This window comes from Notolabrus celidotus, chromosome 17 (genome assembly GCF_009762535.1).
Source record: "Notolabrus celidotus isolate fNotCel1 chromosome 17, fNotCel1.pri, whole genome shotgun sequence".
In the NCBI taxonomy this organism is placed as follows: domain Eukaryota; kingdom Metazoa; phylum Chordata; class Actinopteri; order Labriformes; family Labridae; genus Notolabrus; species Notolabrus celidotus.
In genome coordinates this window covers 22,425,434-22,569,612 of record NC_048288.1, presented here as the reverse complement: position 1 = coordinate 22,569,612, position 144,179 = coordinate 22,425,434, and the positions used below count along the sequence as shown (strand labels likewise).

General features: G+C 39.0%; 7 protein-coding genes and 1 long non-coding RNA gene across 9 annotated transcripts in view; 4 read left to right on the top strand and 4 right to left on the bottom strand.

Moving 5' to 3' along the window:
- The first annotated feature begins 46,435 nt into the window (after nucleotides 1-46,435).
- Nucleotides 46,436-52,198, top strand: LOC117828724 (delta-type opioid receptor-like). The gene is made up of 4 exons (XM_034705961.1): nucleotides 46,436-46,610; nucleotides 46,935-47,190; nucleotides 50,007-50,359; nucleotides 50,713-52,198. Exons 2-4 carry the CDS (start codon nucleotides 46,943-46,945, stop codon nucleotides 51,240-51,242), a joined length of 1,131 nt encoding a protein of 376 aa, XP_034561852.1. The 5' UTR covers nucleotides 46,436-46,610; nucleotides 46,935-46,942; the 3' UTR covers nucleotides 51,243-52,198.
- Nucleotides 52,199-55,975: 3,777 nt separating this feature from the next.
- On the top strand, nucleotides 55,976-60,258 carry chmp5b (charged multivesicular body protein 5b). The gene is made up of 8 exons (XM_034706303.1): nucleotides 55,976-56,148; nucleotides 56,706-56,810; nucleotides 58,052-58,098; nucleotides 58,197-58,290; nucleotides 58,373-58,444; nucleotides 58,708-58,816; nucleotides 59,983-60,095; nucleotides 60,184-60,258. The coding sequence occupies exons 1-8, from the start codon at nucleotides 56,080-56,082 to the stop codon at nucleotides 60,232-60,234; spliced, it is 660 nt and encodes a 219-aa protein (XP_034562194.1). The 5' UTR covers nucleotides 55,976-56,079; the 3' UTR covers nucleotides 60,235-60,258.
- A 271-nt stretch (nucleotides 60,259-60,529) lies between these two features.
- fastkd3 (FAST kinase domains 3) lies at nucleotides 60,530-65,805 on the bottom strand. Its single transcript, XM_034706302.1, has 7 exons — nucleotides 65,701-65,805; nucleotides 63,902-65,383; nucleotides 63,686-63,771; nucleotides 62,141-62,315; nucleotides 61,984-62,053; nucleotides 61,745-61,859; nucleotides 60,530-60,772 (listed from the first exon to the last, which is right to left on the bottom strand). The coding sequence occupies exons 2-7, from the start codon at nucleotides 65,364-65,366 to the stop codon at nucleotides 60,674-60,676; spliced, it is 2,010 nt and encodes a 669-aa protein (XP_034562193.1). The 5' UTR covers nucleotides 65,367-65,383; nucleotides 65,701-65,805; the 3' UTR covers nucleotides 60,530-60,673.
- A 2,701-nt stretch (nucleotides 65,806-68,506) lies between these two features.
- On the bottom strand, nucleotides 68,507-72,208 carry myl12.1 (myosin, light chain 12, genome duplicate 1). The gene is made up of 4 exons (XM_034706397.1): nucleotides 72,081-72,208; nucleotides 69,763-69,962; nucleotides 69,380-69,541; nucleotides 68,507-69,077 (listed from the first exon to the last, which is right to left on the bottom strand). Exons 2-4 carry the CDS (start codon nucleotides 69,944-69,946, stop codon nucleotides 68,905-68,907), a joined length of 519 nt encoding a protein of 172 aa, XP_034562288.1. The 5' UTR covers nucleotides 69,947-69,962; nucleotides 72,081-72,208; the 3' UTR covers nucleotides 68,507-68,904.
- A 5,702-nt stretch (nucleotides 72,209-77,910) lies between these two features.
- myom1b (myomesin 1b) lies at nucleotides 77,911-110,895 on the top strand. Its single transcript, XM_034705889.1, has 38 exons — nucleotides 77,911-77,927; nucleotides 78,255-78,474; nucleotides 80,828-80,962; nucleotides 81,079-81,253; nucleotides 82,920-83,077; nucleotides 83,274-83,366; nucleotides 85,354-85,442; nucleotides 85,770-85,811; nucleotides 87,288-87,449; nucleotides 87,588-87,749; nucleotides 90,560-90,701; nucleotides 91,675-91,874; nucleotides 92,142-92,195; nucleotides 92,309-92,433; nucleotides 92,564-92,747; nucleotides 92,840-93,014; nucleotides 93,091-93,212; nucleotides 101,220-101,416; nucleotides 101,505-101,631; nucleotides 102,617-102,801; nucleotides 102,890-103,004; nucleotides 103,085-103,241; nucleotides 103,337-103,443; nucleotides 103,532-103,576; nucleotides 103,809-103,945; nucleotides 104,049-104,193; nucleotides 104,852-104,911; nucleotides 106,213-106,280; nucleotides 106,378-106,491; nucleotides 106,975-107,034; nucleotides 107,288-107,375; nucleotides 107,469-107,507; nucleotides 107,655-107,760; nucleotides 107,854-108,017; nucleotides 108,172-108,208; nucleotides 108,420-108,442; nucleotides 109,028-109,083; nucleotides 109,225-110,895. Exons 2-38 carry the CDS (start codon nucleotides 78,323-78,325, stop codon nucleotides 109,483-109,485), a joined length of 4,461 nt encoding a protein of 1,486 aa, XP_034561780.1. The 5' UTR covers nucleotides 77,911-77,927; nucleotides 78,255-78,322; the 3' UTR covers nucleotides 109,486-110,895.
- LOC117828683 lies at nucleotides 91,467-92,729 on the bottom strand. Its single transcript, XR_004634475.1, has 2 exons — nucleotides 92,284-92,729; nucleotides 91,467-92,189 (listed from the first exon to the last, which is right to left on the bottom strand). It is a non-coding gene; the product is annotated as an uncharacterized LOC117828683 (long non-coding RNA).
- Nucleotides 110,896-117,113: 6,218 nt separating the features above from the next.
- On the top strand, nucleotides 117,114-136,982 carry LOC117829369 (phosphatidate phosphatase LPIN2-like). 2 transcript variants are annotated; one of them, XM_034707006.1, is made up of 20 exons: nucleotides 117,114-117,239; nucleotides 124,311-124,511; nucleotides 125,335-125,430; nucleotides 126,736-127,025; nucleotides 127,107-127,223; nucleotides 127,365-127,491; nucleotides 127,588-128,053; nucleotides 128,806-128,905; nucleotides 130,247-130,434; nucleotides 130,694-130,787; nucleotides 131,889-131,958; nucleotides 132,049-132,132; nucleotides 132,403-132,482; nucleotides 132,977-133,133; nucleotides 133,357-133,505; nucleotides 133,641-133,727; nucleotides 133,810-133,962; nucleotides 135,393-135,507; nucleotides 135,614-135,717; nucleotides 135,803-136,982. In XM_034707006.1, exons 2-20 carry the CDS (start codon nucleotides 124,320-124,322, stop codon nucleotides 135,945-135,947), a joined length of 2,814 nt encoding a protein of 937 aa, XP_034562897.1. In that variant the 5' UTR covers nucleotides 117,114-117,239; nucleotides 124,311-124,319; the 3' UTR covers nucleotides 135,948-136,982. The 2 variants fall into 2 exon arrangements, with proteins under 2 accessions (XP_034562897.1, XP_034562896.1); XM_034707005.1 differs by lacking the exon at nucleotides 117,114-117,239 and adding an exon at nucleotides 123,709-123,737 and having other exon boundaries at nucleotides 135,803-135,947.
- Nucleotides 136,983-139,264: 2,282 nt separating this feature from the next.
- The window catches only part of emilin2b (elastin microfibril interfacer 2b), a 17,136-nt gene continuing 12,221 nt past the window's right edge, over nucleotides 139,265-144,179 (bottom strand). The window contains exons 6-10 of the mRNA XM_034706742.1: nucleotides 141,511-141,720; nucleotides 141,309-141,359; nucleotides 141,176-141,229; nucleotides 140,879-140,995; nucleotides 139,265-139,783 (exon numbers count right to left, since the gene is read on the bottom strand). Coding sequence (XP_034562633.1) covers nucleotides 139,452-139,783; nucleotides 140,879-140,995; nucleotides 141,176-141,229; nucleotides 141,309-141,359; nucleotides 141,511-141,720 — 764 coding nt within the window. The 3' untranslated portion in view covers nucleotides 139,265-139,451. The remainder of the gene's footprint in view (nucleotides 139,784-140,878; nucleotides 140,996-141,175; nucleotides 141,230-141,308; nucleotides 141,360-141,510; nucleotides 141,721-144,179) is intronic.

Genomic DNA, 144,179 nt, shown 5'->3' with positions numbered 1-144,179 from the left:
TACCTCGGTTGAGCATAGAGCAAATGCAGAGCAAACATTATTCAGATCAGTCCGTTCATTTAGTCGTGGTGATGATTATTATGGCAGAGAAGGGTGATTCTCTACCTGAGCACAACGGCCAGATTTTAAGCCCACGTTTGAGGTTTTTGAAATAAAGAATGATTTGTATTTTTGTAAATCTCTATATAAATATCTAAATATCTGTTTACCACACAAACTTCATCACAGCCTTCAAAACGTCACCATCTAACCTGAGAAAGCATGTGGAGGTCTGTAGCTAACAAACTTGTTTTATTCTTGATGAATATTTTAAACATGTCTGTGCTTGTAGTAACTTAGTTTATATTTCCTGTTAATGTTTTTAGATATGAAATCATGTTTTCTAGATAGACAGAATGAACACCCATGTATTCTTGACTGCACTCATGCTTTGTGAAAAGATATTTAGAGATACTTTAAGAAGTACTTTGAATACTTCAGTATTTTTAAAGGAAAGTACTCCAGTACTTTAACTCAGGTAATAATTTGACAGAACAACTTTCACTTGTATTGGAGTAACATTTGACCAGGAGGATCTATACTTTTACTTAAGTAATGAAGCTGTGAACTTTGTCCACCACTGAATAAAACCCATCTCATCTGGGTCTTGTCTCACCTTGTCAGGATCCCTGCTCACTATACATTATCCCTTCCTTTTACTCGGCTGTGTTAACTTCCTGATCCTGATTTGTCAACAGTGAAAGGTTGAACACAATCTAACATCGATTCCAGCTCTTAATTACACCTGATCACTCCATCGGTCTATGTAAAACCTGTTATTAAAGTGGCAGCAGAACAATGTGACTCCTCCTGAGCTTAAAAGAAACCCACGACAGCCTCACGTCCGATTGATCTCAGGAGGGGAGGAGGAAGAAACGCTCGGTCCCCAGTGAAATGTTCTTTGAAGTTGCAACAAAAGGATGGAGCAGAGGCCTCCCAGGAATCCCCCAGCACACTGTCCTATACATCCATTTATTTCCTGCTCCAGCTGAGAGCGCAGGGAGGCTGGGACATTACCTTTTATCACCCACTAATTCTCTGCTCATTTATAACGTCACGTCCCCTTGAGGTTAAGTGAGATTGTGGTTTTTTTTTTTTTTTTGCTCCTGACAGAAAATGATGTGATGAATCACTCTGTGAGAGCTAACGGAGACGGTCATTTCTCTGAGCGACACATAAACAACTTTCAGGCGTGACAGCTTTTTTGAAAAGGCTTCGAAGTCTTCATTTGGATCTAGTTTTCTGGAGTTGTTGTCTGGGCAACGTTCCTTTTTAAAGGCCAAGCTGCTCGCACAATTAAATCACAACACAGATTCGACACATCAGCTGCATGGGCTGCTGAGCAGTGAGGGGTTTGACTGCAGTCGCCCTGCCTCTCATCTGTGATGCTGCCGGGAGCTGAGACTGATCATAAAGTGATTCTGCAGAAGGAAAGATAGTAAATTGTGCCACCATAAAAAGAATGGCTGAATAAGAATATGAATATTTTGGAGAAATATTAAAAGATTTGGCTTAGCGCTCCTGTGGGGAGTTTTTATATGGGTATGAAACAGACTGATATTAATACTGATGCCTCCGCAAAGTCTATGAGACATTTTGATCAAGTTAAAGCTGCCACTGGGTTATAGTTATGGTGAGCAGTTAACAGTATATTATAAGGTAAAAGTCTTTTTTTTGGTAGCAATATAAACTTTCTTTATGGCGGTGATTAAGATTTACTTTTTAAGCTCTGTGAGGAGTTTTCATGTTGTTGATTCTGGTGACCCCTTTAGATAAAATCTGCATTGTTTTTCCTCAATCAAGATTTCTGATAACAGGCATCGTCATGACTAATACAGTTGAACATGAACACATCACCCCAGTACTCCGCACACTTCACTGGCTTCCCGTCACTGCAAGAATACATTGCAAAGTCGCTCTCATCACCCATCAGTCCATCTATGGAAACGCCCCACCATACCTCAAAGAACTCCTCACCCAGCAAACCCCAGCCCGGATTTCATGCTCTGCACATCAGAACCTCCTCCACCCTCCTAGAACCAAGCTCCGGACCATGGGAGATCAGGCCTTTTGTGCTGCTGCACCACGTCTGTGGAACTCCCTGCCCAGCCACCTCAGGACCCCACAGACTGCGTATGCTTTTAAGAAACAATTAAAGACCTTCCTCTTTAAAGAGGCTTTTAACTTATTTTAAGTACTCTTTTTAAGAAATGTTCAAGTTTGTTCCCTCCTTTTTACTGTGTGCCTGTAGCACTTTGAGATTTCTTGAAATGAATAAAATGTATTATTATTATTATTATTATTACAGTTGGCCTGTTAGCATGGAGGAGATTCAACTTGTGCTGTTTGATCAAATGCAATCCATAAATCAACACTTGGAAGGAGACTAGCACTGGCTGCAAAGTGGATTTAAACACCCTAAATGAAAGACTCAAAGCAAGAAGATGGATTTTAAAAGCAATGGCAGAGATCGACCGGTGTTTTGGTTTAAAGAACAACCTGTTTAACTGCTGTCTTTCAGTCGGATGCATCCCTCGCACATGGCTTGAGGAAATCATGAAACTTTTCTTTTTTTGTTTGTTTTTTGGGGCAAGTTTTCCTTTATTAGAAAGGACAGCTGAAGAAAGACAGTGGGGGAAGACATGCAGCAAATCTAGTGAATCACAGTTGAGTGTAAATTTATTCTGGGGGGTGGGAGAAATAAAAACAGTGTGGGTACTCTACTGATCCGAAACGTTCAGCATTGCAGCTCTCAGGTCAGAGTATCTTGATTATCAAGCAGCTGAGTGAATGTTACGCTGAAAAACATGATGGATGCTGGTCGTGAGCTGTACACTTTGAAGTCTTTTGAAATGACTGGACTTTAATCGATATGAAGTCCCTCCTGGCTTCGGCTATTTCACTCTGATTACTCGTTCCATGCGTCTGCATGTGCACTCATACATTTCTGAAACCAAGCCTTAAAACAGGCCTTAAAATGTCTAAAAGCAAGTCTGTTGTCAGGAAAAATATTCACTCAAACATGGTCTATTGAATATATTTCTGCTACAACCTGAAATAATCAAGATCCTGGTTGGAATTTGTTCTTTCAGTTCCAGGTCAGATCAGGATAACATCTCTTTTTAACCACAAGCTCATTGGCTTTCTTTAAAGCCCTGCATGAGATCATAATCAAGGACTGGTCCAGATACCCCTGGGGGTTTGATTGCTCAGACAAACCGCCTCCATGGTCAGGGAGGTGTTGCATAATTACACGGAGTCCAGTTAAATAATGCAGGAAACTCATGCATTTTACTGAAATTAATGTTGCCATTCTGTAAATGTAGTCTCTATTTATTTGGTAAGACACTGCCTGTAATGCATAAATGCTTTAGGATTAGTGGATTCTTAATCAATATAGTGTAAAGTATTTTAATAGGAAGTTGCATTTGCCTTTAAAGCAATTTAAAATGTAAAACAAGTCAAAGAGCTAATTGGAATAAAATAAATTGCAGCTTCAATTTTCCTCCTGTGACAGAATAAATGCACAAAATTGGGCAATTATAAGGCTTCTCATAAAAACAGTGTACGTAAAAGGGTTTTCAACACAAACCATTATTTTTTTCAAAGTTAAGGTAAAACATACGGCTACAAAAGATCCTAAATTAAGAGCCGTTTGGGAGTCGAAAGAGCCGGCTCTTCTTTGGGAGCCGGGTCAAAAGAGCCGGCTCTCTGAATAGAGCTGAACTTCCCATCACTAAAGCACATGCTTACAACCATTTGCCCCCTTAGTTGCCCTTGAACCTATTTGTATTGTAAAACGTATCAATGTAAATACTTCAGACCTGTACCATAGTGATAAACAGATAACACTTCAATTTGAATCAAGTAAATACCACTTGTGTACTTTAAAACAGAGGGTCAATTTATTCCTTGTGGACTCAACATGACAGCATTTATACTTTTCAAGTAATTGATCTTAAACGCTTTCAGAAAATTAACAGTAGCAAGACTCACATATCCCTTCGAGACACCAAAGGGTATCATAACAATGGTGTATATGCTGTTTTGTAATGACACAGCACAATTTTATAATTTATTAGAAATGTATTCAAATTATATCACAGACCCCCACGCTATGGTTCGCGGACCCCCATGGTTCCCACGACCCCACTTTGAGAACAATTGCTATAGAGGAAGATGAGAAACACCTGATCCAAGAATACGGACCAGCTGGAGGCTAAAGGGCTCAAAACTCTACTCAGAAACGTCACTGAGACTACGTCTGCGTTTCATACAGTTAATGAAAGGCAATGTGCCAAAAAATAAATCCAAGAAAGCCTGTAGCAGCCTGTGCAAACAACTCAAAAAGTTGATCAAACTCTAGTCCTGCCTCTGATGAGGCAAAGAGCAAATCATAGTATAGGATCTCAATTCAAAAGGGACTATGGCCATCCTCTAGACCTGTTCCTTAGTGTCACTGAATCAGTACACAAACACTTAATGAGTCAGTTATATGATATAAATAAACTGACCAATAAAAAAGAAAAAAATTAATTATGCACATGACACTTTCTATTTTTGCTAATGAAAACCTGGCTGTGACAGCAGGAGACACGCAGCAGTAACAGATGGAGGATAATAATGGACACGAGGATGAGATGGTTTCTCAATTACACATCAAACTCAAATGAAAAGAAATGAAGACACATATGTGGTACTGCAGATATTTTAATCATCATATTGTGAGAAACAACCCTAGAAAAAATCAAATTATTGTTGTTTTTCAACAGGCAATCAACCAATCAACCAAGCTTTAATCATAAAGCACCTTTCATACAACTCAAATGCAATTTAAATTGCTTTACAGTAAAGAAAAAAACATATATAATTATGGTGAAACATACTATTAAAAACAATAGTATAAAAAAAATAATAAGGGATTTTGAAGTAGAGACAGGGCTTACAGTTACACATTAAAATTAACAATCAGTGAAATAAATGAAATATTAATGTCTATCTTTAGCATTACTAAAGTAGTACTTTTAGACATATGACAAGTTTTCTGTATGTACTGGCAAAGACAGCACTCATGAAAAAGTAACATATGAACATTGCATATGTTTCACTAATTTCGAAGCCTTCCTGCAGAAATGCTTCCTGGGGGTAGATTTGGATTTATTCAAGGCGGAGACAAAGATAAGTGCCAGGTGCAGCCCAGGAGGGATAACGAGCCACACCTGCTGCCACTTAAGCTCTTTGTTAATCAGTGTTGGTGGAGGAGCCTGAGCGCTGATGGCAGAAAGAACGATAATCATACTCCTGAAAGCACTGAAAGTAGCCGCTCAGGCTATCGACTGAGCCGTTACACTGACACAAAAGATTTGGATTTGTTTGGATAATATGTTTGTTTTGTGTTCTGTTGAAAGCCACAGGTGCAAAAGGATATAAAGGTGATACATTTAACATTTAACTGCTTTTAAGTCAAACGGTTTGTCAGTGAAAACAACTTCAGCCGCAAATGAAGAACACCAATATTCAAGTAAATAAAGACTTGGTTTGACAACATCTTTGCACATTATTTGAGCTTTTACATTTTAATAATAATAATAATAATAATAATACATTTTATTTAAAGGCGCCTTTCTCTGCACTCAAGGACACCGCACAGATATATATATATATATATACATACACAAATTTACATTAAAGGAAACAAAATCAAAGTCAAGATGAAAACAATATAAACTAATAAAATGCTTAGTGGTTATTTTAGTACATGGTTAAAACTCAGTGGAAAAGCTACTGGTACAAATGTTAAATTAAATGAAACTTGAAAATATATTCTAATGGCAGCTTTAATCACGTGAAGTTAGTGATACTTATTACAAGGGTCTCTCAGAGTTAAAGAGATTTGAACTGCCTTCCTGTGTGAAGATTTCCATTGCTTTCAGCTGTGAGCTCTTTCAAGTATCATCACCACCAATTTTTCCCCCCTGCCAGTTGAGCTCAGTCTAGGGTAGTGTTGATAGTTATGAGATTCAGGCAGACTGACCAATTTGCAGAGACTTGCTCCAACCCCCTCTGATAGTCCTTTGTTGTCTTAAAATGTGGAGTCTTTTCAGTCCAATCATTACTACAGAATATTAATGTATGCAACATTATACCACCAACTTCTTTAAATGCATTATTATGACCTAATGAGGTAGAAAAACTGTCAAAGATAAGATATAGTAACACAGTGAAATACCTGTCTTTGAATTTGACAATGGAACATGGATTGCACTGGTGTATTGGACACAGCTCACTTTTCAGATGACACAAAGGTAAAAGAAGTGCATCTTATACACAAAGTTTTACATCAGATTGATTGTGACTTACAAAATTGGGATTTTGATTTAATAATTTTTTGACATTATAGTTTTTCTTGGACAAATGTAGATATTACCAATGGCTTCATTTTTTTCATTGCATTTTAGCCAAGCGGCAACCTCCGGTCTAAAAATATGAGTCCAATGCGGAAGTGCTAAAAACTGCAGTTCATTAAGGATCCGCTTGAGGCTGGCTCCAGAAGTACCTGAAACCACATACACACCAATTCAAAAAAGACAATGTTTACAGCAGAAATAAGATTTTTTTCTAACACAGCAATTTTGAAGATATTGAGATTAGGAGTTTTCCAATGAGAGGCACAGCTGACTTGATTGACAGGCGGGAACACTGTAGCTGTTGGCGAGGAGGTGCAAAGCCCGCCTCTTTACGTCACAATCACTCGACAGCAGCAATATAGCTCCCGCCGACCATTGGCCTCAAACCAGCGCTTCAGAAACAGATGGGTGACGTCACGGATACTACGTCCATATTTTATACAGTCTATGGTTTTAGCTTGCCTAGCAAATCAAATTAATACATAACCTCAACCTGTTGATGAAGCAGTAGACGAAGAGTTGGTTTGATGGTAGTTCTACAGATACTGTATATCTGATATCTATGTTGAACTGTTCTTCTTTGTCTTGAAACTGAACAAATGCTCCGTTATCAACCAATGTCTTGGAAAATTGTCTTGATTTATACTCTTGCATATCCCTATAATTGTTTCCAAATGACATCATTCCATAATAGAAATGCTCATCTTTAAGTCAAGCAGCCTTGTTCACTTTCTGGCACACATTGATTCACTCAATGTCGAACCATTTTAAACCACAAGGCCATTACTGACATTTTAGAAGCTTTCTATAGAAATAATTGGGTCAATTGACATTTATCTTAAGGCCAGGTCACATCCCTTTGGATCCAGGGAGTCTCCGTAATGAACTTATATTTATTTTCCTGTGCGGAAAAGAGGGATGTTTTCAAACATCATTCAAGGATGGATTTCCATCGTAGGAGGGGGGACCACATGCCTGACTTATTCAAAGATATGTGAGGATTTAAGCAGGTCTGGTGTAACCTAAAGACTGCACCAGCAGTTTTGAGGAGGTAAAGGTGATGGGACTCAATCCAATGGGTGAAGCTCTGCAGCTTTTACAGTCTGAAAAGTGTGTTCTGTTCTATCTTGGTTTTATAATGGTATATTTAAGATATGTATTTAACATATTTGAAAAAAGAATTATTTAGATATTTCCACTGCTTCAAATATTTTATTCTGTAGCTGTTTCTCATCAGTTCTGATGTTTTTGAGCCAATTGGAGGCAAAATATGTGCCTCAGTCTGACCTCAAGCTGAGGTGTTCACTTTTCTGCAACACATGTGACACACTCGCATGTATTCTTAACTGTGGCGAATAAAACTGAACAGCTCATCCCACACAGCACATGTGAGGCCAGAGGTTGCCTCCAGACAGCAGGCATTACTCTTACTAATAAGCCCTGTCAACTAGAAACACAACTCGCATCCATCAGCCAATAACAAACCACCATCAACCTCGAATGTCTAAAAACACACAGGATGATCATCACCACATGGAGGGGTAATAAAATGTCTTTACAGGACAAAGTTCCTCCACAGTACTGCTGGTTGACAGGAAGTTGAGTTTTTCAGTCACTGCTGGCATCTCAGGATTTTGCAGTTACCAGAATGGTGAGATCAGATGATCTGCTTTTTCATGACTCAACGCTCAAAACTGACAAACAACAAGGACAAATTAAATTGTGTAAATAAGGGGACATAATCCCTGCAGGAAAATGAGACTGGAGTCATACATTCTGTCCTGAAGAGTCATTTCAGAGGATTAATTCATCATCTTTGGTGCTGGGCCTTTCAAACTTTAATACCTCTCTGTATTTCATTTCATTTTTATTTCAAAGCCTCGATCAAAAACTTTATAGTTCAGCAGAAATCACTATATTATTTTTTATCGGATTAAAAAAGACACAAAAAAGGTATTAAATGTTCAAATGTATGAATAACTTTTTTATTATGCTCTTTATTGTTCTCTGTTTTTTAAAACTTCTGGCAATGAATCCTGAAATAGTGACAAATCAAATGGGAGGGTCTTTAATTATTAATTATCCCCTAAAATCTGAGTCAAAATCTCACACTCAGAAACTTTGTTTTAAGAAATAGCAAATTTGGCCGTGGTCAGTCCCACCTTGATAAAAATGTATGGCTCATTTGCAAAACAAGAGCAAATATTACAGTTGGCAATGTTTGATCATGCACATATTTGAAATAAGTAAGGATCAGAGGGAGAATCAGTGAGACTGCCTTCTGAAAAATGTAAACTTCAGTTGGTCGCCATATGCAGGGGTTACAGATCGTTTTACTGAGATGAGATCCCCTTTATTTCTGAAAGGTCAGCCAATTCCATGCGGTCCCGCCACTAGTAAGGCGATATTAACAGAGGCAATACAGAGGTGACGCAGGATCAATGTAAGCCAGCGGAGGGGGCCCAGGTGAAACAGTGCTTTGTTTGTGTGCGTGTGAAGTTCCTGCTGTGTGTTTACCTCTTGTGCTTCCACAACACAAAATCAAACTACACACTGGAACACTAATATTTCAATATTTCACCATTGTGGGATCAATATGAAAATACAAAGGTGTGATGATGGCTAATGGCGCTGTTGCAAGACTTGTAATATGAAAATAATTTAAACTGCAAAGCCAAATGGTGGCTCTGTAGTGCAAGCAAGAACTTCAGGGAAGCTATACGAGATATCCAAATTACTGCTTTGTGACTTCTTGTGTGATCTTAACAAATGTATTGAGTCATTTTCAGGATTATAATCTGAGCTAAACTGCATTCTGTTGAGACCCATTTTTTTTGGAATAGGACTGAACTTGTTTGAGATTCCTGCTTTAATGTCCAGAGGGCTTTTAACATACAGTTATTGCAGGTATTTTAAAGGGCTTTTATAAATTTGTTTATAGAAAAAACAAGGAGGTCAGCCAGGTATTGGTGGGCAAGGGCATGCAGGGACTTGTAGGTGAGGAGGAGGAGTTCATAGGAGATGTGGTACTTTACAGGTAGCCAGTGGAGGTGAATGAGAGTGGGGGTGATGTGCTGCCAGGGCAACATGTAGGTGTAAATATTAAAGCTCCTTTGCAGGGTTTTTAGCTGGGAATGAAACAGACTTAGATTAATATGGAAACCTCTTTATGTATGTTGTAAAATAGCAAGTAAGGCCATCGGTGAGTGAATTGATAGTTTGTGTGCTGTAATTCTTAATCCTTATAACCACAGTTGGTGGGTAGGTGTCAGACAAAAAGAGTAAGAGCATCCTGCAGCACAGCCTTTTTTTGAGAAAATATTCCCAGTTGATGATGCATTTGACATTTTAAAGACAATTGAACATTATCAATAAGAGGTACTGCTGTATCCACAGGGGGCACATAAATCCATGCAAACCAAAAGTTCCTCACAGGAGCTTTAGATAAGAATTCCTGTTATGAAACATTCGTTTGATATGATCTCAGACTTTTTGGAGATTTCTGTAGAAATCATTAAAAAGGATGTGTTTTTATTCTGATAATTTACAGGATTGTAAATCTACAAACCTATTTCATAAGGACAAGAATTAATAATTATAATCCATATATTACAGCAGCAGAGGAACCAGATTTAAGAGGAAGAATGTTAGTCAATGATTTGTGCCGTTGTGTCTCTGTACAGTGCAGGAACAAACATAAAACACACCGTACATATATTTACATGTGAATCATCTAGCCCACACTTTCATCAACCACTCAATGTTTTGAATCTACATCTACACACAAACCCACACATTGTCCATAATGAAAAATCAAAGTGTGTGCAGGTTGTTGAGGATCAAAAGAAATGTGACTGTATTTTTCATGAACATATCAGTGTATATCCACACTGGTCCTGAAAACCTTAAGCATATGAGCTTGTTTGATGGTTCTATTATTTTTGGTTACAATCTTTACCAGCATGGTGACTTTTCCATACATCCTGTCCTTCAAAACTTCAAAATAAAATCACATAAAAACACATTTTTACGTGTTAAATGTCATCTTTATCATGGATATAGAGAGCCTTCACAAATACCTCATGCTGTTGCTGTGTGCACAATGAAGACATCTGTCAGTTTGAAACATATTGACTTGTATACATTAATTTCAGTCTGTGTTTACATGGATTCATGTGGATCAGCTGCTGTCATGAAAACAATAATTGTGCAAATAATTCATCCAGTCAGAATCAGACGCGGTGATCTAATTGTAAAAAAAAAACACATGAAAAATGATGCTGATAACTTTTCAGCCTGGCATGCTTCTTTAACTAAAATCTAAATGCACACATCTGTACGACAAATGGAAACTGCTGCGTTTTGCTTCTTCTTGTTTATTTGTTTCATTTGACATCATCGGTGTCGACCTGCCCCCCATCCAGGACTTGTACCGGTCCCGGACCCGCCAGGAAACGGGCAGGTAGCATCACCGCTGACCCCTCACACCCTGGACACAAATTCTTCAAACTCCTCCCCTCCGGCAGGCGCTACAGATCACTGTGCGCCAAAACAACCCGCCATAAGAACAGTTTCTTCCCCCAGGCTGTCACTCTGATGAACACTAAACCATAACAGTGTCATACCTGTCAGATAAATACTCTGTAAATATACATGTAAATATACAATGCAACAATTCTCCAAGCAGAATTCCATATTTCTATTTTTTGTATTATTTAACTACTATTTTTATAATGTAAAACTACCTCTGCAACTCACCACTGCATTTTATCATATTATTTTAGCCTGTAAATATTAGTCAAGCTTATTTGTTGTTTCTTTGTATTTATAGCTAAGGTTATTGTTATTATATTTCTATTTTATTTTTTATTGTAGTTCTTATTCTTATTCTTATTCTTATGCCTTGTACAAAGAGAGCACAGTTTACTAAAGTCAAATTCCTTGTGTGTTCAAGCATACTTGGCGAATAAAGCTGATTCTGATTGTTCAAAGATCAAATATGTATTACAGTTCAGGGTCCTACTCAGAGGTACGAAGTAGTGAGTTGACATATAAATAATGTATAAGAATCACAAGATAGTGCAACATCAACTTTTCACATATTACTGAAGACCTTTTGGGTCCAGTGGTGGCTCAGACTGGTCCTAAGGCTAATGGGGGTGACATCCAGCATGTAGCATTGTACTAATGACCATCAGCCTGACAGGCAGTCGGGTAATGGGTGCTGTATCCCTCCAACGGATACCTGGCTGACCTTACAGACCCTGAACTACATGTCTGTGGCAATTACAGGACTGTGATTCCATCTTAAGTATCTGCAAAAGCATTTATCCGCCTCAGGAGGACAAATAGTGACATTTTGGTTGATACAAGTAATTGTTATTCATCCCCAAGATCTCCTTTATTGATGAAATCTCCAAGGCGGTAAGATGTTGAGATGACTCCATGGAACTGATCTTATCCAACATGTTTCAAAGAGCAGAGTAAACGTGACACTAATGAGAATAAGTGATTTTTATGAGTAGTGTTAAAGCTCTCCATTATTAAAATGGTAATCTCAAGTGATCTTTATCAAAGTTTCATTAACTCAAATAATATCACATGTCAGGGAATGGTTTAGAAATATGAGATCAAACATCAGAGATTAGAGATTAAATTATCCTCCAGGGCTTCTAAAAATGAGACGTTGTGTTTTTCTAAAGTTATGATTTAGTTAGTTTTAAAAAACTTTTAATTCAATCTTTTTTAGGTAGAAAAAAAACTGGAAAACCTATAGACTGTATAAAATATGGACGTAGTATCTGTGACGTCACCCATCTGTTCCTGAGCGCTGTTTTGAAGCCAATCGACGGCAGCAGCCATATTGGAAATGCGGAACTCAACCAGGCATAGTGAGACGTAAAGAGGCGGAGTTTGAGCCTCCTAGCCATCAGCTATGTGTTCCCATCCGGGAGTCAAGTCAGTCATGTCCTTATCTGGGCAAAAACTCGTAATCTTAATATCTTCTGAACCGTCGCGTTAGAAAAAAAATCCCCCCCGTACAGTGTGTGTCGATAGAGAAATTAGCTACGTAGAGCCAAGCCGTTTTTTGAACCAGGCTGTAAACATGTTTATTTCTGCTGCAAAGATCGTCTTTTTTGAATTGGTGTGTATGTGGTTTCCATTGTTTCTGCAGCCAGCCTCAAGAGGATTCTCCATGAATTGCAGTTTAGAACACTTCCGCGTGGGCTTCATAGTTTGAGACCGGAGGTTGCCGCTTGGGAAAACCCCATAAACTTTCATCCAAACTTATGCATGTAAATGCAGTCAAATAAAACGTACACCTTATTATGCTTTAACTATTTAAAGCATAAAGAACTCAGTTTGTGCATTAAGGTGTAAATGTCAAAATAACTTGGTGTTTTGTGGCTTGAACAAAATAATGACAACAATGAAGATTGCTAAACATCTTTCTGGTAGTTGTTACATGCAGATTAAGCTCTCATTTGTATCATTCATTATAGAACCCAAACTATAAAAAAGATTGGACACTAAGTGAAATATTAATGAAAACTGATGTTTTGATGGTTTGAAAGTCATTGAAAGACAACATATCAGATGTAGAAATTGATACATTTCTATGATTTATGAGAAATACGTTCATGCTCACTTTAAATTTAATACCGGCAACATGTTTTTAAAGAAGTTGAGTGTTGTGTACTGCTAGAAAAAAAAACTCTGGATGAGCATCTCTTGACTTATTAAGTTATTTTGCAACAGGTTAGTAACATGACTGGGTGTGAAAAGGGCATTTAGGCTGAACAATGCAGGTTTTGAAGCAAAATATGCAGCCATCGACAATGCTTTTTTCAGGAAAAACTTACATACTTCAACAAGACAAATCAAACCTCACTCTACTAGTATTACAACAGCATGCCTCTTTAGTAGAAGAGTCCATGTGCCAAAATTTGCCTGCCTGCAATCACCAGTTGTCATCCATTGAAAACATTTGGCACATCATGAATTGAAAAACACAACAAATCCCACATAGCAGATAGGTCTGGGCAGATCTGGTGTCGAGCCGGCACTACTGGCTGATGGCTGGCATGGCAAGTGGTATGTCAACCGGATGTGGGCCAGGTCTGGCAGTGATGGCATTGTATATATGATGGCATGCCACATCTGGCCCCATTGTGGCTTGGTTTATGTGGCCCAGATCTGCCCACTGCATCTGGGCCAATTAAGGTTGAGCTTGTCATTGAGCTGGCCCATGTGTGGGCCGTCTCCGGCAAACTACATCTGGGCCACTTGAGGGCCGTCATTCTTTGCGGTATGTTGGTCGAGTCTAAGTGTATTGTGGGCCAGAACCGGGCCAGACCAATTTTGCTATATGGGAAGGAGACCCCAAACTGCTGAAATCCTATATTAGAGTATTGTAAACCTGCTCCTGTCCTACCATTGTTTAAACATGTTGTTGGCATTAACTTCAAAATGAGTATATATTCATCATAAAACAATAAAATTTTTTAGTTTCAACATTTAATACATCGTCTTTGGACTATGGACTGTTCAGGTATGTTTCGTAGAAGTTTCAGGTCAGCAGATTGATGCTGTGGGAACCCTGAGGTTGACTATGAGTGACTGACTAACAAGTATACAGAATAACACCAAAAACGCCAAAACACTCATTTTCATTTAGCTTCAGAAGAAATCATATCACAGCTTCAGGCTCATGAAAAATGTTGCTCTGCCTTTCTGAATGCATTAGTCTCTTTAAATAACGCCATCAATCAGAGGCAACCCACAATCAATGACACTGAAACAACACTCTGTCCTTAAACTGGGAGGAGGAGAAGATTTACTTTGTCACCTATCAAAAGTATTTGGTGACATAAAACCTCTAATGTCTCTAGATCAAAAGTCGAGAAGTCCCCGCTCATAAAGTGATACATTGGATTTATTTACTGCTGGTTTTTTGGTTACTGTTAAAATATTTTATCTTTCTGCCTCTGGCTGCAAAAAGACGCATCAAGATCTTAGTTTTTGCATTAACTCTAAGCTCACATAAAAACACAATGTTCCACCATCTAAAGCAGAGACACGTTCTTCCAGGGCTGCACCCCCTCAGTCCTTTAAATCAAGTCGTCAATGTCAGACGGATTTTCTCTCTTTGAAGTGTTCTGAGTTGGAAAAAAGAAAGCTTAATTATTCGAATATATAAAAATTTGAATAATTCAAAGCCTGTCTGATTTTCTCTTTGATGGTCTGATTGTAGATGTATTCACGAGACAAATATCTTAATCAGCTGTGCATTATTTATCCGTTTCTGATGAGGAACTCAAAAGAGGCGGACAGAGAGGCACAATCTTCAACGGCTGACTTACAGTAGCACAGAACATTGTATTTTTTCTTCCTCTTTGTTGCCCCAGAGGCTATCATCAGCATTAGGGATGGGTACCGAATTTGGTACTTTTAAAGGTACCGACTGAATTCTGTCGGTACTACAGAGTACCGACTCGCGTAAAATCAAATGGTACCATGTTTCAGTACCTGAACACATCCCTTTGACTGTGAGGGAGTGGAAGAGGAGGCGAGTTTCCATAATTTCGCCCTGTAATAAAGTTCAAGACTGACCGGGTGGATGTCTCTGCTCTCTGCTCTCTGCATCTGCGTGGGAGCGCGCCAAATGGAGCCTGCAGCTGACAGGCGCGCGCACTCACTGCGAGGCAGAACTGCAGGATTAAGTTTATTTCATACAGTCTATGGTTGAGACGGACTCTCTCGCTCCAACTACCTGCCCTGTTTATAACCGTTCCTGTGTGTGTGAATGCCCAACAAGTAAGTTTTGTGTCCTGTTATTATAAAGAGACAGAGAACTGATTTTCCCCTTCTGCAGGCATTCACGTGTGTTCATTGATAAACTCCAGAGAGAGCAATGAGACGCCACGAGCACGTGTCAGCTAATATATCTAATCACCTATATAATCCTGTTTCTGTTAATTTCATGTTAAATTAAATAAATATGTTAAATTAAACAATTAAACGATTTCATTTTTTAAAAATTAACATTTACTACCACATAAACACAAAAGTACCGAAAATTGGTACCGTTAAGTACCGGTACCGATACCCGGTACCGGTTCAAATGTGAAAGGTACCCATCCCTAATCAGCATACAGAAAATCCTATTTACTTTTCACCTTCTCCGACAGAAGTTTTTTACTCCCTAAGGCTAAAATGTGCTCTTGAAGAAACAACATCCACAGTAATAGGTTACATCTCTTTGGTTTCGAAGAGTGCCAACCATCAGAATTCCCTTAGAAATCCCTTTTTGAAGCTCAAGTGTTTGTTCCTGTAAGCACACAACACTGAAGGTGTTTTATATGTGATCAATAAAGTACGTCCTGGCTTTCTCTTTCCCCTCTTTTAATTATACCATCCCACCTCGGGCTCAGAGGGAACGCAGTCGGCTTCTGTCAGTCATGTCATGTTTGCTCATTTGGAAGTGATTGAAGCCGACATCCTAGGTGTGCCCTTTCCCTCAAGCACAGCTGAGGAAAAAAAATCAAACAGTTTCCACAGAGCCGGGGGAAAGAGGAAGGTTTTGTAAAAGATCAGATGAAACACTTATCTGCAAACAGGCCGAGGTCCATATCTCCCAGAGGACATCAGGAGTGGTCTGACAAAGGTTAATGAGACGCCTTTTAGTCTTTTAATAGTCTGCTAAAGAGGACGCTTGTATGATTATCACTCAATTCATCAGCCTGCAACCTTTGATGGGAGCTTCTCGCTTTGAAAATTGATTGGTTGACTTCAAAATCAATCACAAGCAGGCGTGATCTCGAAGGATGGGGTGTAGAGTGTAGTGGCACGCCACTTTTCTTGACAGTTAACGGGTCATGTCCACGTATTTTTAGCTTCTGTGTGTCATATTACATCATCGCATTGGTGGCTGGTCACCTTTTTTTATTGTCGTGGTATTTTGAATTCCGTGAAATAGCAGAATTAGGATGGTTAAGGACACGAAATTATGTGGTTTTGGTGAAATATTATGGTTTGGGTTCAAATCAAGTGGCAACCTCTGGTCTCAAAATATGAAGCCCATGTGGAAGTGTTATAAACTGCAGCTCATTGAGAATCTGCTTGAGGCTGGCAGCAGATACACCAGAAACCACATAGACACCAATTCAAAAAAGACGATCTTTGCAGCATTAATAAACATGTTTACAGCCTGGTTCAATAAAACGGCTTGGCTCTACATAGCTAATTTCTCTATAGACACACACTGTACGAGGGGTGAATTTTTTTTCTAACGCGACGGTTCAGAAGGTATTAAGATTATGAGATTTTGCCCAAATAAGGACATGACTGACTTGACTCCCGGACGGGAACACATAGCTGTTGGCTAGGAGGCTCAAACTCCGCCTCTTTACGTCACACTCTGCCTGGTTGAGTTCTGCATTTCCAATATGGCTGCTGCCAACGATTGGCTTCAAAACAGCGCTTAAAAAGACTTAGTTCAATATTGAAGCCTCTAGAAGACCTACGAAATCAAAGCACATCATCAGCACAAAGATGGACTTTTGAAATACATTATGATGCCTGTCCCCAAGTTTGAGTCCGTGATTTACAGATCATAGATCCTTTTTGCTTTTGTTTACATTTTCCACAGAAGCAGAACATGATATTTGGGCAGAGTAGACTATACACATAATCTTGAACTGTATGGAAAAATTGGTTTGTTGAAAGTGGCCACCAGAACTGACGGAGATTAAATTCCTTTGTTTTGTAAGCAGTACAAATATAGGGGGTGTTTGTTTGTCAGTCGATCTAGGTGAAAGTTGACTTTTGGTGTCACCAGAGACCAACAGCTGTTTCATCCATATGCCACAACCTCTGCCTTGTACCATTGTGAATTACAAACAGAAACTTTAATCAAGGAGAGGACAGGAAAAGGTACTGGCAGCTGGTTGGCAGTTCCAGTACACCGGAAAAAAAGTACCAGTATGCCAGATGTGGCAGTAAGCTATAGAGTACCGGAGCATACTGGCCTCCTTAAAGCACTGGATAAGGACTTTGCAGTGCTATTCATACACCATCTGAAAATGTACACTGTTGTGACTGCCTGTGTACTCACTAAATCCAGGTTCACTCAGTTATATAGGAGTTGGAAGTCATCGGCTATCTCATACATGCCTTCATAACCTCCAGACTTGACTATTGCAACAGCATCCTTTACGGCCTCCCCTCCACTGTCCTCAAAAAACTGCAATATGTCCAGAATTCAGCTGCCCGGTTACTCACCCACTTCAGCTCCAGAGCCCACATCACACCCATCCTTCAGCACCTCCACTGGCTCCCCATTCAGCACTGAATCCACTTCAAGATCCTGCTCATCACCTATAAAGCCCTCAATAACCTCGCCCCCTCATACCTGACTGACCTCCTCAAACGCCACTCCCCATCTCGCCTCATCAGATCATCAGATGCCAAGTCCAAGCACCGCACCTTGGAGCCTTTGCCATCTCTGCCCCGACTCTCTGGAACTCTCTCCTTCCACACATCCGCAACTCAGACTCACTGCAATCATTCAAAAACCACCTCAAGACCTGCCTGTTCAAAAAAGTATTCAGAAAAGCGCTATATAAATCCAATGAATTATTATTATTATTTTTATTGCCTCTGCATAAACACCATACAAACACGTTACTTAGCATCCCGCTACATACACGAACACAACACTTCCGGCTTCCGTTACCAGACATTTCAAAATAAGGGTCCTATGCATCACCAAACTTCACACATACAACTTTCTCTAAATACATTTACTGAGGACATGATGCATTAACATTAATGTTCATTGCTTTTAAGTGCTTTTCTCCCCACACATTATTGGCCTCTATAAATGATCTTTGGCCTCACAAAGGTTGTTCTCTTCTCTATACGATTGTTCACTGTGGACATCAGTGCCACATGTTGAACCTGCCAGAGGTAAATAAAATTCATAAGATCCAAATATTTGAGTTGAATATACAAGAGTCATGTATTCCCCATCAGCCTTTGAAGAAACAAAGTCACCTTTCGCATTTTTTAAAGCTTACTTAATCCGAAAGTTTACTCAGTGAAAGAAGGATTTTATGTTTTTATTAATGTTTTCATGATTTGTACACTCAATAAACTGTTATATTACATTTTATGAGGACTCTGGGAAACATAGCTGTTGGGGTGTGGATAGTAAATGGAATCCAAATGAATAAACTACTGTAATAAACCTGAACAAAGTGGCAGTATGATACAGGGTTTCACTTCAAGTGAATATGCAGATGCTCGCTCAGTATCTCGAAGGAAGCTGAGACGCTTAAAAGGATTTCGATGGGGAGAATACATTTGAAAAGCCTGTTTACTCTAAGGATCCATTAAAAGGACAGGAGTGCATCAGCTACGTGTATATGCCTTTGCCTAGGTACGGGGGCTATGCAGATCTATGCGCGTAGGCCATGCTGTCGATTCGATACAGAACAATAAACCAGGCTTCAGGCTTCCTGTGTGGAAGTAATGTTTGTTTCAGCATCTATGTAACCCATCCTCTTCATCATATTGACTTTTTAAACTATGGTCCTGACTTCTTCCTGAGCTCTGCTATTGTCATAAACACTACAGTTAGTGTAGAGTCGCCTTAATGTAAAATAGAGCTGTCAACCAAAGGGATGGATGGATAACAGCAGCATACTCAGCTGAATAGGAGGCACAGTACAGCAGGGACCTACCGCCTCATATATATGCCCAGGATGATAACTGACAGCCATTTAATGGGCCGACAACACCTGAGTCAGCTGATTTTTGGAGCTGGTGGGAATTGCAGACTGAGTTATGGTTACTGTGGATGTGTTTCTCTGAGATAGGCTTTTACCTTTTACAGGTGCAGCCGTAGAGTGAAATTCTTCTTGAAATATTTTAAGAAGAGACTCATTCCAGGGACAGTTTTCGTACCATTAAAGAAATATATCACATGAATGTTTGTGATGTCTGCTGTGAAGATGCAGAAAGTATCTAATGTAACACAGCTCCATTTAAAAGGAAGCAAACAGGAGGCAGTGAAGTGAAGTGTCAAAATGTGTTCGGTGTGGGCCCTGGGTGAGAAGCTATCACTGGAGTTAATGTCCCAGCAAGTTCTGATTTCACGTCTGGTAATTCCTTAAAAGAAAACTAAAGCACATAAAGAAAAGCAGTTACAAGAGTCAATTGATAACCAGAGAGCAGAACCAGGATCACCAACTCCAAACTGCTACACCAAACAACTTGATTTCTTTCCAGGAGCCTTCCTGTGTAATCACAGACCTAATTAGATCTGACTTCAGGCTATAAGACGGTGACTGATTTTCAATGTGGTGAATATTTTAGAAGGTTCCCCTCCTCACAGATCACACTCTTCCTCCGCTTTGTCTTCCCTCCATCACTCAGCCAGACCAATATGTGTGAAATCTGTCCAATTTATACCTCCTCTCTGCCTCGGCCCACTCTTCCTCCTCTCTCACATATTGCCACAGATCAGACAAATCTTTGTTTTGGGAGCTTCTAGAAACATCCCCATGCATCCTGCTCAGTAGGGTTTGTGAATGAAAGTCGAGCCCCGTGTAGTGATCAAGGAAGCATGTAAATCCTTTATATGAGCAAACATGGTCATACCAAGATTTATGAAATATTCTGTTTGAAGAAAAAATCAGGCATCAAAAATGTTATGATTGTAAAAGTATTAGAAAAGAAAAGCTCATAAAATCTTAAGAATAAAAGTACTGAATGTAGATTGCAGTGAAATAAATTCATAATAACTTTATCACATCACTTATTTCCCTCATTCCTCTTTTGTTGCTTTGTTCCATTGTCTTTTGTTCACTTGTTCCCTTCTTTACTTGTACCCTTGTTCATTCTTTCACTTGTTCCCTCGTGCCTTTGTTCACTTGTCCCCTTGTTCCCTTATTCACCTGTTTCCTTGTTCCCTCTTTTTAAAACTTTTTCTCTCACAGATATCCAGATATTTTTGTTCACTTGCTCCCATCTTCACTTGGTACCTTGTTCTATCATTTTTTCCTTTGTTTCCTTATTTTCCCATTTTCTTTGTTCACTTGGCCCCTTGTTACCTTGTTACCTTGTTCTTTTGTTCACTTGTTTTATCACTGTCTTGTTCACTGTCCCCTATTATGTTTCCTTGTTATCCTGTTATCTCCTTCCCTTGTTCACTTGTACCCTTGTTTTGATTGTACCTCATTTGTCTCCTCACCTGTACACTCTTTTCCTTGTTTTCCTGTTCACCTGTTTCCTCATAGCCTTGTTCTCTGGTTCCCTTGTGCCCTCTTTCCCTTATCCCTCTTCTGTTAACTTGACACCTTGTTCATTTATTTTTTTGTTTATTCTTTTCCCCTTGTCTCTTTTTTCTCTGAGCTCACATTCAATGGTTCACGTGTCCTGTTCCTTTGTTTCCTTGTTGACTCGTTATCTCCCTGTTCCCTACTTCCTAACTTTTCTTAGCCCCTTATTAACTTGTTTACTCGTTCCCTTTGTTCTCTCTTTTTGGGATCATTTGCATCCTGAAATCTTTAATTTCACTACATGTACTACAACAACATGTTTTTCCAAAGAGTACAATTCTAAATTTCAGCTAATGCATTTATTTTTTAATTGACTGTCTTGGATGGTCTGTCTTCATGTTCAGCTTGATTGAAATGTCAGTAAGAGCCATTTGAATCACAAACCCGGATAAGAGATAATATGGATGACATCTCATGCAAAATGTGGGCTGAAACTCGACCCATCATGGGCATAAGAGATGACTGATACAGCTCATCAAAGCCGTGCTCATCAAACAGATTACACTGGCATAAAAGAATCAGAATCACAAAGACAGCAGATCAAAGACGCCCTGATTACAGGTTCAAAGACTGGAATAAGAGAGCTATCTGAAATATTTCGGGCTGATAAGACCTGTGTTTAGTAACAGGCAAAAAATGGAGAATGATAACTTTGGCCAACTTAGTCCAAGACAGAAGTATTAGTTTGTGGGAATTATTTAACATGAAATATTTTGATTATCTAATAGTTTGATTGCTCTGTTAACAATTTAGTATTAACTTTTATGTTCAGTCTAAAGCTAACAAACAGTTAGCTTGACCAGCATAAAAACTATGCACAAGGGTTGACCAGCCTGCTTTTTTACTTTAGTCTTCTACAAATTATAAACGCATTTAACTACATTTTTTTTTACATTATAGGTAACACTTTATACAATAATAAAACAAAACAAAACTAAGGCTTTGTTAAAGAATAAAAGCAAACTTGATTTTCAGCTTGCTTAACTTGCACATGATAGATGACCAGGGGCCTCTTGTACAAAGACTTGCATGGATTTCCTACTGAAACATTGCGTATGATCAAATCCAGAAAATGTTGTATGCACAAAAATATCCAGATGTATGAATCTGTGCGAAAGAATCAACAGCTGTAAAAACGTGCAAACGCCAGCCATAAAATTGGCGTGAAGCAGCGCACATTTCCACGGTCATTTTACTCATCTGAACTTTACCATGAAAAAGAGCGGATCATTTGAGTTGATTCTTCATAGTCAAACACAATTTCAGAAGATTTTTCCTTCCTGATACATTGTAAAACCAAACACAGTAATTATTTGGTTTATTATATAATCCACACAGCTCAACAAATTTCAGTCTCCTTGGGAAAGATAATTTTGTCTGTATTGAGTTAACTGCCTCAGGTTCTTCAGTTTGACACATTTAATTTGATGTTGTGTTAGTCTGTTGGGCTACAGGATTTCTCAGCTGGACAACAATAACAAAAAAAAAATAGGTGAAGCTGTGAAACATCCAACAATCTCCCTCCAGGGAGTAGAGGTACTATATTTCCTGAATTCTGTCTTACTGAAGCAGAATACACCAACGATTACAGGTTTTTCTGTGATTTCAACAATCAAAAGGAAATCATGATAAAATAAGTCTATCACACTGAAGATTTGGAAGAATTAATACTTTATTAGGTAGTACACAAGACATGACAGGCAAACCACTTTTCAAATGTTTGTGTTTGAATGGTATTTGGATAAGCAATTGCAACCTCTGGACCTGGTGCAACCTCTTGACTTCAGAAGACTATCAAAGCTATAGTTTTCCTGGGCGCAGATTTAGCATAATGGTTAAGTTCCGCGGGCATGGCCAGGTGACCCAGGTCTGATCCAAGCCTGCGACCCCTTTCCTGCATGTCACTTACCCACTCTCTCCTGGTTTCCTAAACGCCAAAAAATATAAATTAAAAAAAACAAAGTTATTGATTTCCTGAATCAGCACGATGTGACTTCCTCATTCAGTGGACAAAAAAATAATTACTTTGTCTTTTAGCATATTTCAGTGGCTTCTTATGTAATCACCTCATGTAAAATTAACACCTCCATTTGGTCTGAGCCATACTGTATAAAACATGGACTTAGTCTCATGGTTCCTGTAGCGTTGTTGTCAATGCTGCCTCAACCTAACTTTAGATCATTCTCGCAATAGGAAAAGATAATGGACCAGAGACGGGCCTTCAGCCTCCTGTCCAAAAGACCCCATGACCCTAATTATGCAAATCTATGCTTAACTCTTAGCATTAGTATAATCAAAATGGATGAGCTACTTAAAAATTCAACCCTGGTACACTTTTCATAAATAAGGGAGCAAGCTATGGAGAGCAAAACAGTTTGTTGAACCAGGCTGTAAACACATTAAGTGCTGCTCATATGGACATTTTTCACGGACATACCATGCTGCATTGCGGTTTGCTCTGGTTTAGGATTCTGCACACATCACTATACTATAAAGATAAGCTTGTCTTCCTTACACAACAGAAGAATGAAGCATTGGTATGTCCTTCTTTATAAGGCCATACTCCAGGAGCCGCTGTCTTATTAATGCTCCTTATTGACTCCTAAAGTTGTCAGTGGCTGTAATCTTCGGTCCCATGGACAAATTCTTTTTGTCATTCCTCAGACTTGCTGTGTCTTTGGCAAAAGTGCTTTTAATGTCTTTGCTCCCTCACCCTGGTTTGAGCTTCAAGGTCACCTGAAACTGGATTCTTTACAGTTTTTCTCAGTCGCTTTGGTACATTTCTCAGATAAGAATTGAAATTCTCAAAATTACTTGTTCAATCTTCACATCATTGCGTCACTTGTGCACATCAAAAAAGCAGTTTCTCATTTCTTTGAACAAGTTGAAAATGCTTTGGTACATCCATGCAAATGATTATGTACAATTCTCTGCTGTTTCCTACATTATGAAGTGCTTATGTCATGTTGATGATCAAAGTGTATTATAATGGGTCTCTGTTGAATAGTCTCACCCTCCACAACATTTAGGCATTAGTTCATCACATAAGTCTTCACATGCAAAATGGTTTAACATGTTGTCAGAATTAGTCAGTCATATTTCTGTACATTTCCATCAGACTTTTTTTTCTAAATCTGTCCTGAATTGGTAAATTGCTCCCAGGTGAATCTTGACTTTCTCTAACGAAGGGAAATGTGTGAAGCATTAGATCAGGGGTGTCCAAAGTACGGCCCGGGGGCCAATCGCGGCCCAAGGTCCATTTATTTATGGCCCCAAGCTTCCATCTTAAATTGTGTCATTTATAGCACAGCAATTAATCACCTTCTAAATCATCTGTACATTTGCAGTTTCTTTTAAGCGCACAAACAAAACTAAAGTCAATCAAGAAATGTCTCAAAAAGCTTCATATGGACTACCTGTTTAAAGCCAAAGCTCTGGGAATTCTGCAAGACGACAATAAAGAAGAAACACAAGAACTCTTAAAGCTGACAGGTTTTCAAATTACTGTTTTTATCATGATGTGAAAATGTTCTCGATGAACACTTAAAGTTCAGAAGACACAAAAGAGGACACAAGACAAGATCAATATTATGAAATTGTGCAGAAAAAGCCAAATTTGGTGAATAAAAAATAGTTCAGAACTCAGCAAAATAATTATTTAGTTCTTAAAATGTTGTCTGCTGGTCAGAAAAGTCTAAAAAACAACATGAAAAAGAAGTGTGATGAAATCCAGATCGTGATCCTGCCATAGAAAATAATGAGAAAAATATTTTTAACCACATTGCCCGACCTGAAAAACATTTTCCTCCAGAAGAAGATAAAGTTTACGTGGCTTGAAGAGACCTGAGGACTACCTAGTTACTGTTTTATTGAGAAAATGTTTAATATAATTGTTATCAAATAGAGATTTCATTTATAACTTTTATGATTACTCAGTCTCAGTAGGAGCCGCTGGCCCTGAGGTATTCTGACAACATCAAATGTGGCCCTCTTTGAAAAAACTTTGGACACCCCTGCATTAGATCAACCAATGATCAACCGGTTTTCTGACATAGCTCAAAGGTGCATCTCATGAACCATCAAGTGGCAAGTATATATATATATATATATATATATATATAGCCGGAGCACAACACAATGTTAAAAATGTCTGACAATGGAAGGACAAGGAATTGGACTAAGTCAACAGCCAGAGAGAAGAAGAGGAAGAGGAGTGAGGCTGCGTGGTGGAGGAGTTGGGAGGCAAAACAGAGGAAGAGGCAGAGGACATATGCGCGTTCCTGATGAGATAAGAGCCACAATACACTAAGGTATGACTTACAGTTTACAATAAATGTCATTAAAAACTGAAGCCATAGTTTACAACAGAACGTCCCTCCAAAGTACACTGTTATATTGACAACATGACTCAGCAATTTGACTGTCTTATCCGTACATAATGACACAAGGACTTTAATTCTGTTGGCACTGACATGTTTATTGACACAGATATTTACTTGTGAGAGATGAACTAAGGATTTTGAGCAAGATACTGGCTGGTAGTGCTGCAGGTAATCCAAGGTGTTTTGCTATTTGTACGAATTGTTTTGAGAAATGTACTGACTGTTTTGCAAACGTTGAGGATGATTTGAGAAATGTACCAAAGCGACTGAGAAAAACTGTAATTCGAGTGGAGGTTTTTAAAACTAGGATAAAGGATCATCTGATCAGCTTGTGCACATGTTTGAGAGCTTAACACTGCTAACTTATAAATTGATGCATTAGTTACTTGTTACTATATTTTTTTTGTCTTGTTCTCTTTGTGAAACTTTTTATGCTGCTGTCTTGGCCAGGACTCCCTTGTTAAAGAGACTTTGCATCTCAATGGAACTATTCCTGGTACAATAAAGGTAAAGAATAAATAAATAAATAAATAAATGTTAACATGTGTTTTAAAGAATGATCTTGGAGACAGCTTCAATGAACTGCGGTTATTTGAATTCCCTCATTGGCTTTATTTTTCACCACCATAGGTTACTACTTAGTTTTAACACACCTTTTAGATTCTCATCCATGTTAGCAGCTGTAAGGCTCTTCAATGAACATTTCAAGGCTTAATGGTCATGTTTATGGTATGACGTTCATGTTGGGCAGGTTTAATGTTTGCCATATGTCCCATCTTTTTAAGTGTTCTTGCATGTGTTGGACATAATTACATTGGTGGACCTGGTAATGAAGAAAATGACACCATCCCTGGAAATCTGTTATGTCTTCTCATGGTTTGGATTTTGGAAGAAGTTTAAACATGTGTAAAACAAAACCTCGCCAACACTCCTCCCTAAACATTACAGTCCTCAAAACTCTGATGAGATTAAACCTGGAACAACCTCATTTTCTCTATTATATTATGTTTATTTCCCTTTTTGTCTTGGTGCCTCTTCTCTTGCTTTTATTGATGTGTTCATATTGTGTTTTTGCGCCTTGTGTAATATTCAGTTGGAACATTGAGGCGCTCTTAATGGGATTTTGCCTAATAAATGATTAAATCTAATATTATATCTGCTCTGCTTTTTCTGTTGTTTTCCTCTGAGATATCTGGGATGAAACTCATTTGAAAAGGCTTTTTTTTTTATTGATGCACTGTCAGTTGGAGTGATATATGTGATATTATTAAGTTGGCTTTTTCTGTTTCTCTTTTTTTGAAATGTTTCCGATCACTGACTATTGAAGAAAAACATCTGAGACAGCAACTCTGTGACTTCTGTCCTGGTATGTCTCTAGAGGTTTCCAACCGGTCAGGTTCAATCAATCATAGTTCCAGCCAGCACACATACACAGGCAGATTTGGTAACGGTCATCAGATTTCCCCAGGAATCATATAGAAAAGCAGCATGGTGCCTAAAGCATGGAGAATCTCATTAAGGTGGATTATTTCCTCCTTTTTTATGGCCCTCACCAAACCTGCAGCAGTAAAATCAGTGAGTGGATACAATGATTTGAACAGTCCAACACAAACGTCCCTCCTGGCTGTCGTGGTATTTTTAGACACAGCGCATTCGCCCCTAACAGGTGTGCAGTAAAACCGTTCTGACAGTCATCAGATCAGATCTACTTTTTCAGCTTCTCACATTTTACCAGGTGTGTTGCATTTATTACAGACGCATTTCACATCAGTCACATTTGCTGTGTAGATAAGAGGGTTGCTGCAATAATGATGGCACATTAGTCGAGACTATTAGTTTTGATTGGAAACAGAAATGAGGAACTTAAGAGATACAATAGCAGCATGTCCTCTGTGTTACACACTGTAGTGATTAAAGGCACTGTAGATCATTTCTGTCACCAAGGGTCTCATGATGAAAACTCAGTCCGGCTGCTCTCCACTGTAATACGCTTGAAACACACCTCCGGTTTGGCAGGGCAGCATATAGCCCTACTCTACTCGACTCGACTCCACTCGACTCGACTCGGCTTGGGTACCTTTTCCACCAGCCGGAGTACCAACTCAGGGTCGTCATAACACTGCTGCTCGAAACTGCGTTCACGTCATTTTGAATGTGACACAAACACAACAATCACAAACAATGGAGGACATGGAGGCAATGGTGTACTTGCTAACCCTAACCTGGTCAACGGACCACGGAGAAACTAGTACATTACTTATGTAGTTATTTAAAAATGGCAGGTTTGATTCCTGTGTTGGGCGTCACGCTCATGACTCTTCAGTGACGACATTCTCTGACCAATCAGTGGCCAGCAGTCCATCAACGTCACCTTTTAGTAGAGCAAAGCAGGTACAAAAAACTGGTATCTGACACGAGGTACCGCGCCCGTTGAAATGCAACACAAACCGAGTAGAGTCGGGTCCAGTAGAGTAGGGCTAAGACGGGCCAGTGGAAAGGGGCCATTAGATGGAACAAAACCATGGTGCTGATGGAGCGCGGCGCACACGTCCTGTGGATTTCAGTCTTCAGACAGAAGCATACAGTGTCATTACCTTGTCCGTCAAAGTGATTACCAAGATAATGTATCAAAGTTTTATTGGCCGGTTCAGTAACATTCATGTTACATTATTATATCCAAATGAAAAAGCTGTTGATGCTAGATAAATTTACGGCCGTCAGATTTTCTTACCTACTGATATATCATCTGTTGCTTATTGTGTTTCACTGGTACCTAAAGTAAAGTGACATTTTATTTATTTATTAATAACCTTTATTTAACCAGGAAATGCTCTTTGAGATTAAGAATCTCTTTTCCTAGGGGCGCTAGTGGCCTAGCTGTCTAAGCGCCCCACGTAGAGGCTATAGTCCTCGTCGCAGAGGTCGCTGGTTCGACTCCCAGCCGGTCGACCATTTGCTGCATGTCTTCCCCCACTCTCTACTCCCCTCACTCCCCTTTTCCATGAGAGTCCTGGCCAAGATAGGCAGCAGCAAAGTTACAGGGTTACAAATAGACAAAACACAAACGGCAGGCGCATACAACAGCTACACAACAAATACCTCCAGAATAAACAGCACGAGTAACATTTAAAGAAAACATCTGCAGACAGATGCATCAGCCTTCAAGTCGTTTAAGGACCGCTTAAAAGCATTCAAAGTTATCCGACCACAAAGTTTCAGATCTTTTTGAAAGGCATTCCAGGTCGAGGGAGCAGCAAACCTGAAGGCCTTTTTTCCAAGTTCAGTCCTGAACCTCGGAACAGATAGTATTAAGAGATCCTTAGCTCGAAGATTATGAGATCCTGAGCTCTCTAGTGCAATGTAGGTGAGGAGATAAGAGGGAAGTAGACCTAAGATGCACCTATAGATCAAAAGATGCCAATGCTCTATAAATATTAAATATTAAAAATTAAATAAAAAAGACTTCAGAGTGATTGAACATTTTTAAAACATTTTGGCTAATGTACTAAGAAGTAAAAACAACAAAGTAAACGACATAGGTCTTCTCATTTATACAAAGTCTGTGAAGATGTGAGATGATGTACCTCTTTAAATGGAGTCAGAGTATTAAGTCTTACTTACCATCAGTTTTTTTAAATATTGCTGTTCCATTAGTTTGCATTAGGCCTTGAGTAGAGCCAAACATGAATAATGTAGAAGTGACCCCCTCAATGCCATTTGGCCCCCATTATGTCAAACATGAATGTATGCTCAAAATTAGTGAGGCAGCAGCAAAGTTAATGGATTTATCAGCCTACTTACAAATGCACTCAGTGTTTTGAGCTTAAAGTAGAATGCTCATTTCATTGTACAACCACAATTCTTAAAAAATTGTGACACTGTGTAAAAGGTTAATAAGAGAAGAATAATAGTGCAGAGATAACAAATCAAATGTTGAAACTGAAAATGTCATTGTTTCATGAAAATAGACCCTCATTTAAATCTAATGCAAAATGTTCCAAATACCATGAGACAAGGCCGTGTTTCTCATTGTGTTTCATCACCTCTTTAATAACACTCTGTTATCATCTGAGAACCAAGGACACCAATTACCCGACTTGGAAAGTGAAATGTTGTCCCATTCTTGCCTGATGCAGGATTTCAGCTGCTCGACATTTTGGGGTCTTCTTTGATGTATTTGTAATTGCATGATGCACAAAATGTTTTCAAAGAGAGACTCGCTGGGACTGCAGGCCACATCAGCACCCTGACCCGACTAGAGAGCTATGCATACATGCAAAATGTAATTTAGTTTGTCGTATTGAAATATACAAAGCCTTCCCTGAAAAAGGCACTGTCCCTATGGCAGCACCTGTATATGAGCATCAATGGTGCCTTCCCAGATGTGTAAGCTACTCATTTCAAGGGCAATTATACAACATGGATGCTGGCTTTTGAACTGTGAGCTGATTATAAGCCAAGTGGTCCCTCTCCTCTTTAGAGCAGAACATGGAGATCCATGATTTCCTAAAAGAATGTCGAATTTAGATTTTTCAGAACACAAGACTGTTTTCTACTTACCCACAGTCCATCTTAAAGGTGCTTGGGCCCCGAGAAGTCACTGGCATGTCTGGATCGTGTTGACATATGGCTTCTAATTCCTTCCAATTATTTTTCAAGGTGATTTTGAGTCCATGCAGTGATTTCCACTACAGAGTCATGTCTGTTTTTAGTGTCGACCCTTTTGTACAGAGATTTGTACAGATTCTCTGAATCTTCTAATAAAGTTATGAACAAGCGGCAACCTCCGGTCTAAAAATATGAGTCCAATGCGGAAGTGCTAAAAACTGCAGTTCATCAAGGATCCACTTGAGGCTGGCTCCGGAAGTACCGGAAACCACATACACACCAATTCAAAAAAATACAATCTTTACAGCAGAAATAAACATGTTTACAGCCTGGTACAAAAGACAATTGTAGTCTGGATAGCTCATTTCTCCATCGGCACCCACTGTAGGAGGGGTGAATTTTTTTCTAACGTGGCAATTTCGAAGATATTGAGATTAGGAGTCTTCCATTGAGAGGTACAGCTGACTGCAGTAACACTGTAACTGTTGGCTAGGAGGCTCAAAGCCCGCCTCTTTATGTCACAATCACTCGAAAGCAGCAATATGGCTGCCGACGACGATTGCCCTCAAAACAGCGCTTCAGAATCAGACGGGTGACGTCACGGATACTACGTCCATATTTTATACAGTCTATGGTTATGAACTGTAGATTATGAAATCCCCAGCTTTTTGCAACTTTGCACTAAGGAACATTATTCTAAAATGTTGAACTATTTGCTATTTGAACCTCTTTCCATCTTCTGACTCACCCTCTCAGGAGTGTTCTTTTCATACCCAGTCATGTTGCTAACCTGTTGCAAATCAACCTAATAAGTTGGGAGAGTTTTTTAATCCATACAACCTTTTTGGTGTTTTGTTGTCCCATCTGTTTTTGAAACGTGTTGCTGGCATCACATTTAGAATGAGACTAAAAGAAGAAGAAAACAACAAGAACAGGAAGTCTAAAAATATCCCCGTCCTGTTTGTCATAATAATCTTACTTTAAATTGTCCTTTGTTACTTCTGCTGCAAGCTGCTGATAATTAAACCTCAATTAAATAGTCCTTATGTTGTGAAGGACATTTGGCCTTTTACCATCAATGTTTAGGGCTTTGAATCTGAACATGAAAACACATCTTGTCTAATGGCAAAATTGTGTTGTTGCCTTCCCTTTTAACACCTTTAATTACAGACAAGCAGGCCTAACAGGGTTTCTGCATGGATGCTTCTCATACACAATAGTTAATAACAAACATTCAAGTTAATTTAACTGCTTTGAATGGAGCTAATTGAAAGGTCAATGCCAGGAAAAGATTGCTAACCCTCTTAACCCCTTAAAACATAAAGTTGTACTTGAAACAACTCAGCTGCAGGTTCTCAAACAGATCTGCAGCTCTGACTCATCTCCAGGTCATCCGCTGAAATGACTTCACAATAAACAAGGCTGCCCAGGCTCTCACTTACAGTTCAATCAGAGGGTTATTCAACTGAACAGAGACCGAGCACCATGGGATCAAAAAGAGATCAGTCTCACCTCAGTGGCCACCAATATAATGAGGTTAGTGTAACGCTTCATTACCCTTTGTAAACAACATTGACGAAAGAGTATCCCAACATCCTAATATCTGAGCTAAAACACTAAACATTACAAAATGGACATGTTCAAAATGAGGAGCCAGTTAGCTGTATATTCTAAACCAGGTATTCACAACAAAGGCATGGTGTCACTTGTGATGCTAATAGATGTATAGCTGTTTACTTGTCTTTCTGAATTTTGGAACCCCTATTTTAATTTCTATCAGTCTGATTTCAAAGTTTGAATTTTGATCTCTGAAAGAGCTAAATTTGGTGCCTGTTACGGTGGATCCTGCATACTCCAAGCTCAAATTAAACCTTGCTTGCAAGCTAAGACTTTTTCTGACAGTTGTTTTAATTCATTTCTTGGATGGTTGAATGTACAATGGTCAATACAAGGCCCACTGCTATCTAACCTCTAAAGCCGCCATATTCAATTAGCTGCCCGCTGGCCACAAGCAGCCCGAAAGCAACCCCCTAGTGGCCCCAAAGCAACCCCCGAGTGATTGTGACTTGGATCCGACAAGAAAAACATCTTTTACTAACACTGACAAGTGCTGCTCTTTTATTGTGTTTATGCCCTTTTGGATGTGGCAATACATTAATAAAAATCCATTGTGTTTGTTATCTTATCTATTTGTTTTTCTTTTAAATGGTTAACTTTGCTCACTGCAGTAAATGGGTGGTTATGGAAGTTGGAATTCTGACAGGGTAAGCAGGACCAAGACACGAGGCAGACGTGTCTCACTGGCTCTGCTGCTACTGGCTGGATTGCAGGATAGAATATTTCCCCTTGTGCAGAAATAGCCAGCCTGAGAAGGGAAACCCACATCTTTGTCACAATGTTTACCAATTTAGAATGCTAACAAAAAACCTGTGTTTCTTGCCACAGTGTCAGCAGGCATTTTGTGTTAAACTCTTTTCCTGGGCTTGATTTGTTTCGATGTGTGTTCAGGTTTTCTGTGGTGTCTTTTTGGGGGGGCTGATAATTATGTGTTTAATGTGTTTATGTGTTTATGAGGTTTGGACCAATCAAAATCAAGTCTTGCCTCAGCTTTAACTGGCTTCTTAAATCCAACTGAACTTTTCATCAGTATACATGACTAGGGTTGCAAAGGGGTGGAACATTTCCAGTAAATATCTGGAAAGTTTCTGGTAAATTTCCATGGGAAGTTAAGCTGGGGAATTTTGGAAATATTCCAAATTGGAAACTTTCCATGGGAATTATGGGAATTAAGGGTAATTTAATGGAGAGGTATCATATCCAAGCATAAATATTTGTTTTGTTATTAGCAGCCATTCAAAATAAAAATCATGTGTACATGTGATGGAGGAATGCACATTGCATGTAGGAGGCGTGGTCTCAATAGCCCTGCAGTAAGCAGTGTGCTATGTGCATGTGATTGAGGTATAGCATAGATATTCAACTGTACTTGCATGAAATCTGGTTGTTTTAGTCAGGATTATGCTAAAATATATTTTCCCCAACTATATTTAAGTTCCCTATTAAGAGCCAAACTTCAATTTAGTAAAGTTCTGGTTTATTCCCATAAATTTCTGTTAATTCCCATGGAAAGTTTCCAACTTTGAAAATTCACAGAATTTTGCAACCCTATACATGACTGACATCAAACTGTCTCATTGACTTAGCATTCAAGTTAGTCCTTTCTAATAAAAAAGATACGTCATTATATGTGATGTGGTAATATTGCTGAAATAAGCTTTCTTTGTTCAATTAGAATTAGTGATAAAATAAAAAACATAATAACTTGAAGTCCTTCCTGAGAGTGAAATCATGCCTGGAGATACATGCAGCCTATTTCTACAATTAGAATCAAAACTCAAAGACCATCTAAACATGAATCACCATGAGTCACAGCAGAGGATTAAAAAAAAACACAACAAACATCTAACAAATCATGACATGAGACTTCTTGATCTAAAAAACTCACGAGCAGATACTCCATCCATAAATAGAAATACCTTTCTTCCTTGCAGTCGTGAAGCTATCCCAGAACGCCACACTGCCAGCTCATATCAACAAACACTTTCCACTCCACCACCTCCATCCAGCCATGTCGCCTGTTCCTCTCTTTAAGACAGCTAATTTACACCTTCAACCTTTTGAAGAATTGAATGGAGGAAAATTGATTCCAACGCCAGCCGAGAATAGACTCCTCATGAGGGTCCTTTATGGTGTGGCTAATTTTGAAGGAAAACTATTAAAGCCTACTTTGAGGAGGGAAGAAAAGGATAATTATGTCACCATAACTATCTAATAAAAAGCTCCTTTTCTGACAATGAAGCAATTTGTTGCTGTAGTGATGTGGAGGTGATGAGCTGTTAAGAATTAAACGACCCGTTGCACATGTGTGGGCATGTATCTACCACCCAGAAGCCTCCTGTTCCTTTTGTCATAAACAAGCGACTGAAAATAAAAGGAGAATGCCGATGGTGTTCGCTGTGAATTACCAACTGTGCTGTGGGCGCTCACGATGATTCAATGAGGCAGCTCTCCAGGCGGCAGAATAACGGATCACAGAGTAAAAAGAGAAGGAAGGGATGTCTTAGCCTGAAGCATCGTTGTACGTGTTTGAAAAATATTGAGGTGATACTGGAATTTCACTTCTTGACATCAGTTTTATTGGGAAGTAAAATTGTATTCCACAGATATGACAGTTTTATTCTCAAGAATGTTAAATTTGGGGTAGAGGGATGATGAAAATTGGCACGCAACCAACTCTGTGTCCTTAAGATTCTTGTGCTGGAGTTGAAACTGGGACGAGAGAGTGGCAGATTATTCCTTATTCCTTTATTTATTTAACGGCAAGTGTATAGAAGTCAGGACTGGTGTTGGCTTTTATATGAAAAGTGATGGCAGACGTTGCTGACAAGAAGGCCAGTTATTTTAAGTTGTTTAGCACATGTCGATCATCTACTGCTCTCTCACCAGCGATTCCGGCTAAAGATCGGTGGGTCTGCTACATTTCAGAGGCTCTCTTAGATGCTTTAGTACGGTGGCCCTGAGAGCTCACAGCACTGCAACTTAAGAAAACTTGTGCAAAAAGACAAAACACAAGCAAATTAAGAAAACATCTTCATCAATTCGACAACCCATGCGAAGCATTTAGAAAACGCGCTGCAAAGACACAACACAACGGAAGTGTTTCCAGAGGACACTAAAAAGTGAGCGCCATAGCGCTATTAAGGTTCTCTTACCGTCAGTGGTGTTGGAAAATGAGATTAAAAAGTAAGTGTTTATTAAGAACCTTAATAGTGCTGTGACTCAAAATCTGCGTCAATAACAAGCGTATCCGGACGTGTGCGTCACTTTTAAGTGTCCTCTGGAAACACTTCCATTGTGTTGCGATCTATTTGCAGCGCATTTTTCCAATGTGTCGTGTTGTGGTCTTTGCAGTGCGTTTTCTTAATGATGCAAATGCGTTGTCAAATTGATGAAGATGTTTTCTTAATTTGCTTGTGTTTTGTCTTTTTGCATGTGTTTTCTTAAGGTGCAGTGCTGTAAGCTCTCAGGGCCACCGTACTTTAGTTTTATTAAAACACAACGATTATATATCAAGTATAATCTCAGTCTGTGAGAAACAGGAGGTTAAGCTAATTTATTGACCTCCTAATCAATTTGTTTAGTGTGTTGATTGTTTATCTTCGATAATTGCCTTTTATTTAACCCTTCACTCCTCTCCAGCATCACTACCTTCTCCTAAAGGATTAAGCAGCTGTGTTCAATAATTGATTCTGATCAATACCCCATAGTAATGGTGTGTTATTTCTAGCCGGCAAAGTTTTACCAGGGATAACCAACATCAAATCAGCCTGCAGAAAGGAGTCTGGAAAATTTGTATCTCTGCCTGTTGACACTGTGGCAAAACATTAACTTCTGAAAGCATTAAGATAAGATAAAATAATCCTTTATTCGTCCCACAATGGGGAAAGTTAAGTGTTACAGCAGCAAAGTAGACAGTGCAAAACAGTATAAAGCAAACAAGAGCATATAAAATAGCAATTATCAAAAAGTTATTAGCAATTCAAATAAAGAAGTAAAAGTAAGCATATTTTATGACGTATATAGACAACTAAATAAGTAAATTTACAAATATTTACAAAACCAGTCACGCAGTTAAAACTCTTTCTGTAAATAAAGAAGCCTAAAGGCATTAAATGAAAGCATTTCATCAGTGAAGATGGCAGATTGTCACCTTTACAGGGCAGTATAACTAATATGGCAAACCACATTACCTCTGGGAATAAGAAAGAAGTGCTCAACATGTGCAGCTTTGCATAACATAAGAGGCTGTTTTACATCTTCTATATCTCTCTTCACTAATGAACCAACAAGATCAATCCTTCACTATTTCTAAAATACGAGACCGACTGGCATGGAGGAGGTGGAAGGAGAGAGACCTCTTCTTTTTTATTGCCTCAGAGCAGCAGTGTATCAGCAAGCTATCACATTCTTAGTCCAATTATTTTAGAAGAATATGTTTCATTTCTCCCAACCTTCACTTTATTCCTCCGAGATGTCTAATTAGCAGACATATTTTCAAAGTCGCTGTCCACAGGAGACAAGTTAAGCCTTGAAACGGAGTAATGGACATCAAGAAAATTAAACCTTCCATGCAGACAGCCAGTACCCATCTGGCTGATGGTGCTAAAAGGCACAATGATGATCTGTGCACAGGTGAATTCAGACCCTCAGTTTGTAATGGCGACTGGGGGAAACAAGAGGACGGTCCATTCAATGGTTGCAGTTTCTCTGGTGAAAAAAAATTCCATTAAAAATTCAGTACTGAGGCTAGTTTTCTTATTCTGCTGTTGTCTGTTTACTTGCATGGACACTGATGCTGTGTTGAGGGGAATGAGGCGTGAATATAAAGTTTCTCTGTGCCTGTCCCTTCATTACCTTCTCTCTGTGCTTCTTATTACAGCCTCTCCCTCTGGGAGTGCAGGGACCCACTCCCTGACTCCAGGGCCATTGTATTGGATGCTATTATGCTAATACCTGGTGCCCTGTTACTGTTTACCTCTGAGTGTACATAAAAGCTAATGGCTTGGTTGTGTTTTATTTTTGCTGGATTGCAGGCTTTTTACTTGTTTATCTTTATTGGCATTAGAGCCGTAAAGAGGCAGACAGGTATGACTTCTGAAAAAAACACTAAAGATTACAACTCAAAGGCTGTACCCAAACCAATTTGGCTTTAAGATATTTTGTTTTGACTTTAATTTCTCTTCAGAGCCAGACCAAACTCTTATACCAGCCCTATGTGAGTTTCACCTTTTAACTGTTAGCTGAATACAGACTTTTGCAGTTTAATATCTTGTCAATATCATGTTATTGTTTACAACAGTGATTCTCAAATGGGGGTATGCGTACCCCTAGGGGTGTGTGGGAGTACTGCAAGGGGTACGTGAGAAATGTAAAAACAAAAAAAAGAAATTGCGTCACAGCAAATTATAAAAAAATCTGATTAAAAACAACTTGATCAACAGCGTTTAATTTTTACTTCAATGCAACATTAAATAGAGCATGATTTCCATATTGAGCATATTCATTCATAAAATATATTATTTGCAAAACTGCTTGGACCAGGCGGCCTCGGTCTGTTGACGTCAATTGTTCAGTGAGCGATCACGTACATTTGTATGCTAATGAAAGGGCAGCCAGGAGGATAACAATGGACAGGTGGTTCAAATGCTTTGACATAAATAAATCGGTGTGCTTCTTGAGCCATCAAAGGTACTAGCTGCCTCAGTCTTTAATTATTTCTGAAAAATATGGCACTACAAAAGTATAGAATTTGTGTCATCTTTCATTTCAATGTTATTATGACACTGTAAAACCACATGCATGCATTTATTCATGTTATTTTCTCTTATCCTGAAATTTTTTCTTGGCCATACAAGGCTCAGCTTGCAGCCGCCGAAACCACTGCTCAATGCTATTGGCAACACAGTGTTTCTTTATGTTCTGTTTTCAGTTTTAACTACAGATCTTTTAAATGTATTTTGGACTTCAGAAAAAAACACTTTGAGTGATAAGTACTAAAACACCCTAACCTTTAACACACTGCAGGCAGAGAAACATGACTGTGTTGCATCTAAAAAAAATAGTGTTAAAACAAGTGGGCTTCATGATGGTAAATAAACCCTTACAGAAATGTCTAAATGTAGCGTTCACTTACAACAACAGTAATGTTTGGACAGGACTTTTTTACATGAGTTAAATTATGTGATAAAATTGGCGCATCTGCAGTGGTTTATAGCCTAGCTTCCATGTGGTTCTCCATCCAGTTATATATACAGTATATCTATAGGTAAGCAATAAGTACCACAGACAGATTTCTTCTTCGTTGTGACTGACTGTTGAAAACAAGTGTGTTTTCTATTGTTGGGTGAAGAAATATTGGAGAGTGTACTTCGGTTTCAAGTTGAAGAGTAGTGAAGTCTTTAGATTTGTTTTAATCTGGTTTGTTGTGGAAGAACTTAGCTGATCTTCAGAGTCCTGACCTTAACCCCATCCAACACCTTAGGGATAAACTGGGGCATGACAGGTTTTCACACCAACGCCAATGATCGACCTACTGATGCTCTTGAGGCTAGGTGGGAAAAAAAATCCTGCAGCCATGTTCAGAAATCTGGTTTAGAGCTTTCCAAGAGAGTCCAGGCTGTGATGGCAGAAGGTGAGTCTCTAATGGTATACATTTGGGCTATCAAATGATTACATTTTTAGTCACAATTAATTGTATTATTAATCACATGTTTAAAATTCCATTTGAAAACAGTTTTCAGTCCATAATATGAGCAAGGTAAAGCAATTCTCACCAGTTGCTTACCAGCCACCTAAAAGATGAGCCATTTGTTGCATCACACTGAGACTATGATATAATAACTTACCTTCAGGGCTGTAGGAGTGTCTCAAGCCTCTTGATTTTATCAAATGCTACATCTGACAGTATTGCCTGTAGTGCTTCTTGTCTCATGGAAGTAAAGTCTAGCTTTGACTGCATCTTTGTTCCTCTGCAGCCTTGGGGTCATACTCAGTGTGAAGTTCCACCTGATGGAGACGTCTTGGATTAGATTCAATTCTATTCTATTCTCCCCTTCTACAGGTCTGCTGCATTTGCTGCACTATGCTCGAAGTGTCCAACCAGTTTGTAGCATTTTATCAACACATTTTCGATACCACTGAACACCAGGTAGCAAAAGAACTCCGTAAACTGTAGGCATGTGTTCGTATGGCAGGAGTTTTGCTGCTGCTGTCTATTCTGTCTAAGCCAGTTGTTGTCAATTTGCTTGCAATGTCCCTTTACTGCAAACTAGGAGAAGAAGTAATCCTGGGCACATGTTTCTACATTGTGTTGATCGGCTGTATGTCAAACTGTTAAAGCTACAAAATAGTGCTCTGCCGGTCTTTGTGACGTGGTTGCCCACTGACATCAGTCTGATTAGCTGCTACTTTACGCTTAGCTTGTAGGTGGTAGCTCAAATTTGTACTTTGGTGACTTTTTAATTGACTCAAAGTGCATATCACTTTTGACCTGTCAACTTAGTCATCTCAGATTTTTTTTTTAAAGCTAAATGAACTATACAAAAGTCTAGCAGTGTTAGACTTTTGAATTACCCATTTTGTTATTGTCCATCATGGTAGCAGCAGGAAATGGTTAACTAACTACTAAGTAACTATAGTGCGCAGAAAAGGGACTTCTTGTTTTAGGGCTGGTGGCAACCAAGCAGCAACCTCCGTTCTAAAAATATGAGTCCAATGCGGAAGTGCTAAAAACTGCAGTTCATCGAGCATCCGCTTGAGGCTGGCTCCGGAAGTACCAAAAACCACATACACACCAATTCAAAAAAGCCGATCTTTACAGCAGAAATAAACATGTTTACAGCCTGGTACAAAAGACGAGTGTAGTCTGGATAGCTCATTTCTCGATTGAAACACACTGTACGGGGGGTGAATCTTTTTCAAAGGCGGCAATTTCGAAGATATTGAGATTACGAGTCTTCCAATGAGAGGCACAGCTGACTTGATTGACAGGCGGGAACACTGTAGCTGTTGGCTAGGAGGCTCAAAGCCCACCTCTTTACGTCACGATCGCTCAACAGCAGCGATATGGCTGCCGCTGCTGATTGGCCTCAAAACAGCTCTTCAGAAACAGATGGGTGACAATGTTCATATGTTATACAGTCTATGGGAGCAACCAACCAGCGTTATGTTGTTTTACCTCCCACTGTATTGGAGAGTAAACTTGCATAAACAGAAAGGGAAAAAAGTAATATATGTGATTAAAATAAAAAAATAACACTTTTATTATGTCTTGATCGTATTGTGATTAATGCATTTTCACTGACAGCCCTAGTTTAAATATAAGGTGTATCTATATTGGGGTGAAATGTTTGAGAGTTCACATATTTTATTTCACAAAATGAAAATAATTCACTATGCATTAAGACATACAGCACATGCCTATATGCGGCTGGGCTGGAGGAGATCCAGGAGGCATTATTCATCATGCATGCAAATGACATACACTGTAAAGGAAAAACCCATACATTTTTAATTCAAGTAGTAGTAAAGAATAAAACTTTAATGCTATACTCCAATCCTTGAGAGAGTTCCTCATTGTGATTCCGCCTCCCTGCTGCTAAGTCTCGTGTAGACACATCCAAACAGCTCTTTGCAAAAGACAGCTGTAACCTAAACATCCATGGGGGGGTAGAGGGAAAACAAATTGAATCCTCATTTCAACAAATTAAAAGGGACTTAAGTTGAATGATGGCACCCCTCTTGAGCTTCATACAGTCAGAGGTCTCCTGCTTTTTTCTCTTTCTATTTCTTATTCCCTCTCCAAGGAAAATGATAACCCATACAATTGCTGGCGGCTGGTAAAACTCACGGCACAGCAATTTCTTTCAGTTCAAAAGCTCTGTTCTGAGTGAAATTGGAAATCAGCTGCTATTCACTGGTGGCAGCACAATTGTTCCATGCTCATTGAATTTTAATAGGAAAATTAACCAATCCCTGACCAATGAGTGGTGATGATAAACTCATTAGTTGAATCATTTAATGTAAGGCATGACACAAATGCAGAATGTAGATTTAATCTGAAAGGGTTCATTCAGAGACCAGATTTAACATGCTGCAGGGTCTTACAATTACAAATCTAACATACAGAGCCCTTATAGATTAACATTAAACCTATTATTTTAGTAGTGTAGTACATGAAACACTATAAATACTGAAACAACATGTCATATAACAGGGGTTATTTTTAGATTTCAACCTACAGAGAATTATCACCTGAATCTGCAACCCAGGTTTACAGCTCTCATCTTGTTTTTCAGCTCACTTTTGTAGCTCTTGTAACAGCTGAGAGTATTTTTAAGCAAAAAAAACCCAACAACAAACACAAACAAACAAAAATTTGTACATTGGCAGCTGAATGGCAAACCATTACCAAAAGCAGTCGGCGATAAACAGATTTTAACATTTAGTATAGAACCTGATATTTCCCTTCCCTTTCATGATCAAAAACACAACTCCAATTTAACGAATGGTAGTGTTGCTCCTAAAGTGCTGGATGAGTAAACAAGCAACCATTAGCTAGCAATATGTTCATGTTAGCTAACGTTAGTTTATGTTAATGTCAACATTAACAATATGTTATCCTTTGCTAATGCTAGCTGATATTGATGTAGGCTAACACCAACTATATGTTGATGTTAGCTAATGCCTTTATCAGCTGTTAGCTAACGTTATGTTAATATTAGCTAACAACCTGTTAGCTGACAATACAGAATCCCCCCGGAATAAATAAAGTCTTTTGGATATGTTGATGTTGTGCTGACAACTTGTTTCTGCTGCCTTCAAGTGGCCAAAACAACAAGTGATGGCATAATGAATACTCAAAATGAGTTAATAAAAGAGGTTGTAATAAATAAATAAACTATTGAGTAATAAAAGCTGATGAAAGAATAGTTTAAATTGTTTACGTATATGTTGCTAATTGTTGCCTCTTGGTTATTAAACATCCATATATGGTGCACAACAGTCAGTAAAAAAATGGTAATTTTAACATGCACCCTAATGGGGTTACCTTGGCTTTTGGCACCAACTCCATGTGGACACTAGATAAATAAAGAATGACACCAACGTCAAAGTGAAAAAATCTGCAACAGCAATCACTGCTGCTTTGTATTCACTGGGGATAGCCAATTTAGTAACAGAGTGTAAAATAAAGGGTGAATTTCTTTCCATGTCTACAACTTTTTGTCTTACTTTCTCTGCACTCGGTTACCAATTGCTTCTGCTGAGTCAGGCTGATACAGTTGCTATGGAACAAACCTCTAAATCATGACAAATCTGTCAAAAAGTTGATGCGAATACCCGTGGACCATTCTCCTCAGCTCCTCAAATCTGGTGTTGTTCAGTGGAGCCCTGCAGGGACCTTCAGGTCTGTGCTTCCTTTTCCCTCCCACTTTTATAATCAGCAGTCCAACCCGCCAAACCAAGTTATGGAGCAGGCTGGGAATGACATTCAATCATCCTGTTAAAAAAAAAAAAAAGAAGAGGAGGGGAAGTCATTGCAGCAGAAACCTCTGGGGCACTGAGATAAACTCTGGAGACACACATTGGTAAATTACAGAGTGACAAAAATATGGCTTGTGGTTCTGAACCTGGTAAAATAATTTTACTCAGTGTCACTGAAGAAATAATGGCCGGCAATGAATCGAGCTGCCGACTTGCAAAATGGGAAACATAATAACCAGAGTCAATGTAACTGCACATTTCTACTCCCGCCATAAACGGCATCAGCAGATAGCTGAGTGAGGCTAATTTACTGAATGTGTTTCAGAAGACTGGATCTTTTTCCCAAAGATGCAAGCTCTGAAGCTGTAATGAGATTAGAAATGATGCAGATCCAGTAGAGCTTGATTTGCTGACAGTTTAAAGGTGCTTACAGCCATGTGGCAAGACGGAAAAATCCACACGTGTTCCAGTTGTACATCACAGGAACAGTTATCTCACCAGAGAGCAGGATCCATTAGAGGGGCAATTTCTCACAAAGATTACCACAGCCACAAGACGGAGAATTTATTATAAGGCTCAAATGGAGAGACGTATGTATACAGGATTTGTTTTATGGCTTTGTCACATACAAAGTGGATAAGGATGTATTTTACTCCCCTGCTGCATCACTATTTTGCATATATACTGTACAACAGTGTATTTCAGCTTCGGCTGCAGTGGATAATCTCATTCCACAATATGTGCTGCGCAGTAAAATCTGGAAGCATGAACAAAAATATTGATTCAATTAAATAGAAGACTGAAGAGTGTACTTCAGGGTCAGTATGGTCTCCTTTATCTAGCTCATCTCTAGCTCAACATTTAAAGGTTATTAATGTAAGTTTGCAAGTTTAATGAATGTATAGTATTTTTTAAGAAGTAATCAGATTACATAAGAACAGTATTTTAAAATTTGTTAAATCCAACCTCTCAGGATTGGAGGGATTGCTCTTTTTTTTACTTTCCACTTTCTCTCCCTGCCTCACCTTACACTCTTCTTACACTCTCAAGGTACCATGACATGTAGCAATCTTGGCAGCCAACACCAGCCTTGAACCAATGACCTTCTTACATTGAGGCAGCACTCCTGTTCAAAGCTAACCTTTTCAGGTTTTTCTACTCTCAAGCAGACAGTGGTAGTTTCAAAAATTCTAGGACATTGAATCTCCACACAGTTTGGCCCATGCTGAGACTCAAACTCGTACCAGCTTGTGGAGAGGCATCAGTGCTAACCACTGTGCTAACATGCCATCTTTCAATTATTTACTTATTTGAGTTTATTTAGTGATGCTATATAAAAAAAGTTTCAGGAGCAAGGCCACACCCCAACCGCACCTCTTCTAGTTTCCCTACCAATTCAAATTAATATTCCCCCCTCTTTAGCTCTCACATTCTGCACCCATCCCACTTCTTATCTCTGCATCTCTTTCTGTCCTCTATCTGTAGGGCCTTGATGGGGTTCGTCCTGCCCAAGCGGCAACCTCCGGTCTAAAAATATGAGTCCAATGCGGAAGTGCTAAAAACTGCAGTTCATGGAGGATCTGCTTGAAGCTGGCTCGGAAAGTACCAGAAACCACATACACACAAATTCAGAAAGACGATCTTTACAGCAGAAATAAACATGTTTACAGCCTGGTACAAAAGACAAGTGTAGTCTGGATAGCTCATTCCTCAATCAGCACACAATGAGAGGCACAGCTGACTTGATTGACAGGCGGGAACACTGTAGCTGTTGGCTAGGAGGCTCAAAGCCCGCCTCTTTCCATCACAATCCCTCCACAGCAGCAATATGGCTGCTGCCACCGACTGGCCTCAAAACAGCACTTCAGAAACTGATGGGTGAAGTCACGGATACTACGTCCATATTTTATACAGTCTATGGTCCTGCCTTGGTGCTTGGTATCTCCTCAGAAGCTTTCCCAAAACGACTGCAACAAACTCAAAGTTTGGCGTGGTCAATTGAAAAATCTAATCAATACTTAAATCTTCAAACTGCGTCCTATTGATGGTGTGGTCCTTGCTAAAGGGAACTTTCCAATAGATAGTGTTCATGAAAAAAGAAAACATCCACCCCACTGTGGAAAAATTCCAGGCCATTCAATCCTCACACTTGGCCCCTGGAACCAGGTACCAGTTTACTGAGAGGTATTAGTGCTAACTGCTTGCATTTACATGCCCTCTTTCAGCCAGCTCTTGACCCTGCTCCTATATCATCCCTCTTTCCTGTTTCCTCCACATGTCCACTGAAGCAGGAGAATGTGCTGTGCTGTGTCTAGGGTAAGCAGTTACTTTGACCCAATCATTGCTAACACCCAGGGCTACAAAATAACAGATGGACCCCTCCTATTTTCCTTCACCTCAGTTCTGACCCACTCTCCCCCAGGGTTAAGAGGAGAAAAACATGCAAAAGAAAAAAATGAAGTCCTTGACCAAAAACATGTTCTGTATTCCAAAAGCTGCTATAATATGAATCCAACTGTATATTCAAATCTGAACACAGCACTAGAGAATTGAGGAGCTATGGGGGGTTTGGATAATAATTTGTTGCATCGATATAAACAACGGGCGGTTTCATTCTCAGAGGAATATGAGGAGATGTTTGGTAATAAATGTACAGAACAGGCACAATTAATTCCTTACATTATGAATAAACAAATCAATACAAACAAAAAAGGTGCCAGAACACTACATTCAATATCACAGCCACCACTACAGAGTATGTATGGATTTACTTAATACTCAGGATGTAAGAAATAACAATATAATACAGCAGATTCATCTCATATTACACTGGAAATAGCAACAGAAAACTGTATTTGGTTTACTAAGGGATCCTGTTGACTTGTAACTTTCATTTGGGTATTAAAAGTTTGTTTCTCATCTAATTGTGGACTTATGTTGAATTCCCCTTAGTTGTATAGGGTGGAATCATTTGTTTTAAACCCTTTAGCCTATTTATTTTGCCCCTTATGGGAGAGATAACTCTCTCTTCATGGTTTCCATAACATCAAGCAGCATTCAAAAGCAACTGAGAATTAATATATTATGCATTTGTATGTCAGCAAGAATTCAAGACAAGACTTGAAAGTGAATTAAGAAGCCATAGTGAAGTTCACAAGGAAAGCTAAGTATTACTTCCTGCTTTTAAATGCTACTGTAAATACTATAAATACACTGTTTAGACCAAAACACCTGCTGGCCTATGGAATCGATTCGGTGTTGTCTCACTGTCTTCCTCTTCATCTTCCTAAAAGTTTGTTCACCTTATTATCCAGCATGCTGTCATTCTCCTTGCTTGAATTAGCAGTCAGTTATCGTAGCCATCAACACAGTCCAACATTGTCTTTACTTGCCATAACAAAGTAACACGGTCCACATCTGTGAGTTAGCACACACTCTATATATTCCACCTCTTAGATTTGACACTTTCTGCAACTTCTGAACTTTAAACTGCAGGAAATTATTCTGTTTATGTTGTTCAACATATGAAGTAAGAGTAAAGCAGCACTCAATTCATACCATAGACTGTATAAATAATGGACGTAGTGTCCGTGACGTCACCCATCTGTTCCTGAGCGCTGTTTTGAGGCCAATCGACGGCAGCAGCCATATTGGAAATGCAGAACTCATCCAGGCATAGTGTGACGTAAAGAGGCGGCGTTTGAGCCTCCTAGCCAACAGCTATGTGTTCCTGCCGGGAGTCATTCAGTCATGTCCTTATTTGGGCAAAAACTCATAATCTTAATATCTTCTGAACCGTTGCATTAGAAAAAATTCACCCCTCGTACAGTGTGTGCCGATAGAGAAATTAGCTACATAGAGCCAAGCCGTTTTTTTATCCAGGCTGTAAACATGTTTATTAATGCTGCAAAGATCGTCTTTTTTGAATTGGTGTCTATGTGGTTTCCGGTGTTTCTGCAGCCAGCCTCAAGCGGATTCTTGATGAATTGCAGTTTATAACACTTCTGCATTGGCTTCATAGTTTGAGACCAGAGGTTGCCCCATGATTCATACATCGTCAACCGTCATCACTCGCTGCAGCGTCATTGCGTAAAAATATAAAAAATAAATCAGAAATAAATAATTTTAAGTTACGTCAATGTTTATTTTAGTTCTGCAACAGTTTTATTTGATAAATCTTTTCAACACATTATCCCAAGGGGCATCCTTATTTATACATCAGAAAGGAATAAAGATGATGTGATAGCATTAAGTGGGTTAACCCTTTATTTTTCATCCAATATCCACATAAGTGATGCTGTCTTTAATTGTGCTCCATGAGTTTTACTTCACTGTGACAGAGGATTGGAGGGAATTGTGCGCTGCCTGGAGGTTATTGTCATCGCACTGTCATTTCAGATTTCGTGTGTGTGTGTGTGTGTGTGTGTGTGTGTGTGTGTGTGTGTGTGTGTGTGTGTCTGTGTGTGTGTGTGTGTGTGCGCGCGCGTGCGTGTGTGCGTCCGTGTGCGTGTGCGTGTGGTACGGTCTAGCCTGACTGCGCGCCACCTCTCCATCAGTGCGTGTGCACGAGGGTCCGCAAAGCTGCTGCTGCTGCTGCTCCTCTCCGGGCGCACAGAAGCATCCACAAACTTTGATGAGCTGCACCTCAATCTGTGGGCAACACAAATAAATCATACAACAACCGGAATAATAAAAACAATTTACAGGGCAAATTTGGGAGAATCAAGGTGAGTAAAACCTGCAAGACTGAAAGTGTTTGCAGTGCGTGTTTTTCGTAGATGCTGGGATCTGTTGTGTGTTTATTTCCCTATGTGTTGTGCATGATCTACAAGTGGCTACAGAACCGAAGTGAAGTTTTTAAGGGTGTCATGATATGCAGAGTCGTATTGGATGTTTTTTCATAGTGGGAATTTAAGTAGTTTCTCACACGCGTTTTCCAGACTCGATGTCACCTTGTTTGCCTTCCTTATATAACAGATTCCCATGTTTTGTTTTCATTCATCCTCTGTAGACTTGTTCTGAAGCCTGTTTTTTCTTAACCGTACGGACAGGTATCAACATGGAAAGCACACCGGTTGAAATATTCAAAGAAGATAACAGTAAGTGCCTCTCCACGTCGCTGGAGGACTGCGCAGTGAATTCCTCATCCTGGGTGTCCGGATACTCAGAGAACCGCAATCTGACCCACGATGACAGCTGGGAGCAGGAGGGCATGTCTCCCATCATTCCCATCATCACAGCAGTCTACTCGGTGGTGTTTGTGGTCGGTTTACTGGGCAACTGCCTCGTCATGTATGTGATCATCAGGTATGGGCATTTTTCAGTAAAATATTACTCACTCAAATGTAAGGATCAAAATCAATACTGGAGGGGGTTCAGTGTGCCAGAAATATTATATCACAACATGGAGAATAAAAGTTGCAATAAAAGGCACAGTTTGATTGTATGGGGAATTTTTCTGTGACTGGAAAATAATAAGAGGGACCTCCATCAATGAATTCAGAGTTGTGCCAGGCAGATGAATACATTTCATCACATGATATATTGCAGAAGGTATTTGGCTTCCCTGCACACTTTTATGCCTTTTGCCCATGTCTTATCTGCAGAATTTCAGCAGTGTAATGTGACGCTCAGTAAAGACAGTAAGAAGGCACATTTCTGTAAAACATATACAGCTCTTTAAAAAGCTGGGGACATCTCCTACTCTATAACTTTTTTTGGCTTCTAATCCTCAAGGAACACAACTATGGTTGCATAATGATACAGGTTGAGATTAATGCTGTCATTTCAAATATGTGGCAATGTTGATAGATCCTGCCTCCCTTAATGGTTTAGAAGTGCCTGAAACCTTTAAAGTGGCTTGTTTTATAATTTAATAACCCTCAAGACCTCCAAAATAATAACAATATTCAGTAAATCTCTCCTTGGCTAGCGGGCTTGATATTAATCACAGTTGAAACCAGTGGTGCTTTATCAAGCTGATAGCCTGCTTGCACCTTATTGGCCGTTATTTATGGGGTGCAAGAGCAACAAATCTCCTTCCATATAATGTGAAATGCAGCGGTGTCATCCACAAAGCTTCGGTCCACAGACAACAATTACCTCAAATCAGGTTGATTGCCTCGCCTGTCGGTAAAAGCCATTTTTATCATGTCAGTTCCAGTGAAGACTCAGAGTTTTATTGTTTAATTGCTCCTTGGAGGACAATATAACTCAAATAAAAGTGGTGTTATGCTGATTTAGAGCAAACAAATATCTGAAATTACACTTATCCATGAACTCACTCAGTCAATGGACGACACAGTTGATTCTTCACTAAGCTTCAAGTGACATAGCATTGCACATTTTATGGCTTATGGTTTTGTTAACGTTGTTGGTATCAACATGTGGTATCAAAAATTGATCAGCTGACTAGGTTTACTGTGAGGGGTCTCACTTGTTGTGATTAAAACACATTTGTATCCCCTTACACTTCAGATTCCTTTGTCGCTAGAGAGCTTCTTTCAGCAAATTGTTTTGGTTTATGTTTTGATTCAGTCCAACAGGGCTAATTGTGTTTCACCTGTTTCATGGAAAAGAATACAGGCTACAACAACAACTGTATGCCTGCTCAACACCACAATTTAGCAAAGAAAGCATTTAGTAGCTGAAAATCCCCCCCGGGGAACTGGTGGAGACCAAAATCTGAGTTAAAAGGAGGGTTAATAACTAACTCCAGCAGGTTAACAGGAAAACACCTCTTCAAATGAATGCTTTCGTTACTATGCGTTTGCTTGAGAAGCCTTTCAAAACGGAAAAACCAGATATTTTCCTCCTTGGCTGGTGGAGACCACAAACAGAGCTAAAAGTTCAGTGAACATCGGACTGTCATTAAGCACATGGACAGGAACACTTCTTCACATGAATGCTAATGTTAATTAGATTTTCCTGGATAGCCACCTGTTGCTAACACATTTGTCAACACCGCTCTATAAGGAAAAGCTGCCCCCTAGTGGACAATAAACACACTTGTATTCTTTAGAACGCCCAGGTGACTTGTGAATCTGTTCAGGCCATAAGAAGTCACAGCTAGCAGGCAGTAAGCTCAAAAAACAGAGTGTTGCAATTTTTTGTGAGTACATTTAGATATAGGATGATGTGTTGTGAGGTTGGGTGGGTGTTTATTATGTATGTTTCTACATGTATGTATACTTGTACACACTGTGGCAACAAATTTCCTTGCAAAGGACAATACAGATCTATCTATCGATCTATCTAAAAATGAGTTAGGAAGGATGGAAGGAAGGAAATAAAGAGGTAGGCAGGAAAGAAGGAAGGAAGGAAGGTAGGTATCTATCATTCTATCTATCATGTTAATTTTCGATCATAACAGATGATGCTAGACTGATTTTTTTTTCTTCTTAACAAAGCCTGGCTAGCTGTTTCTTCTTGTTTCCAATCTCAATGCTAAGCTAGCTAGCAAGTGGTGATAGCCATGTATTTAAAGCACCAGGTAACACTCATCTTCTTGTCTAACTATTTTCACAGTTGAAATCTTAAGCGCAAATTCTCCAAGATGTGGAAACTGTTTCTAAAAATGGGATAAAACATATGACACGTTATCAGCCTCAAAGAGAATCATAATTGCAGTGTTGTTTGGAAAAGACAACAAACAATTTTTGTTTGGTGCAATAGGTAAAGAAAGATTTCTTATGATGAACATTTGCTCTGATTCATGCCCAGTCACCATGAATCAAATAAGTAATTCTGATGGATCATGTTTTTTCATTTCAAAGCTTCATTACATCCTGCAGGCGCCACCGCTGGTGAAAAATTAGAACTTTAAATTAGTCTTGAGAAATAAACTTTGCAGAAGTCATTGTATACTGCTTTAATGCTATTATAATTTAATGAAGTGGAATGGAGTTGATTATACATGGCCTGCAATCTGAGGCATACTATACATAACAATGAAGACTGAGTCAGAAAATTACATTACGGATTCAAGGAAGCAGGGTTGACTAATAGACGATGTTGAATTCACAATGAGCCAATAAAGAGTCAGCAGAGCGATGTATAGTGGCCATGGCAGCCTGGACACATGTTTGGCTCTGGTTTAACTTTGTGCTCTGCATGTTTTACAGGTACACAAAGATGAAGACAGCCACCAACATTTACATTTTCAATTTAGCGCTCGCCGACGCTCTCGTTACCACCACGATGCCCTTCCAGAGCACCGACTACCTGCTGAACACCTGGCCGTTTGGTGAAGTTGTATGCAAGGTCTTCATCTCCATCGACTACTACAACATGTTCACCAGTATCTTCACTCTGACTATGATGAGCGTGGATCGATATGTGGCCGTCTGCCATCCGGTGAAAGCTCTGGACTTCCGCACTCCGATTAAAGCCAAGATGATCAATGTGTGCATCTGGATTCTGTCCTCAGCGGCGGGGATTCCTGCTTTTGTCCTTGGTGGCACGCAGACAAAGAGCGGTGAGATTTAATTTCCTCCTTGTTGAAGAAAGTTGAAAGTTTCTGCAAATGTTTTGAAATATTGGGACTCATTTAAAGTATGTGCTGGAAAGAGTAGTAGTCTATATTCTATCAAGTCCTTCTGTCATTGCAGGGTTTTCCATTAGCCACACGCCATGCTTTTTCTTCAGGAATATAGATGATGGATAAAAAAGCAATTTAGAGCAAAAAAAATCCCCTTTGAGTGCAGATAAGCTGCTCCCTAACAGCTTGCTAAATTGAAAGCAGAAAGGCACAGAGGAGAATTTCTATTTATGATAAAAGCAGAAGTGCACTTCATCACTTAATTCACCTTCTCTCCTTTCTTCCTGCAGAAATAACCGAGTGTGCCTTACAGTTCCCAGAGCCGTATGTGTACTGGGACACACTGATGAAGATATGCGTGTTTGTCTTTGCCTTCGTCGTGCCTGTCCTCATCATCACCGTATGCTACTCCCTCATGGTCCTGCGGCTGAAGAGCGTCCGAATGTTGTCCGGCTCTCGGGAAAAAGACAGAAACCTGCGTCGGATCACGCGCCTTGTAGTGGTCGTGGTGGCAGTGTTTGTAGTCTGCTGGACGCCCATTCACATCTTCATCCTGGTGAAGGCGTTGGTGAGCATACCCGAGACTACCGCCATCATGGCCGCCTACTTCTTCTGCGTGGCTCTAGGTTACACAAACAGCAGCCTGAACCCCGTCCTCTACGCCTTTCTGGATGAGAACTTCAAACGCTGCTTCAAAGACTTCTGCCTGTCGGCCAGATTTAAGGGTGAGAGAATGTCGGGGAGCAGGAAGACGCCTGGCAGTGTGCGGGAGAACGCAGTGCCCCTGGAGAACCATGATGGGACTAGTAAGCCCACATGACTAGCAGTGGAACTGTCTTCTATTTCACACATTGGAAAAGAAGACTCGCATGACCTGGGCCTAACCCACGTCACATCGACAATGTAGTTTGAACTCTGTTTGAGGACTCCATTGTTTCATTCACAGTTTGGTTTCAACTAACGGCAACACAACAGAGATGATCTCACATCAGTGATGGAATGAGCTTCAAATTATAAATTCCATCTTTTCCGAAAAACACATCTTCAAGACGGCAACCTCATCACTTTACAGTTTCTTTCATCCCTTTGATTCATTTTTCTATCAATCACAGAAGTTAGTATGACGATTGTGTTGTTTTATTTCGACGTCATGACTTCAGGATAATTTTTTTGAACAGGAAACAAACTGATCAAAACTTGCCTCTAATATTATCTATTTCCAACTATCTCCTCTTTTTTTAGATCCAAGGTTAACTGGTCGGTCGCAATCTGTCATTTTCAGCAGGTCGTTGAAGTGTGGCTGAAAATACATTGTGGTGGAAGTCTTCACTGTACGTTTATTTTCAAGTACACATGATTCCCATGCCCCTGTTTGCTTTCAGCAGTGTGGTAGTTGATTCACACTCCAACACGGAGGGTGGCAGTGATGCCCAATAATGCTGGTTATCAGCAACTTACAGCCTCTGGTTGTCGAAGAATGTAGCCAGTGCAGAAGTGCAAACACAATCCAGTTCCTTAAGTGACCACTTGAGGCTGGCTGCAAACGCCAGAGAAACTCCATTAAGCCCTGTATTAAAATGGGCACTTTTAGAAATTAACTTGTTTACAACCTGATTCAAATAACAATTTAGTTCTTGATGTCTCATTTCTCTGTTCATGAAAGCTGTTCGTTGGTGATTTTTTTCATGTTATACTTGGGCGTGGTTGAGTTGACAGACAGGTGGGCGTGTGACAGCTATTTACCAGGAGGCATAAGGCCCACCTCAGCTCCACCTCTTTGCCTGTGGCTAGATGGACTGAAAGTTAGGCTTTCCATGAAACACAGAGACTAAACCCATGTTTTATACAGTCTTTGGCTATCATCCGCCATATCGGTTGTGACTGTCTGAGGTCAAACCAGTTGAGAAACACCACTTTAGATTGTTATAACTTAGAAAGAGCTGCTCATTAATTATGCAGACTGAATAATTCCAGTAAGTTGAGATGTATTGCTTTAGACAAAAGAAGAATAAAATACCAACCTTGAAACGACTATTATTCAGTAAAAGACACAGAAAGAAACTAATGACAGCTGTTTCAGTCATGTTTTAAAAAGTATACTTGTTTCATCAGTATTTAATGCTCATTTGATTCCATTTTGTTATGCCTGTCATTCCCTCCCAATATTTTTCCAACACCAAATGTGCCTTTAATAGTCCAGATAACAAGTTTGTAGCAAGGGGAAATAACTGCAGTAACGACTACAGAAAGAAATCAAAAAGATTTATGCTGTTAACACATCAGTGTTGATGTGCTTCAGCGTTGATGTTCAAAAATGCTTTTCACCTCTGTAGAGGGTTTGAAGTGTTTTGATTGACCAAACTGTGAGAGGACTGACTTGTTTAGGACTTTAAAGTTTCCAGAAATAAACATTAAAACACGCTGCACTGAGGAAGATTTATCACTGAGGAGAGTGAAAGAAGAGATCCTGGACTTGAATGTGCATTTAATATTTGACAGAGGGCTCTGTATCAGCTTTGACTCTGGACATGTGTCCAGATTGATAAGTTGTTCATTCATGATGTATAATTCAATCACAAAGGCTGTTTATGGCTATTAATATTATACACGTTGTCTACTCGTGCTTTTTATTCTGGGAAACTGCTCCATCAGTGCACCCTGAAATTAAATGTTTTAAACAGGTGATGCATATACAAATCTATCTTCTGAAGTATGAAAATATGTGTACAATACATTGTTTTGTATAGATTACAGGCTTTTTGCACAGACTTCATTAAATGAACTGTATTAGTAGCATGTCAGTGATCATTGCTCTGATAGTATAATACTACATCTGCAGCCTATATGCTTGATGGACTGTGCTGTTTCTTTGAATGTACTTCAAACAGCTTCTGTAATATATGATTGTATAAAGTCATCTCTTATTATAGCAGCTTATGTTTTAGTGATTCATGAATAAAATTCATTCCACTCTTTCAACACTCCTGATTCTAAACAGAGGTGTGTGGGTTTGTGTAAACTGTCTCCCGTTGTTAATAGATCGTGTATGCTGGCATAAAAATAGATAAGCACAGAAGTTCTGTTACTATATTAAAATATGGGACACTTTAATCAAAGAAACTACACTGTGACCGAGACTTCATCATTCTTTTTCTAATCTCTAAGCTTGTTGTTTAAATCTGCTGCTGATATATCTGCTGGCGACTTCTCGGGAGATGCATTGATTGAAACACTGAGTGTGTGGAGCTTAATATTTTAATAAAAAAGATTGATTTGGTTCTTTTCTCAAAGGCACATCTTGTCAGTTTGAATAAAAATACAATCCTGCTGCGTCTGATTTTGATGATTTGCTTAAATGCCCCCAGAAATGTGCTACTACTTTTTGAATAGTTTACTTCCTGAAGAGCCCTCAGAATGGTTTATTGAAATCACAGAATGACACAGTCAGTTGTAGCATCTTTTCTACACAAGAATGAGTTTCTTGGAGGATCCAGGGTTGCTTCGGATGCAGCATTTCTGTTTTATTTTTTAATATGCCAGCAGCTCTCTCCAGTGGAGGTATAGTGCAATTACAAGACAGTGTGTGCTTAAAAAATTAATCTTAACATGTTTGATAGTTGCATGCATATTAAGGTGGTTTTTGATCTGTGACAAATGAAATGAGCGCTATAGTTACTTATGGAATTTTACCATAGAGTAAGGGCCTTATTTAAAAAAAAAAGAAGATTAAATTAATCATAAAGAACCAAGAATCAAGAATCAAGAACTAAGAATCAAGAAATCTTTATTGCCAACTGAGCTTGTACACACAAGGAATTTGACGTGGTGAGTGGAACACTGGTACTTAACAACAAGACAGTAAGGACACAGCAAGACAGCAAGGACACTAAATATAGAAACCTAAAAACTAACCATAAAAATTCTAAATAAAAATACTATCTGTACAAAGAAAGGTATAGAAGTACTTTTAAGATATAAATAAATGAGTTTGCCTAAGCCAGAGTGCACATTTTAGTGGATGAATATAATAATCAAATATGTTATAGAATAATTTACAATATTGCACGTGGTTGTTGAGATATTGCAATGGAAATCAAGGATTTGCACTGGAAATCAAGGATTGATTCATGAGAATGAAGCTATAATATTACCAGAATAAAGATTATTTTTTGGACATAAAGTTGTAATATTATGAGAAGAAGTAATGAATGTCCCTTAGTCATATTAAGGGAATTAAGCTTGCTGTAAGAGAAATGGTCTTAATAACAAGAGTAATGTTGTTACCTTATGAGGAAAAAAGTCGTTTTACTATGTGAAAAAAAAAGATTAATTAATGGGGCGAATGTGATAATCATGGAATACAGTTGTTTGAGAAAAAATGTCAATAAAGTCCTTAAAGTGGGTAAAATTACGGTGGCCCTGAAGGACAATAACAAATTTACAAAAGATTAAACACTTTTACAAAGTTGGAGACAAATTGACATATTGGAGAACATTTTTACATTTTATAAAACAAAATCACATTAGCCAAACACTTTACCAAGGCCAAAACAAATTTACATTTAAGAAAACAAATTTACAATATCAAAAAAACACATTTACAAGGGGTGAGTCAATTTCAAAAATGATGGAACACTTTTACCATTCCTGAAACAAATTTACATTCATTTTTAATGGAAAGTGAATGTACCAAACGGAGTACCAATACCAAACGGAGTACCAATACCAAACGGAGTACCAGTACCAAACATCGCTTCGTTTGCTTTCTCTCCATCAGAACAAACTAAATGACCCCTCACTCGATCACTCCCGGTATTTGGTACAGTCCCTTTCCGTTAAAAATGAACGTACAATTTTTTTCAGAAATGGTAAAAGTGTTCTGCCGTTTGTAGAATTGTCTCACCGCTTGTAAAAGTGTTTTTTGATTTTGTAAATGTGTTTTCTTAAATGTAAATTTGTTCTGGCCTTGGTAAAAGTGTTTTGATTTTGTAATTTTGTTTTCTCAAATTTAGATTTGTTTTCCAAAATGTAAATTTTTCCCCAACTTTGAAAAAGTGTTTTATCTTTTTTAAATTTGTTTTGTCCTTCAGGGCTACCGTATTGACAAACGTAAAGTTATAAAAGACGGAAGAAAAAAGAGCGGCTTCATGGGGCACGACCATAGACTGTATATGATTTGTATTTAATTTTGTTTTTCTATTTAATTTTTATTTAATTCTCTTTTTCTAGTTATTTTTGTTTTATTTTATTTTTCTAGTTAATTTTATTTAATTCTATTTTTCAACGTAATTCTTATTTTATTTTATTCTATTTTTCAACTTAATTCTTGTTTAATTCTATTTTTCTACTTAATTTTATTTAATTCTATTTTTCTATTCAATTCTAATTTTATTTAATTTTTCTATTTAATTTTAATTTTATTTAATTTTTCTATTTAATTTTTCTATTTAATTTTTCTATTTAATTTTAATTTTATTTAATGTTTATATTTAGTTTTTATGTACAGTCTACGGGCGCGGCTGAGTGAGTCATAACCACGTGACTTCTCTGACGTCAGCTTCAAGTGACTTCCGGGTGTTTTCCTCGACTGCTCGGTGGACGTCGGACGGAAAGTGAACGCAGCTGTTTTGACACTTTAAAGCTTTAAATTTGTCAAAATGAACCGTATATTTGGCAGCGGGAAGCCCAAAGCTCCTCCCCCGAACCTTACAGACTGCATAGGAAACGTGAGTATAATCCTAAAACAGTTTTTGAACGCTGTTTCAAACAGAGTACACAAAGATGGACCCTTGTTGACTGGGTTACCTAACTTTCTGAGGCAGAAAACAGGCCAGCTGTTTGTTTGTATTTGTGTCATACAAAGACCTCACAGGTTATTTATTTGTTGAATTAATGTTTGTGGGCAGAAATATTCCACTGGTTGTTCTTACTTCACACATTGTATCTCTAATAGCAGTTAATGAATAAGATAATTAAGTAGAACAATGTCTCTGTCTGCTGAGGTCGTGATTCAGCATTAAGTCATGTTGGACAGGAGGTGGAGTGTTTTGTCTTCTCTGCAGCAGAAACTATGTTAACCTCAGTGAAAGATGTGAACCAGTTATACAGGTTCTGTGCACAGGGAGAACTATTTATAGCAAACTAAGAGAAGGAAAAAGTCAGTTTTAATAAAATCTTTGTCTACCCAGTGAAATGTATTTAATAAGATTTACTCTACAGTTACATTTAACAACAAACAATCACACAAAAGCTAACTTCCTATTCTCTGATGTTCTTCTTTCAGGTTGATTCTCGGGCAGAGTCAATTGACAAGAAGATCAGCAGACTAGATGCAGAACTTGCGAAATACAAGGATCAGATGAAGAAGATGAGAGATGGGGCCTCAAAGGTGAGATTCATGACCCACTGCTGCTGTTATGAAGAGAAGGGAGATGAAGTCCTTTTAAGATGCTACCATCCAGGATCAAAAGTTCCATTTGACACACACCGGGGAAGCAGGGACTGGAATGTGGATGTATAATTATCAGACTGTGTGTCATGAAAGGGAAAATGTATGCAGGAAAACTAGCTCTTAAGTAGGGATGCACCGATCCTACTTTTTAAGTCCCTATATCAATACCTGGGATTTGGTATCTGCCGATACCGACACTAGCCGATCCGATCCTGGTATTGGTTTAACAATCTCTATTCCTTAATGTGAGGATAGAATTATGTTTTGGAAACTTCAGTCTTTTCTGACTTTGTGAACCAAAATAAAGTAAACCATTTTTAAACTGACAGTATCATTCTTCAATAGATTATAAATGTGTACCAGCAGTCAGGTGAGTTAATCTTCATAACCAATAGATATTGTAAACACAGAAAAGCGTAGAACTGAGATGAATAGATCTGCCATATGGATCAGCACTATATATCGGCCCCTTGTCACATATATCCGATACCAGGATCGGATCGGTGCATCCCTACTCTTAAGAAGATGTCTGTGAAGGTTCTCAATCAGCCAGGTCATGGTAATTCGACCCTTGATCTGAAAAGGCAATTGGACTTTCTACCAAGTCCAGTTGCCTTTTCAGATCAAGGTTTGAAGCTCTGAAGAAGGCCTCCTAGCACAGTCCATACAAACTTTGATTAAGAACTGGAGGGTTGCTGATCACAGACAAGTTGCTGAGGTGCCCTTCAGCAAGGCCCTGAATCCCCAACTCCTCGGGGAAACTCAAACAGTCAAACATATCACTACATTTGAGTATTTCCTATGGACAATCTAAAAAAACATGCAGTTTCAATGTAATTATTTTAATCTACTAATGTGACACCCACCCCCCCAGCAGTTACAGGCATGGAAAATAACAGTATAAGAAGAGCCATCTAGTTGGTGATGTTCTTGTTTGCTTTTGTGGAGCATATAGAGACATCAATATTAATTTCAGTCTGATTCATAACTGGTAGAAAACTCCTCACTGGAGCTTTAAAGCAATACAATATCCTTACAGTCCTCAAATGATGCCTCTTCAAGTCCTCTTATTTTCAAGAAGTATAAAAATGTTACCTTCAGCAAAATTATAAAAAAAATGGAGAAAAGTTTTTTGTTCCATATTCTCATTCATATTTTCACATTCTTTCATTAATCAGAACGTGGTGAAGCAAAAAGCTATGAGAGTTCTGAAGCAGAAGAGAATGTAAGTCATTTTATTTCCTAAAGTCAAAGTTTCTTTCATTCAACATTTTAAATTAGCGTGATTTGCATCAACATGATTCCCTCATTTCAATGTTACAGGTATGAGAACCAGAGGGACAACCTCATGCAGCAGTCCTTCAACATGGAGCAAGCAAACTACACGGTCCAGTCCCTTAAAGACACTAAAACTACGGTGGGTTTCTTTATTGTAGAAACAAAATATGAATAACTTCAGAGTAATCGGCTTTCTGCTAATATTTTGATTTTGTTTTTAGGTTGATGCCATGAAAGTCGGACTCAAAGACATGAAGAAAGCATACAAGAACGTGAAGATTGATAAGATTGAGGTATTTATTTTTACCAGAAAAGGAGGAAGTAACAGCAGATTTGATGATCCCACAGTGAATCTTTTTTAATATGTAGTTCAGATAAAGCTCAGGCTGTACCATACATTGTTTGATTGTTTGTTAAATGACCATTGTAAATAAAATAATGAAGTGGTTTTAAACTGTCAGGTGAATGTTGGACACCATTTACATTTTACAGTAGAGTTCTTTTTGAGCGTTATATGTCATGGAAACGTTTAAACTGAAATATTCTTTGAATCAAGGACATACAAGACCAGCTGGAAGACATGATGGAGGATGCCAACGAAATCCAGGAGGCAATGGGCAGAAGCTACGGCACTCCTGAAATCGATGATGACGACCTTGAAGCAGGTCAGTGAAAAGCTTTTGCTCCAGGATGTGTATCCTCTCTGTACGGCCTCACTGTCACAGGACTGGTAGAGGTGACCTCGTGAGTTAGAACGATAGATGGGAACTTTCCTTGCCTGCTAGATACCATCAATTCGACTGATGGTGAATGAGTGATAAGCCACTAAAAGAGCATCTGTTGCCGTAGAGGCCTCAATCACACACAGGGTTCCCATGCATCCTGGAAAACACGAAAACATGGAAAATGGGACAAAAAGTAAAATGTCCTGGAAAATCACATATTGTCCTGAAAAATTATCCCAACCTGACTGCATGCGACCTGACACGATTAAAAAAAACACATCCTCATTCATTGACAGCTGAGTGCATGCTGTGCTGGAAAAGACAGCGACACAGACCGATCTGGCTGCATGACTTTTTCACATCTTTTCTCCCTCACTCGGTCATAATCATGCATTCACAGAAAACGGGGGTATATTGTTTATGTTTATGGTAAATTAACCTTGTGAAGTGCTCTTTTGATTCAAAGAGTCTTATATTTAAGTTAAAGAGTGACCAGCAGAGTCTGGCAGAGAGCTTGGGGGTCTGTGCCTCACAACATTCCTTGCAGGCTGAGAGCTCAATTACTGTACTGTATAGTGAAAACAAATGAACCAAAAAGAGCGACACAGCTGCACAGAAACTGCACGTTGTAGACATCGCTGATCACAATAGACATCGCCAAAAAGGAAGACAGTTTAAACTTTTTTACATCTCTGAGAGAGTGTCCTCTGGAAAAGAGTGGGAACCCTGACACATTGGTGATAGTTATTGATGAAGCCTTACAAAGCTTTGAGGCTTTCTTCCTATCCAAGTTGAGGAAAGATTTGACGCTTCAAACGCAGTATCGCATATCCCCTGGCTTCTTATCTCACAAATGTCCATCACATACGATAGCTGTAATAATCCCTAACCTGCCAGGCTGAAATATGCTTTTTTGAAGCACTGGTTTACATTTGAAGCTCTGAACATCACCAGTAACATGACATTTCATGTTGGATAAAAGCTTTGACGCATTGTATTCAACTAGAGCACTTCACCTAAGAAATACAAGCATCTGAAACATCCATTAATCTGTAGTGACATGAATATAGGTTGTAACCAGAAGCTGTTTTACTGTCCGCCCACAGAGCTGGACGCATTGGGAGATGACCTCCTATTGGATGATGACAGCTCCTACTTGGATGAGGCTTCAACAGCTCCCTCCATCCCAGAGGGTCTGCCTGGAGAGAAGTCCAACAGGGTAGGTCTTTTTATAATAATTACACTCTATATAAGGTTTCTGATTGTTTGCGGTCACTAACACGCTTTTCTTCTTCCTTATGTTTCAGGATGGTGTCCTCGTGGATGAGTTCGGCCTCCCTCAGATCCCTGCTTCATAAAGCAGACAGTTTTACATTTCCTAACCTCTTTTTTCTATTTATCCTACTGACACTCCAAGCCTTCAAGTGTAACATTTAAACCAAAGCATATTACTCTTTCATAGGAACGATAGAATCTTTAACTGATAATCAGGTGTACTTTATTGTTCTAAGTGAGCTCATGTTGGGATTATGAGAATCAGGATTTTCTTAACTTTGTACAGTCGCTGCAGTGCTGAGCTGCCCCAGAACAAAATAAATTATATTTTTCAAAAACATTTCTCGACTTGACTGAAATCATTCATCACACAAAAGCTAGAAAAAAAGTACTTTATTGTCAAGTTAAACAGGTGAAAGTGCGTAATCAATAACTTAAACACATTTATTTAGAAATTCTAGAAAAATAAATGCAATTTCTTTAAAGAAGCTGAAGAAAAGCAAAGATGGCACAATCATTTTATCACCAGCTCAGTCTGTAAGTGTGAGGGAAGAGTTTCTGATGCAGAAAATCCACAACACTGTTTCTGCTCTGCAGGGCTTCAAATTCATAGAACGGTACCTAAAGAAAAGAAACAAAATAAATCGGATTAGTTATTCATACCAAAAGGATATTTCAGCATAAAAACATTGGGCCTCATTCAATTATAAATGCGTAGAAATGTTCTTACTCTGCGCATAAAATAAGTGCTTACGCAAAATCACTGTTTGATTCATGACACGTGTGTACCAGCCAATTTTGTTCTCACCACCTTGCGTATATTTGTGAATCAGAATCATTCTAAATCGACAGGCGTGTGCCCGCAACCTGCAATCAGCATGCTACCACGCCCCAATTCATCCCTATAAGGACATCTGTTTGGTGCATCAAGTCAAGAGGGGTAGAGGCGATTGTTGAGGTTGAGGCAAGAAAACCAACACTTTTCCGAAGCGTGTCAGCAGGAGTCACCATGACAAAAAAATGAAGCCTGGGTTTCTTACTGAGGCTGTTAATGCTGTGTCTCCTGAGGTTCGCACCATGGCTCAGGTTAAGAAAAAATTGTTTGATATTAAAGTGGACGCAAAGAAGACTAGCGGAACAGAAACAAAGGAAGGAAACTGCAGGAGGTCAAGGACCACCTGATCTGACAGCTCAGGATTAAAGAATGCCTGTGATTAATGGAGACACCTCAATATCAGGAATACTTGGGAAAAAGTGATGATATCCAACCGTCGCCTAATGGCAATTCATTTAATTTAATGAACACAGCACGCCAGAATTATCTTGCACACATTCTCAGGGGCGTAGAGTAAGTCCAACGAGCCTTCAGCAGCCCGAATGTGCGCTCTGCTACAGCATGCGTGTGAGCATGGATGTTGTTATTTTTATTCGCAGTGTAAGAGCAAATTCAAGTAAGAATATATTGATGAATCCCAGATTTGTGCTTCAAACGTTTGTATGCACAGTTAGTGAATGAGGCACAATGAGAGGGACAAATTAAGAACAGACAGCTGACTCTATGAAGCATAGAATAAGATAGTGAGGGGGTCTGACCTGAACAACTTCATATCCCAGAAGCTTCAGGTGTCGCTGCTTGATGGCCTCTTTTCCAAGCAGCTGCCTCTTGTTTGTAGTGAACCTCTTCCGTCCGTCAATACAAAGAGCAATCCTGCGACACATCCAAACAGCAAGCACAATGTTTAAGCTTGATGTTAAGTAACTGAACTTATGAGAGGATTTTATCTTAGTATGCTAAACAATTGCAGCACTTTTTCAAACATAGATCCATTTACCTTTTGTAAACATCATCAACCTGACTGGCTGGCAGCACAAATCCTTCTTCATCAAGTTTGATCTCCACATCTACAAAAAACAACAAATTAAAGTGAAGCCTTTTGATGGAGAAGTCCTCAGGAAACACAAGACGTACAGCTGTTGTGTTTATGTTACCGAGTGTGTAGCAGTACGGCGTCAGAACTTTAGACCCAAAGTATGAGCGCGCCCCGAGTAAATCCACCAGTCCAGTTATGACGATGTTGTACAGCTGTACGTCCACCGGCGTCTCCAGGGAGCGTCCTGGCATGAGGAAAGACTTGACACGGTATTTGCTGAGAAGTTTGGGACCCTGAGAGAACAACAAAGTATGAATGAAAACAAATACACTCACACTGTGCATTCACCTGTTACCTGCAGTACACACAAAGATGTTAAATTGTAATTAGCCTCTGTGGTTTGTCCTTGTAGGTATGTTAGTGGAAGATGTCTTGCTGTATTATGCATGTTTGACATACACTATAGTTGGCGTCTTGTAATCTGTATTTGATGAACACAGACTGTATAAAATATGGATGTAGTATCCGTGACGTCACCCATCTGTTTCTGAAGCGCTGTTTTGAGGCCAATCGTCGGCGGCATCCATATTGCTGCTGTTGAGGCGGGCTTTGAGCCTCCTAGCCAACAGCTTCAGTGTTCCCGCCTGTCAATCAAGTCAGCTGTGCCTCTCATTGGAAGACTCGTAATCTCAATATCTTCCAAATTGCCGCCTTAGAAAAAAAATCACTCCCCCTACAGTGTGTGCCGATCAAGAAGAACTATCCAGACTACACTCGTCTTTTGTACCAGGCTGTAAACATGTTTATCTCTGCTGTATAGATCAGCTTTTTTGAATTGGTGTGTATGTGGTTTCCGGTACTTCCGGAGCCAGCCTCGAGCGGATCCTGGATGAACTGCAGTTTTTAGCACTTCTACACTGGACTCATATTTTTAGACCCGAGGTTGCTGCTTGATTAGAACATGAGAGAAAGGTAAATGTACATTTACAGGGCAGACAGCTGATCAAAGTATGTTAAAAATTGCTTGTTACTGCCGCTGACAAGCTTAGATTGGTTTAACGACATATACAGCAACAAAGCAGACAGATTGCTTTAGAAAGGCTGCCTTGTTAAGGTGAAATCCTGTCTGATAACTATAATAAATGGACTTATTACACAGCTTTCTTACTGATCTTCCGGTTGTGTAAGAAGCTTGATTCTGATTGGTCAAAAACCCTTGACAACCCCTTAACAGCGATAGCAAACATTCACTAACATGAGCAACACCGGAGACAAACTGATCGCATGCATTCATGTCAAAACAATCCACTGAAAAGAGTTCAGACACATTTAACAGGCAGATAAGAATCCACCACCATGGAACGCTAACTGACGTGAAATCACTGCAATTATTCTTTTTTTAAATGTGAACATAAATCATTTTAAATCAATAAAATAATATTTTAATCAATGTTTTTGACGTGTTTGTATTTTAAGTTAGTGGCCAGGTAATAACAGGATAATGCTTTCTGAAGACAAGTTTTGTACGAAATCTGGAGGCCCAGCTTTGAATATAACAGTAATATTATAATTAGAGGTGTTTCCTTCTTGTTGTTGAAAAGGTGTAGAATATCTTGGTAGTTGTGTTGACCTGACCTCATATATATGGAGTTAGATAGTATACCTCATAGAAAGGACACTCCAGCTTCAGTGTCATGAAGAGCTGGGTCAGCTGTGCCAGGACGATCCGGTCCATTCCTGTGTCCTGATCTGCAACACAATCAATCTTGTATCACATTTCACTCACAATAGACATGATTTTAAACAATCTTTGCAATAAATTCTATATTTTAGTGACTCCTCCATGAAAACATTGTATGTATAGAGCAGGATGTTGTACCTTGCAGTTGCTGGAGGAAGTAACTGCTGAAAACTTTGGCCACAAAGTTCACAGGGAACCTCTCCACCAGGGTGCAGGAGTGCAGCAGGTTGAGGAGTGTTCTAGGCTGGAAGTGTGAAAAGCGGGAGTGCAGGATCTTCTCCACTTTCCTGAAGACATCGCCCGCGTTCGGAGGAAGGTACCCAAGCTTTCCTAAAGCCATGATCTGCCTCGCCACCTGACTGGTGTTGTAGTCATCTGCCCGGTAAACAAAACTCTCCGCAATAGCGTCAAACACAGGTGGGGAGAGGATGTTCCTCCGGCTGAAGAACTGGCTCACTTTGGTTACTGTCTCTGGGTGGGAGGTGAAGACCATTGTAGGTACGTACCTCTCCATGGCATCCACAAAGTACTGATCGCTATGACCAAAGTGCATGAGGGCGCCAAGAACAACAGTGAGCTCCTCATCAGTGAAGTGAGGTACAAGCCGAACAGCCTGCTTACACAGATTGATCACAAGCGGCATGGCTTGCATCTGATTCAGGGTAACAAGAGCATTGAGCAGCTCGCTGACAGCACTTGCATCCATGCGGGAGGCGACAGTCACAGCATGTGTGTGCATGGAGTTCAACAGGTCCCTGTATTTTCCATCTTTAGCTACACCACCTTGCAGAAATCTATACACAGCAATGAGATCTGCAAGGCTCCACTCGGCTGGTTTCCCTTTTTGGATTTGCTCCATCACCTGCTCCATCATCACACAGTCAGGACCCTCTATAGCCAGCATAGCCTGACCCAGGGTACAGAGCTGACCCACGCTCATCTTCCCTCTGTCTAACCTCTCCTGGCTCTCCGACACCAGCCGCACCATAAAAGTGCTCCAAGGATCCAAGAAGAGGCGAGTGCAAGCCCGGAGAGCTGATACCACCCCTGCATCCGTCAGCCGCCTAGAGTCCTGCTCCAGCTGGAAGCACAGAGCTCTGATGGTGTCTTTCTCCAGAACAGAAGGATCCTTTAGAGAGTTCCCTGCCTGCTCCAGGTCTGCAACACGGTGGAGTGCTGCTGCAGCCATGGTGTCAGACATGATCTCCACTGAGCGCAGCAGAGAGAACACCTGCCGGGATGAGGAGCAGGTTCCTAGATGCTGCTGGAAAGACTCCTCCTCTGCATCTGTAGGTCTGTGCAGCTGGGTCAGGTGAAAGCGAGGCCCTGAGTCTCTGTGGAGTCCAACAGAGCTGGATGCCACGAAGGACGGCTCCTTGATGATGTTGGTGGTCAGGGTCCTCTTCCCACTGTCCAGCTGGAGCTTCCTGCAGCCCTGCGTCCGGATGCAGGCGCCAGCTGAGGTACACAGGCAGGCTACACATACTGACTGATCCAACCTGCTGGAGCTCAGGAACCTAGGGGGGCAGATGGGTCCAGGACGGTAACGTTGGATCCCGAACTGCCCAAGCACTGGTAATCTCTGGATCAGCTTCAGAGCCATGACGTCATCACAACAGGCTAGGAGAGTTGAGATAAAAACCAAGTGAAATGTTTAAGAGGTGGAATATTTCCCTGAATGCCACATACAAGCTCACAGCATGTAACTTAGTCTTTAAACAGTATTATGAATGAGTGAAGTCAGGCTCCTCCTTCCTTCCTCCTCTGTTAACTAACCAACCTTCAGCTTGTTAGCTAACAGCCACCTAGCTGCTAGCTTCATTAGAGCTGTCTGTAAAGAGCCATACTGCTTTAATAAGTGTGTTTAAAGACTTCTTCCTTGGCTTATACATATAACTGAGCAATATGTGAAGAAATAAAAGTGGTAAAAGTCATACCTGGACTTCCTGATGGCGGAAAACGGTCTCAGAGCCTCCACTGCCAGGGGACTCCTAGCGTGGTCCAGTGCTGACAGTGAGGCGTTCATGGAAACTCGGACATCGGTAAATCTCTTATGAAATGTAAGTTTTCATCAGTATGAGGCGATTTTTGATTAGGGTTGCAAAATTCAGCGAATTTAACCAGCAATTTACTAAACTGAAGGTTGGCCCTTAATAGGGAACTTAAATGTATATGTGTGTGTAAGATATGCTTATTTTTTACCTCTTTAATTTTAATTTTAATTGCTAATAATTTTTTAATAATTGTTATTTTATTGGTTCTTGTTTGCTTTATATATTTATTTTGCACTGTCTACTTTGTTACTGTGACACTTGAATTTCCCCATTGTGGGACGATTAAAGGAATCTCTTATCTCTTATCTTATCTTATCTTAAATATAGTTGGGTAAAATATATGATAGCATAATCCTGACTAAAACAACCAGATTTCATGCAAGTGCAGTTGAGTATCTATGCTATTCCTTAATCACATGCACAGATGATTTCTGGAATCCTGCAGAGGCTAGGCTTCAGAAGCTTGAGGGAAGATGCTTTTTTATTTGCATGTTGAATGGGACTTGTTTTGGAGGGAGAGGGGCTCTTTTCATTTAACATTTTGAATGGGACTTTGTTGGGATTGCGTTTTTGTTCATTTTTGAATGGGTTGTGTCAGGGATGAGTAATATTTAACTCAAGATTCATGTTTTTGTTCTTCAATGAAAGAATTGGTTGTTCAATAAAATATTTAACACTTCATGAAGTTCTACTTACAAATAAATCTGTTTTAATTGTATTATTTTGGATGGATGTCTGCTTATGACAAAACAAATATTTATGCTTGGATATGATACATTTCCATTGAATTACCCTCAATTCCCAGTTAAGTCCCAGTTAATTCCCATAAATTCCCATGGAAAGTTTCCAATTTGGAATATTTCCCAAATTCACCAGCTTAACTTCCCATGGAAATTTACCTGAAATGTTCCATCCCCTTTGCAAGCCTAATCTTGATCGAACTTTAAATTGCCAATGTAAATGATAAAAAAGAATCAACCGTTTCATATTTATAATCTTCATGAACTAAGATATCGCGGAGAAAATTGAACTTCAACCACCACCATATCACCCTACCAAGTCCTTTTAACAACTATTTGGATTTCCTTTTTTCCGATAGCACTTGAAGGCAGCACTATGCAATATTTAACTGAGACACCAGAGGGCGATATCATATATATAACTGAAAAAAAACAAACAATAAAATCAAGGAACAATTTACTTGTTACTTAAAGCTGCTGTTGGTAGGAATGGTGTAAATTTTTTACTTTTTTTCTTCTGGCTTTGGAGAAAAGGTCATAATGCCCATCGATACTCATCTGTAAGTGAAGTAATTTGAGATTATGGCGAAATCTCTGCTTTTTCCAATGCCTTTGTATCAACTAATGTTATTATTCCCCATGTTCCCGTTATGACGGACCAATCAGAGCTAATCTCCAATCCTCTGTCCTGATTGGTTAAGGGGAGGCCCCTACTAAGTCCTCCGATTGGTTATGAGTCCGGCACTATCATGACTGCACACGCCGATCTGTGTTGGGGGCCTAAGAGGAAATCTGGTTGAGAGGGATAGTGTTGACATTTGAAGTCCCTCTCTCTGAACAGATGTTTACTCTGTGACTTCCAACAGCAGCTTTAAGTTCATATGGCTAATTACTTATCCATTTGTTAGGTATAATTATGTTAACCATCATTAAATATTCATAACATCAAACTAGTATAATGAACTGTTTTGATTGTAGCTCCAAAACCAAAAGTTGGTTGAAGTTTCAAACTTATCCACATGGTTACCTTCAGTTTGACCCTGCTTTAACTCCAAAAGAAAAGGCAATTACTGTCCACTGTGAATACACTGGATTGACTACTTCAAAAACATTCACCTAGGTAGTAGAGGTGGAGGTACTTATATATATATATTTAATTTTTTGCCTTTTTTTGATGGGACAGTTGAAGAGAGACAGGAAATGTGGGGAGTAGAGAGCCGAGGAAGACATGCAGGAAATGGTCGACTGGCCAGGAATCGAACCAGCCACCCCTGTGACGAGGACTGTAGCCTCTGTATGTGGGGCGCTTGGACAGCTAGGCCACCAGCGACCCCTCATTTCATTTTTTATGTAACAAAACACTACCATTACTTGAACAGTGTTACATCCTGCTACACACAAAGGTTCTTTTAATTCTCTGGCAAGACTATTAATCACCAGTGTAGTGATCCCTCTGGAAATCTTACATTAAGGATATCATGTGCAACGAGTATATTCAATTTTGAAGGAGGATGAATGTCTGCACAAGTACAAACAACTTGCCCTATAATGCATTGTGATCTGAGGTTACGTTCACCAGCGTCCTTTTGTAACACTTTTGGTGGAAGGCTGTTTTGTTTGCTTGTGTACTTCTGCTAAACCAATTGTAAGGATATGATTAACTCTATAATGATGGTCGGATAGAATGTTCTTGTTTATTAGGTAAGGATTCCTCTTACATAAAAGCCACTCCCTTTTTAACAGAGACATCACCATCTGATGAAGGTGGTCATGGTATGCTCCTTCTCCTCTGACTGAAAGAATTCAGTAAGTGCTAGTCAGCACATGCTGAATGAATTCAGTGAGGAAGCAGAGCAGACTTGTCAGGGCTTGATGAGCACCAGAGGGAAAATGGTGCCTAAGCATTTAAGATAAGCCTTCGAAAAAATAAAGACAGAGTAATGCATCACTTATTTCAGTTGTCATTTATGGAAAGGGAAAAAGTCAGCGAAATACAACTTGATAGAGGGCTTTATTTAAAAAGTTTATATTATAAAATGTAAAAATTCAGCTAACCCGATGACATGAATTGCAAAGACTTATCCCTTAGAGCTTCCCAAGTGTTGCCACGTTACATCTTCACATCTTTATATGACAGAAAAACATTTTACAACCGATTACATTTTTCCCCCTCATTAGAGATGTGTACATTTGGCAGGACTGGAAGTTCACAACAAACAGGAGTGGATAGTTATTGCTTTGGTTTGTTTAAAATGGGGTTTAAACTGGAGAGTTGGGACATGCAGCACGGTGATCTAGCTGACGGAGGAGGCAAAGAAGGTGGAGAGGAACACGCTGGTACGGATCTTTAATCGTCTTTTTCCTTGGCACCGTGCTTTAGGATGCGTGTGAACTCCACATAGTTGAAGTTGCTCTTCTTGTCAATGGGGGCCTCCCTGAAGAGCTCGTCCACCTCCTCATCTGTAAACCGGTCACCCATTGTTGTGAGCAGCTCTCTGAGGTAATCATCCTGGATAAAACCTGAGGGGGGGGAGTTCAGATCAGATAAGAGAGCCAAAGACAGCTTGAAACAACATCAGAACCAACTCTTGAAGAATTTCCGCTGAGCCAAGAGAAACCATTTACATGAAAGAACCTTTAAAGGAAACTCAGTTTTAATCAACAGCACCTTTTTCAAAGACTTCAGTAATTAAAGTAGTGAAGAAAGGGATTAGAAAGTCAAAATGAGTTTATCACAGCAGAGTAGGATGACCCCAGTGTTTCACTAAGATTTTTTTCTCTGTCTGTCCACAGGGAAGGACAATGTAGCCGCCACAATTTACCTGTCCCCTCCTCGTCAAAGCAAGCAAATGCATTCCGGATCACATCCTCAGGGTCTGTTCCGTTCAGCTTCTCTCCAAACATGGTGAGGAACATGGTGAAGTTAATGGGCCCAGGAGCTTCCATCATCATGGCCTCCAGGTACTCATCAGTTGGATTTTTTCCTTTATAAAAAGACACAGGTATGTTGCATTCAAAAGAAGTCCAAAGGGTTGAAGTGTAAGTCATGTTAAAGGCTGATGAACATTCAAATGTTTACTTGTAGAACTAGTTTTCTTTAAAAAAGGTAGGTCGGTGTCAGTGCACACCCTAAATTGCATAAATGCTGCCTTTCAGATATTTGCATTCAGCTCATCCAGAAGTAACAACAGACTGATGTACTCACCCAGTGAGGCCAGCATGTCATGAAGATCCTCTTTGTCTACGAAGCCATCACGGTTCTGATCAATCATGTTGAAAGCCTCCTTGAACTCCTGGATCTGAGACTGGTCAAACATGGCGAAGACATTGGAAGTAGCGCGCTGAGGGCGCTTCTTCGTCCCCTTTGCCTTCGCTCTTTTGCTCGACATCTTGACTGTTTTAGATCTGCGGGGGAGTCAATGTTACACCATCAAAAGACACACTACAGGCAGGCAAAGTGACAATCCATGAACATCAGTGTACGTAACATTTCAAGTTCCCGGGGAAAGATCAGTGGGCGTGGTTGAAATGTTAATTCTTTACGTGTCTAAAATAAGAGCATTTTTTTTTTACATTTAATTGTTGTGCCATAGAACAACAACTCACATAAACACAGTAGGAATGAGATGAAAAACAAACCTGATAAGAAAGACAAAGGATGACACACAGGGAAACAATCTGATCAAAGGTAAAACAGATCATCCTGTTACTCAAAATAAGACTTCGTCATTTGTACCCACAACTCAGTGTCAGAGTATTTTAATTCTCTGGCAGTCAATCCCCAGAGTGGTGTCCCTCACTGAGCTATAAATGGAGATGTTCCTCATCTTTCTAGGTTGATCAGCTCACTGGTTTCACTAAGGGTAGGAAACTTACTGATGTGAGGACAGATGCCCTTAAGAGGCAAAGTCTTCTACGTAGACTAACACAGCCTTACCTTGATGGGTTATTATATTATGGCACTGACTGGACATTCATGGGCAGACAGTGCTGTCCACAGTTTGGTCTTGTGCTAAAACATTTTGAATAATATGGCTTGGCTGGATATTATCTCGGACACTGGTGATTATACAGGTTCCATGGAGTCAAATGTTATTGGAACATGAGTAAATGTGGCTTTACAAGGCCATACTACATGATCTGCCCTCTTAGATATGTCCTCTACTGACAACTAAGACTCTGAATAGCTGCAACCATCAGTCTCATTGGTACATCATGCGTTTAATTCCTAAAATTAGCTCTATATTCGGAAGGGCTTTCAGTGTTTGAGCACGGTCTGAGCTACAGGGTCACCGGAACCCGGAATATTGAATTTCTTAGAAGACATTACAACTAGGACTGAGGATCCAAGACCAGTTTCTGCTCAAGTTTTGATGCTGATTGCACTCAGTTTATTGATTGTAGTAATTGCACTATGATGCTGTTCTTTGTAATGCTGCCGTCTGGGCCAGGACTCTCTAGAAGGAGAGATTTTGTGATTAAAAATTATTTTTTAATTCAGACAGTTACCCGCTGTGTATTCAGAGAGGACAGACTGATTGACAAACTACTGATTGAGTCAACAAAGATGACAAAGGATCACTTCTATGGCTCCTGTTATGATGAGGAGCTCCTTCATAGTTCTGTGTACCGATACCGACAGCACATATTAACACATTTTCCCCCAGTAAAGCCAGTTTTAAACGACTTCTAAAAGGAACACCTTAATAATAACCCTGACATTAATGAATTTTAGTGAACATCTTGTTTTTTTATATTATGTTTGTGGCACTTCTAGCTACTGTATTTCCTGTTTGTAGCTATTTCAGTTGTTGTATCTTACATTTGTAGTATATTCAGTTGTTGTATTCTCTGTTTGTAGCGTTTTTCTGTTCCTCTGTTTCATGTTTGTTGTATTTCATGTATATCTTGTATGTTTGTTTTATGTGGACCCCAGGAAGAGTAGCTGCTGCGTTAGTGGCAGCTAATGGGGATCTGAATAAAGGAAAGGAAAGGAACACTTGCGTTTAAACTATGCAAATAAAACATCCCGACCTTCAATGTGTCATTTGCATTACCTGGCGTCACATTTAGTAAAATGGGAAAACGAACAGCTAACTTCTAATAACTACAATTTATCTCGTTTGAAGTTGTTCAACTTGAATCACTTTAAGAAGTACGTATACAGTCGACATGGTTTGCGGCCTAGCTTGAACTACATTAGATAACTGGAGTACACAAAGCTAATGCTAGCCGCATATAAACGTCAAAAAGCCTGTTTTTTTTCCTATGTACACACATTTCAACAAGTCACTTTCCCATTTCTAAAACCTGCTTTAAATTAAACCCTTTGGTATCATTTCGCTGGCTAACAGTTAGCCGTGTTTTCAAAGCAATCAAGCAGACTCTCAAAATGGCACTCATTACAAATAATCAGGTGTAAGCTTTTGATATAGCCGAACAGTGGAGGTATTTATGAAAGAAAAACACTCATGGTTTTTATATTTTACATAGACAGAAAACTACAATTTTGAAAAGTCTTACCTGACAACAACCCGAGACTTGTCAGTTAGCCCTGTGCTGCTCCTTTTCTCAACCACCGCCCTTCACTTCCTGATAGAGAATATTTGGAACAAACCAAATCAGAGAAATAGGGGGGGTGGTCTGGTATGAGAGGGGTATTATTATATACACAAAGAAAACAATAACACGCTGTTTTGGATTGAATTAGCAACTAAAACTGTTTTAAATCAAGTTGCTGTGTAATAACATATTATGTTATTTTATTATTGGAGGTAATACAACTCGCTATGAAAACCGGACACCCCCACTGGAATAAATGCAGGTTCCACAAACTCTCCCTTGCCAGCGTTGACATTCCTGGATATGTCCTTTTAAGGACAGAAAGACCAGCACAAACATTACATTGAGCAATTAAGGCAAAGTAGGGTTTAATGACCCCCGCTGGTTATCCTTTACATAGGGAACATCTCAGGATCCGATGTGTTGTATTGTGTTACATTTTTTAAGTTGGTAACTTAGGCCAATCAGATGCATGTAATTAGTGTTTTTCAAAAGAGTAATGATGGTTGTCAGGAAAAAGCAATGAGTGGACCCATTCAGTGTTTTAGTTTTTTTTGGATTGGGGTATTTTGGTGGTTTAAAATCCAATCCAATCCATTTTATTTATATAGCACATTTAAAAAACAACAAGGTTACCAAAGTTCTGCACAACAAATACAAACAGTAGAAATAAATAATAGTAAAATTTAAAATACAGTAAATTAAAAGACAAACAGAGACCAACACAAACTCTCATGCTGTATTGAAAGCCAAGGAGTAAAAATGAGTTTTCAGGGTGGGGGCCATTTTGACTTGGGTGGGTAGCTCATTCTACAGTTTAGGAGCTTCCACTGAAAACGCTCGGTCACTCCTCGTCTTTTGTCAGCTTTTTGGCACGACAAGAGGCATCTGAGCAGCAGACCTCAGTGCTCTGGAGGGGGCATAGATGTGTATGAGGTCAGAGATGTACTGAGGTGCCAGACCATTTAGTGACTTAAAAACAAACATTAAAATCTTAAAATTAATTATAAAATGGACAGTTAAAATCCTTTACATACATTGTTTTTATCCATTTTTTTTATTTGCACATCATAAAAATAAAAACAACAACAATATAAAGTAATTGTGTCTCAAATGCTGTGCAGGGGAGGTTAAAGTACAAGAAGGGTACATCCTGAAACCCTGTCACTAAAGAAGGAAAACAAATGATAGGATGTTTAATAATAGATACTGACAGCCCAGTGTTGCTCAGACAACAGTTGGTACCCCACTCACTGCTGTAAGGAGAGGCTTACTACTGCAGGGCTTCAAAAGCAAAATATGGAACCGTTGACTCATAGGTTAAAAGAAGCCTCATCTGTCTTTTGTGTCCAGAGGACATGTCACTAGGGTCATCTGTTAAACTTTAATTAATGTTACCAAACGATGGAGCCACCCATAGCTTGATAGTCCTTAAATAATTAATATGATCTATTTAATGATTCATTCAAGAAGATGAATAACTGAAAAAATACTTCAATGATACAAATAATCAGTAAGCAATCATCTTTGGTCTTCCAAATAGCAGGCAAAAACTATCACACTGTTAATCATTGTGTTGTATTAGCTAATGACAAACAGATAGCACAGAAAAAAAAACATTTATCTCTGTAAACTATAATTCAAAAGCCTTTTTGTGAGGTAGGACAGAGGATTTCTTTGTATTTGTTTGGGAAATGTCAAAGGTTAAACAGCATGACATCATTTTAGTATAACTTGTAGTGACCTATTTAACCACTAGAGCGTGCTAGCTTCACAGAAAAAGAAATTATCTATGCTTGGTGATATGTTGACTGTTTTGGAGTCATGTTACTTAGTCCAGTCTGTGAGAACATGTACTTTTTCCCAGTCTAGAACTGGTAACAGAAACATTCAAATAACTTAAGGGTATGGAAAATGTAACGATAGCCTTAATGGATCCCATGAGACAAGCCATACTGTTGGAATTTCCTGGACAGCTGAACACAGTGACACGCTGCTTACATGGACATGATTAATTGCAACCATACCCACTTAAAGTAAGAGAGGAGTGGACAAATAATACCCTCAAGAATAATGCTACATATCTCCACCATTATATGCCCTCAATATTACCACGGAGTCGACTCAAAATCTTTCTGATAAAGTGTCAACAAAACTAACTTTAAAGGCTTTACAGCTAGAGGTTGAATGTATTGTATTGCTTTTGATTATACTGATACACTAGAAAGTGTAACCCCAGTATTATGACTATAAACATAACTGTTGATCCAGGACTGCTATGCTTAAACAGATAAACTGATGTGCCTTATGATAGGATAATAGGCTACTCTTTAAATATCACAGGGTACAATGGGATGAAGTTATTAAGAGACTGTCATCATGTTTCAGGTGAAATATGCACTTGAGCTTTTGTACTTAACTGGAGTACTTCAAAGAAGACATTTATATGAGCTTTGAATGACAGCTGTTTGGTAATTGAGGGTTTATATTAATTTAGAGTAAAGCTGAGACTGTTTGTGATAAAGCTATAGATAAATGGTGTGCTATTCATTTTTAAGTAATGTTATTTTGCCTTTCGGTATCAGAGAGGGTACTAATACACAGACACTATTCAACTATATAATTTAGTGTCATGTTATTGTGACAGAGTGTAACACCAAAGGTTGAAAGTGTGTCATTAACTTGCTTTGTTGTTGTTGTGTGACCAAAGGTACGCTTTTTAGAAAGATATTGACCATTACACATTATGTATTCCCCTGTATAAAAATAAGGATTATCATCATATCCTGTCTAGAAGAAGATATTTCATCCTCCACGGGTTGGTTGAGACTAAAATACACTTATTTTCTTTCTGTCTTCAGTTATTAGAAATGATCCTCATGTTTCTACTGTAGAGATAAAGCTATAGCAGCTAGCAGATGTTAGCTTGGCGTAAAGAGAAAGACATAGCTAGTTTATCGGTGTCCACCACAGGTTGATACCACACTGGAAAAAAAGCCCCTCCAAAAACAAGAAAAAAATTACTTTTACCTTAAAATAAGCAAAAAGAAATCAGCCAATAGAACAAGTGAAAATTAGCTTGGTAAGATTTCTTAAAATAAGATGTAATATTTAGAAAACTGTGATCTTAAAATTAGCAGGGAAAACTTATTTTAAGCAATATTTTACCAGTATTTTAAAGCTTAGTGTCTCAGAATAAGCCAGGAATGCTAACAATTCGTTTTTTTTCACTCAGAAAAACCATACATTCAATGTCAACTTCTTCATTTAAGATAAGACTAAGATAAGATAAACTTTATTGTCCCCGGGGGGAAATTTGTCATTGACATAAGTGCAGTGCTGCTCCCAAACAACACATTTATTCAACATACCAACATACAATAAATAACAATAAGATACCAATGTGGCAGTAAAAAGCAATATCATATGAACATTAGTGCAGAGTAAGTGAACCCTCATACTCATACAAGAGCATTATGTTGGTGCAGATTGTTTGTTGAGTAGAGAGATGGAAGTAGGGAGGAAGGGATATACATACATTTGAGCTATATTCACCTTAATTTGAGTTGTATTATAGCGACACTTCTCTAGGTTTAAGACCATCTTGTACTTGAAATAAGATTACAAAGTTTAATTTGAGCATTTTGAGATATAATGTCTCCTCATAGTGAGCTGGATATACTAATATTTAGTCATGTTGTTTTTTAGGATAAGCCAGCTATGCTCAAAAGTAGGTGTTTCATTGTGTGCATGTAGTTTGAGGATGTATATTTTTATCTGATTTGGAAGAAACAGTGCCTGAAAACTGTAACCCACCCTTAAAAAAACAACTTTTCTTTCTTTCTTTCTTTCTTTCTTTCTTTCTTTCTTTCTTTCTTTCTTTCTTTCTTTCTTCCTTTCTTTCTTTCTTTCTTTCTTTCTTTCTTTTATTAATGCAGCTGTTTTCTGATAGATTCTCCAATAAAATACATTTACTTAAATCAAGTAAAGGATTTGTCTTAAATCAAGATTATCCGTCTTCTACAAATAAGATCTCAGCTTGAAAAATGTATGAAATGTAAAATAAACCTTGTTTCTTCTAAATTACAACTCAAAACAAGATCATTTCAAGATTGTTTGACTTAACAAGATTATTAAGATTCATTGTCTTAAAACAAGTCCCTCTATCTTGCTCAAATGTTACTTGTTAAGTAAATGTATCTTAAATCAAGTGGGATAAGGCAGTTTGACTAAAAATGAGACAACTTCACTCGGTAAGATTTTGAGTTTTTGCAGTGTAACAGTACAGGGTAGCTATGTTGGCAAAGGATTTAGAGGCTTGTGACATATTGTATTACAATGTCAAACTTATCATGTATTCATTAGGCAGCATGTAAAGTTGCGACTCTGCTTAATGTCTTGTATTGTTCTCTTCAGTGTTGATCTCTTTTGATGGGTTTATACCTCTCATCGCTGCCATAATATTTGTTACCATGCTGACTGTTGTTATGTGGGATGTCGGTGGGTGAGGGCCAGAAAGTAGTAAGCCTTCAAGGTGTTAATTGACATGATATTTATGATGAAACTTGCCAGTCAATTCCTAGAAAACGTCCAAACATCTGTCTTTGCCAAATTAAATCTGCCGGCCAAGTACCCTCCTGCTTTTTTTCTCTGTTGTAGATTCCTTTTGTACATTTATTTAATGAGTCATGCTGGCATCAAGAGTGTGTTTTTATCACTTGCAAAAACTGTAGTGGGACTTCAAATTCTGCCTGTGGATTCTCAGATCCTTAATTTATTGAACAGTTTTCGTTAAGTAGCTGTTGGAGGCCAGAGGAGACATCTGTGTACTTCCACGCATGAGAGTGAGAAGAGAAAGAGAGAGTGACAAAGAGACAGTGACTGGCATTTAGTGTATGTGAAGCTAGCGACAATAGCAAAGCTAAAGTTAGTGACAGACGCAGCTGAGATTGTTGCGGTAAAAAGTCAAGACAAAAGTGTCCAGAGATTAACCAGCGATGGCATATTGTTGGCTAGAAGCCAGCAAGAGCTCTTCATTTGTGTGATAGACTTAAGAGAAATAAAAAAAAACACAGCATCACTTGAGACATTTAGGAATCAATGATACATCAAAAGGATGGACAATGAGATGTGATTTAGTGATTGTTAAATATATGAAATTATCCATTTTGACATATAGCAAAGTGCAGAAAAAGTACATTGACCCAGAGAAGGAGATACATCAGAGTAGAGACATCAGAGTATATAAAGAAATACACCAAAGCAGAAACAAAAATGTATATCAAACTACTAAAAATGTACATAAAGTACAGACAGAAGTACATTAGAGTATATCAAAGCATAAAAAAGTGCATCAAAGGAGAGAAAAAATGCAAAATTGTAAATACAAATATTTTATTCAATAAAGTGCAAACACAGAAGCTTACATTTTGTATTAAAGCGTGAACCAGATGATAAAATAGGTAAAAAATAATCTTATGAAAAATGACTTACTGTGATCAATCTTGGACCAAAGACACAGAAGCTTGTGTTTACCTGCATTCTTTTGGCAGTCATGCTCATAGAGACCTGCACCCATAAATGTGTTGGGCCCCCATGCTATGCCCTCAGCTATATTTATCTCCACCCTCACCATAAAAGGCCTCGACTGCTGCAGGGACACTCTGGCAAGGGCCAACATTATTTTTGTTGTGTGGACCGCAGCCCTGTATGCTCCTACCTGTAGGTTTGCTGGGATATCAAGCTTTAAGTGTGGAGTTTGAGCCATCTTTTCCTTTAAAGCTTGGAGTTTGAGGCTTTCTGTCTGGGGTAAGAGGAAACTGTTGTGCAGAGATATAAATGTGATGAACCAGCTGTTGCATTTGTCTGTGTTAGCATGCTGATAAAGTGCCTGATTGCCTGAATCTTTTATTATATGTTGCAGGTTTGAATTTTCTATGTTTGTTGATTGTGATTTTAAGATATTATACATTCTTTTAGATATATTTGGCATCATGTCTATTACATACTTTCTAAATAATCTGATTTCTTCTTCCATCTTAAGAGCTGAATTAATTGGCCATGTTCAGCTATAAAGAACATGTGTATGTAAATGAAAGCACGGCCAGCTTGTAATTGAACAAACTAACCGCACAGACAGGTAGGCAGCAAGAAACTTGGGAGAACTTGGAAAAACAGGGCTTGAACCAGGAGAAGCCTGCACCATGTCTGGATCTATACCATTCTACCAGAAGCAACATCGCAGCTACGACCGCGGCTACCGAAGCAGGGAAACAGAGTCAAAAGTGAGCCAGTACCAAGCCAGCAGCAGATATGCAGCTGGCAGCAGCTCCTCCGCCGCCAGCTATACCAGGGGGTAAGAAGGGGGATGTGGACCAAACCTTGTCACAGGAAAGCCTTTCTGCTTCCTTTAACACCAACCCCGACTGATCAGGTTCACTTCTATCACCATCGGATCACTTCCCTGCCACAGCTTTGGGATCATCTTTCCTGCTTTGCTGCCATATTGACACCAAAGTAACCATCACTCTCTCTCATCTGAGTTCTCTTTCATTGTGATGACACACCTGAGGATTACATCTCTTTGTATACAGCTTTAAATTCTGCATGAGGCTTTTTGCATGTCATCCGGGATATTCATGTTTGCATTTATGCATGCTCAAAAACTCTTACTTTTAACAACAAACATATTCATTAATGACTAAACTGACAATGGGGAATTACTTTTTGGCATACTCCATTTAGAGCAAACTTTTTGTAAGCTGAAAGGAAATCCATTGTTATGTAATGGTGGAGTTAATGTATATGGCATAGACTGAAATAGAATCTTGACCTGTGCATACCATTCTGGAGGGAAAGTAAGAAGTGGAATATGAACCCCTGTGGTTCTAACTTTTTGCTAAGAATTGTGGAGTCCCTGTGGGATGCAATGGTCAGATATGAAGCGGTTTTGATAGTGTATGTCTGTTGTTTTACCGTATAGTCAAAGAAAGAAGCAAGCGAGCACATGCATCCATACATCTAATCAACTTGATCTCATTATCTTGAGGTAAAAGTGCCTGTTTTCCCTGAGTATTGGACTAGTTTTTCTCGTTATGGAGAGACAACTGAATTGGTTTTCCCATTTGACTGATTATCTGATTATCTCAAGGTAGCAAAGGTTGTTTTCTTGTGATGTTGAGATAAGTTTCTGGCGATCTAGAAAGCAAAATAATGAGTCAGAACAAACAATGACAGACCATGCTGCCTTGTAACTAATGACATAAGTAAAGCTTATTCCTCTTATTTTTTATTTATTTTTAGGGGCTTTTTATGCCTTTTGTTTAGAGCACAGGACAGTGGAAAAAGTATGAAACCACGAAGAGAAAGTGGGGAATGAAGTGCAGTAAGAGACCAGGGGCTGGAGTCGAACCCTGGCCATAACCCTGGATAATCAAAAGAAGACGAAAACGACTCATTATCACAGGAAAACAGCAAATAAAATGTATGGATGCATGTCTACTTAAGGCTTCTATAATACAAAAAAATTATGGTAGTTCCAACAATGTTAGTTTGATCTTGATTGTCCAAACTCTATCACAATGCGGATTCTCTGTCACGTGAATAGATTCAGTCTTGTAGTCTACCATCAAATGCTGTCATTATTTGTTTTGACCTTCTTATTTTAGGGGTCAGAAAACACCCAGATCATGCAGATCCTATCTTTTACAGAGCTTGGCAGATCTTGAAATGCCCTGGCCTGTTGAGTGTGAACAGGTCAGAGGGCTTAGGTTTTAATAACACTATCCCCATCTCGGCCTTTACACTCACTACTGGGAAGACAACAAATCTGTGCTGCGGTCAGGAAAGACAGATTAAGATGTGTTGACCGATTAAACAGTCAGGGTGGTTATGATGCAGTGGTTCTGACAGTGATACCAATGTATTTATGTAGACATGAACATTGGGTTTGTTATGGGGTATAACGCTACTGGATTTCAGTTGTAAAGCCAAGGCTCTCTAAATCAAATCCGCTAAATGAGAGTTGTTGCAGCTCTGATCCTTGGAAGCTTAGTGGATGTTAATGGTCAGAGTGAATTGGAGTGTGACCCAGAAAGATAGAGGAAAAATGAGGGCAGATGACCTGTCACCCCTCTTGCCCCCGCCTCCTTATCAGCGTCTGGTTATCTCATACCCTGAGCTCCCACCACGACTATCTGAAAGCTGTAAATAGCATCACCACTGACAAAGTGTTTGGGCGTCTGACCTGTAAACACTTTAAAAAGACTTTTAATACTATACTTATCATCTCTTGCTTGAAAAAGACAACAAAGAGAGTTGACTGTGGTGTGTTTGAGGATAGTTGTATGTAGTTTGTGAGGATTTGGGAGTGCTATGTGAGTTGTCAGGTCTATAGTTTGGTGCACTCTCATTGAGTTGTGGCTTTGGTTTGTCTTACCATCATGTAAGACTGGTGCTGTTTTGTCCTGTTATTTATAGAATAATTGTTTTACTAGTATCAGACACTCTTGTTGATTTAAAAAGTAGATAATGTGAAGCTGTAAAAAATGCTAAATAATCAAAACTAAACTCATCTCCACTACTTTCCCACTGAACCATCATTTAAACTCATCTACCCTCACTCTGGCTATGTCACCACATGTTAATGTTATGTTATCAGTGTCACTGTCTGGCTACATGCCAGGCTGATGGTATTCTATATGTCCCAGACTTAAATTGTCTTCACATTCTGGGCTGGAGGCGAGCAGACTGAGCCCCATACCAAAGCGAGCCAAGCCATCTTACTTGGCTGTGGATAAAGAGAACCAAATCATCGGCTACGTAGTGCCGATCTTCAGGGGCAGGTAATAAACTCTTCACTGTGTCAAACTGGAACTCTGAGAATATCAAAGTTATTTTAGTTTTAATGATATACTCTATGCCCCACTTGTTTCCTTGGCTCTGTTCGACACTCTACTAGTGAAGACTTTGCCACGGGACTTTTGGATACAGGGGAAGCCAGGGTGAGGGACACTGCTGCTTACATGGCTCGCAGGGATTTGTTCACCAGTGGGCTGGAGATGGAGAGGTCAGAGCTGATCTCCAGGAGGGAGGCCATGCGTGGAACAGCAGAACGCATCTCCCTGAACAAAAGGGTCAGTTTGGGAATTTTGAGGTCATATTGGAAGCCGTAGACTTTTATGCTAGCAGTCTGTTTGTACATAATAAGTGACATATATACATACTGTATTGTAATATCAGTGTCCAGTTTAAACTGGTTTGTTCTGATGTGTATTTGGAGAGCTGTCCCCTTCACAACATCATCGGTTGACTCTGAACTCTTGGACACAATTTTCTTCAATAGCATTGCAGATTATTTCTGTGCTAATGACAATCACAATCACAATGGTCTATTGTGACCATCACAAGTGAGACCTTGATTTGATTTGATATGATTTGATTTAATGTCTTTATTTCGAACATGTAAAAGTAAAATAGAAAAAAAAACATACAAGTAGAAAAAAAAAATAGTTATACAAAGAAACAAAATCCATCAGTTCTATTAGCAAGCAGTGAAACAATTTACTTTACATGTCATTATTTTCTGTCATTATACTAGTGCATTCCCACGAAAACAAATCTTCATATTTACACCGGCAATCAAAAGTAAACCCCTTGTGATTATCAACACTTGTCTTCCTCCTTGTACCTCATGAAAATAATTTCTTTATACTTCTACTTGAACTGGATTATGTTCTGACATTGTTGAGCTCCATATTGAGTCTGTTCCACAGTTTTACTCCACAGATTGAAATACAAAAGCTTCTCCTTGTGGTCCAAACACTCCCCATCTTTAATCTTAACTTCCCTCTCACTTGTGATGGTCACAATAGACCATTGTGATTGTTAAATCACAGATTGGCTTTTGTTAAAACTGATTTCATCAAAGTAGTCAATCACCTTTACATAATACCCTTTTGTAACTTTAACTTATCAGTATAAAGAATCCAGAGTTTTAATCATTTAATCAGTGCTAAATCATAACAAATGTGATCTCAGGGCACTTAACAAGCAAGTACTTGACATCATTTTGCAACAGTGGCAAGGATAAACTTCAGTTTGACTGGCAGAAACCTTGGACAGGACCAGACTTGTGGTGAACAGCTACTGGCTTTGATTACATTAAATGCAATATTAGACCATGAAACATAATTGTGTCATCTGCATATTTGCACAACTGAGTATAATTAACTACAGCAGCACTACTGAAGATCAAGTGCCAGTGGCTAAGTGGTTACTACTACACCTCACACAAGGGAGATATCTATGTCCCTTGGCAATAATGTGAAGTAGTACTCGACCATTCATTTAGCGACATAAAAGCCACAGTGACCCCCGTCACTGTATTTATCTGTCTCCACTCTGGCAGATTGACTTACTAATGGGTGACAAATTCCTCAGGAGATCAAGTTTCTCCAGACACAGGGAAGCAGTGTCCCAATGGTGTTGTCATATTATGTGTTAAGTTACTGAATGCACGACTAGATGGGTCCGCAACACCCCTAACTATTATAGGACTTTATGAACAGCACTTACGATTGATTGACATGTGCATTTATCATGCATGAGGGAAACAAATAAGGGGCTTTGGGATTTTGTTGGAAATTTGAATGTAAAAGCTTTGTGTTTGCTTCAACAATGCGTCCTGAATTCATTGTAAATTAATCTTGTTTTTTAATGTGTTTTGTTTAATAGATTATGGTGGGACAAAGGTACCACTTTCCTGCTTAATTCAGTGCTTAAGATCTGATCTTTTTGTAGATCCATGAACACGAGGAGCACTTTAAGCGCATGAACGAAGACAGCCTGATGCATCCCCCGGAGTTTGTGATTAAACCACGCTCCCACACTGTGTGGGAGAAGCAGTGTGTGCGGCTGCATTGCACCGTCAATGGCTGGCCTGACCCACGGGTCGTCTGGTAGGTCACAGACGTACATCACCAAATACATAAACTCAAATCTGTCTATTCTGTTGCATATGCTTCTTTTTCTAGCTTTTTACTCCATCTACTTTCATGGCATTATTATTATTTTCCTAATCTGTTCCATCTGTTTTAAGTCCTGTCTGTTCCCTGTGGTTTCTCACTTGGCATGTTTTCTTCTTCCTGCTACAAGGTACAAAAACAATGTGGCAATTGACCCTCTTTCCGCCCCTGGCAAGTATAAACTTGAGAGCAGATACAGCGTCCACTCATTGGAGATTAACAAGTAGGTGTACCTTCTTCTATCCACAAATTACTAAATTAAATTTCCTAAAAAGGCTCTAAAACATCTTGAGCTTATTCCATAGAATCTTCTAGATTCAGGGAGAACATTTCAGAAAGCCTTAGAATAGCAAAACCTTGCTCGTAAAACTTTGGTTATCACAATAGCTTTGTTGTTGTTAGCTATAGCATCACCTCTCTGGCCCTTTCACATGCCTTCACAATATGAGTCAGACTGACAATATGATTATTCACCTTCATAAAAGAGTGAATTGACCAGTCGCACAGGCTGTGGTGGACAAAGTACACAGCTTCATTACTTAAGTCAAAGTATAGATACTCCAGGTCAAATATTCCTCCAATACAAGTGAAAGTTGCTCTGTCAGATTATTACTTGAGTTAAAGTGCTGAAGTACCTGATTTTAAAAATACAAAGTATTCAAAGTACTTCTTAAAAATCTCAAAACATTGTATTTTCAAAATACATAAACATAGGAGTACATTCTGTTACATTAAGTTTATTTAGAAACCATTACTTGAAATCTCTAAAAACTATACCATTGAATCAAAACAGACACTAAGTTACTCCAAGCACAGACAACTTAGTATGAAATGCTCATCTGGAATGAAACAAATGTTGCATAGCTCAACACGCTTTCTCAGGTTAGACTGTGGATTTTTGTATGTTTGGGCAGAGTGGGAAACAAGGGGAACATTTCAAACGATACGTATCATTCTTCATTTTAAAAACCTCTAACAAAGGCTGAAGATATGGCCATGGGTGCTCAGGTGGAGAAATATAGCCATCATTACCACCTCTAAATTAACTGCCTGATCTGAGTGAAATTTGCTCAGATTTCAGAAAGAGAAGGAAATTCATAACCTGGCGTCAAAGCTAAAGTAGTGAGTAACTAGAGCACTGATAGAAATGTAGTGGAATAAAAGTAAGAAGTTCCCCCCAAAAATAGTACTCAAGTAAAGTACAGATACAGATACTAAAAATCAAATTAAGTACAGTACTCAAGTAAGATGGTGTGTTAAACAAACAAATGCAAATACATACATTTCTTTGGTAACGCTTATGTAAGTTAGGAACTGGTCTAGTGCAAAGGTACACTGATGCTAGCAGGTCACCAAACACATAGCATTACTATAGATTACAGTCAAACACCCTACATTTGCAACTTGTATTACAGAATAAAGCTTAAACAACATTTGAACTTGAGTGTGAGGTCACAGGAAAAATGCCCTTTTTAATACTTAGCTTAACTATCTTAACTATTTGCTAACGTTCAAGTGTGGTTTAGCAAGAAATGCTGATAGTCATCCTACAACACATTTTCACATTTTTCATCATTTTTATGTGAAATAAGAGTATAGAGAGATTTTGAGATAAAATAGTGAAACATTATCTTAGTTAAAATAAACAGCTATGCAAGTCTTCATTCTAGAAATAAGTTGTCTGTAGCTTTAATTGTGCAAAGCAAAAGAACAAAAGCTTTACACTGTATTCCTTGTGTTATGTTGTAATCTGTTTGTGTCCCTGCCCAAGTTTCCCATGCAAATTGACACCCTCATTTGACCCTGAGCCAGAATTCTCCCTGGATAAGAAAGTTTAAATGAAATAAACAATAAACCAAAACTCAAAAGGAAATCACAAAATTTGATAATCATAACACATTTTTGTGAAATAACTCAGCTGTAGTCCTTCTGTTGATTTCCGTTATCTGCAGCACACAACAGATTATTTCATGTACTTCAACCACAAACACCTGGTGCAGATGACATCACCGGTGGGGTCTATTTATTGCCAGAGTATTCCTGGCCAGGAGTTATGGAACGCCTCACAGTCAGGGCTCACATAGTTGGTATTATTTACGTGGTGGAGAGGGTTGAAGCTGAGTTGGGGGAAGGGCACTGTACATGTTAATCCTTGAGAGAAAGAATGTGCGTATCATGGAGATTGATCAGCTGATGCTCTCCTCTTTCAGATGTGACTTTGATGACACAGCGCAGTATCGTGTCTCTGCAATGAACTCCAAGGGAGAGCTGTCTGCATTTGCCTCCGTCGTTGTTAAGAGTAAGTTTTAGGAAGTGTTGAAGCGACCGAGAACCAATGTCCTCTACACAAACACGCCCTCAAAACTTTTCATGATCGCAGCAGTAACCAAAATAAACCAGTCCCATCAATGTTTGAAGCAGTTGATTGGATTTCGTGATATTTTTTTGCCATATTGTTTTCTGTGATGCGGTAGGTGGAGCCAGATGTAATTTAATTTTTACTTTCTTACATACATTTTTGGATGTCTTTTATATGGGTTTAGGTGATATATTCTTTTCAATATTATAAGTTCAATGCCCCATCAAAGTACAACTCGTTAACAGAAACTTCTGGTATTCTCTAAAGGGTTCAAAGGTGACATCGATGAGTCCCTGCCAGCACCCAGACGTAAGTGTGAATTTTCTGTTAATCTTTTACTGTATATCTTCTCTTTACTGTTTCCTTTAATGTAAAATTAAAAGTTATCTCAAGAAATGTATCACCACCATTGGGTAGATTAACAATCCTAATGACTGTTTTTTCAAGTTGCCTCTTTACACACAATGCAGCCTCGTTTTAGCATCAAGAATTCACTCTCCTTATAGCTCTGTTTTGGTCTCAACCCACTGCTGTGGAAAAAATGTCACTTCAGCTGTAAGATGTTCAGTTCTCCCTATTAGTTGCTTCTTTTGTCATGTGCTGTTTGGAGCTGTGCATGAATCATGCAGCTGCTTTATCGGAGCCTAGACCTCTGGTGCTGGAACCAAAGTAAATACGAGCAATTAGATTGGACTAATTTTTTGGCCAAAAAACAAAACAATTGGCTGAAAGGCTCCAAAACGCAGCTTCAACGTAGTCATTATGCCTTCATATAAAACTTCATATTAGTTTATTAACATTAATTTTGCTGGGTTACGTAGAATGAGCTAAAGGTGGAGGGCTTTGGGTGCTACTGCACTAACAACTGTTTTTGTTCTCTTGATGCTGGTGCGACAATACAGGGGGCAGCACTGAAGGTAAAAGGGTCATAGGACTCTGGTTTGAAATGTTGGGTGAACTTGATGTTTCCACTGTCAATGCATGGCCACTCTTGTCTGCGCAGAGTTGTACAATGAAAAGTTTTCTTTTTTAGCCTGGAAAAATCAACAGATTTTTCTGAATCTCTAGTTTGTTTTTTGTGCTTCAACAATGTTGCATTCAAGCAACCTTGTAAGCTTATGTTCTCGTTCAGTGGGTGACCTGTATATGTTTTTATAAACTACTGAAGTAATTCATCTTATTATTTTATGCAGCTTTACCTCTGTAAGAACTTTTTTCTGTTGCATCTGCAATATTTAACGATGTGTTTTGTCATTATATGATAAAGTCTACTGTTATTCATCGATTCTTGAATAAAGACTATTTTATTAAAAATAAAAAAATGCTGCAAAATAGATTCTTTAAGAGATAATTTTGAGATCAATTGTAGCAGTCTGAAATATGTTAATAAAGATCTTTTTTTATTTTATGCTAATTCAACATCTGAAATCACTGAATATTGTTTTTTCTATGTGTCTGATGTGTATCACTGTCGACTGCATGACCACAAGTTGTCACATCTTTTCACCTCTTTTTTTATGAGCACTGTTGTGTAGTTTTAAGTCACTCTGTTGGTGTGTGTCTGTTTGTTGTCTTATTTCTGATACACCATCTCTCCTCCACATTCCTCTGCCTGGCTGAAAAGTTTGGATCCAGCTTATGTTCATGTTTTGGGATTTCTTCTGTGTTTGTGATCATTGATGTTCTTTCACTGTACCATGTTATGTTTCTCCTCTTCACCTGAATACATGAGTCTTTTGTCTTGTCTGGTTCTAACTGTCCTTTTACCCCACGCTTTAACTGTAGATGGCCCAGTGTCTGAGTATGGCATCAACTTCCAGACTCACATTGTGGATAAGTTTGGTGTGTCATTTGGGAGAGAGGGGGAGACCATGAGTCTGGGATGTACGGTCATCATTTACCCTTCTCTGCACCGTTACCAGCCCGAGATCCAATGGTACAGAGACGGTAAGCAGACCACAACAAGACAAGATTATCTGATATGAAATAAATACTTTAAAAGCTTGAGATAACTGTCATTATTTTGTACAAATGAAGGTTGTCCATGCATACTGTGTAAGACAATCACTGTATTATTTTTGCTAGATGTCCTGCTGACTGCTTCCAAATGGAACCACATGCACTGGAGTGGAGATCGTGCCACGCTGACGCTCACACATCTGAACAAAGAGGATGAGGGACTCTACACCCTGCGTGTCACCACCAAGTCTGGATATGAAACCTACTCATCTTACATCTTTGTCAGAGGTAAGTACTCCTAACCTGAAATGTATGTTGTTATTGTTGTTATTGTTGTTGTTGTTGTTGTTGTTCAATGATATTTGCACAGACAAAAAATGGCTCCTTACTCGACTTGACAATTTGAAGTCTTGAAGATTTGGTGAGGATGGTCTTAATGTAATTTACTGTATAGGCTCAACCATTTACTGTAAATAAAGATGAATGGGGTGTCTCCACCTCCTCCCACTGTACAAAAGTGAAACCAGAACATCCCCCTCAATGGACTCAGATATATCACACATTTGGAGTCAGAGTCTGAAGGAGCTGCAGTATAGACGTTCTGTCCCTAATGTTGTGTTCACACCAGACGCATATACAATCATTTGCTTGCTTTACGTATTTGCACGTCTTTGTACGCCTGGATATTCTGTGATTACTTGCTTAATTTGTGCAAATAACATGCACCATTTGATTAAATGGTGGTACCCAAAGACACAAGGCCAATTATGATGACTGGGACGGTGCAAATTTTCTAATACAACTGATAGCTGGATTGAAGCGAATCAAGGTTTTCTTAACTCAGCAAATAAAAGGACCTCCTCACTTACTTTCCTCCAAGCGAGCTCCTTTAAATGTCTGTTTTGACCAATAAAAACAAAGACAGGTGCTGTAATGAAGTTTGGGGTAGCCTCCTCAGACACTATGAAATCTAAATTATTTTTCCAGATGAATGAACCTCTGCTGGTCTGATTGGTCATAGTGTATGTCACCACGGAATCTCTATGCTGATTGGCTATTGCAGCTTGATTGATTTGTTGGGGATCAGATTTTTGAAATCTTGCGAATAAGCGAATGAAATGTTAAATGCTTCAAGAATTCACGTCATTCACATGTATAACTAACTCCTTTCGAGCTGCCCAATTCCCATTATTAGCGTCGCCCGACAAGAACTCAAGTTTACCGCACCTTTACATTGACTTCACTTTTAATTCAGTCGCACAAATGATTTTATTCGCATTAGGTGTGAACACACTTAAAAATCATCAAAACACCTGATCCCTCAGGTCACAGTCTACAGTAGCACAGATTCTTCTATCAGCTTGAAGCAGACACTCAGAGCTATGGAAAGTTCAATGACTCTTGTGTTTTCTCCCATTGTCCCTGCTCCCTTCTACTTAACTTATGCACACAGCACCATTGGTCCAACATTTGTCCACAGAGTTGTCAATCATGGCTCTAAACCCCCATTTATAGCTTAAATTTATGATTAAAAAACAAACTTCTCTGAGAAGTTCAACCCATCCATCGCTCATCCATCAAAATTTAGGAGCTCTTAAATGCTTTTGCCTCACTTTCAGGTAGCTGTCATGTCGTCCATCTTTCTAGACAGTCTGTGGTTCAGTCCTTCTGTGTGTCACAGCCAAAAACATCACCCAAAGTTTAAATCAAGAATAATGTCATTTCTGTAGTTTAGGTGTTAAGTAAAGGCTCACAATGAATCACTCTTTCTAGGATTTTTCTATAGCGTTGCTTCTCAGCTCAATCCATCATCAGATCACTCTTACCTTTTACTGAGCATCACCTCTAACGTCATGCACATTTAGAAACAGTCCTCAACCCTGTACGTCTATGAAACTGTGACGTATGTGTTGAATGAAGTCCTAGTCGGCACAAGCTTAGTGGGATTTTGTTTTGTCAGGTATGTCATCAGATGAAAGTCAAAGTCAAAACGTTGAGTCATCTGGCACCTGACGACTGAGCTACATTCAATAGTGAAAGTGTTTGTGGTTTTAAATAGTTCCTTTCTATTAGAGACGCCACTTAGTGGATTGGCAGCTCCCTGGTATCTGTTTGAATACAGTGGAAACAGCGGTCAGTGGAGCCTATCTTTGCTGCCTGACCTTTGAAGCTCTCACATATGTTGAGTATGAACATGCCAGAAAGTAGAGCCTGCTTTTCCCCTGAAGAGGCCAGGTACAGTCTCCAAAACAAAACGCTATATGAGCCTGGCTGCAGGGGAGCTATTCTCAGAGGGCTCTGTGATGGAATGAGTCTGGCAGTGAGCTCAGATAGATGTCTGCTTCAAGGAGAAACAATGGGCTGCCCAGTTTGCTCACTGAACGTACTACACAAACAAACAAACAAACTCTCCGGTTATCATCTGTTTTCATTTGTATGCCTCTTCCTGATTTTATGACAGGCCTATCATTGTAAATTTTCTATATTAAAATTAGTCATTTCTGTCATGCATTGACCTGGTTCATTTCAAAATAATTTAATTATGCTTTAAGGTAAAACACAAGTAAAATACTGCTTTTATCATTGTAAATAAAGGGTACATACACTAAAACAAATTGGAAAGCATTAAATCAAATTAAATGTATGATGTCATCAGATACCGTGTAATTATATTTAGTAAGTTAAAGACAAAAGGGTAAGGTTAATCGTTTTTTCAAATTTCAATTAACTAAAACTTGAGGTTTTCATCCAATGCACTTCTTCCTACATGCCCACATATACCCGGTTAATACAGGCTCACTGTATGATGCAACATACATTGCCCTGGCTTTACCTTAACCGCATGTATCTTTAAGAGTCACCTCTCTTATCCCCTTTCACTCCGGGGGTGGATCTGCTGCTAAATCTGTCCTCCTGCCGCTGCCTGCTCACAGCTCATGTTTGACTTGAGGACCAGAGACATTCCTGTCATCAAGCTCTGCAGCGACACAGTTCAGCACAGGGCACAGTCACTTCACAACAAGGAACCTTCAAAGTGGAATGAATGAATGAATAAAGAATAGCTTTAACCCTTACTGTGTTGTTACTGTTTGTTTAAGATGCTGATGCTGAGGTTGAAAGAGCTCCAGGTGCCCCTCTGGATGTGCGCTGTCTGGAAGCCAATAAGGATTACATCATTGTCACCTGGAAGCAGCCAGCTATCGATAGAGGAGATTCCATCCTGGGCTACTTTGTGGACAGGTCAACCAATGTTTTATTGCCTTTTGTATCTCTTACTTGTACTTGTGGTAAAAACCGGAGTCTCCCTTCAAAACCTCGACAATTATTGTTAATTTGGCAACACAGGTGTTTACGTTTTTTTGGCTTGACTTCTTCTCCTTTTCTCTTAACCCTGCTGTTATGCTGCGAGTCAAATTGACCCTTTTTAAAGTCTATTTTAGGCAATATATGCTTTCCAACCCAGCTAGATGCAGCATAAAAATCTGGGCAGCATGTGACAGAAAAGGTGTTGTGTTAATTTATCAACATCACTTCATAAAAATAAAAATAAAAATAAAAAGGTAAAATAAAATAAACAAAACTCTATGTCATGTAAAAATATTGTATTTATATCTAGGGCTTTACAATGTACATTAAAAAAAGTTTTAACATTAATTTTAATGAGAAACGAGTGAGTTATCCTCATTGAACCATGATCTGTGAGAATTAAAGAACACCAATGGACTAAATCTTGAATTAAATGATTAGTAATCGAGTTAAAAATTAGATTTAAAAAAATGTGTTTTGGGATTTTTGTGGTTCTGACACTTTTGGATAATTGAATATGCCCCGGGTCAAAAAGACCCAGGAACATTATTGCTGTTCCAGAGAAACGAACATAACAGGAGGGTTAAAAACATTCAAAGCAAACTGTTAGTTAGTTACCCCATAGTTAAAACAGATGTGGAACAGTTACTTAAGTATAGTAAAGTACAGCAATATTAAAGAACCACTTAGACTCCCATGAACAGATTTTTTGTTCATTTATTCTTGTTCCAGTATTTGGTCAAAATGATCATCGCCAATATTTCAATTTCAAATCACCACAACATTCCCTGAAAGTTTTCAGTGACTCCAAGTTTCCCTCTATAATTCCCCACGTTATAAGGTTCTCTTAGAACTTGGATACATAAAAAGAACATTATATAAGACTGATACTTTTATACGTTCACAGATGTGAGGTTGGAACCAACCACTGGATCCAGTGCAATGACACCCCGGTTAAGTTTGCCCGTTTCCCCGTCACCGGCCTGGTGGAGGGTCGCTCCTACACTTTCCGCGTTCGTGCTGTTAACAAAAACGGGATGAGCCGCCCGTCCCGAGTCTCTGAGCCGGTGGCTGCCATGGACCCGGCAGACCGTGCTCGCATGAGAGGTACTGCAGCTTTAGTGTTTCGTCCCACAGTCTCCTTTTCAGGGAGAGGATGCGTAAAATTTCTCTGAGGAAGAAAAAAAATCTAAATGAAGTGTTGAGACAAAAGTTGAAATATTATTTCAGGAAAAAAGTTGCTTACACTTAGAATAAGCCACAGTAACCTGTGTAATGAGATATTCTGAGAAATGATGAGGAATAATGCAACACTCAGATAGATCTGAGTTTTTGCAGTGTAACTTTTGATGACTATCATCCTCTCGTTGTCAGGTACCTCTGCTCCCTGGACTGGTCAGATCATCGTCACAGAGGAGGAACCTGCAGGTAGGATTTATATCAGTCCTCTCATGTGGTTCAGTCCTCACATGAATTTGTTCTTTTTATCTACCGCACAGCTGCTGTGTTTAAAAACCTGATTATTTTGTTTCAACCATCAGAGGGCATCGTTCCTGGCAGACCACTTGAACTGCAGGTGACAGAGGCCACCAAGAACTATGTGGTGCTGAGCTGGAAACCACCAGGAGGGAAAGGCCTTGAGGGTGTCATGTACTACGTGGAGAAGGTAAAGCAATCTATTCAGTAACAGTCTGACTAAAACCTTTCACATAGGAAAGAAAGTGTTGTTTAAATCTGAAACCAAAGTGGGTTCGATGCCAGAGTTTCAGTGTGACCCTTGTTCCCTGGTTTGTCAGTGTGTCTCAGGCACAGATAGCTGGCAGAGGGTTAACACAGAGATCCCGGTCAAGTCTCCTCGCTTTGCGCTGTTCGATCTCGCCGAGGGAAAATCCTACAGCTTCCGTGTCCGCTGCTGCAACTCCGCTGGTGTCGGCGAGCCATCCGACCCAACTGATGCCACCACTGTTGGCGACAAGCTTGGTCAGAAAGCTGAAACATACATGCATCTTTACAGCAACAGTGTTAATCTTGTCAGGGATTCACTGAGAAAATGTGAAACTTTTGGCCCCCAGATATCCCATCAGCCCCAGGAAAAGTCATCCCCACCAGGAACACAGACACATCAGTCGTTGTGTCTTGGGAAGCGTCCAGTGAGGCCAAAGAGTTGGTGGGATATTACATTGAGAGCAGTGTTGTGGGAAGCAATGAGTGGGAGCCGTGCAACAACAAGCCTGTTAAAGGAACCAGGTAGTTCTACTGCTGATTCTAGACAACACTTTTAATGGAGTACATTTACTCTGACATATTTAAAATGTATTCTCAGGTTCATCTGCCACGGTCTGATGACAGGAGAGAAGTACGTGTTCAGGGTGAGGGCAGTAAACGCAGCAGGACTCAGTCAGTTCTCACCTGAGTCTGAGCCTGTGGAGGTCAAAGCAGCTATTGGTGAGTGAAACAGGATTCATATCTCAATACAGAAACTACTACAGGCTTTAGAACAAACAGAGAATCATACGTACTTGTATTTTTACAGATTTCTGTAGGAACTTATTTGAAACTGGTTGAAAAGAAAAATACAACGCTTAAATAATATATCAAAGTCGGCTGTTGGTGTTGTCACTTGCATTTCTGAATACATTTTGTGGTTAGGGTATAATTTGTTACTCCTGCAAGTTAATAAAGACACAATGGCAGCTATCATAATATTTTAATTTAGGAATTTTCTCTAATTTCCCAAGATATCTGAAGAGATTCTGAGAACTTTTAGTTTGTGCTGTTTTTGGCGCCCCCTTAGGACAAAGCAGTCTTATCTTACACACGGTGCAAAGCGGGTTGGCTCGCAGTTTAAATACCATTGTTAGTTTCAACCCGACACACTCTTCATTTTTATGCCCAAGACCCACATCGTGTAAATTGCAACTGGACTTGTGCCCATGCCAGGGCCCATGGGCGTGTTGGACTTAAAACGAGGTGTGATCAGATGCAAAGGTGGAGCCTTGCTCTCCTGAGAACACAGAGAGCGGATGCGCCTCAGACCAAGAAATACCTGGCCAAAGGTCTGAAGTCTGTGGTGCAGTACTCTAATGCTATTTAGAGGGTGCATACGAGAGACAATAGTATGCATAAGAGTTCACTTTGCGCTATCCTCAACTTGTTTCACCCAAACAGAGGTGCACAGCAGAACCCCTGACTGGCTCTGAGAGGGAATGAGAGCAGACACAATGATTGGTTTGATTCAGAATCGTGGGATTAAGTCCGACCTCTTCGCACCCTTCAACTCACTTAGTGCGCTTTAGATAGTTTAAATAAAGCCCATCTCTATTCTAATCTTGTCATGTACATCTTATATACGACTCACGGGACACCTAAACCTGTGACTTTCAAAATTGCACAACTGAAAAAGCTATTTTGTTTGCTGACGGTCTTTTGTAGTTCTTAAAGTGATATGAATATTACTTTCAGCCTGTTTTTTTAAACCAGCTAAAGATTATAAATATCAAGAAAAATCATTCATTCAAATCAAACACTCACTATTATACTAAATGTTATCATTTAAAATGACCGGCTATAGAGAAATATTATCTCATATTCCAACATCTATTGCTAACAGATATCTACCTTTGAATTCAAAGTTTACAGCTATATTTCAAACATTTCAAAATGTATTCATGACATGTAGAAACCAGAAACTGAAGCCACCATTCGAGTTGGGTGAGACATCTCATCAGGAAAAAAATCACTGTTAAATGAGTGCTGAAATGCACCAACACCACAGCCTGATGATGGTTTAATTCATTTATTATTTTTCTGAAGGTGGAGTTCTTCTCTAAAAGTATGACTTTGTTATCTGTTAAACAAAGTGTTTCCCTTGATATTTCTTACTTGATGTTCTAGGTTACAATTGTTGTCTTCATGTCTTTATATCATCAGCATCAATACTCCCACACGTTCTCCTCCGTGGTTCCACTCTGTCACCCTGTCATGTTATTTCGCTCCTCCCCTCAAGTTCACCCTCTACCCCCTTCTCCTCCCCTCATCCCTGCACCGCCTGAGGCAGGGTCAGGGTCAGGACTTGTAGACTTCCTCTAATTTGGGTCAATGCGATCCAATTCAGTGGTTGTTACAAACCAGCCCAATGTCACACACCACCACCACAACCTTACCCCCCATTTCCTCCCAAACTATCCTGGGCACAAGACGTGTCGGCAACCCCACATGGTGCTAAAGGTACCAACACACACCTCTCCCACCCCACTGGTACCCTTAAACTGCTCAGTTTGTCTGTCCTAACCTCTTTGCTAACCAGGCAGTGGAATTGTTCTGATTAGTTTTGAGTAGATACTTACTGTACTTCATGCAATGTAGTGCTGCTAGACATGACTACTATCTGAGTTATTGGGAGGATAAACTTGGCAGTGTCTAACATTTATTGCTGGGTTTTTTTCCATCTGGGAAATATATTGTAATAATAAAAAATAATAATAATAAACATAATTTATATAGCACTTTTTAAACTGGGTCACAAAGTGATTTACAAATGAAAAAATAACAGAGTAAATTAAAATTAATTTAATAAATACAACAAAATAAAAGAGATGTGAGGAACACAATGATACATTGTTTTTAGATTAAAAAATTAAAACAGAACAGCAGGGAGTTAAGCAACAAGAGCTGTGAAATGACAGAAAAGGAAAGACATGTAAAAAAAAAAGAAAAAAGGTAGACCACAAAAGATTAAAATGAATAAAATAAGTAAAAACAAAAAAGCAAAAACCAACAAGAGAATAAATAATATAACTAATATATAAAATAAAATAAAATCTTAAGAGTAAAATTGTCAAAAGATAAGAGATATTATGCTTCATGAAGCCAATAGTGGTAGGATCAAGGCTGACAGGGTAGTAGTTAGCATACTGATAAATAATATATATTTTTTAAAACGGTAATAAAACTTGGAGTCATTAAAACTGGCTTGACCATTTTATTTCCTATTTTACAGGAAGGCTAGGAGAGGTACTGAGATACCAGAGAAAACATGGTCTAAAAATGATCCTTTAGTGAAAGTAGTGAAGTGAAATACTTTTGTTTTTCTTCTTCTTGTACTTGTGCAAAAGGGAAACGTCTGAGAATTGTTATATTTTAATAAAAGTAATTTGTTTTGTAGTATAGAAAATATATGCATGATCTAAATCTATGCAGAATCACACAAACGTGTCATGATCTGTAAAGATAACTCTCAAAATATTTATTTTATTCATGTTTAAATTAAAATAATTCTTCAAATAAAATTCTAAGGAAGTGAACATTCAGAAACTATAAGCTTTTCTTACAGATCTTCACATTTTAAGTTTTAATATAAATCAGAAGTTGTTAAATTATATTACTGCCTTAAAATTACCCAATGACAGCACAATCTTTGTAATACAGACCATTCCTGCTGCAGCAATAATTGCGAGCAACACTCTTCCTGCATGTGTTCCCTAACAAATCTCAACATTATAACTAACATAACTCTCAGCCTCTGGATGTCATCATTCAGTGGCCAGCTTTGTGTTGAGCAGCATGCTCTGTATTCCCTTATGAAAGACACATAGTTTACATGCCAATGTATTTCTCTGCACACAGGTAGACATATCAGTGATGTTGTTTGGAAAGATGTTTATTTTTACTTGAGTGACTTGTTATAATCCTACATCTGCACTGAATAAATTTAAAATATAGGTCACTTCATACAAGGCAACAGCTCATAATGTTGTTGAAAATAGTAACAGCTAGAAATAATTACTGTACCTCTGTGAATTAGATCATGGTGTGCTTCAATGCCAACACAACAGTTTTCATTTTTTTGACAGGAGTTTTAGGAGGTGATGAAATGCATTGGCATCGTTACTAAAGCAGTGTTTTTTCACACAGGGTTGGCGCAAAGCCTGCATATTCACACTCCGACGTCTCTTGCATGCATCCTCTCATAATCCCAAATAAAATGTACTCACACGGATGTCACTCGTTGGTCATCTTGTCTTCATTTTTTACTCCTTGTCAGATGAAGACATTCTACTGTATTTGATAGGTAGAAATACTGAATAGTGATTTCTCTCTTCTGTTTCTGCTTGTCTGCCTCTTGCTCTCTGACTGATGTGTGATTGAGAGGAGCTGTGAGGTGTATGAACGGATCTTTTGCCTCTTTCCGTTTATTAAAAGCCTCTTTTGCTTTTTTCTGCTAACTCCTGTAGGGGGCGGCATCCCTCATGGTGTGTTGCCGGAGATGGGGCCGGGGGGTAACGCGGGCCAACTAACTGAGCACAGGCCACGCTGGACGGGCACGCATGACACTGTCCAGTCCCCCCCTGACACTAAGCAAAAACACAATAAAGCTCAGACTGACACTGAAGCCAGGGAGGGGGCCGGGGCTGCTCACTCAGGCCTTGCAGGGCCTGACCCCATGGAGAGTAAAAGCAAGAGGGGCAAGAGAGGCAGCGTGTCCTGGGCCCCTGACCTGGCGAAAGACCTGGTATCAGAGTCTGTGTCAGACTCAGTTTCTGACTCACTTACTGACCCAGCTACAGCTGCACACTTAGACCCAGTCCCTTCTGAGGTTCAGGATCACACAGTCAATGAGCCTGAAATGAAGCAGGCACGTAAGTCCTCTGTAGATGCTTCAGTTAATCGGGAGACAGCAAGACCCAGGAGGGAGTCTGCAGGTGAGCAATAGCCGAGGATAAAACCATTATAATGAACTACAAAACAAAACATTAAAACAATCATTAGTTCCTTTTTCCTTTACATATTTTTATGGACTTTACCATTCACATGAGACTCGCCTGCCACTTTCCTCTGATGTCATGCCCTGATTGAGTTGTTCTACTGTATCTTAGGTTTGCTAATCATAGAACTGAAGTGATTCTGTTAAAAGTTATAGTTATTTAAACTCTTTTTGTATGCATAATATAGATCTATTAGAGATATTTATCAAGTAAAAATAACATATCTGATAACTAATGAGCTAACATTAGACTAAAGCAAAATTTAGCATTCAACCACCATCTAACATTTAATTTTAGTGGAGTTACTACTGCCAGATAAGACGGAGAGGTTTTGTGTTCCCTTGCTAATGTGAATGTAAGTAAGCTAAAGTAATGCTAGCTAACTTACATTGCAAAGAGATATGTAATTCCTTGTTGATACATTTTAGCTAACAGGAATGCTAGCTAGCTTTCATTAACATTTTAAAAGAAGATTCAAAAGGAAATTTAATCTAACAGCAATGTTAGCTAACTTACATTACAAAGAGATGTGTAAATTGTTAGCCAACAGTAACTTAAAGCTGGGGTTGTTTACAGAGTAAACATCTGTTCAGAGGGAGGGACTTAGAATGTCAACACTATCCCTCCCAACCAGATTTCCTCTTAGCCCCCCAACACAGATCGGTGTGAGCAGTCATGATAGTGCCGGACTCATAACCAATCGGAGGATGTAGTAGGGGCCGCCCCTTAACCAATCAGGACAGAGGATTGGAGATTAGCTATGATTGGTCCGTCATAACAGGAACAATGGGATTAATAACATTGCTTGATAAAAAAGGCATTGGAAAACACAGAGATTTCCAAATAGTCTCAAATTACTTCACTTACTGATGAGTACTCATGGGTATTATGACCTTTTCTCCAAACCCAGCAGAAAAAAAGTAACGTTTTTAACAGTGCCTTTAAATTACAAGGAGATTCAAATTCACAGCTGATGACAGCAAGCTAACAGTAATGTTAGCTAAAATACACAATACAGAGAAGAGTAGATTACTAGCTAATTGTAATGCAAGTAAGCTAACAGTAATGTTGGTTGACTTACATTACAAGGAGATGTGTATTTCCAAGTGAAAAGTAATGTTTATAAGCTAAATTTTTAATTAGCAGATTTACATCACAGGTAGATATATTATTCACTTGTTAATGGTAACTCAAACATAAATTGCAGGTTGAATGCTAAATTTAGCTTTTGTGACTTAGCTGTATGTACTGTGTTTTATAATATGAATGTTTACCATAAAGTATAGCACAATGCCCCTCCAGATTTTCATTACTGTTTTAAAAGATACTGCCTTCAAAGTTTCCCAATGTTGAAATGATCAGACCTGAAATAAAGACAGCTTTTGAGCCCCCCACTTCACCAACATTTTCAAGCAAAATGGCCACCTTGTTAAGAAAAGAATATTTGCCTTGTTGTATTACCTCCTCAAGGTTATAATTTTACACATGGTTGAGACATTATTATAAATTAAAGTCATTGAAGTGCTCTACTGGTGTTCTCCTATGTAAGGTAAGTCACTGTAAAACACCACCAAACTCTTAACCCAACACAGTCACGTTTGTCAATGGTTTTCCACTTTCCCACAACCTCCCCTCTGGGTGGTTTTGTCTTTGTCACCTGGCACCTCAGGATCCAACTATCACATAGAGTTCCTGGAGCACATAACACACACTCTCACACATGGGTATGCCATGGCAGGAGCCAGCTAATCACACACTGTTCTTGAAAAGTGGGTCATCCAACCAACACAAGAGCAGGACACTTGTGACCTGAGATCTTAAAGGTACTTCTCAGACATGCCATTTTGTGACTCCTGGGACATACCAAGTTCACATGACTACTTCTGTATCACACATTAATGGGTATCAGGCATGCTACATGAGCCTGATTTAGACTAGACCTTTTGCTAAAGAGCTTTAGTATCAATAGACACAACAGAAAAAAACACTGTGATGAAAGGAAACACACACTTGAAAAAATGCCCCTCCAAAAATAAGAAAAAAAATGTAGTTCAAGGTACTTTTACCTTGAAATAAGCAAAGAAATCTGCCAATAGAACAAATGAAAAATTGCTTAATAAGATCTCTTAAAATAAGATGTAATATTTAGAAAACTGTGATCTTAAAATTAGCAGGGAAAACTTATTTTAAGCAATATTTTACCAGTATTTTATATTTTATAGTGTCTCAGAATAAGACAGGAATGATAACAATTAGTATTTTTTTCACTCAAAAACTTGAGGATGTATATTTTTATCTGATTTAGAAGAAACAGTGCCTGAAAACTGTAACCCATCTTTAAAAAAAACAACAACTTATCTTTCTTTCTTTCTTTCTTTCTTTCTTTCTTTCTTTCTTTCTTTCTTTCTTTCTTTCTTTCTTTCTTTCTTTCTTTTATCAATGGAGCTGTTTTCTGATAGATTCTCAAATAAAACACATTTACTTAAATCAAGTAAAGTGTTTGTCTTAAATCAAAGATAATCCGTCTTCTACAAATACGATCTCAGCTTGAAAAATGTATGAAATGTAAAATAAACCTTGTTTCTTCTAAATTACAACTCAAAACAAGATAATTTCAAGATTGTTTAACATAACAAGATATTTAAGATGCATTGTCTTAAAACAAGGCCCTCTATCTTGCTCAAATCTTACTTGTGAAGTAAATGTATCTTAAATCAAGTGGGATAAGACATTTTGACTAAAAATGAGATAATTTCACTTGGTAAGATTTTGAGTTTTTGCAGTGTATTCAATTTATTATAAGTTGTAAATGAAGTTAAATATGGAGAAAAGGCCAGCAGCTTATTAGCTTAGCTTAGTTTAGCTTAGCATAATAACTGGAAACAAGGGGAGAGAGCTAAACTGGCTCTTACCAAGTGTTTCAACAAGATTAAAAAAGCTCACTGGCTCTTAAGAGTAAATAACCTTTGTACAAAGTCAGACATGTTTCTCCAGTCTTTACGCTAAGGTATGCAAACCTTGCTCCATCAGGAAGGGAAAAAGCTTACTAGCACTCGTAGAGCTCATAAATAAACATCTGACATTTAGTTTGTTTGTAGAAAGATGAGCGGACAAAACACAGCCAGCTGTTTTCCCTGTTTCCTGTCATCATGCTAAGCTAGGCTTCTCTGGCTGTAGCTTCACATTTGGAACATGAAAATTAAACTTTTACTGAGCTTCAAGCATTATCTATAAGTCTTATGACAGTAAGCAATTTTAGACCATACCTTTAAGTAAAAATCACAATGCAAACACCTGTTTTAAAGGGTTAAAGGTGCAATTGTGTTGGGGTTTGACAACTTTCTGTTTGAGCAGGTATTTACTCACTACTGTCCTTTATATAAACACAATCCACCAGTTACTTCAGATATTTTTTGTCAGTTTTGATAAATACCTGCTCTGATATATTTTTTAATGGGAGACTGAAGCTTCATACCTTCTTCATTGCTACATTAAACTCTTCTAATAGTTTCTTTGTAAGATTATCAAAGAACCATTATTGATAAATATGAGCAGCTGGCAAGAGGTGTAAAAATGTGACTGGGAATAAAAAGTTATCACCTCCATGTTGTGCTACAGTTTCCCATTACATCAGCCTGTTCCTCAGCAGAGGGATTATCATGTTAATTGGAGTTTTCTGTCATGTCAGCCTCTCCTACTCCACCCTATGGCATCAGTGTGCTGGAGTGTGTGCGTGACTCTATGGTGCTGGCCTGGAAACAGCCAACCTCCATCGGCGGCGCTGACATCACAGGATACTTTGTGGATTACCGTGAAGTCATTGATGGTGTGCCGGGGAAATGGCACGAGGCCAACATCAGGTCTGTCAGCGAGAGGGCCTACAGGGTGAGCCGATGTTAAACTCTTCAACACTCACAAGAAGTTTCAGTGTATTTTAAAGGTCTAATGGGAGGCTTTGTCATTTTGTCCCCAGGTGTGTGACCTGAAAGAGAACATGAAGTATCAGTTCCAGGTGAGGGCGGCCAACATGGCGGGTGTCGGCATCCCATCGCTGGCCAGTGACACCTTCCTGTGTGCGGAGTGGACCATTGCTGTGCCAGGTGTGGTAACCCAACACACAAAGAAAGATTACTAAAAACTCTTCTTCTTTTGTTCTTTTTAATTTCTGCACGGCTTCTATGTTTCTTAACCCTCCTGTTATGTTCGTTTCTCAGGAACAAGCTATAATGTTACTGGGTCAATTTGACCCGGGGCATATTTAATTATCCAAAAAGTGTCAGAACCCCCCAAAAAAATCACAATAAACATTTTTTAAATCTTATCATTAACTCCATTACTAACCATTTAAATCCTTAGTGTTCTAAATCATTATTCTCACAGAGACGGCTCGCACTTTACAGATGAGAAAGGGAGTGTGTGAGTGTGTGTGTGTGTGTTGTGTGTGTGTGTGTGTGTGTGTGTGTGTGTGTGTGTGTGTGTGTGTGTGTGTGTGTGTGTGTGTGTGTGTGTGTGTGTGTGTGTGTGTGTGTGTGTGTGTGTGTGTGTGTGTGATTGGGGTGGAATATGTCACACAGTTGCAAAGAAACAATAAGTACTTAACACCTCTTACTCCTTTTAGCCTCCACTTTGAATGCTTGACCCATAAACAGTATTTGTAATAAAAACATGCAGGGGGGGTGCAAATATGTGAAATCAACCATTTTCGTTTTATATGTTGATTACACCCATTACGCCAGGCAGAGGAAGTTTCATAATGAAAAATTACTTTTTAACATTTTTAATTTTATTTTTTAACTTTAAAAAGGGTCAGTTTGACCCGCAACATAACAGGAGGGTTAAGTTGTTTCCTTCCTAGCAAAAAAAGGATTAACTACCCTTTTAAATCCTCCACAGCCTAGAACTTAGTTCACAAAAACACACCTAAAAGTTGATTACTATTCATATCATCCTGGTATCTAAAATCATCTCATTTCATGTCATTTTTCTTTGTCAATATTTTTTTCCCTGAGTACAACACATCAAATGACCTAATCTGTAGTCTAGTGTGTATTTAAATTGTGTTTCTGACTCTGTTTTGTTCCACAGGACCTCCTCATGACCTGCAGATCAGAGAGGTGCGAGACGACTCCCTGGTCCTGCTGTGGAAACCACCTGTGTATCAGGGCCGCGACCCAGTCAATGGGTTCTACATCGACATCAAGGAGGCAGAGGCTCCAGAGGAGGCATGGAGAGGAGTCAACACGAAGGCTACAGAGAAGACGTACCTCAAGGTATCAACGTCTGACAGAGAGCTTTTCTCTGGGGGATTCATCTTCAGGTGTTTGGGTTTCTCATCTGGTTGTTTTGTTTGTTTTACAGATAACAAGCCTGAAGCAAGCAGAGACGTATGTGTTCCGTGTGCGCGCTCAGAATAAAGCTGGTGTTGGGAATGTCTCAGATGTGACAGAGCCGGTCCCAGCTGTGACCAAACCAGGTAGGAAAAACAGCACTGATGATAAGCAAATCATTTCACACTGAAGAAAGAAAATCATTTCACACTGTGCTTCCTTTCAGGCTCAAAGGAGATCGTTGTTGACGTTGATGATGACGGTGTCATCTCCCTGAACTTTGAATGCTGTGACATGACCCCCGACTCCAAATTTGTGTGGTCCAAGAACTATGAGGAAATTACAGACCCATCCCGCATGACTGTAGAGACCAAGGGGAACAAGTGAGATGACAGTATTTCTTTATTTTAAGCTGAGAATCTTTGAATTTAATTCAGTATACTCATCCATAAGTCCTGGACTGTATCCATGACTGCAGGTCCAAGGCTGCTTTCATGACTCCTGGAGAGGAGGACATCGGCATTTACTCATGTCTCGTCACTCACACTGATGGTGCTTCATCCAGCTACACTCTCTCTGAGGAAGGTATGGTACAAAGTCAACAAGAAAACTGGAACTACTTTAATCATTTGTGTTTATTACCTTTATTAATAAATGCTCATGTCTTCTGCAGAGTTGAAGAGGCTGCTTGAGATCAGTCACGACCACAAGTTCCCCAGTGAGTGGATCAGCATTGCATGTCATCATCAGTGGGGGGTTTTTAGAGCCATGTGATTATATTACAGTGGAATTCCAAAATGTAGAATATATTGATTTACATTTATCTGGGATTGCTTTCACAACAGAGTAATAGAGTGATAATAACTTAAAATACAGGGTCACTGCTATTTACAGGTGTATCATGAGCCCGACTGTTACTTTGAGTTGACCCCCCTCTGTCTTTATTCCAGTAATCCCCCTGAAGTCAGAGCTGGCTGTGGAGCTGCTGGAGAAAGGAAAAGTTCGCTTCTGGCTGCAGGCAGAGAAGATCTCAGCAAACGGCAAAGTGGATTATATCTTTAATGACAATTCTCTCTCTCAAGGGGAGGTCAGTCAATAGAATGAAAACAAACTTTCACTATTTGTCATGATTAATAATTTGTCCTGGAATCATGTGTATTTTGGCTGATGTGGTTTCATTTGTGAAATAGAAATACAAGATGAACTTTGATAAGAACACCGGTGTGATTGAGATGACCATGGACTCTCTGACCCGGATGGATGAAGGCACCTACACCTTCCAGATGCAGGACGGGAAAGCTACCAACCAGTCCAGCCTGGTCCTGATAGGGGACGGTATGTAGAAGCACACATGAAAAGCAGGAAGATATGCTCGTTCGGAGAGTTTTGTTTATTTTGATTCAGTTAGAGATTCAGCCAATGCTAAATTATCAAAAATTAGAGGATCAATACATCATGTGCTCATAGCTTTAGTGGAAATATAGTGGTGAAATAAGATCAATAACTGTTTAGTGTATGCAGTTATGATGCAGCGCTCAGCTCTGAACACTGGAGGGCAGTAAAAATATTTAAAAGGAATCAGAAAATGGTTTACTGTTGAGAAGGATTACACTAAAATGAACTTTTCTTTATGTTTTAGAATCAAAGTAGAGAACAGATAAGTAGTAAAACTAAGAGTCAAGACACTGAAATATCAGAAAAATAAAACGTAAAATCAATATCAATATAGTATGTAAAATATAACAGCACATTGTTTATTAATAATAATAATAATAATAATAATAATAATAATAATAATGATAGATATGGTGGAGTTTGGAATGCAGCAGATCAAAACTACCTTTGTGTTCTAATCTAACTGCAACCAACAGAAGTAGCACACGGTTAGTTTCACAGATAGTGACAGTTTGATTTCATTAAACTTTTCTCACTGCTTTTAAAAAAAAATTGGAATGATATAATGTTTAATTGTGTTGAACTGGTTTTCTTGTAGTGTTCAAGGACCTCCAAAAGGAATCCGAGTTTCAGATGAAAGAGTGGGTCAGGAAGCAAGGTAAGGGACTCTGAAAGGTAAGGGACTCTCTGTATAAAACAAGGGCTGCAACTCTCCATTATTAACTGATTGACTTGTCAGCAGCAGGAGAGATTGAGCATGACTTTTTATTATCATGTGCAAAACTACTTCTCAATTACAGACCACCTTATGCTCTTAATCATGTGCAACGTATCATGTGCAACATTACTTTCTACATCATGTGCAACACTACCTTTCTTGTCATGTTACTTTCTATATCATGTGCAATATGACTTTACATTTCACATGCAACATTACCCTTCTTATCATATGTTACTTTTAAATCATGTGCAATATTACCTTTCTACAGTGGCCCTGAAGGCCATCAGTAATAAATATTTCATTTCAATAAATAAGTGCAAATATATTTCATAGAACAAAAATAAATTTCACAGAACAAAAATAAATTTCAAAGAAAAAAAAAATATTTTACAGCACAAAAATACATTTAACAGAACAAAAAAACAATTTTCCATAACACAAATACATTTTAAAGAAAAAAAATAATTTTACAGAGCAAAAATAAATATTGCACTGTTCTGCTATTGCGGTATCCAGTGTAAACAGGAAGTGATAAATGATTGATGCCGGACAGACTTGGGATTAGCCAATCACAAACAAGTACCATGGACCAACCCTTTCCTGCCCTTTGCTCTGTGAAATGTTTTTTTTGTTCTGTGAAATTTATTTTTGTTCTGTGAAATATATTCTTGTTCTGTGAAATATATTTCTGTTCTGTGAAATATATTTTGCGCTTTTGAAATATTTATTACTATTGGCCTTCAGGACCACCATATCTTTCTTATCATGTGCAATATTAATTTCTACATCATATGCAACATTACCTTTCTTTTCATATTACTTTTGGTATCATGTGCAATATGACTTTACATGTCAAGTATGATATCATTATCATATGCAACATTACTCATTCATCATGCTAATAATATTAAATAATAGTAATATCATGTGTAATAATACTTTTACTTTCACTTTCACCTTCAGTACTGCCTTTTCATAACTACCATGTAGATTTACATTAATAACACTTTCATCTTTCCATTCTTGACATTATCTTTAGCAATATACATGCTTTATTTCCTCTCATTACCACCGATGAATCTAACATCAATGTGAATAGCATAATTCATTTTTGTGCTTAGCTGAGATTTTTAAGTATTTTTAATTTAGAAACAATTTCAGCCACCTTTGATCAGTTAAAATCTTTGTTTGCATCACATTATGATTTCCTTTACATCAACTTCCACGTTTGTTTCCAGGCCCCCACTTTATTGAGTATTTGGGTTACGAGGTAACACCAGAGTGCTGCGTTGTGATGAAATGCAAAGTAAGTCAGAACATTGGAAGATTTAACTCCTCAATCTTTAAAAATAAAATCTTGGATAAGTGATTACATTTCATAAACCTTTTGTGCTGCATTTCAGGTGGGCAATATGAAGAAGGACACGTCAGCGCTGTGGTACAAAGACGGACGTGAGATCAAAGCAGACGAGAACCTCGGCTTCACAGAGGGAGTGCTCAAACTGGAAATAGCTCAGGTAAGAATAAAAGAGGTACAACTTTTGTTAAGTGTATATTTCTGTCTAAATATATCTGTATATTTATGTGCTGTATAACTGTCGTTGATTTCATCTGCATATATGAATGTAAACTGTTGACTCTTTCCTCAAAAATATATGCATCCTTCACAGGAATTAAGTAAGTTGAAGAAATAAATGAAGAAGAAATTAGTTCACACTTTCTAGAAGCCATTATATATCCCTTCTTCTTCTTCTTCTTCTTCTTCTTCTTCTTCTTCTTCTTCTTCTTCTTCTTCTTCTTCTTCTTCTTCTTCTCTTTCTTCTCTCCTGTTTTCATTCTGCCTTATCTCTTAAACCCTTCTTTTTCATTCTTCACTTCATAATTCATCCCCATCCTACTGTGTCGTCTCTAAACGTCTGTCCGCGTGGCTTGTAGTCACATGACTTCCATCCAGTCACTTTAACGTGTATAAACTTGATGTCACATGTGTCCCATTTCAGCGCGACTCCCCTGCAGACACAGGCGACTATGCCGACAGCCTAATCTGGAGAAGACTAAAAGTTGGAATCAGTTTTCTGTTCTCGTCTTGGGCCAACGCCCACTTCTGGTTTTGTTGTTCTGCTTGCGATTGCTTTCTGTTTGTCTGTCTGTTTGTTTGTTTGTTTGTTTGCTTTTTTGCTTTTACGTCTTATATATGTGTTCTGCAGCACCCGTAGCAGAAGAGAAAAGCTTGCCTTTTCAGATGAATTCAAATCATATTCCTTGTTTGGTGCGCTGTGTTGCGGCTGTATCTGATGACCTTACTCTCTTCAGATTTCCAAGAAGGACTCTGGTGTGTATGAGGTGGTCCTGAAGGATGACAGAGGAAAGGACACATCCACTTTGAATTTGACAGATCAAGGTAATCTAGCTGGGTCCACTGTAAAGAAACCAATCAGTCTTTGAATGTAGAAAATATATCACTCAGCATGAACCATCTCTTATCCTCTTCTAGGTTTCAAAGACTTGATGAATGAAGTTTTCAGTTATATCGGTAAGAAAAGAAACATTTTTAACAAGATAACGTGGCGCACTTATTCATTTTAATTCATCATCTTACCTTTGATAAATAAAAGTATCATATAATGAATATTTTTATGATATAAATTTGCCTCTTTATGACTTTTATTTTTTAATCTAGCCAATTCTTCCACCCCGCTGAAGATCACGAGCACAGATCAGGGCATCCGACTCTACACCTTCGTCAGCTATTACAATGACTTGCTGCAAGTGACATGGCACTACAAGTATGTTTTAATGCCTTTGTTATACTACAATATTAAAATATATGAGGGTTTTGTCTACACAGTCTTCAAAGCTCTCTTTTTTGTCTCTGACAGGGATTCAGCCATCGCCTTCTCTGACCGTATAAAGAGCGGGGTGGTGGGAGAGCAGCTGTGGCTTCAGATCACAGAGCCCACAGAGAAAGACATGGGCAAATACGCCATTGAGTTCAACGATGGAAAAGGCGGCCTGAGGAGGACCGTTGAGCTGTCTGGTCAAGGTGAGGCCATCAGCAAGTTTGTCCCCCCTCTCATACTTCTCTTTTCTTGTCTTGTTCTGTATCCGATGTCTCTCACAAAAAGCTGAATATCTTGTGCAACTCCGTCCGCCAATGAACCAGATCCAGATTCTCACAATCGTCTTTTGTTTTGCAGCATTTGACGATGCTTTTGCAGAATTCCAGAGACTCAAGTAAGTCACACAACATAGCTTTGTGTGGCCACAATCACAGCCTGCACAAAACACACATTTATGTAGTGTTATGTAAGTTAAATCTTAAGCTTTTCACATGAGAAAACACATGAAGAAGATTGCATGCAGACTGACTCTTGACTTTCCCTCCTGATTCTTGGCACCTCTAACCTGATTTCTCCTTTCCTCCTTCCCTTTTCTACCCACTCAGAGCTGCTGCTATTGCAGAAAGAAGTGAGTAATGTTTTATTTAGAGTGTCTTTTTGTTTTGCAGCTTTCAGACTCACTTTTATGTTTATAATATGCAGTGGTGGACATGTTTAAAATGTTAATCTGGAATTAAACAAGTGTGTTAGCTACAGAACTCGCTATGCTTAGATAGATGGTGATGTTTTGTAGATCTGCATTTGATCTACGCACAACTGAGCTACGGCTACACCATTTAGAAAAAACAAACACAAGTACACAAACAGTTTACAGTCTTTAGGATCTGATTTCAGAAAAGATAAGGAAATTCATGAGCTGACTTAAAAGCAAAAGTAGTGTAACTAGAGCATTAGTAGAAATGTAGTGGAGTAAAAAGTACGATAGTTGTCCTCTGAATGTAGTGGAGTAAAAGTCATAAGTATCCCCAAAAAATAATACTCAAGTAAAGTACAGATACTCAAAAAATGTACTTAAGTACAGTACTCAAGTAAATTTACTCTGTTACTGTCCACCACTGATAATATGTACGAGTTTCATAAGCTGCAACTAGGATCAAACTGAAACTACAATGAGGGCTTTTTTAAAAATTGTAATTGACATTGTTTCTTTCAGGTCGTGCTCGAGTTGCAGGAGGCCTGCCTGATGTGGTCACCATACAGGAGGGCAAGGTAAACTGTTTCAGCTGACTCCATCATTACACTGGCCTACACTGCAATGACAGTTATAGCTTTCACTAAACCTCTATTTGCTTTCATTTTGATTATTGTTTCTCTTTACTATTACGGGTGTGCTTTTGTCCTATCTTTTAGGCCCTCAATCTCACCTGCAATATTTCGGGTGACCCCTTGCCAGAGGTCACCTGGCTGAAGAACGACAGAGAGATCACATCCGATGATCACATCATCCTGAAGTTTGCATCTGGCAAGTTTGCCAGTTTCACCATCACCGCCGTGAACACGTCAGACTCTGGCAAATACAGCATCCTGGTGAAGAACAAGTACGGCACAGAGAGCGGGGACTTCACCGTAAGTGTCTTCATCCCTGAAGAGGCGGGCGGCAAGAAAAAGTAAAAGCGGTCCAAATCTTGTCGTAAATATGTACAAATGAAAAACGCTGGAGACAGTTAAAGAAAAAAAACGCTTGAAGAATGTGTGAGATGTTTTGTGTAGAACAAAATAAATACTTCAGAGGTGCTGAATCTGAAACAGATGTCCCACAGCTCAGAGAAAAAAACCCAGAGTGTGGTTCAGAGTTAATTAAAATAAGTACTCATTTGGTCCAATGATAACAGATCTAACCAAACATTAAAAAAAGAGTACAATTGGTGCAATTTCAGTTTTTGTGTGTGAAATTATGGCTTACAAAGAGCCAAATTAATTTTGCCATGTTAGCTACAGAGGGAAAAAATGCAACATAACTTGACACACGAAGGATTGTTGAGTTGAGTGCAAAGGTGAATTTTAGAAAAGAAATAATGATTTTACTGTGGAATGTCCATTAATAAGACAGGTTAATGGTATTACATGTTTTAACCTATTTGCTATGAATTTACTTTAAACAGCTTCAAAACTTCCAATATCACCTGATTGATCCTTGCATATTTCATGCCTTTTGGGCAGCAATTTAGGAGCTAATTTGAATATAATATTGAAAGGAAAATGTTTTATTAACATATTAACAGTAATAACGTCATTATGAAAATTACATCAGGCTGGCCTTAGCAAACAGCTTTCATGTCTCTTTAAATTAGCAGCCAGACAAAACCAGGCTATTGCTCCACAGGCAGTGTTATTAACTTCCTTCTGAAAATGTTCACGTGAAGAGAAAGGACTAGTAAATGTTTCTGAAAAATTAATCTCTAAACATAAACCAAAAAGAGCAGGAAAAAGCAGCTAACAAAATATCCATAGCTTCTATGAAAAATGTCTAGTTGATTCAAAACAAAGTACATTAACTAGTAATAAATTGTGGTGTTTTTTTTAAATAATCATGACCCAAGGTGGTATTTAAAAAAATAACCCTTGCTTCTGTTTCTAGAAGTAACTCTGAGCGACTTAAACTCTATTGTTAGCTTAACAAGCTAATGGTTTTCCAGAAAAGTACAGTTAAGTTCACAACATTTGTTGCAAATGGGCTAAAACATGATGTTATATGTGATGTGCCATCTCATCAGAGTTTACATTAAGGCCTTTTTTTGTAATTATTCACAGTCATTTGTATGTTGTAATCGTGACATCACTTCCCTTGTCTCCCTGTCTGTAGTGAGCACTGTTTGCACACTGTCTTTACTGTGACTTATCATTGTTACATATCCCCTCCACTGTAGTCCTTTATTTATGACTATGATGCCTCCTTTATAATGTGATGATGTTGATGACAATGCCACTGTAATGAAGACTGTCACATCACACAGTTTTTATTGTTGCATCACTTCCTGTTCCCCTGTTTCTCAATGAGACTAATAAAAACAAGCATGTATCTCCCCACTTCTTCTTCCTCCTCCTCTTCGTCTGTGAGTTGACTCACTTTGGTTTGAAACGTCTTCCCTTCACTCTTCACTCTTTTGTTTCCAATTCCCTCGATCACTCACAGTCACAATTTTGGACTTGGACTGCCTGAAGATTGACCTCCAGCATGGACACAACCCCTCTCTCTACTGTAACTGTATATAAGAATGAAAATTACACAAGATAAACTTATAGAGCGCCGTTTGTGAAGTTGTGCTCACTAAAAAATAACTCCAACATTTCTCCACATTGAGCTCCAAAATGTCAAAAAAAGATGTAGAGTGAATTTTTAAAAGTCACTTCTTTTTAATTTGTGATCTTCTTCACATTTAATTGTCTTGTGAAAAATATATTAAGTTAAAATCATTGTTAAATCCAAATACTAAGTCTAAATGTTAAATATAAATCTAAATGTTCAACGATAAATCCAAATGTTAAATAGAAAATCTAACTGTAAAATTTTAAATCAAAATGTTAAATGATGCTCCGCGATCCTAAATATTTATTTAGCTGACAAGCGGCAGTGTGAATTTGCATATCAGCAAAATATTTAGGATCCCAGAGCAACATTTAAAATTTATATTTATATTTAACATTTATATTAAACAGTTATATTTAATATTTATATGTAATATTTATATTTACATTGATATTTAACATTTATATTTATCGTTGAACAGTTATATTTATATTTAACATTTAGATTTAACAGTTATATTTATATTAACATTTAGATTTAATATTTATATTTACCATTTAGATTTATCGTTGCACATTTAGATTAATCGTTGAACATTTAGATTTAATTTAACATTTAGATTTAGATTTAGCATTTGGATTTAACAACATTTTAACTTAATATATTTTTCACATCAAAATTAAATGTGCAGAAGATCACAAATAATCCTCTAAATGTGATTAAAAAAAAGTGACTTTTAAAAATTCATGCTACATTATTATGATGTTTTGGAGCTAAATGTGGAGAATTATTTCTGTTATTTTAGGTGTGCACAACTTTACAAACAGCGCCCCATATAAACTCAACTTTAGATGACAGACAGAAAACAAACTCTACCTAGCCTGATTATAATGGAGAGAAAACTAATGCTGTTCCCTCTTGTTGTCTGGTCAGCATCATCCTGTTTTACATTTAGATAGATAAGCTCTTGATGTCGGTGGTTTCTATCACAGCTAGCCTTTCTTCTCTGCACTACCCCAAAATGGTCAAACACATTAACTATTGTAAACCACATGTTTGTACAGGTTAACAAACACCATACACGTCTTGAATGGCGAGCTGGTCTGCAGATTTCTTACAGTTTGAACCACAGACTGTAAATAAAATGGACGTCATCTCACTCAGCTCGAAGTGAGGCCGCCGCAAAGAGCTGCTCCCCCTAGTGGCTGGCTGCAGTATAGGTAAAAAATCTGTCTCCCCCATTCATTTGAATGGGGCTGCGGTCAAACTATAAAAAATAAATACAATTCGTACGAATGTTTCTCACATCAGCATGCTGTGGTGACATGTAGTTATTATTGGACTGTTTTGAGTTCAAGACCTCTTTTTTCTGAAAAGTTTCTTTTCATTAGTTGTCAGAGGTTAAAAAACGGGGTTTTACATCCGTGTTTGCTTTGATTGACAGCTGCCGTAGAGAGAAACTCCTTAGGACTTCCTGACGGTACGCTGTAGGGCGGAGCTTGTTACCGTGGAAACCCTACTGCAGAAAATGTACAAATTGTCAGCTTTCTGGAACGGGATATTTTGACTTCAGAACCGTTCAATGTGAAAAGGCAGAGCGACGCTGTCCATTATATATACAGTCTATGGTTTGAACATATCCAGGCTAGATGCAAAGTAAGCCAGTAAGTCTTTATGCTAAGCTAAGCTTTTTCTACCATCCCCCAGTTGTAACTGATGAAAGATAGATTACCTTTTGGCAGGCAACTACCAGTAAGCATTCAGACAGACATCAATATTAAAACGTAACGTAATATCAAACACGGTTCACAACCTTACGCCTTTCTAGCTATCTCATAGCTAATACATTAAACCCAGTGATGTAGAAACGCTATCCCACAGTTAGCTGAATCATAACTTTTTTACCGCCTCCTGAAGCCAAGCCATGGTTCATCAGACATGGAAAAAGAGAGCCTACACAACCGCTTCCAAAACTACTTATCTTGTGCACAAGTGATCTTGATATAAAACAGTGATCACTTTTGCAGGACTTCAGGGGCTCTTAATGATTTAACTCAAGGGACACAAGTAATCTGAGATTTCTGGATAAACAAAGTCTTCTTGGAAAGCTACCAAACAAGGAACAGCATCAAATCATTCAGCAGATAACTCAGAGAGAACTCAGCAGTTTCAAAGAGAACTGACAATTACAGCAAAGCATTTAAGATACATGATGGCAGCACTTTTTTTTTACAAGGGTAAGATGACTCTCAGTTTGAAGTTAGTCTTTGGGAAGGGAAGGTTTAGCCTCTTGGGTTGGAGTAAGACAATTTAAACCAGCAGACCTTATAAATGAATCCTAAGTATTGTGTAAAGGTATTCAAGAGTAGAGACAAAGATCCTCATTAGAAAGTACACTTGTAAATATGGATGCATATTCATATACATTTATATATTTATGTATATGAACAGTATAAATTGCATTAAATACAACGCTTTGAGAATTTGTAAAACACACTACAATCACTCTTCCCTTGAGGCATTGTCCTTCCTTGTGTTTCAGATAAAAATCATTTGTAAAATATCAGCTATGATGCACTGAAGGCTCTCCTGTGAAATAAAACGTGTTATAATGTGTGAAATAGTTAAAGACAGATTAGACCAGACTGACTTTGTTATTGTCAAGTTTATCTGGATTATTTTGCCAATCAATAACATATCTGACCTCTCTTTCTTGGTAAGTAGTGAACATCATTCACTGGATGGTGTGATGGTTCATTGTATATTTTTCTTAACATGTTGAAATCTGCCTCTGGTGCTTGTTCTCTTAGCTGGAGATGATAGAAGGAACGCCTGACTTGGGAGTGACTTCTTACTGTACTGATGCAGAGGGTAATGTCAGGTTTGGCCCAAACACCCCAAAGGAGAAGATGAAAACCCCTGGCACTGAAACTAAAACTCAGAAGCGAAAGGGTAAGAGGTTGCAGACTAAAACATATTTTTGTGTTGCCTTCTGAGACATTAGTGTGTTGTGATTTCATTTTTTTATTGCAGAATCTGTGACTAAAATCCCTCCAATGGAAAATATTGAGGACAACAAGGAAGCGCAGACAGATGAGGAGAAGGTTGCAGTTGATGCTGCAGAAGAACCCAAAGTCACAGATTCAGAACAAACAGGAGATGCAGGAGAAGAAGTTGCTGACCTGCCTTTGACTGCTGACCAGTCAGAAGCCCCTGCCCAGCCTGAAGACACAGTGGAGGAGCCTGAACCTGAAGCTGAGACCGCCTGAAACACTCAAAACAAAAAATTTGAGCACTCACATTTATACAAAAAAGCTTCACAAAAGCTCCAGAGTGATTAGTGTGTTTTTTTGGTTATCTTTAATTTGACCTGTATTGATCTTGTGCGTGATAATAAGCCACATTTTTGTAATAGAATTGGTATTTTATGGAACATTGTTCTATTATCATGTATGCATAAGAGCACTACACAAGACCACAGTTTACCTGCAATTCATTCTTATATTTTCTCTACTGTTTGTATCAGTTTTTTTCATATATACTTGAATAAATGATCATATTTATTGGTTTAAGTGGTGGAATTTGTTAGTATATACTGTGAAAAGATTGGGGCTATAGACTGAGATGCAGACTTATGGCTTACAGAGGTGAGGCCCCCTCTGGTTGGAGGGGAGAACAAAGCAAACATGGGGAATTCTTCGTGTGAAACAGGGCAGAATTAATTCAAATCTACAAGTGTAAAAGTTGTAGAGGTTCAGTGTAGACATGACACAGACATAACAGCTCTTTATGCACATTTTTAAAGTCTACTTAAAGTCTTTTTTCTGAATATGTTATTACCTTCACTGATTTATAATGTGACTTAAAAAGAGTAATAACATTATAGAATTTAATGTGATGTTACTTGGTACATTAAAGGGACATCACAGAAAAGAAAAGGCCAATACAAAAACATAGAGATAGCAGTGACCTAACCTTACCGACAAAGCTCAACGAAAACATGTTTGTAGGGCATACATACTGAAAAAGGAAATACAGCAGCAGCTGATGTGTCTAGGAAATCCCCTGCATAAAAAATCAATAACACTCTGACTCATCTAATGTTTTCTACAGAACTGAAATTTCTACTTCCTCCACAGAGCTACAGATTGTACGCACCATATGTTGCTCCATACATTTATGTAGAAGAAAACTGAGTGCTGTGCTGCTCTTTCCTTGAAGTAGGGTGCATCTATTGCCAAATATCCGCCCTGCCAAAACTGTCCTGGAGCAAATCTCTGAGACATCTCATGTGATCTCTTACCCAAATTGCAGAGCAAGGAAGATTTACTCTCATTTGTTAATTTCCTGCACTTTATTTCAGTTAAGAAACAAAAGGTAAATATATTACATCCATTACAGGCTTTAGTTATTCATGCATCAATTTAATGAGCCCCACCCTTCATTTGAATTGGGTTGTATAGGACATTACATGTATTTGTATTGTATCTATAATGATTATTACAAAGCAGAGTCATTTGTTGATTTTGGTTTATTCATCTCAATCTGCGAACAAACTCATAGCCCTAACACTAAGATAGAAACTGTGGGTATATGTGTGTGTGGCAACTAGGATTGTTGTTTTGACGCCTTGAAATTAAAATTGAATTACATTATATGTGTTTTTTTGGTGCCAGAGATGCTCACATTTGGACAGGAATTTGAAACTAGAATAAAGCAACAGTTAGACAAATGCCATGTTGTCAAATCCATAAAGTGGATGTTAAAGGCTAATTTGTTCATTTAACTTGGTGTTAAAAAAACTGATGCATTGACCTTCCTAATGGTCTGTGAGTACAATAAACCCACAACAAGAGACATTATTTATCAAATATCTGTGTATGAAAACGTCTTAAAGGCACCAATAACAAAAAAATTGTTAAATTGTGACCAGTGAATAAAATAGCTCGGTAACAGCTAGCAGATAGCTACCAGCTCCAAAGCCATAGACTGTATAAAATATGGACAACGTATCCGTGTCGTCACACATCTTTCTCTGGAGCGCTGTTTTTAGGCCAATCGGCGGTGGCAGCCATATTGCTTCTGACGAGCAAGTGTGATGTAAAGAGGCGGGCTTTGAGTCTCCTAGCCAACAGCTACAGTGTTCCCGCCTGTGACTCAAGTCAGCTGTGCCTCTCATTGGAAGACTTGTAATCTAAATATCTTCGAAATTGCCACGTTAGAAAAAACTTCCCCTCCCGTACAGTGTGCCGATTGAGAAATGAGCTATCCAGACGACACTCGTCTTTTGTACCAGGCTGTAAACATGTTTATTTCTGCTGTAAAGATCGTCTTTTTTAAATTGGTGTGTATGTGGTTTCCTGTACTTCTGGAGCCAGCCTCAAGCAGATCCTCAATGAACTGCAGTTTTCAGCACTTCCAAATTGGACTCATATTTTTAGACCGGAGGTTGCCGCTTGTCCAAAGCTCAATCCTGTCAACATGGCAACTCCCTTTATTATGCAAAATGTATTCTTTATGATATAAATATTTTTATTCTTCATAAAATAAGCCCCATACAGTTGTTATAAAGGGTACATAATCAAGAAGAGACCAAAATCTGAAGTTAATTCACCTGTCAAGTTGAGCACTTTAAAACGATACTAGCAGAAGACAGCCTCAAGTGGCCATTAAACGAACTGCAGCTTTGGTTCTTTAGTATTGTGTTTAATCAGCCAGATTTTGCTACTTTGAGGTAATAAATAAAGAAGCTAGTAAAGTAAGACTTCATTTCCCTCTGAATTGGATCGTTGTTGAAGAATAAAGCTGCCAAACGATAAAAATAATTAATTATTTTTGAATTACTTTATTGAAAAACGTTGTCCTCCTTTTAGTGGTTTGTATGCACAGTTGAGTTAACCCTCTCATGAACCCCTAATAATCAAACTCACTCAATGACCCTATCATCATCATCACACATCCTCCTGTGCTGTAATCACGTGCAGCCCCGGCGCTGCAGGGTCACGTGGTCGGCTTCAGCTCAGCAGAGAGAGAAAGAGAAAGAGGATTCAACAAAGTCCCGGCGGAGGAAGTGAAGGAAGGTGCGACTGCCTGCGGGCGAGCCTCTCTTCTCTGGCAGGTAGGAGAATATTTGTTGCTATACTCCTCTTTATTATCATGTTTCTGTTTTAGAATGACGAAATGAGTCTCAGGGAGTATAAAGATAGTTTAATATCGCTCCTCTGTGCTGTACAGAGAAGGTACAGAGGTGTCTTGGAAATCTTCGGACGCCTCATGTAGCGGGTTGTGAGTCCTGTTCTGACTCTGATTTTTTTTAAAGTGTTGTAACATTGTTTTTCACATATAAACGGAATATATACGTCAGTACGTGCGTGTTTTTGCTTGGTATTAAAGCCATTTTAAATTACCCAACTCTTACCTGATGGCGTCCCTAAGATATGGAACTCTCTAACTTAAACTATAGACTTACCTTTTTAATAGAGCCTTTAATTTGGAGTAATTAATTAATTTTTAACCCTGGACTGCATTATTATTTTTTATTATTTGTATTATTAATTTATCTTATTTTATTATCTTATTGTATTATTTATTTATCTATCTATTTCTTGTATTTATCTGATCTTGTTAAAGCTGCCTTATTTTTTTTTTTTACCTTTCTTTACACTATTACTTATCTTATTAATTTCACTGTATTGATTTTATTTTTAAGTATTTTATTTATAATCATGCCTTTCATAATTTTAACATTGCTGTTGTTTTCTGTCTCTCTGTTATTCTGTGAAGCACTTTGGGCTGCATGTTTTTATGTATGAAAAGTGCTTTATAAATAAAGTTGAGTTGAGTTGAGGTCAATTTCAGGGGCTTATGCACAGATTTGACTACATTTTTATTTAATTTTATTTTTAATTAAATTTTTTTTGTTCTTTTATTTTCTATTCTTTTTTTTTTTTATTGTTTAAAACTTTTTTATTCACCAATTAGTGTATATGGTGAATAAAAAAAGTGTAATTCACCAATTAGTGTATATGCATGTAGTCGATACAGACATACTAACAAGTACAAACATTACAAAAACATGGAAGGACATATTTCTACACTTGTGAAGAGAGAGAAGACAGATGAGGAGAGAGGAGGGAAAAAAGAACCCCCCAATTTTCTTTTTTTACATTTTTAGGAATATCTATTTGTCATATAACTCTCTGAGATAGATGTCTTCCTCTGACATTATTAACTGTGAATATGTCGTTTTATGAAATGTTTTACCAAATAGCAAGGGTCTTTGTCAAGGAGTTATTATATTAGTGCCCTGTATCTGAACTGTGAAATGACATTAAATATTTGCCTTTATTAAGGTCAATATAACACTGTAATGCTTGAAGCAATGTGGGTGAATAAACAGCAAAAGTTTAAATATTCCAGGTGATAATATACATATTCAAGACGCCATTTCACCTAGACATACTAGAACATTATGTGTAAATTATTGATAGGAAAAAAAAACCATGTATATAAGTACGTGACATGGTCTGATTCCAGCTCTTGACATCATCATTTGGTGCTTCTAACACATTACACAACTGTATGTTAGATAATGTTGAGTACTGGTCTGATTTATCCAAAGATTAGCCTAAATACTTGTAAGTTACACCTCAAGTTGTATTGTCAACTCACAGCCAGCTGAGTCATAGACATTGGAGGATTTGATTTTCAGGAACTGGTGATTCAAAAAAAAGAAATCTGCAGAGTCAGTTTCACAATATTGTTCAATAACTGTGGTTGACTCAGAATCACGTTGGACATTCAGGCGTAGTGAGAGGGACAAACGTGCGGGGACAGTGAAAGCTAGATTTGTACTAGGCCTAATCTTGTTTGCAGGATTAACACCTTCTTAAGGGTTTCTCAGAGTATCCTGGATGAGAACTGGTTCTGCTGAGATTGTTTGTCAGTGCACTGGGGCAGCTTTGTAATGTAGCACAAAAAATGACTAACACGTTGGGACTTATATGAAACCTTATATTATATCCACAGAGGCAGCTACATTACTCATCTGATGTGAAGCTTATGGGCTTTAACTATTAGTGTGTCTTTACAGTGTAGTGCATGTGAATGAAAGAGAAGCTCAGCCACTTACTGTAAATACAAGAAAACAGAAGCACAACACCCTCCAGTGATAGTTTCCAAGCTGCTTTTAGTTTACTTCTTTATTTATTGTGTCTTGACTTTAAAAATAGTTATTAATAAAAGCCTTAACTCAAGATCCTCATCCTTGACTGTTGTTTTAAACTCAGTTTTACTGTACTGTCCTTGAACCAAAGCTGAGGCAGTTTTCTGTTTGTTATAAATTCATAAGTAAGTTGACATATATTTCAGTTTGCATCATTATTATCTTACATATTTTTGTTTTTACGTTTCAAGACTCTAACTTCCCTTTATGTTCCAAACATAAACACTTTGACAAAACAGACTATGAATAATGTTACACAGTGGGTGGCTTCAAGGCAAAATAAAAAAGTCTGACATTCAACTATGACTGCCTCTAGAGAATTAAATTTGTAGATTGTAGACATTTGTTCGCCATATGCACCCCTGTCAAGTAAGTTTTATACTCTTGGGACGATAGACTGTGTAAATTTAATCTATAAATTATAAAATTGGCTTCAATTCTTGCAGCCGAAGGTTGCCACTTGCTTGTGACTTGGATTCAGGATGTTTCACAATGTTGTTTCCAAAAGTGCCTGGACACTGCTCAAACGTAGCCCACATTATGGCTCTGGGATTTTGATATGCCCAATATAGGCAATGGTATCAGGAAATCCTCCTGAAGATATAAAGGGGGCGGCACAAACATGATGTGAGAGCTGGCAGATGAATCTGATTCTAAGGCTTTGACTTCTTGTCCACATTGGCTTGACGTTGAGCAGTTCATAAGATAATAGAGAATGTGCAAACAAACACTTGAGAAAATGAAGTTGAGATAGTTTTGTCACATTGAATAGTCTGTATGTACTGTACTTTAAGTCCAATACCAAGTTTGAATTGTCGGTAGTGTTTGATCAGAAATATAACTCTTATACATTTTAAACCCCCCTCATAAAATGGCATATTCTCATCAAACATATTCATTTGTACTCAGGCTTGAAGAGCAGCAGCCGAGGGGTGTAGGTGAAGTGCTGTCTGTGGGAGTTGAGGCTTTTACTAAATTTGGTGTGCGTCGATAGTGCAGACAGTGTGCAGTCAGCTCACTAGAGAGATCTGGTTGTGCTGTGCTTCTGTCATGGCTGATGACTCTCATCCAGACACTTCTGCTTTGTCCCTTACAGGAGTATTGCACATTCAGTCTGTAATGCGCTGTGGTTTGCAGGGGGACGCTGATAATAGTGTCAGAGTGTAAACACAGTGATACTGTTATCAGCTTGTGTCATAGGAGGGGCGTTCTCAAACTTTTTTCAGCAAGTCACCCCGACCAGTGCATATTTTTTTGTTCAAAAAAGCCTGCTTAAAGAGAAACACAGCAATACTAAGATATGAGTTTCAGAGTTAATAATAAAGCACAAAGCCTGTGGTGGGTTCAAAATGAGTGTTAAAACATATGATCCCTGTTACTGATGATATTTTCAGGCTCTGTTTTCTTTAGGTTTAAGCTTAAATCCACATGTTTTTATCTCCATCACTACGTTCTTCAAACTTGAATGCATTTTCTTATTTTTTTGTCTGTTATTAGAGATTGTAACTTGAATTGTTCAAACCCAAACCCACCTAACATAATAAAGGATACTAGTACTCCCTTTTGAGAAGAGTGTCATACTGTTGTGGATGCTAGCTATAACATTTTAAACTTTGTCAGCTACAGTTGGTTTCAGCTTCAGTTGTGACTTCATCATATCCAAACAACATGACTGTGCTAATTTTGTATTCTTTGTTTGTCATGTAACTATCAAGAATTGTATCTGGGGTAATATCTCAACATGTACTTCATAGACAAGCCTAAAATTTGCTACCTAGCATAGATGCCAGTTTTGAATACTTGGTGCACACCAAGCAGCAATCGGGTCTCAAAATATGAAGCCCATACGGAAGTGTTATAAACTGTAGTTCATTGAGTCCGCTTGAGGCTGGCTGCTGAAACACCGGAAACCACATACACACCAATTCAAAACAGACAATCATTGCAGCATTAATAAACATGTTTACAGTCTGGTTCAAAAGACAGCTTCAGTCTGAAGAGCTAATTTCTCTATTGGCACACACTGTACGGGGAGTGAATTTTTTTCTAACAGGATGGTTCAGAAGATATTAAGATTACAAGTTTTGCCCATCTAAGGACATGACTGACTTGACTGACTTGACTGACAGGTGGGAACATTGTAGATATTGGCTAGGAGGCTCAAAGCCCGCCTCTTTACCTCACACTAGCTGGACAGATTTAAGTTGAGTTCAACATTTCCAATATGGCTGCCACCGACGCTTGGCTTCAAAACAGCGCTCAGGAACAGATGGATGACGTCACGAATACTACGTCCATTAATTATACAGTCTATGGTGCAGACACTCTGTTATAAAGTTTTTGATCCACAGAAAACTCATGATACTCTTACTCATGAATACTCCTTACTAGTAGCTTAACTACTGCGAAGATCGTAAACAATTTATCTGCTGAAAATCAGCATGTTAGCTGTTATTTTGAGCATGGTTTTCCCCGTTGAGTACACCCTCCTCAAGCTGCTACATAATCATCCATGATCTCCAGTGGATGAATTAAAATGTGTTAAGGCCTCCTTGGTCTTTTCATGTAGCTCCATCAACTAGTCAAAGTTAATTCAGCTCATGATCTGAAAAACAGCTCGCTAAATTCCAGATGGCTTAAGCTGCCCCTCAGTTGAATACTTTCTCACTATAGCTTAAACATACTAGCATGCCAACACTAACATGGTAACTGCAGCTTTTATAGGACTTTGTTATTGTTATAGAGTAAATAATTTAACTGTTGTTCAAACTTATAGTTGATGAAATGTTCCACCATGCTGTTTTCTCTGTTGTAACTGTAACAGTTCAGGTTGATGGTAATGGGGGGCTGGTGCTAAGAGGGGTTATGTAAGGGTTTTAGGGCCCGGGCTCGGGGTTCTTTTTCTTGTGCTCCGTCAGAGGGGTTAGACAGGTTGCTTCAGTGCAGGGCAGGAGGAGGCTGGCTGAGGAGGACATGGGGGAATAGGAGGCCTTAGCTCAGCACAGCTCAGTCCAGTTGGAGTAATATGGAGCCTTCAGGGTGGTTACCTGATCAGCGGCATGACCAGCACCTGAAGTCCCCTTGGACTCTGGTGAGTTAGGGTGCTAGTTCCCCTTTCAATTCACAGATTGAGTAAGTAAACTGTTATTTATTTATTTTGCATGTAGAAGGTGTTTCTGACTGTGAAGGATGTTATATTTGGAAAGTGCAATGTTGACTTCTGTCCTCTGTGGTTAACCTGACCCAGATTTCATCCTAATCCCAGCACTAACTCTAATCTTGAGCTGATTTGTTTATGCAAAAATCAAATGTACATGTTAGTGTTTAACTCATTTAAATAAATATGCACAGTATCACATGTGAGTCAGTAAGGATTTGATGACACACAGTTGTTCCCTGATTTATAATTGATAATCATGAATAGTCTGTGTACAATCATACAGAAAAGTTATCATGTGATCCTTTACCGTGTTATGTAAGAGGTTTATTTGATATTTTTTAATAGCTATTTAGCTCCAGTCATCCGTGCACTGGACCATATTTCCCTCTGCCAGCTTTTAAGGGCATTGAGGTTTTTTTAGTGAAGAGGCTGCCAGTCTTAGAGACTGAATGGTTTCAAAGTCCATCCAGCAGGTATGCAGCTCTGATTTCGTCAGTGTAGTCCACTGTCCTAAATCCTAAATAAAGTAACCACATAATGACACCAGCAGGACTGGCGTCAATGCTGCTCTAGAGGTACAATCAAGAAGAATCAGGTGCATTAAAAACAGGGTGAACACAGACTGCTGCTTCAGTGGATTGAGCAGTAACAATCTTCCCTGCAGTGAATCTTGTCTTCTTATGTTGAAAATGTCATTCTAAAAACGTAGATTATCTACTTTTTGATCATATGTTGCTTTGAATTAAAGAATCTGGTAACTATTGAAATAATGTAACATAGAGGTAAAGTTTGAAAACCATGTTCTCTACAGAGACAGACAACAATCCTGGCACACCTGATCAGGATTAAGCTGCGTATATCTGAACTTAGTTTCTTTTTCATCAGAGTTTGAATAAGTGAGGTGCTCTTGTGGATCTAAACATGGATAAACAATGAATGGAGGTATAGTGGAGTTTAAATGTAGTTGTTAAAATTGTGTGTTTTTATAAGAAAGCGTTTCATAATGAGTGAGAGAGAGACGTTGTAGAGCGTGGAGTTTCAATGAGGGAAGCTCATTCACAAGACAAAAAAGTCACAAGTTATCTCAATTTATATTTCTGTGATGCTTCTCCTCTCCTGGACATGTAACACTTTTATTGAAACTATCTTTTCAACTGTTTACTTACATATATTGAACTGACACAGTAAACGCTGCAGTTTTGTAAATCCAGAGTGAAAGTAAAGGTTACAAGGTCAGTTTGGGTCACTGTGACACTACAGTGGTACAAGGATTGCTTTACCCTGTGGCTGTGATAAATAAAAGCTGAGTTATTAATCGAACATGAGACACATTTTTTGAGGGGGTCAGTATTTTTATTTTTAATAGTATTTGCACTAAATGATGATTAGTTTGAGGTATCACTATCTCAAAACAGTCACATAATGTTGTAGTCAAGACCACATTAACCGAGAACAAGACATGTCCGAGACATTTAGGGACCGAGACCGACTCAAGACTAAGGCAGGGCACTGTCTTTCCCTGGTTTGCAGCAGCCTGATTTAGAGCTTCTCAGCTCAGTCAGGACTCTTTTGAAGAAAATGGGACAGAGCCGCTGTGCTCAGGGACCAAGTAGCATCGCCTTTGCAGACTATTTTGAATAACAGGATCTTAACTTCTAGGACAGTGGCCTAGTAGGGTTGAAAAAGAGAGTAGCGAGAGGTTTTATCCTTAAATTTAGGTATGTTTTTAGTCTCTATATAGCAAGACATAGATTGAGTGTACCTTCGTTTTATATGCTTGATAAAGAAGGACTTTTTGCCAACAGGTGGACACCATGAACTACGTCGGGCAGCTGGCGGGCCAGGTGCTGGTGACAGTGAAAGAGTTGTATAAGGGGATCAATCAGGCGACCCTGTCGGGCTGCATCGACGTGATCGTGGTCCGTCAGCCTAATGGGACGTTCCAGTGTTCCCCTTTCCACGTCCGCTTTGGAAAACTTGGGGTGCTGCGCTCCAGGGAGAAAGTAGTGAGTGTTACTCAAAGTTCATCTCTGGATTTGTGGTGCTTATTTTGTTGGCTTTTTTAAGGGGTGATGTAGTTTAAGTTTTCATGTCAGTGCTGTGCTGGAGTATGAGGAAGCTGCACTTTGATCTTCTATCTCTCTTCATCTGCTTCTCTACTTTCCTTCTAAGTACCTCCCTGAACATTACCATCCCATCCAATCAATGCTCTTCCCCCCACAAGTGCAGACCCTCCTTTTTATTTCTATTTTTAGACCCTGTGCAGTCGTCAGCTGACCACTAAGGTGGGATGCACTGAGTAAAGCTCAATTTAGCCACTTATTCAAAGCTTGTAAAGATTCATCCCATTCAGAAAGCGTCTCAGGGGGGTAGCCTTATCTTTGCAAGCTTAGCAGTGAGTCAGACAGTTCAGGAAGTCATCTCTTGATGTCATAATGCAGCTTCTATGTAAGCTGATCTTGACTGCATATCAAATGTCAGGATCTTGCAGACAGTTTGTGGTCTTGGTTGATTTCTTGATGTAAGGATGGAAGAAAGCTTACTGTGCTTACACTTTACACACTGTGTGCCTTCTTACGTGGTTGACCTTTTTCCAACAACCTAATTCCACTCAGGCAGCCCACTTCTGAATAAAACCCGGTCTGTTTAATAAATGGATAGAAACTCGTTGCTGAAAATAGCAAGCATTTGCACAATCTGTTCCCTTTTTTTTCCTGTGGCTTAACTCTAATTCTTCAGGTAAATCTGTGGCACAGTTTGCTCTTGTGTTGAACAAACAAAGTAAAGCATTGTTCAGTGTTTTTAACAGAAATGTGTTTGACTTTGTAGATTGATATAGAAATCAATGGAGAACCTGTGGAGCTCCACATGAAGCTCGGAGACAATGGAGAGGCCTTTTTTGTCCAGGAGACAGAGCAGCACAATGTGAGTTATGAACCGTAAAGTGTCATTTGTCAACTTGTTATTTCAGATTATTGTTATTAATGAGATAAAGCTCCTGTGAGATGTTTTTAACTGATTATGCAACAGACTGAAATTTAAACTGATGCCTCTGTATGAGCTACAAAAGCAAAAAAGACCATCAGCGACAAGCTTGATTATTACTATATAGTTATTTTTTTATGCCTTTAATCACTGCCACTTGGTAGATGTCAAGGAAGATGACTACAGCATGGGTGAAAACTAGGGGTGGGAATCGAAAACCGGATCTGACTTAGAACCGGTTCCAATTTATCAATTTCATCAGAATTGTACACCTCAAATGTTATCGATTCTCCTTAACGATTCCTTTCCCAGCATGAAGTCACGTCACATCGCTGTACGTTGCGTTACGTCACACACTCTGTGACACAGAACTAGGTGAAAATACCTCAAATATGCTGAAGCATTTGTCGACTCGGCCTCGAAGCTTGGGGTTCGCGTCGAGCCGAAGTGGAGAAGGGTTGCATGTGAACATGTTCGTGTTAGGGAGGCGAACCCCCGCCTACCTTTCCCCTTTCGGAGTCGGGACGCTCTCCCTCAGGCTCGAGGGGCCACGTCCGGACTCACACGGCCGAAAATAAGGCACCGAGAGCGGGTCAAATAGCTCCGCGATGTCCCTTGGAGGAAAAGCATTTCTCGTCTGGACCCACGTGGCCGAGAATGAGGTCAACCTATTGTTCAGTATGTTCAAGTTGAATATGTTCATGTTCAGTCTTGTGCAGACATAATTTTGGAAAAAATTAAATGGTTACTTTTGTTGCGGAAGACTGTGTAGAACTACTTTTTTCCCCTCAAAAAAATACTCAGGAATCGTTAGGAGAATTGATAAGAAATTGGATTGATCAGCAGAATCGACAATGGCATTGACATTGATAAAATCTTATCAATTCCCACCCCTAGGGAAAACAGACTTTAGTGAAAAGTTCCACTAAAAATATTCATAATAAATGAAACATTTGACTGTTAAAGACAACATCACCACAGAGATAAGAGGTACTTCATTCACAGGGGGCGCCTAAATCAGCACTAATAGAAATTTCCTCGCGGGAGCTTTAAACCCTCTGGTTTATGAAAAAAAAAAGAAGGCCTTTGTCATTAATGTCAGCCATACTTTGCCTGCTAACAAGTTAAACTAAAATGCGCCTAGCAGCAGCATGCGAACATTGTCATTACAAGCGTGTCAGAATGCATTTAGCTAAAATCACATCTGTGGCTGAAAATGTATTCATGTTTTTTACCTGGAAACAGGAGATCATCCCGGCCCACCTGGTGACGTCACCGATCCCCACAGAGGAGGAAATGTTTTGGAGCAGAGAGCCCAGATGTGGAGGATCAGCAGCAGCAGAGAACAGTCAGCCTGTGAGTCCAGAAGAGCCGGCCTCTGGAAACCTTCCAACCTGCTCCACCTCAGCTGGCAAGAAGAGGAAGAGACGCAGGAGGAAGCACAAAGCCGAGCCACGCAAAGAGGAGCAAACAACAGCAGAGCTGGAGCTGTGTGAGCTCAGTTCAGATGAGGAGCACAACATGCTCACTGGGAGGTTGGTAAATAGTTCAAAAGCTTTATTTGAACTCTTGTTTGTTGTGGATCTTTTGTTTATATGATTGTTTTCTGACCTCAGGACATCTTCACTTTCCATGATGAAGGACAACATGGACCACAGGCAGCACTCTCCCCTCACTGCCCTCGAATGGGACAGTTACCCTTTCTCTGATGGAGACTGGTCCCCCTGCACCAAGTACGCAAATACATACACTGTTTATAAACACACAGAAAACACAAAATTTCCAATCTGCTTATCAAAACAGGCTGAGTCCAACAAATCACTCCCCCAAGGTCCACTTTGCTGACATAGTGGAAATGTTGTGTTTGTTTACAGCAGGGAGATGTCGGATCCCTCGTCGCCCAAGAGTGACTCTGAGCTGATGGTGAAGCCAGCAGAGAGCATGCTCAGGGCCGAGTCCCACATGAGATGGAGCTGGGGAGAGTTTCCAGAATCAACCAGGGTGAGGATCAGATTGGTTGAAACTGTGGACAATGTTTTGTAAATGCCTGCAGGTCTATTTGAAGTTTTTTTATTTGCTATTCCTTCTTCCATCCAGGTTAACAAAAAGGACAAATCCGAGCCAAAAACGCTGACCATTACTCCCTCAGAGAGCACACATTTCAGGGTTATTTTGAGCACAGAAGCCATGGAGGAAGAGTCCACAGAGGGAGGGAGAACCACAGATCCCATTTGTAGTATTGTGAAACCAGAGCCTCGGACCGCCAAAGCCGATCAGTGCAGCTACAAACCACAGCCTCCAGGAGCCTCGTCTCTTGACAGAGACATCACCAAGCTTAACCTTTCAGATTTAAGTCAGAGCGAGATTATAACCTCAGAACTTCATGCCAGTGACTCGGAACACAGCACAAAGACTGCACACAAGACCAGATGGAAGTCATCGCCTCCCAATCGCAGGGACAGCTGCTCTGCTGCCAGTGGAGGCACGAACACAGACTTGACTGCAACTTACCCCGACACAAAAACCTCATCCAAACTGACCGACTCCCCCAACAAGAGGCGAAGTAAATAAACTTTATCACTTGTTTAAAAAAGGGTGTAATTATCTCTGCTTTTAAGGAATGACGGTATTCTAAAATAACTACTATCAACATAGAAATACAAAATATGACGTCAGACAGCTCCCCATGTCTAGAGCACACAGTAGTTACATGTTTTTCTCAACAAAGCAGGATCCTCACATGTGACTGTGTGCTACATTTTGAGATTGGGAGGAGTACTGAATGTTTTACTTTATTAAAAAAGGAAAAGGAAATGGTACTGTTGTTAAAAAGTCATATGGGAAAACCTCACATGAGAAGAGTCACAGAAAATCAAATCTTGGATGAGAAAATTTTGAAATTCTTAACAAAAAATGCACAACCTGAAAAAAAACTTGCTTTTTCCTTACATTTATTTAATATGACGTATTTTTTCCCAGTTATATTTATACAGCCCTTATGAAAAACTGTCTTGAAAGTTCAGGTTTATCCCCTTATTACTCTATTTCTGAATTAAAAGTATTTGCATGATTGTCACAGTTTGAATTTTCTCATTTAGTGTCTAAAACAATGTGGGAAAGTGTTCAGTTAAACTCCACATTGTGTGAATTGACTCCTCAAAGTGTGCTGTGAGTGCATGTTTAACAGGAAGGAAGTGGTCACTGCTGTATGCCTGAGTCTGTATTCTGCGTCTGGGCTCTTCTGCATTCACATGCACAAGTTAGAGAAAAAGGAAGTCTGCAATTTCTAAGTAGATATCTGTTCCTCTCATTTAGGTGTGAGGAAGAGGAGCCAACATCAGGGACCTGAAGACATTTACCTGGATGACCTGACTGCACTAGAGCCTGATGTTGTTGCACGATACTTTCCAAAGAGGTACAAACCAGGATGAAATTACACAGCTGAGTTTATGATCAATTAAATAATGCATGGGTTTACTTCTGTTTAAGCTTTACTTTGACATGTAGCCAAAATTGGTTTGTGTAAGAAAAACCTGAAACATAAAATAACATGGCGGACAGTTTCCACCATACACTGTCAGAAAACATGGATGAAGTCTCAGTGACGTCACCCGTCAGTTTCTGGGGAGGTGCTGTGAAGCCCAGTGATGGTACTCACCATTACAAAATGCTGACTTAACCAAACTTTTGGTCAAAACCCAAGCATCAACCTCCGGTCTCAAAGCATGAAGCCCATGTGGAAGTGTTATAAACTGCAGTTCATCGAGAATCCACTTGAGGCTGGCTGCAGAAACACCGGAAACCACATAGACAGCAATTCAAAAAAGACGATCTTTACAGCAGAAATAAACATGTTTACAGCCTGGTTCAAAAAACGGCTTGGCTCTACGCATCTAATTTCTCTATCGGCACACATCGTACGGGGGGGGGGGGGTATTTTTCTAACGCAGCGGTTCAGAAGATATTAAGATTACGAGTTTTTGCCCAAATAAGGACATGACTGACTTGACTCCCAGACAGGAACACATAGCTGTTGGCTAGGAGGCTCAAACTCTGCCTCTTTACCTCACACTATGCCTGGTTGAGTTCAGCATTTCCAATATGGCTGCCGCCGTCGATTGGCTTCAAAACAACGCTCAGGAACAGATGGGTGACGTCACGGATACTACGTCCATTATTTATACAGTCTATGGTAAAACCCGGCAACTTTGGAAACAAGTGAAGAAAAAAGAAAAAACAGATGAACCACATAAAATGTCTCAAGTCTTCTATACAACTGTAAATTTAGCTAACATTAGCTAGTATTAGCACTCATAGTTGTACCAGACCATAGACTAGAGACTAAACACAGATGTACTCAGTAATGTCATCCATTAGTCTCTGAAGAGGCTTTTTGAACAAACAGCTATGGTTAGGGCCATCCTTTCGGCCATCCTGTCAGCCATCTTGCTATGACCCAACTATGCAAATGTATACAAAATTCGTAGCCTTAATATAAGTAAGGCAGATGGGTCATGAACCTCTCCCTGTACATTTTTAACACATGAAAAAAGAGCTTTAGAGACCAAAACCATCTTTGTACCAGGCTGTAAACATAATAAATTCTGCTGTAAAGTTTGGCATTTTAAAAGGGGGCCTAATGGGAATGACTCTTTTTTGGAGTGGGTCTCAAGTGGACACTGAAGGAACTGCAGGATTTTATTATTAGAAGATTCTGCTTGCTGTCCACACTACATCAGTGTTTCTGCGTTGTCAGTGAGTCTGAGCAGGTCCCTAAACACTGGGTGGAGATGGGGCGCAGTTCTGGATCACAGTCCCCTCAGTCTGTTGGCAGCGCAGCAGCAGACAGCGGCACAGAGTGTCTGTCTGACTCTGCTGGTGACCTCCCTGACGTCACCCTGTCGCTGTGCGGAGGAGTAGGCGAGAACTCAGAGATCTCTAAAGGTAACCAGCTGTCTCTCTTAGCAGAAATTAATAAGTCTAGCAACATCTTAAAAAAGTGTTTCTTCTAACATTTGGGTAAATTTCAAGCATGTATTGCATTCTTTAATTATCTTAATACACAAAATACTTAAAACCATGTTCAGACTTCAATTAACAGGATGTATGTCATAGTTTGACTTCACACCTCTACGTATACTGCATCTTTATGATAATAGTTATCATGACTTGTAACCAGGCTTCTCTGTTCTGTTCATCACAGAAAAGTTCATGGAGCACATCATCACTTACAACGAATTTGCAGAGAATCCAGCCATAATCGACAACCCCAACCTGGTGGTTAGAATTGCAAACAGGTAACTGTAATGGCAAGCTGTTTTAACACATTCCCATCAGTCATTGTATTTAAGACATCCATCAAAACTATATTATCATGAGTAAGAATTTCAGTAAAAGATATCCACATTGACATTGTCCGTATCTAGAATGAACATTTCAGATATTTGCAAATCGTCCTGAAACTCCCATTCCTTATACAGTATATGTAATCTAGTTTTTATTAGCCGCAATTTTAATCAAACATGATTCCAGACATCCATAATGTCACTTTGAGTATCTGAAAATTAAACCACTACTACTTACATCTAGACCAGGGGTTCTCAAACTTTTCTGCCCGCATCCCCCAAAATATAGGTGCCAAAGACTCGTAACCCCCACTGTCCCTCAAAGTGATTTAATGTGGCTTCCTTTAGCTGGTTTGCAGAAAATGATCCTACCTATATGAGCATGTGGCTGTGTTTCCTGTGCCTTTATCAATTAACCCACTGCTACTGATGCTTTTGATAATTAACTGTTCACTAACCCTAAACTTAGGAGTCATCTGGCAAAAAGAAAGACAGAAAACTCATTACATTTTCCAATTTCAAGGTTTTATTCAAAGTTTAGCTACTGTTTGCATCCATATTTTTTTATAAAAATGGGTGAAATTTACTGTTTTTAAATAACTTTTGCCATTCAACTTTTTTATTGCATTATCTCAGTATTTCTTTGTTCACCACAATTTAACAAATAATATATAAGTAATAAAATATTAATAAATACAAAAAAATCCCAAATTAAATAATAATAATAATAATAATAATAATAATAATAATAATAATAATAAAAAACATTTTTAGATAACTTTTAAAAAATCATTGTGGAAGACATCTAGCGACCCCCCATGGGGTCACGACCCGAACTTTGGGAACCCCTGATCTAGACTGAAGATATCAGAAATGGGAGTTTCTCCTAGAATGAGTTTCACAGCAGATATCCTGTATGTTCATTATGTGTAGGAAGAGAATTACAGTGGATATCTTACTTGTGAAATGTATGTACACTCACCAATTTTAGTTAAGATTCAGTGTTTTTTTTCTGCAAGATGTAACAGAGTCAAAAAACATTTTTTCTTTGAGGTATTACAACTGGACCCTGGCAGCGCCACTAATCCTCAGCATGCAGGCTTTTCAAAAGAACTTACCAAAGGTATCCTCCTGGTCTAAAGTGTTTATAGTAAACTCTCATTTAAGCTGCACATATCATATGTTTACTCATGAATTATATATGTGATTGTAGGCTACAGAGGAAGCCTGGGTGAAGGAGAAAATGCCCAAAAAGTCTGGACGCTGGTGGTTCTGGAGAAAGAGCAGCGTGAAGCAGGTACTGAGTGTGTGACTCAAACTTGAGTCTTATGAGTCACACGTCCATCTGTGTGTTGACAGTACAGTGAAGGTCAGTGGGAATCCCACGCTGACTGAGTCACTTTGAATTGTAAATGATTCTACTCAAATGAGGCACAGGTTTCCTAAATGCCTGAGGAACTCTAATCTGTTTTGCATCATTATGTCAGGAGTTTTTTTGTTATGAAAGAACCTTTATAAAGCACCATTTGTATTTCTAATTACTTAAACTCTCTCTTCCTTTCCTCAGTCGTCATCAGAGGCCAAGTCAGAGAGCCAGGAGCCTCTGAGCAGTGACAGCCCTGCCCTTCCCCGGGCCCCTGAAACACAGTGAGTCAGCAGCAGAGCTTCAGCTTCCTCACGCACCAACACAAGCACTGTTGGGTAAACATGTCCCACTGAGGCTGGATAAGCATGTCAGTTAGCCTGCGGTGCTCTCTGTTTATGACTCATAAATTAATCATTGTGATATATTTTATTCCAGGCGGGGTGATTCTGGTTTGTGTTAGAGGTGATTAAGGAAGCATTAAGTTTTCCATAATAAGAAGTCAGAAAACAATGACAAGCTGCACTGAAGCAGAACAGAGTTACAGAAGATGTTCTGCTGCCCTCTAGAGGCTGCAAATGATTATGCAGGATTTTTTTTGTATCCCTTTAAATCACATTATCTAACATTAATTTGCTGTGTTTTCGCCTCATTTCCTTCCACATGTGCTTATTTTCTCACAGATTTCTCTGAAACTCAAGATGACTCTTTTTTTTTCTCTCTGCTCTCATCTTGGTTTTTTTTGCTGGAATTACTTCAAACATTCTTCTCCCCACAGACAGAAAGCAGCAGAGTGGTCCAGCGATGACGAGACCAAAGAGCTGAATGCTGTGGCACCTGCTCAGAAGCCTACTGAGCATGTGCAGAGTGAAAACCCTGCTGCTGCACCCTGTCACTCTTACAAGAAGTCTCTCCGTCTATCGTCTGACCAGATAGTAAGACAGGCTTTTGTTATGCTTCCACCAGTTGTTTGAAGTAAAGAGGTCACCATTATTTTTTTAACATCAAAGTCTGTTGTTCAAAGTTTTCTGTGGCCCTAAGGAGATAATGCAAAAAGGAAACTATTCAGAATAACTTGCATGATATCTCTGATTTTCCATCATAAATCAGACCACTCCCCATAAATCTACTGGATTTAAAAAAAGTCCTCTCTTTCAGGCTAGTTTGAAGCTAAGAGAGGGGCCAAATGATGTCACTTTCAGCATAACCACTCAGTACCAGGGGACATGTCGCTGCGAGGGAACAATCTACCTGTGGAACTGGGACGACAAAGTCATCATCTCTGACATCGATGGAACCATCACCAAGTACGAGAGAGTCTGAACATGCTCCTCTTCACTATGGTCTATTATTGAATCATGTTTCACTCTTTTGTAATGCAGACAGAGACTAGAAGTCTAAATCTAGCTTAACTTAACTATGTGAATCATTCCCTCTCACAGGTCAGATGTGTTTGGTCAGATCCTGCCTCAGCTCGGGAAGGACTGGACTCATCAAGGCATCGCTAAGCTTTACCACTCAGTGCACGAGTAAGGACCGGACCACAGAAGACGTCACACAGTTGACTAAGTAACAGATCTCATCTATTTACAAGATTCTTTTCTGCCACAGGAATGGATACAAGTTCCTGTACTGCTCAGCACGAGCAATCGGCATGGCAGACATGACTCGAGGATACCTGCACTGGGTGAACGACAGAGGGACCCTCCTGCCTCAGGGACCCCTCATGCTCTCCCCAAGCAGCCTCTTCTCTGCCTTCCATAGGTAAAGTCTGCTATGAAGCATTTATCATGAGCTACAAGGAAAACACAAGATAGTGATGAAGTTCATCACAGGGTCAAAGTGATGGATGTTGATTGACATACAAGGATTTGAAGGAGCATAGGGCTGGTTTTAACTTCAGAACTTACAGGCAGAAGGGGAAAATGAATGTTGGGGAATGTGGATTTTCAGATTTATGTCAAAGTGGAATTAAAATGCTAAAAGTTGGGGATGTGCTTAAATAACAACCCTCTGTGTTATCTTTATGAGATAGTTTTTTTTAAAGCTGATTGTTTGAGGAACTGGTCAATAATAAGGTGCAAGTGTACGCTACATTAAGTAATACTTCAATGCTCTACTTTGCTGTTAGAAAGCCTCTCTGTTTTAATCAAGCGGCAACCGCATCGATCTAAAAATAGGAGTCCAATGCGGAGGTGCTCAAAACTGCAGTTCATTGAGGATCCACTTGAGGCTGGCTCCAGAAGTACCGGAAACCACATACACACCAATTCAAAACAGACGATCTTTACAGCAGAAATAAACATGTTTACAGCCTGGTACAAAAGACGAGTGTAGTCTGGATAGCTCATTTCTCGATCGGCACACGGGGGGTGAATTTTTTCATAATGCAGCAATTTTGAAGATATTGAGATTAAGAGTCTACCAATGAGAGGCACAGCTGACTTGATTGACAGGCGGGAACACTGTAGCTGTTGGCTAGGAGGCTCAAAGCCCGCCTGGCTGCCGCCGCCAATTGGCCTCAAAAAAGCGCTTCAGAAACAGATGGGTGACGTCACAGATACTACCTCCATATATTATACAGTCTATGGTTTTATGCACTATTTTTCAGATTCAACACACACATGTTCCTCCGCTTGCAGTACACTGATCAGCTATTTGCAGCCGGGTCTTTAAAAGAGATTAAATCTTTCAAAATAAGTGATTTTCACAGCGATGATGACACACAGTTTACTCTCAAGGAGCAGGAGGACATCATTTTTGTGATACTGTTTAAATTACAATGTACCTCTTTTTTTATATATAATTTTTCGGTACTTATAAAAAGCAAATGTAATTCCCTTTATACAAACTATACAAAAAAAGAGTGCTGCGATGTCAGTCATCATTAAAATTGCAGTTCTGATCACATAAAAAGTCATCTTTTATTACTCAGATTTGATTTATGTTTGCTTGTTCTCTATAGTTCTCTCGACTTGTACCCCTATGTTAAATTAACAGTTGGAATTAGTTGCAATGTATATCAAACAGATATATATACCAGTATCTTGATATGTTTCATGTCTTTGTTCATCATCTAAACCATAAATCACTGAACTTTGGCAGCACTTTCATATACTACAGAATAGTTGAAGCTCAGAAAGGTTAGAAGTTAATTTTTTTTATCTGTTCCTTTGTGATTATCTTTTTTTCAGAGAGGTCATCGAAAAGAAGCCAGAGAAGTTCAAGATCGAATGCCTCACAGACATCAAGAATCTTTTCTTCCCCAACACGTTCCCCTTCTACGCAGCCTTTGGAAACAGAGCGAATGTGAGTAATGTTTTAGTTGCTGTTTGTCTTCACTTTCTTAGAAACAGTTTTTTTATTTTTAGATGCCATTTCTCCCAGAATGATTCTTTATTGTTCTGTGCTTCAGGACGTGTTTGCCTATAAGCAAGTGGGTGTGCCCGTGTGTCGGATATTCACAGTCAATCCCAAGGGGGAGTTAATCCTCGAGCAAGCCAAAGGCAATAAAACATCGTAAGTCTGAGCCCTCACTGGAGTCATTGTTTGTGTCTGTGAGACAAACGTTTATTGTTCCCTGTTGCTGGTTTTTATTTTGCAGATACAGCCGGCTGAGCGAGCTGGTGGAACATGTTTTCCCCTTACGAAGCTCCCAACAAAACGCCACCTTCAGCTGCCCGGAGTTCAGCTCCTTCTGTTACTGGAGGCAGCCCATCGCTGAGCTGTGTTTAGAGGAGCTGCTGTGACTCAAACTCAAGTGAATGTTTTCATGAAGTACTTGAATTCAAAGGAACTCAGAGCAGTCTTCATATGCACTGGTTTAATACTGATCACTTGTTGTAATGCCACTGGAGGAATTTGATAATGTCTGAAATATGTTCTAGTTTAATGTAAGTTTGGTTTGTTGACAAGCTCCATATCTGCTCATTTAGGGAATTTTCCCATCATGCACTTGTAGAGTTCTCTTTGAGTTTTAGCTCCAAGTGTATTTGAAAGCCTTGGAGACATCAGTTGTTCTTATCACTTTGGCAGTTTTGTGTTGCAATGAAAGGAGATTTGTGCTGCAGAAGCACTCTTTCATGTCTCAAGGGTTCAACAGCTGTTTGAGAACAGGTCACTGTTTAGTATGAATCTAATAAACTGCCTGTACTCTGCCTTTGCTCCCTGACTTTGGAGTTCTAAAGAAAATTTCAAGTTAATAATATTTGTCAATTAAGGCCTTACATAGTCTAATGCAGTCTTTTTTAAGTTGTGTGAATGTAACTTTGTTTGGTTTTAAAGCTTGAGGACATTTTGCACTTTTATGTCAAGAAAAACAACATAAATGATTTTTTTTAAGTTTTAAGATTATTAGTAGACAGTAGATTTAAAGCACTTTCTGAACTTTGGATACTGCCGGGCTTGGTAGTACGTCTGTTTTCCAAAATTCAGATAATCAGAATTGAAGTAGAAAACTACTTTTGATGATATTTCAGCAAATTTCTGCTAATGTTTTGGTCAGATTTGTAAGATTTCTCCCTCATAAATACTGCAGTATCTACATGTCCAGCTTTTTTTCCACTCTGTATCAACTGTTGGTAAAATGAACTGATTTCTTTCTATGAAAGTGATTCTCTTTGTGTGAATAGAGCACACAGTGTTTCTTGAGTTTTTGCTGCTTCAAGTCTTCAGTTGATTGTTGTGATTACTTTATGGTAATCCAGATTACAGTTTCATCTAACAGTGTGAGCACAAAGTGTGTTTGTGATGAGTGAAAATAAAACTGTGCTTAACTGTTTAAATTGCTTTCTCTTTGTTAGACAGTGTGAGAGGTACGATGGAGGATTACGGACGCATTAAGAAAGGAAATAAATGCTGATTTCAAGAATACAGTTTAAATTTACAAGAATAAATGTGTAAATTTATGAGAATAAAGTGGTAAATTTTTGGCGAATAAAGTCAAATTTAGGATAATAAGGTTGTTTTATGAGAATAAAGTCATAGAGTTAGGGGAATGTGAGGAATGTGTTGCATCTTGTGACGTTAGACTTTGGAATGGGTTCTACAAATAACTGAATACTTCATCTTTAACTCATCAGCGATACATTATCATACATATTCCATAGTCAGGATACTGTGCTAAAAACTATCCAAAATGAGGTCAGGCAGTCTGATTGGCAGCCTGAACACGCTTCTGCAGCTGCTGTTTCACAAGATCATCCACATTTTAGTGCAGGCAGCTGGCTGCTCTTCTGACATCATGTTATGTGTGATTATAGAGCTTGACCACAGCCTGTAAGTATGATTTGTTTCTCATAAAATCGCTTCTTTATTTTCCAAGGATTTTTATTTAACTCTCGTATTTACAACTTTATTCTTCTTAATTTACGACTTTATTCTCTTGAGACTTTATCCTTGTAAAGTTATTCTCATATTACTATGACTTCATTCTCTAAATCTTGTTCTTTTTCTTCTCTGAGTGTGGCCCTGATCCTCTGTTTTAGAGAGGTGAGTCCAAAACATGAACTATTTGAAGTGAATTTTATAGTGGATAAAACCTGTACATCAAATCTGTATACCCGTACATAGTTTATTTACTGGTAATATAAACTTCATAAGCTTGAATCAAATGTCCTAAGTTGGATGATCCTTTAATAAAAAATTTATTTGAAACATCAAAAGCTTATTTTCTACATTTCTGACCATTTTAGCACCAACAAAGAAGAACACTGTATGTAAACTATATAAAGTGTAGGATGTTCTGTCAGAGAAAAACAAACAATGCCACTTGTTTCTGCCTTGTTATAAAAAAATATGATCAAAGAATTGAACTTTGACGTTAATAAGTCATCAGCAACAGCAACTGTCTGTTTGGCTACGTTCACACTGCAAGGCTTAATGCTCAGATCAGATTTTTTGTTTGCCTGTTCACATTACCGTCTATAATGTGACCTGTATCGGTTTCCAGTGTGAACTGTTTATGGCTCTGAACTGGCCCGCATGTGCAAAAGAACAGTAACAATGAAGGAGGAAGTCAGCATTTTTCGCCTTTGTTCCAAAAAATTTTGAGCAGTGGGAGCCGGAGAATGAAGGACCAGGTACAGAGGAGGTCAAGTATAAAGAAAAAGAGAGCCAAATTGCTTGTTTCTGCTTTTTGCAGAGCTGTGGCCGCAAATACGATTGAAAGGTCTATGTGGATGCGGACATGGAGTCAGGAGTGGTGGGTCTGCGATGTTAAGAGTTTATTCAAAACTTCCGGATGTCGAGGGAGACTTTCAGTTACATCTGGGGAGCAGAGCCTTCAGCCGCTCTGCTCCTCAGCTGTTGAACTCTCTCCCACCTGACCTCCATAATCTCTCTCCCACATTTTAAATTCAAACTCAAAACTCAACTGTTTAAACTGGCTTACTCCATCTGGCGACAACTCCACTGTCCATTCACTTAAAACTTTTTAAATTGTATTTTATTTACTGTTTGTTATTTATCTCTGTTTGTTTTAATGTTGTAAGGTGACCTTGAGTGTCAAGAAAGGCGCCTATAAATAAAATGCATTATTATTATTATTATTATTATTATTATTATTATTATTATCTGTCAGCGGCTCTCCCCAAGACAACTTCGGCAGAACACTCAATTGAGGTGCTCCATCGTTGCTATCCTCCATTTTTGCAAGGCAACCGCCGCGCAGAATTGTGACGTGTGTCGCTATAAAGTGACGTAAAAGTATCAAATGCGTATCAAATCCGCCTTGGCCGTTCACATTGAGGTCGCATTGAAAAAAATCAGATCTATATCTGATTCAGGACCACATATGGGAGTGTGAAAAAAATATTAAGATTGGAAAAAAATCCAGATTTGAGTGTTCACACTGCCTCTAAAAAATCAGACCTGGTCACTTGACCCCAAAAAATTCAGATTTGGGCCACTTTTTCCTGCAGTGTGAACATAGCCTTAGTGTAGGTAAAGAGGCACTATGTTGATACAAGTACAAAGGCTGAAACCCAGATTTGTACAGAAGACAGCTACATGTAAAGCCAAACAGATAGATCATTAATATAATTCACAAAAATAATTGCATTGTAAACACACTATATATTAGTACTTAAAAAATCTATTTAGATACTGTGGATTTCATGTTGTTGTTCCTTTTCCTCCTGGTTAGTGTATCGACTGTCTCTCTGATATAATTACATTAATGTCTCATCATTAATGTACACTACGCTCCACTTATGGCTTATACGAGGCTTCAGTTGTCTTTGAAAGGAGCGGGGCTACCGTTTTGATGGACTCGGGTAAAGAAGCACGGCGCTGAAACTCGACAGGATCTCCGGGGAGGACGAGATGGCGAGCTTCCCGGAGGTCATGACGAGTCCTGCTCGGTCTCCTCTCTTCAGCGACAGAACCAGACTCAGAGACGTCGAGCTGCCGCAGTTACAGAGGTCCTGCGACGCCGGTGCTGCTTGTTCTGACAGAAAGCCTGAAGAGTCCAACTTCTGGATGCTGCGATTGGACACAGACAGGACAGCCTCCACGCTCTCGCCTCGTTGGGCTGTGAGCACGGCGGTCACCAGGTAGCGGCCGTCTGTGGGAGCTGTGAAGATACCTGAGAACACACGGAGGGGCTCATTATTAATAATCAATCAATTCAAATGTGCAACTATTATTTCCACTACGTTAAGCCAGACAAGATGTTGAATTTCTCCTTGCTTCCTTGAATTCATTCTCACACCAACATGAAATATAGATTTTATATATGATATATATAGAAGTAGCACCATGAACTTTTAGACTTAGATGCTGACTTAAGTTAATAAAAATGGATTTAGGAAGATTTCTACTGATATTTTTAATGGTCTGCTTTCATAGAGTACTGTGGTATGAATAATGGGAGGATAGGTATAGGAAGCAGGTTTGAGAGAATGAAAAGGGTTAAACCTTGCAGTAAACGTTCGTATTGAAAAGCACATAGTCACCCATTTCTTTCTGGTGAGTTTTTTTCTTTCTCAACGATGGCGGTCACCATGTTGGAAATGCTGACTCAACCTCATTTTGGTCAGCATAGACACAGGTAGAGATGAGGAGCTGAGACGGGCTTTTAGACTCTTGGCAAACAGCTCCTGTCAGTTAACGTTGCAGCGCCCCAATGAAGCACTTTATGCAAACTCTTGGCCTTTTTATTATCTTGTGAGATGCATAAAAAAATGAACCCACAGTGTGCACCAAAAAAATATTTTTTAACTAGGCTGTAAAACCTATTTATTTCTGCTGTGAAGTTTGACATTTTAACATGGTTTCTAATGGGGATTCTTTGGCTTCTAGAGACAGCCTCAAGTGGACACTCAAGGAACTGCAGTTTTTTAACTTCCGTGTCAGCTTCATTCTTCAACACCAAAGGTTGCTAATTCCTGTTTAGGTCAATATAAAAATCCTTTGGGCGAGGACAATATGTCCAAGCTGACTTTTATTTTCCCTTGACACAAACAGTGCTGTCCTGGAATTAAGAAAAAGTTTGCACACATCTATTGCTGAGAAAGCTGCTTAAAACTGCATGTTAAGATGCTGAAGTTGGCGTTTGGTGTCACAGCTAGAATCAATGAACTTAAGGATTCACCTTCTTTAACTTTTACATATGTTGTCATGTAACAGCTGATTAAAGCTTGGTTTGAAATTGAGCCTGCAGACCTGCAGTGACTGTTACCTGTCTGAGCATCATAGTGTCCTCCATCGTTGACGAGCACCTTGTTGAATCGAATGATTCCGATCTCTCCCGGGAATGGCAGAAGAGTCAGACCCGCTGAGAAGGATACCGTCTCACCTGAGCACAGGAAAAGACACATAGCATATTACCACACTTTGTATTAGCTGAATTAGGAGCTGTACTATTTTCAATATAGTAGCCTTTATTGGATAGGACCACTGGAGAGAGGTGGGGAATATGGGGAGTTGCGAGTCAGTTAACTGCTAGGCTAACCACGCCCTATAAAATATCTCTTACCTGGAGTTGTGGTAGGTCTCTGTGGTGATGGTTTGTGGGGGATTACCACGTCTGCTGAGGGAGAAAAAAGAGTTTACTCTATTTGTTAAAGACTCAGTTATAACGAAGCAAAAAACAAGGACTTCAAAGTTACCTGTGCTGAGAGTATTAGTTGTCAGCAAATCACTGGACTTGGATGGCGAAGCTGTTACATAAGATGAGACAATTGAAACCGCTGCAGAAAAGAGTGCATTTAGGTGTGTGTGTGTGTGTGTGTGTGTGTGTGTGTGTGTGTGTGTGTGTGTGTGTGTGTGTGTGTGTGTGTGTGTGTGTGTGTGTGTGTGTGTGTGTCTCACCTGGAGCTCCAGCAAAGCCCTGAACAGGCATCATACTCCCGTCTGTCCCCTTGGGCAACTTGGACGAGGTCATCTTGCCGGGAGGTCCCGCCTCTCCGGTCTCCATCACAGTGGGCTCCAGGAGGGAGGCGTCCAGGGGCCCGACGGGCACTGAGAGACTCTGACTTGAACTCTGAGCGGATCCTGAGTTGTCGACGGCGACCCGAACACCTGAAAATAACAGATAAAGTGGTGAGCGATGGGACTGAGGCTGCAGGTCTGACAGAGACAGATGCACAGCCAGATGGTTGGAGGTCAGATGTGTTAACAAACCAGCTGGTAACACAGTTCACCCCTGTAACTCTGTCAGATAGATCTCACAGAAAGCCTGTTAAAAACCTAAGAGCAGAAGAAGAAGTCTTGAGCTGCTGGTTGACTGGGATACAAAGGTATGAATTGAAATCTATAGTTATCTCCACTTTACAGTAAAAAAAAACTGTGACTGTACAATTCAAGTCATAAATCTCATCCTTGCTGACTCACTGGAATGACTTGCACATGTTCAAACTAATCATAAATACCATTAATGGTGACCTCAGTTCTTTTCTTGTTATAGCAAGTTGAAAAGTCAACTGTTAAAGTTCCACTAATGGACTATCACTTAGTGGTGATTTTGGCGCCCCCTTTGGATTAAGTGGTACCTTTTATCTATTTTTCAGATTCTATCAGGTTTGTTTACCCCTTGTCTAAATTAAGTACTTGTGGTACTGATAATTACCATTAATATATGAAAAAATCTAAATTAGTTTATTAGTCATTGGGCTGTGTCTCACTTTAAAAACAATCATCCTTTTCGGTGATTTCGTGAGCTCTCAGCTGGACGAGGGCTGTAATAATGGCCATACCTTGGATCTGTTTTTCACGTATCATACTCAAACACTCTCCTACCATTATTTTGGAGGTAGCTGCTTCAGCACCACTCTAAGATTTACCCAGACTGTTTGCATTTTATGACAGTCTTTTAGGGCTTGCTATCTTAAGGTATAACAATCAGCTGTTAAAAGCTAGGGTTGGTAGTCACGGAAAACTAGCATGAATTTGAATGCAGTATTTCCTCAGGAATACGTCTTACGTCTAACCCCTCCCCCCCTCCCCTCGGTGCTCCTCCAAAACGACGCCCCCGCTCACATGCAGGAGCACCGCTGATTCAAAAAGATATGATCGTGACTGATTCGTGACCGGTCCTCAGCACATCGTTTGTGTTTTGCACTACGTCAACTCATGTCTCACTCAGTGGTAAGAAAACACCAAAACATTATCATAGTGAAAGTTAAAAACACAAACAAACATGATATGTACGCGCAGGAGGCGGGCAGAACGGCAGGACGGGATTTGATTGGTTTCATATTTTGCATCATAACTCTGCTTCAGTTGATGAGAAACATGGTCTACTTTTTTCTGCTTTGTTCCAGACAATCACTGTCTCTCTCCATCTTTCATCCACCCTGGTGCTGTAGTTGTGACCACTAGCTTTAGTCACAATGGATACACTTTTACATGATAAGTAACGCCATCTAGTGTTGTGAACGAATATCGTCATTAGCCAAAATATAAGACACACATTGTCATATGATGAAACTTAAAAATGCGCTATCAAAATACAGATTTATGTTGCTCATGGTCTCTTTAGTGTTTGTAGCTCATAAAGAGACATCAGACTGTTTCTTAACATGTTTAAAAAAACTCCTCACAAGAGCTTTGCATAGGTCTATTGAAGATGGTTACATTTTGTCATGTATTGTCAAATATTTTTTATTTTATTTTTTATTGTAGTTCTTATTCTTATTCTTATTCTTATGCCTTGTACAAAGAGAGCACAGTTTACTAAAGTCAAATTCCTTGTGTGTTCAAGCATACTTGGCGAATAAAGATGATTCTGATTCTGATTCTGATATGCATATATGCATTATGAGGTGTTTAACAGGGATGACAAAATAAATTGTGAACCTCACAATAAAAGAGACCTACATTTTAACCTTAACTCACACATCCAAACACAGATGAGTTGTACGGGGGAAACACTCTTTACCAGGCCTTTAAATTCAACCAAATTACAATATCTTAAGTCATGTCTCAGAGTTAATGAAAAGGTTTTGAGTAAAAACAAAATTATGGGAGTTTACAACTGACACATGAGACTGTAATTTCCCTAAAGCAGGGATGGCAGTTGATTTTAAAGATCACTCTCAGCAGTATTTTATTTAGTTTTTAAGTACATAACTCGTCTGCAGCAACAATATTGACTTCTTTATAAAACTCATAAAAATAAAATGTAATTAAATTCTATGACTCATTTCCAGTTTCTCACTTTTAAAGATGTATGTTATTGTGTTTATGTTATTGGTAGGGTTTCCATTCACTCTCAATAACAGCCAAACACAGAGTGATTATCTGAGCCTGTTATTGTGGCAATAAACCGAGAAAATGACAGACCACTGCCCCATCAAGCATTAGACAGAGAGTATGTAGCTCTGAATTCCTGAGACGGACCCTGGAGTGTATCAACGCATCAGCCCGCCTGGCTGGGGGGCAAACTGTCACTGTTTCCACAACGAGACAACAGCTCTTCTGTTTCTGTTTCAAGTGGAACAAGGGACATTAAAGGCATACCTGAAGCATACCAAGGCATG

Coding starts and splice junctions, on each gene's coding strand:
- chmp5b (XM_034706303.1), top strand. CDS start 56,080: ATGAACCGTATATTTGGCAGCGGGAAGCCCAAAGCTCCTCCCCCGAAC. Junction 56,149..56,705: donor TTACAGACTGCATAGGAAAC/GTGAGTATAATC, acceptor TTCTTCTTTCAG/GTTGATTCTCGGGCAGAGTC. Junction 58,817..59,982: donor TGATGACGACCTTGAAGCAG/GTCAGTGAAAAG, acceptor GTCCGCCCACAG/AGCTGGACGCATTGGGAGAT.
- LOC117828724 (XM_034705961.1), top strand. CDS start 46,943: ATGGAAAGCACACCGGTTGAAATATTCAAAGAAGATAACAGTAAGTGC. Junction 47,191..50,006: donor GTCATGTATGTGATCATCAG/GTATGGGCATTT, acceptor CATGTTTTACAG/GTACACAAAGATGAAGACAG. Junction 50,360..50,712: donor TGGCACGCAGACAAAGAGCG/GTGAGATTTAAT, acceptor TTCTTCCTGCAG/AAATAACCGAGTGTGCCTTA.
- myl12.1 (XM_034706397.1), bottom strand. CDS start 69,946: ATGTCGAGCAAAAGAGCGAAGGCAAAGGGGACGAAGAAGCGCCCTCAG. Junction 69,542..69,762: donor TGACATGCTGGCCTCACTGG/GTGAGTACATCA, acceptor CTTTTTATAAAG/GAAAAAATCCAACTGATGAG. Junction 69,078..69,379: donor CTTTGACGAGGAGGGGACAG/GTAAATTGTGGC, acceptor CCCCCCCCTCAG/GTTTTATCCAGGATGATTAC.
- myom1b (XM_034705889.1), top strand. CDS start 78,323: ATGTCTGGATCTATACCATTCTACCAGAAGCAACATCGCAGCTACGAC. Junction 102,802..102,889: donor CAGAGAAGACGTACCTCAAG/GTATCAACGTCT, acceptor TTTGTTTTACAG/ATAACAAGCCTGAAGCAAGC. Junction 108,209..108,419: donor GCAGAATTCCAGAGACTCAA/GTAAGTCACACA, acceptor CTACCCACTCAG/AGCTGCTGCTATTGCAGAAA.
- LOC117829369 (XM_034707006.1), top strand. CDS start 124,320: ATGAACTACGTCGGGCAGCTGGCGGGCCAGGTGCTGGTGACAGTGAAA. Junction 127,224..127,364: donor GACTGGTCCCCCTGCACCAA/GTACGCAAATAC, acceptor GTTTGTTTACAG/CAGGGAGATGTCGGATCCCT. Junction 135,508..135,613: donor CCTTTGGAAACAGAGCGAAT/GTGAGTAATGTT, acceptor TCTGTGCTTCAG/GACGTGTTTGCCTATAAGCA.
- fastkd3 (XM_034706302.1), bottom strand. CDS start 65,366: ATGGCTCTGAAGCTGATCCAGAGATTACCAGTGCTTGGGCAGTTCGGG. Junction 62,316..63,685: donor TGGAGTGTCCTTTCTATGAG/GTATACTATCTA, acceptor TTGTTCTCTCAG/GGTCCCAAACTTCTCAGCAA. Junction 62,054..62,140: donor GCCGTACTGCTACACACTCG/GTAACATAAACA, acceptor TGTTTTTTGTAG/ATGTGGAGATCAAACTTGAT.